Source organism: Diceros bicornis, chromosome 12 (assembly GCF_020826845.1).
Source record: "Diceros bicornis minor isolate mBicDic1 chromosome 12, mDicBic1.mat.cur, whole genome shotgun sequence".
Taxonomy (NCBI): Eukaryota; Metazoa; Chordata; class Mammalia; order Perissodactyla; family Rhinocerotidae; genus Diceros; species Diceros bicornis.
Genome location: NC_080751.1, coordinates 15,120,135 through 15,263,857, shown reverse-complemented (window position 1 = coordinate 15,263,857; position 143,723 = coordinate 15,120,135). Strand labels below are relative to the sequence as shown.

The window sequence follows — 143,723 nt, the reverse complement described above, 5'->3', positions numbered from 1 at the left end:
CCACGGTGCTCCAAGGCCACACTGAGGTGAAGCAGCTCCAACTGCCCCTTCCCCAGGGTGGGCTCCTTAATGTGCAGAGCTCCCACCATGCCCACCACCTGCCCTTCAGCCTCAACCACCCAGAAGCAGGAGCCACGCTCACTGAAGTAGGATTTGGTGATGTCAGACAAGTCTGTCTGCAAAGACATGTGTACCAACTGGTACCAGGGGTATTTGGCCAGAAACCACAGGGCAGCAAGGAGGGTGAGGCTGGCAATGAGGGCCAGGAACCAGGAGCCAGAGACCAGGAATAGGGCAAAGGGCCCTCCAAGCAAGAGCACGAGGGTTCGGGGCAGCTTCAAGGCATGGCGGAAGGTGGTGGGGACGTGCTCGGCCATCCCCTGGGAGAACAAGGCCAGGACCGTTTTGCGGTCGCTCTCCTGGTATTTGCGGATGTGATAAGGAGCCATGGGAGCCTTCTTGTCTGAGTCTCCAAGTCCACCAGAGAGAGAGCTAGGTGTCCCTGCACGCCTTCCCGGCAGCCCTGGGGAAGACACAGGAAGCCATGTGAGTGCTGCCATCTCTCCCACCTCCCTGGAACAGGGGAGATCCTGCTCCAGGGCGTGTCTTTCTGCCTTTGCCTGAGAGGAAGTAGGTCAGAGCCCCTGGGAGAAAGTGTAGGGTCAGAAAGATGGCATTTGAGTCTGGCTCCATCCCTTTCAAGCTGTGTGGCCTTGGGCATGTCACTTAACCTCTGCTAGCCCTGTGTCTTCAGCTGTAGAACAGGGTAAAATAAAAACGTGCATTGTGGGATTTTTTGAGGTTTTAATGAAATAAAATGTTAAAAGTCACCCTCCACCCTCCTTCCCCTACTGGCTTTCCCAGCTTCTTGGTACACTGGGATGGCACCTCCCTACAGCAGACAGTACATGTGTCCCCCACACTTCAGTTCCTTTCCTTGGGTCCTTACCTTGCAGGACTCTCGTGTGTCAAAGCACAAGTTTCAGCAAAGGCTCCTGCCCCCTTGATTGCAAATTTTTAGGCTGCTGTGGTGGCATAAGACCCAAATACGAAAAATGGCCCTGCCCTGAGAGCCAGTGGAGGGTTTGTGGCTCCAGGCCACAGTCAGAGCACTGTCCTTCCACCCATGTCCTCTCACCTGCTCCCACAAGAGCCTTGAGTGTCCAAGGTGTCCTCAGCTCGGCCACTGCCCTTAGCCTCCTACCAGCGTCCAGGATCGACTGTCCAAGGCCTACTCCACCTCTGGGGAGATAGAGGTCAGCTCTACCTCCCAGATGGCCTCCTCATTGGCTGGCTTCTGGACATTTGTTAATTATATACCCAGGATCAAGGAGCTGGGCTGTGACAGAGCAGAGAGCCCATTCTCCATTCACCTGTGTGATATTCAGGGAATTAGCCTGAAGGGAGGAAGCAAGGTCTGGAACTGCTCATGAGTGGACGGCCTAGACCCCTCCCACATGGCGGTTCAGACATGGAACAGCATCCACCTGGTCCCTCAGTGCTCTCTGATGTGCACCTTCAGCCCCTCCACTCAGCCGCTAGGAGCCTGGGGAATATACCCTACTCCCTGTGCTCTGTGCTCAGAGGCCAGAGTCCAGGTCCCCTGGCTGGGCACACTGGGTCCTTCACAGCTGGGCTTCATCTGCTCCAAAAATATTCATCCTTTCCAGTTCCCTGCACTTACCTCACCAGGCTTCACTTCTGTTCATTTGTTCATTCATTCATTCATTCAAGGAACTATTATGTATGGTGCACCTGCTGTGCCAGGCGTCCTTTTCAGCTCCGACAAAGCTGACACAGAGCTGACGGGCACTGGTATAGTATGAAGCTGGTGTGGGTTTTGGTCGTCGCTCAGAGCCTGTACCCTAGCAGTTGTTAAATAGTTTGCACTGAGATGTAGCAGTAACTGAGACAGGCAACAACAAAATAAAACAGGAAAATCCCTTCTCCGTGGAACTTCCATGCTATGGGAGGGGGAGAGGGCCATAGGAGGATCCTCCCCTTCCAAAAATTAGCTTGCTTCTCTCCCCACATGCCCTCACCTCACAGACCAGCTGAGTCCCTAGCTTTATATTCTCATGGCTTCCTGGAGCCATGATCACCATTACAATCAGGTGTTGTTCTAAATATTTATCTAACGCTTCTTTGGGGCCAGGCACCATGGGGGGCAGTCAGGATAAAGCAGAGAGTTTGGTGGACTCAGGTTCTTCCCTCGAAGAAGTTCCTCAGAAATATTTGGTGATTGGGTGACACATGGCCCCTCTCACACTTGTGACAAGGGCTGGTCAAGAGATACTCTGGCTGCTCAGAGACAGTATAATGGGGGGCTTCCAGAGGAGGACCCTTGGGCAAAGACCAGAAGGAGACGCAGGCCTGAGCAAGGCATTGTGAAGGGGAGCATTAGAGGCTTAGGGAACAGAGGCACGAAGACCTTGAGGCAGGACAAAGTCAAGGCTTTCAGAGAAAGGTGGTGACACGGCCACTGAGGGAGGGTGAGGGTAAGGGCGGCAGGGGCCTGGCCATGAGGGCCTATGGTCCAGGTTAAGGAATTTGACTCTATTCCGAGAGCACTTGGAGGCCATTATATGCTTTTAGCTGGCATGGCATATAACCAGGAATATTCACCGAGGAATCAGCAGCCCAGCACCGTGAGAAAGCTGTTTTCCTGCGCTGTACTATTTGATATTCACGACAGCCTAAGACTAAGGTTGATATTAAGGTTTCCATTGTACAGCTGGGAAACCGAGGCCAGAAAGCTGAGCTGTCCGGCCCGAGCCCCCACAGAAGGTGGCAGGGTGGAACTCAAGCCTGGGCAGCTCTGACCCCAGGCCTGCTCGCTGTGCTGTTTCAGAAGCACATGCTGACCCCACAGGCAGGTTCTGACAAGCGTGTGGTGGATTATGAATCAGTGTCAAGTACCGTAGGCGAGGAGAAGCAGCTCTGTCTGGTGAGTGTGAGATCCCCCCCAACCCCATCATGTCCATCTATCGCGAGTGGTCGGGCCATACTTGACCCAATTCCAGTATGTCACTAAGGCTCTGTTCTTTCTTCAAGATCCAGTTTAGTGCTGCCTTCTCCACCAAGACTTCTGACCTCTCGCAGCCAGATGGACCTTGTATCTGCTCCTCCTTTGATATCTCTGCACTTCTCATTAAGTCTTTATATTGCTGTTAATTTGTTACTTACTTAACAAGTAACTGATAACTTATGACAGTTCATTAACTATTTTAATCATTTTCTGTTACCCATAGGAGCTTGATTATAATAGGTGATTCTACTTTTGGAACCACTGTTATTCCAAGAGTGGTGGGGTTTGAGAGGAACATGTCAGTGGAATCCCACACTTGCATCTATGAAGAACATTCCTCTCCTGGACCAGCCCAGCCCAGAAATGGACAAGGGAGAGGGAGGTAGACAATCAAGTGGCAGTCTGTTTTGGAAGTCTCAGGAAGAGGAGAAAAGTCAACTCAGATTCATTTAACTGAAGCTCCTGGAAAGAACACCATCTCCCCTTACCTCTCATCAGGGCTCCCGTAACCCAGCCTCAGGTCAGCGCCCTAGACTTCCACTGAGAACTCAAGACGGACAGGAGATGAGTGAGGGAAAATAACAGCAAATCGCTTCAAGCGGAAAGAGGGTAGAGAGACAGGAAGATGTTCAGAAATCCGCGGACAAGGATTCTGTAGAAATATTCTCTAACCTAACTGTGAACTAATTCTCTGAGAAAAGGAGATGGTATCAAGACCCTACACTCATATTAGGACAACTTGGGGAGATTCTACAGATATGGATCATCAAACAGACTAATTATGAAGGTGTGGGTGTGCTGAGGGGATGAGGGATGCTTCAGGAACCAGGCGTATTACTGCCCAGAGGCCTGAAGTGATGCGGTAGAGAGAGGTACCAGGAGCCTGACCCAGAAGCTGAGGAAACAGGCTGCTTTGCCAGGTCTAGGGACGGAGCCAGCCCAGGGGACCTCGCAGGGAGGGGACTTCACTCTCTTCCTCCCTCCAGTCTCCTGCCAGCCTCCTCCCTCCACACACACTGGTGAAACTCAAGCAGAAGCCAAGGGGAAGTGGGGACCTCTTGCTGGTACATAAAACCTCATTTTTCAAATTGAACAAACTACTTCTTAGCTGAAGAAAAGTGTAAAGGGAAGTTTGGAGTTAGTGTTCTAGGTTTTCTTACTGCTGGGTCCAAGTCTGACCTCTAAAATAATCATGACTCATCCCCCTTCCTGCCTACTTTCTCGAAACTTTCAGTTCTTACACTTGCCCAAGGAGTCCCTGCACAAATCACAAATCTGTATTTTGCTGTTCCCTGAAGCCACTGCCTCCCCTCTGCCTGCATTCCCACAGGCCTGCAGGACCCACTGCCCACAGCCCCAGGCAGCAAAACCACTTTCTCCCCTGCCCTCCCCTCCCATTCTCTCTCTGTCTCTAATGCACACACACACACACACACACACACACACACACACACACACACGCAGAGCGACATCCTAATTCTGCCAAAGTTCCATGCCTTCAGGCGGTAACCATGACTTTGAGATTCCTCAGGACTCAGTGCTCTTGCTCCGCAGCAGAAGGGGACACAGGTGTCCTCAAAGTGTCTCCTACCAGGGGCTTAGAGATAAAGGTGGCACCTCCCTCCCCCAGTTTGTGTGGTGACAGCTGACTCATGGCCTGGCAGCAACTCTCCCAATAATATCTGCTCATCATCTTTCCTCTCTCAAACATTTTGCATCTTCCTCTAGGAATTAGAACCATCTAAACTCTTCCTTTCGTTTTCCTAATTTTTGTAAACATGAATTTCATAAAACATAAAATTAGCATAAAGTGTACAATTCAGCGGCATTTAGTACATTCACAATAATATACAGCCACTGCCTATATCAAGACTCAAAACATTTTCATCCCCCAAAAGAAAACCTGCACTCATGAAGCAATTGCTCCCCATTTCTCCTCCCTAAAACCCTGGCAATGCCCTAAACTGTCTTGATAACCTCCTTTGGAATTTCAACATTTGGGCCTCAGATCTCTCGGTAAAATTTCTTATCACATCTGGTGCCTGGGTCTGAAGCTCCAGTTTCACTTCCTGTTCCCTGTAGCCCACTCTCTTGACTCAACACCCTCCTCCAATTCACAAACACAGGTGCACTCCCTTGTGCAGCTGGGGGCCCCTTACCTGAATCCTTCAGGAAAGACCTGCCTAAAACTCCTTTGGCAGTGAGTGTGGATTTGGTCTGGGAAGATGAGCCGAGGAGTCACCAGCCAGGGCGCAAGTGGCCTCTGTCCCCAGCTGTTAGAGCTCACCAGCACCCTCATGAGGGACGACAAGACAAGGGGGAGCAGCGACCAGCAGAGGGGACCCCTGACTTCCTCTGCCTGGGGAGAAGCCAGAGGCTCATGGGGGGCTGGCCACTACGTTGCATTTAGAAGAAACTGTCCAGGATTAACACTAATGTGCTAATATTACTCATGTGGCATAAAAGCTTCATATTCTTCTTAACAAGCTTCCAGGCAATGTCCTGCTTGCTGGTCTGGGGACCACACTTGAGTAGCAAGGGACTAAATAGCAATAATGGCCAGAATCTAAATAGGATGAACTGCTTCCTCCCTGTCCAACCACTTATCCCTGCCACTCAGCAGAAAAGGGGAGGAGCTGAACAATCAGAGGATGGGTGTGGGAGAGGTGGAAGGAGTATGCTCCAGGCAGGGGGAACACATGGGCTAAGGCCTCAACAGAAGGAGACTTTCTGGTTGTTGAAAGAACTAGAAGCTCAGTGTGGCTGGGCAGTGAGTGCAGGGATCGGAGCAGAGGATGGACAAGCTCCTTTCCTGGTCAGGAATTTTCAGGAGCAGAAGCCCTGTCCGCTCTGGGAAGCCCTCCAACAGCGAGTGGGTTGGGTGCTCTTTTGATGTCCTTCCAGGTGCCCAGTACCTCCCTCATCCTCAGACATAAGTCAACGTCTCTGCGCTTGCCCATTCCTGGTCTCTCAGCCTCCTCTGACCTGTAAGCCCCTGGAGGGCATACTCCAGTCTATCTGGGGTTAGTAAAACCATTCTATTCTTATTTAAGAAACCTTTCAAACCATCCGGACCACTGTAGGCCTCTCAACTCCAGCATGAGCCAGTGCCCACTGGGAAACTCCTCCAGAGCGGCCGCCTCCCTGGACCGGGAGAGCTGGTGGGAGCAGCAGAGGCTGCTGCCTGTCTCTTCCTGGTCCCCTCAGAGATCCCGGGCCTGAGGCCCCACCATTCAATACACTCTGGAACCACAACTAGGGAGGCAACAGAAGCTTGATTGAAACAGAAGCAGGGGCGCAGATGAACAGGTCATTTGGATGGAGGAGTTTTCTGAGAAGCCTGAGGGGAAGGTGCAAAGGCAGCAGGCTTGGAGGACGTAGATAGCCTGGCAGAGGGGACTGTGGGGGACCCCCAAGGCCAGGGAGAAAGAGACCTAAGTGGAGGGGACAGAGTTGAGGCCCGTGGTCTTGGGCAATAAAACACGAATGTTTGGAGCCACCTCATGACTTGGTGACAGGTCCACATTCAGGTGAAATGTGCCCAGAACAGCACCAATTGACAGGATTGGGCCTGGTTTGTGGCCTGGCTGACCTTCCAGAGGATATAAGCTATGAGCAGGGGACACTCCCAAGATAGAGAGGGCCCCAAATACTGCTGTGTGTCACACAAAACGAGACTGAAAGGGCACTTGGACTTCCTGGGTCATCAGGGGACTCACCAGATCCTGGGACTCAGCCTCTGGGCTGGAGGACCTGGTGAGAGGCTCTATACCACGTAGGGGCTCACCAAGTGCTGGTGACACCCCAGCTGGGAAGGGTACACAGTGCTGCCTAGACCAGCACACCTGGCCACTGAGTCAGAGGCTTCAGTGCCCAGTGGTCAGGCCTGAGGCACCTGGAGAAATCTGGAGTCTCTGAGCATTTGGGGACAGAGGTAGGGTCCCACGTGTGGCAGATCTGGGAAACTTGCCAATCCCATTTACTCTCCCTGGACACGGGACCTTCCCGGCCTCCCTTCAGGCATGTTGGGGCCGCGAGACTGGGGTCTGGCCAGTGGGATGTGGGTTGTGTCTCTTCTCGGTCCAGCCCCTGTCAACATCCCACACTGTGTCCCTGGCTGCCTTCTTCCCCTTCAGCAGCAGAGACCTTGGGGCCATAGCAGATTGATGGCATCTTTCTTCTCCACACCCCTCTGCCACGTGGCTTTCAGCTTCTCTCATAAAGCGGTGGGTCCATTTCTGTCCCCTGAGTCTGGGATGTCAGCAGAGGTGATACCTGCAGACAGTGCAAACAGCACTGGCTTGTTTCTGTTTTGCTTTTCTCCTCTGCCATTACCTTAAAACCATGCCTGGGCTGGCCTGCTGGAAACCAGAGAGTCCAGTCAGCCTGTCACGTCAGCCCACCCAGGACATGAAGACAAGGCTATCTGAGATCAAAAGGGCTGCCCAGCCAAAATGCTGACCCACAGACTCATGAGTCAAAGACATGTTTATTAGTATTTTCTGAGGATTTTAAATGAAACACTTTCATGGCAGTATATTAATGAGACACTGGCACCCCAAAAAGACTGCATGGAGGAGAGTCACCCACCCGCCATCACGTTGGGTTCCGACGTGGACGAGCAGTAAGCGACCCCTGTGCTGTCACAGTGAGCTTTCAGGGTTGGCTTGTTCCGGCAGCAGAGCTGATCCTCCCCTGACTAGTCCACCAGAAGACAGATCAGAGGCCCCCTCCCTGTCCCGGTGCCTGAGACACCTGAGCACAGGGGACCTGGTAGATGAAACGAATGAAAGGGACAGCCATTAGCCTGAAGCTCATGAAGAAGTACTGGTGCGTCTTCTGGAAGCCCATGCTCTGGTAGAGAGTCAGGGCAGAGGGCTGCAGGATGCTGGTGCTGAGGACGACTTCACTGGAGCCCTGATCCCTTGCAAACTGGAGGACAGTCCTGACCAGGGCTTTCGCTATCCCCTGACCACGGTGCTCCAAGGCCACACTGAGGTAAAGCAGCTCCAACTGCCCCTTCCCCAGGGTGGGCTCCTGAATGCGCAGAGCTCCCAACATGCCCACCACCTGCCCCTCGGCCTCAACCACCCAGAAGCAGGAGCCACGCTCACTGAAGTAGGATTTGGTGACGTCAGACAAGTCTGTCTGCAAAGACTTGACTAGAAACTGGGTGCAGGAGTATTTGGCCAGAAACCACAGGGCAGCAAGGAGAGTGAGGCTGTCCACGAGGGTCAGGAACCAGGAGCCAGAGACCAGGAATAGGGCTAGGGGCCCCCCCAAGCCTGAGTACGAGGGTTGGGGGCAGCTTAAGGGTATGGTGGAATGTGGTGGGGATGTGCTCGGCCAGTCCCTGGGAGAACAAGGCCAGGACCCATTTGCAGTCGCCCTCCTGGTATTTGCGGATGTGATAAGGGGCCATGGGAGCCTTCTTGTCTGAGTCTCCAAGTCCATGAGAGAGAGAGCTAGGTGTCCCTGCACCCCTTCCCTGCAGCCCTGGGGAAGACACAGGAAGCCATGTGAGTGCTGCCATCTCTCCCACCTCCCTGGAACAGGGGAGATCCTGCTCCAGGGCGTGTCTTTCTGCTTTTGCCTGAGAGGAAGTAGGCCAGAGCCACTAGGAGAAGGAGTAGGGTCAGAAAGACCAGCATTTCAGCCTGGCTCTAACCCTCTCAAACTGTGTGACCTTGGGCATGTTCACTTAACCTCTCCTAGCTCTGTTTCCTAATCTGTAGAACAGGATAAAATAAAAACGTGTATTCTGGGATTGTTTTGAGTTTGTAATGAAATAACATATACAAAGCCCTCCTCCACCCTCCTTCCTCTACTGGTTCCCTCAGCCTCTTGGTACACTGGGATGGCACCTCCCTACAGCAGACAGTTGAAGTATGTTCCCCCGGCTTCAGTTCCTCTCTCAAAGATCATACATTGCAAGACTCTAGGACGTCCAAGCACAAGTTTCAGCAAAGGCTCCTGCCCTCTTGATTGCAAATTTTTAGGCTGCTGTGGTGGCATAAGACCCAAACACCAGAAATGGTCCAGCCTTGAGCACCAGAGGGGAGTCTGGGGCCCAGGCCATGCTTAGAGCACTGTCCTTCCACCCATGTCCTCATACCTGCTCCCAGAAGAGTCTTGAGTGCCCAAGGTGTCCTCAGCAGGGCCACTGCCCTCAGCCACCTACCAGCGTCCAGGAGAGACTGTCCAGGGCCTGCTCCACCTCTGAGGAAGAGGTCCTAGATGGCTGCCTCATTGGCTGACTCCACGTCATTTGTTAATCATCAACCCAGGATCGAGGATCTGGGCTGTGACAGAGCAGACAGCCCATCCTCCTTTCACCTGTGTGTTCATCAGGGAATTAACCTGAGGGTGGAAGCAGGGTCTGGAACTGCTCACAGGTCCTCGCTCTTGTGGACGGCCTAGACCCCTCCTCCCACGGTGGTTCAGGCCTTGAGCTGCGCCCACCTGGCCCCTCGGTGCTCTCTGATGTGCACCCTCAGCCCCTCCACTCAGCTGCGAGGAGCCTGGGGAATGCACCCCGCCCCCTGTGCTCTGTGCTAAGAGGCCAGAGTCCAGGTTCCCTGGCTGGGCACACTGGGTCCTTCACAGCTGGGCTTCTCCCTGCCTGGTCTTCACCTGCTCCAAAAAAATTGATCCTTTGCAGTTCCTGGCACTTACCTCTCCAGGCTCCACCTCTGTTCATTCATTCATTCATTCATTCCTTCAACGTAGTATTCTACATGCTTTACCTGCCATGTGCCAGGCTTCCTTTTCGGCTCCGACAATGTTGACACAGAGCTGACGGGCACTGGTACCGTGTGCAGCTGATTTGTGTCCTCGTCATTGCCAGAGCCTGTACCTTAGCGATTGTTATGCACTGAGATGCAGCAATAACTGAGACAGGCAAAAACAAAACAAAACAGGAAAATCCCTTCTCTGTGTAACTTCCAAGCTATGGCAGGAGGCCTGGGGGGGTGAGGGTGGGGCGGGGATGCTTCCCTTCCAAAAATCAGCTTGCGTGTCTCCCCACATGCCCTCACCTCATAGACCAATTGAGTCCCCAGCTTTATATTCTCATGGCTCCCTGAAGCCACAATCACCATTATATTCAGGCATTTGTTTGTAATATCTATCTAATGCTTATTTGGGGCCAGGCACCTGTGGGCAGTCGAGATAAAGCAGAGAGCTTAACAAATGCAGGTTCCTTCTTGAGTGCAGTTCCTGGCACTTACCTCTCCAGGCTCCACCTCTGTTCATTTATTCATTCATTGACTCATTTATTTAAGGAACTATTATGTATGATGCACCTGCTATATGCCAGGCATCTTTTTTGGCTCCCACAATGTTGACACACAACTGACGGGCACCAGTACAGGGTGAGTGCGGTGTGTGTTCTGGTCGTTGCTCAGAGCCTGTACTGTAACAGTTGTTAAATAGTTTGCACTGAGATGTAGCAGTAACTGAAACAGGCAAAAACAAAACAAAACAGGAAAAAACCTTCTCCATGCAACTTCCATGGTATGGGGGATGGGGGAGGATACTTCCCTTCCAAAAATTAGCTTGCATCTCTCCCCACATGCCCTCACCTCACAGACCGGTTGAGTCCCTAGCTTTATATTCTCATGGCTTCCTGACGCCATGATCACCATCATAATCTGGCATTTATTCTATATCCTGGGCTTGTTCCAGGCCAGGCATGGTGTGGGCAGTCAGGATAAAACAGAGAGCTTGGTGGACTCAGCTACTTCCCTCCAAAAAGCTCCTCAGAAGCTTTTCCTGATTGTGTGACACGTGGCACCTCTCCCACCTGTGTGAAGGGCTGTGCGGGAGATGTTCTGGCTGCTCAGAGGGAGTATAATGGGGCCTTCCAGGGGAGGGCTCTTGGGCAGAGACTGGAAGGAGGGAGGGGTAGGCCTGCGCAAGGCAGAGAGAAGGGGGGCACTTCAGACTGATAGAACAGAGGCCTGAAGACCCTGAGGGAGGACAAAGGCAAGGCTTTCAGGGAAAGATGGCAACATGACCACCAAGTGAGGCAGAGAGAGAGGGCCGCAGGGGCCTGGCCATGAGGGCCTATGGTCCAGGTTAAGAAGTTTGACTCTATTGCAAGAGCACCTGGAGGCCATTATATGCTTTTAGCTGGGGAGTGACATAACCAGGCGTGTCTGTGTGTGTGTGAGTTTGTGTGTGTGTGAGTGTGCGTGTGTTACTCTGGCTACATGTGGAGAATGGATGGGAGGAGGCCAGAATGGAAGGAGATATCCCACTCCCACCCCCCAGAGGCTAGTGCAGCAGTCCAGACGATAGTTGGGCCCCCAGATACAGATACGGAGGTTGCTCACTGTACAAGAGCACCTGGCCAAGGAGGTAACAGCTAGATCTTAAGTTAGCAAGAGGAAGCCATCTTAGGGAAAGGACATGATATTGTAACTGATCCTGACTCACTAGTCTCCAAGAATGCACTCTGGCCTGCATGTAGCCTAGATGATTAAGCACCTCTTGCTTTTGCAAAATACATGATCTGCTAGTTCTATGACTCTTGCTGATGTATACCTCCCAGTTGTGATAAGATGATAACTTTGTTCTCTGAGTTCCCCAGGCACATGACAACCTCCAGGAAGAAAACCTCTGTGTTGGTATCCATCACAAATGTCAGAAGAAAGAGATAACGTGGTGCCTTGAAGTTTGTCACACAGGATGGTCAACATCCCTAAACCCCCTCCTTCCCTGCCCATTTCCCCTATATAACTGCCTCAAGATTCTGTATAATTTTTTTTTATAATTCTATTTATTTTTTTTCCCCCCAAAGCCTCAGTAGGTAGTTGTATGTCATAGCTTCACATCCTTCTAGTTGCTGTATGTGGGACACGGCCTCAGCATGGCCGGAGAAGCAGTGAGTCAGTGCGCGCCTGGGATCCGAACCCAGGCTGCCGGCAGCAGAGCGTGCGCACTTAACCGCTAAGCCACGGGGCCGGCCTTCCATTTAATTTTTAAAACTCTGGCTAATTCAGAGGTTATTTTTGATATAAAGGCTGGCCCAATGTCACTCTGAATTGATCTAGGCAACCCAAAACAGGTAATTATTTCTCTTAACAACAGTCGTGTTACCTCATCCACCCTTTCTGACATACAAGGAAAGGCTTTAATCCATCCAGTAAATGTATCCACAAACACCAAGAGGTATTTGTACCCTCTGGGGGGTTGTGGGCATAACAGTGAAATCAACTTGCCAGTCTTCTCCCAGCAAAGTTCCCTGAATTTGAGTTGCTTTGGCCAGGGGAGGTACAGGGGGTCTAGTTTGTACATTATTCTTCTGGCAATAAATACATTGTCCAGTTATTTTTTCAGTAAGTTATTTTATACCTGGGGTGCTTATGACCTTCATCAGCCATAGGTATAAGGTCTCTTTTCCATAATGGGTAGAATCATGAGCACTCTTAATGAGCCCCCAAGCTGTTTGTTTGGGGACCCAAATCTTCCCTCATTTGTTTATCATCCAGCCCTTAACTATTGGGACCACTGGTAACCCTGTGTAGTGGCTTCCCTTACTTCATCAGGGGAAGACACTGATGTAAATTCATAGAAGGGTCGAGTGGGAATTAATAGTAGTTGGAGAAGCTCTCCTGAGATAGCGGCCCTTTTTGCAGCTGCATCTGCCCAGTTGTCCCCTTTTATGGCCTCTGCTTCCCCCCTTTGATGGCCTCTACAATGGACCACAGCTACCTCCTTGGGGCCCTGTACCACTTCCAGCAACTTAAGGGTCTCTGGCCCATGTTTAATTTCCTTACTGCTGCTGTTAAGAAGTCCTCTTTCTTTCCAAATGGCTCCATGAGCATGAATTACAGAGAAAGCATATTTCGAGTCTGTGTATATCATTATTACTTTTTCTTTTCCCAATTCCCAAGCTCTGGCTGATGCAATTATGTCTGCTTTTTGAGCCGAGATGGCTGGTGTCAGCCCTTTGGCTTGTATGCAGGGACACTACTGCATAACCTGTTCTTCTTTGTCCATTATTCATGAAGCTGCTCCCATCTACAAACCGTACTTCCTCTGCATTAGGCAATGATTTGCTCTGGAGATCTCTGCTGCTAGAGTAAAGCTGATCAATCACTTCTGGGCAGGCATGGGTAATAGACACATTGGAATCAGGGAGCAGGGTAGCTGGGTTTAAGGTATGGTAGGGTTTTAAAGAAATCTGAGGGGAATCTAGCAGCATAGCTTGATATTGTAGTATTCTATTCTGGGATAGCCAGAGATGCCCTTTAGTCTCTAGTAGGCTAGAGACTTGATGGGGGGGTCCACCATCATAGGTTGGCCCATAGTCAGTTTTTCTGCTTACTTGATTAAGAGGCAAGTGGCAGCTAAGGCTCTCAAGTTTGGGGGTCATTCTTTTGCCACAGCATCTAGCTGCTTTGAGAAATAGGCTACCACTATTTTAGGGGTCCCAACATTTGGGTTAGCACTCCTATAGCTATTCCCTGTCTTTCATGAACATGTAGGTCAAATTTTTTGCTCAGGTCTGGTGAGGCCGATGCAGGCGCTACCAATAGCAAGTTTTTAAGCTTATTGAAAGCTTGGTCACATAGCTTATCCCATTCAAAGAGGTCCGTTTCTGGTCCCTGTAGTTTATTATAGAGAGGCTTAGCAATTAATCCAAAGTTAGGGATCCAAATACGGCAAAAGCTGGCCATCTCCAAGAATCCTCATAGCTGCCTCTGAGTTTTTGGTGAAGCAAGTTGACATACTACCATTTTCCTCTCCTGGAGAAGGCTGTGTTGTCCCCTGGAAATGAACCCCAAATACTTTACAGTCTCTTTAAAATATTTATGCCTTCCCTGTAGACACTTTCTATCCCTTACTGGCTAAGAAATTTAACATATTTAACTCAATTCTGACACTATCTACAGAGAGTAGCATCAGATCCCACAGGTTAAGGATTCAGTCCCACAGGATTACCCTTTGCCTCCCATTTTAGATATCAATTGCAAGTCCAGGTTGTCACCTGTGCTTCTGACCAAATAGCCACAGACCAGAGGTTCCTGCAACCCTCTCCTTGGATTTGATTCATTTGATAGAGGGGCTCACAGAACTCAGGAAAACATTTTACTTAACAACTAGCTGGAGGGCCGGCCCCGTGGCGCAGCGGTTAAGTGCAGGCGCTCTGCTGCCAGTGGCCCAGGCGCGCACCTATGCACCACTTGTCAGGCTACGCTGTGGCGGTGTCCCATATAAAGTGGAGGAAGATCGGCACAGATGTTAGCTCAGGGCCGGTCTTCCTCAGCAAAAAGAGGAGGATTGGCATGGATGTTAGCTCAGGGCTGATCTTCCTCACAAAACAAACAAAGAAACAAAGAAAAACAGCTAGCTGGAAGAGATGCATAGAGCAAAATATGTGGGGAAGGGACGTGGAGCTCCCAGACCCTCTCTGGGAGTACCACTATCCCAGAATCTCCATGTGTTCACCAAACCGGAAGCTCTCTGAACCCCATCCTTTTGGGTTTTAATGGAGGCTTCATTACATAGTCATAATTGATTAGATCATTGGGTATTAGTAGTTGAATTCAATCTTCAGCCCCTCTCCCCACCCCAGAGGTGTGGGGAGGGGGATGGGGCTGAAAGTTCCAACTCCCAAATCACACAATGGGTTTCCCCGGCAACCAGCTCCCATCCTTAAGGGCTTTCCAAAAGGCATCTTATTAATGTGAATTCAAGTATGCTTGAAAGGGGCTTGTTATAAATAACAAAAGACACCCATTTTACCTTTATTGTTCTGGAGTTATTTCAGGAACTGCGGACTAAAGTAATTTAAATTGTAACAAAAGATGCCTCTATGGCTGTTTTTTTTTTTTTTTTTTTTTGTGAGGAGATCAGCCCTGTGCTAACATCTGCCAATCCTCCTCTTTTTTTTTTTTTTTGCTGAAGAAGACTGGCCCTGGGCTAACATCCGTGCCCGTCTTCCTCCACTTTATACGGGATGCTGCCACAGCATGGCTTGCCAAGCAGTGAGTCAGTGTGCGCCCGGGATCGGAACCAGCAAACCCCGGGCTGCCACAGCAGAGCGCAAACAGTTAACCACTTGCGCCACTGGGCCGGCCCCACCCCTATGGGTCTTATATGGGAAATTACAGAGTTTTTGGAGCTCTGTGCCAGAAACAAAATGAAGATATTTCTTATTATAAATCCAGTACTGTATAGCACTGACAGCATTAAGGTCTTGAACAAATCTATATTCCCCTGATCCCAGCCTTTTAACAGGTAATATGGGAGTGTTCCATGGGAATCTCCATGGCCTGATCAATCTCTGTTCTAAAAGCCTATTGATTACAGGAAAGATTCTCCTTTGTGGCTTCTGGCTTCAAAGGGTATTATTTTACCCGGGGCCAGTGAGCTATCTGCTTCAATTTTACCTTTACTGGCCTGGTGCTGGCTGCTCGCCCCACCTGTTCTTGTGCCCATACTTTTGAGTTAGCACAGCTTGAAACATTTAGGGGAATCTTTTCCTTCTCAGGTGCTGGTGTACCCTGTAATAGGGCCATAAGCACAACTCCCCTACATTTGGGGACTTGGATCTCTATTTTATCTTGTTCCCAGCTTATAAAGGCCCCTAACTTAGATAACATGTCCCTCCCTAGAGGGGGAACAGGGTATTCTGGTACATACAGATCTCATTTCACAAGTCAAGGGCTCCAGAGACCTTTTGGTCTCATCTTTCCTGAAACCCCTTTCACGTCATACTTTCCTTTAGAAAGGTTTTGTTACTGCCCAGTGTGGGACCTTGTACTCACCGCAAGACATGCCAATAGTCAAGAGGCAAGGTGGCAAGAGAAAAAGGACTTTTTTATTACAGCTTGCTAGCAAGAGGGAAGATGGCCGACTAATGTCTGAAAAAACCATCTTAAGGGGCACAAAGTCTTACAGCAGTTATATAGGTCGGTGGGTTATAGGGGAGGGGGTTAGGAATGTTGACCTTCTCGTGTTACAGACTGGGAGTCACCACACCAGATCTTTCAGTTTTCATTGATGGCTTTCAGCGTAGACACTCTGTTTGAGAGTCATCACATTCCTAAGGAATTCAAAAGAACAAAGTTATCATCTTATTGCAGCTGGGAAGTATATGTACAGGCAGGGGTTGTAAAATCAACGTAGCAGTTAGATCTCCTGGCGGGTGCAAATCCAGCTGTGTTAGTTTGTCAGAGGTCATTCAAAGTTACAATAGGGTTTCTTTTCTACAACATGGCTTTCCCTTATGTCAACCTTGTCTTGAGCCAATATCAATTCCCCACCTTTGCTGTTTAATACCTCAATCTTGAGGGATGTCCTGTTGTTCCATCTTATTGAACCAGTCTCTTAGTGAGACAGTGATGCAGGTGGGCTCCCAAATTTAGGCTTACATTTTGGAAGCAAGCAACCAGGTAATTAATAAGACAAAAAGAAAAACAAAGTTAATGGTGGGAGCAAATTATAAACCAGTTTCTGAGTCCAGGGGACAGCCAGTCAAGAAGATTTCTAGAAGTCAGAGTCAAAGCATTTTTTGCAGTTTGAAATGTCTCTGATGATGTCATCAGGTGATCAAATACCTTTCTGAGTGGCTTACACAGCAAGAAACATGAATCTCTCTTAAGTTTATATCGAGTCCACCAGCTTCAGTTTGTAAGGCTTCAGAAAAAAGGGCAGGTTTCAGTTCTCAGTGATTCCAAATGAAAATGAAAGAAAAAAATTGAAAACATTAGTTTGGAGATTTGTAGCCAGATATTTCAAGAGACTAGAAGAATTCAGGATCCAGTGCAGTTAACAGATATAAAACAGAAACCTCAAAGACAATTATCAGAACATCCACAAATGTGTATTATAGTTTCTATTGAAACATAATTTTTCTCTCTAAAATCACCCTCATTTTTACCAAGGATAGTTGAATTAAGACTAACTGGTTTGCAAAATAAGCTTAGTTTTAATAAACTTGCCCCAATTATTTACGTAAGTACAGCAAGAATAGCCACTGATTAGATAGGCTCTTTTAAATCTGCCTTGCTGGAACTTTTTATAAGGAATCTCAGATTGAACATCAAAGGCCTCTTGAGGCCAGGAAAGCCAAGCCAAGGACTTTGTCATCAGACTCTGCCTGCAATACCCACAGATTTGGGTGAATTCCTCTCTTCTCAAGGTCCCCCAAAATATTTCAAGGTTCCTTGCACCTGCCAGATAAGTGACATTCCTTACTTATCCAGTAAATGCTGCTTGGAACACTGAACATAAGGTACCAGGCCAATACTTCCATGTGGCTTTATTCCATAAAGTCCAATCTTTGTCTCTCAGAAGCTATCTTGTCACATTCCAGTCAAAGCTGTGGTAATGTAACCAATGTTTCCAATTATGTCTTGTTATAAGGAGAATAGATTCTTATTGAACTTATGCAAATAACTATACTGCCATGAAAACAACAATACTCACTTACTAAGAGTTTCCAAATCCTGGAGGGATCAGGTAGGGAGAAAAACATAAATATTTCAATTCTGCTTACTAAGGTATAATTTACCAAATTGCCATAAGTCATAGCTATCTCAGGAGAAAAGAGAAAAAGTTTTCCTTGAACCTGGAAAAACAAAACATTAAAAAAATCAGCAATATTTCAAACAAAAGTCATAAAAAATTATAATCATCCCCATCAGTTCATTCAGTCCAGTGTAACTGATTCTTGATCTTAATCTTCTGTTAGCAGTTTCATGAAGTCAGCAGTTTCTCTGTTAGAGTTCTGTTATTTCTTACCCAGTTCAGTCTTATAATCTGAAAGTTTATCAGAAGCCTGTATTCTAGACTAAGTGTCAGAGTCCTTTCCATGAATTTCTCTGAAGATGAAACATATTTTGCAAAGCATGAGAGCAAAGAAATAACTGTCTGTAACCAACAAGACCCCCAAATGGCAATCGACAAAGAAATTTGGTTAATTTTGTCACATACAATACTTTAAAATAAGAACCAGAATCAGACTGACAACAAGGACAGATCGAAATTTCAGTAATGTTATACAATTTCAAAACACCTATATCAATAACAGTCACCCACATAATACCACCTAAGCAGGCTTATCATCACTTGTCTGACAATGCTTCCCATGTAATTTAACATACCGAAGAAGCCTAATAAGTTTAGTATCTTCCTCCTTATAGGAAGAGAGTAAATTTCTTTGAGAAGTCCCAGGGTCCTTTGAAAATTCTCAAAGAAAAAAAGTCAAAAAAAGACTTTATTTAAGATATGGCCGTCCTCGTTAGTATAGCGGTGAGTATCCTCGCCTGTCACAAGGGAGACCGGTGTTCGATTCCCCGACAGGGAGGCAAGACGCCCTGGGGCCGGCCCCATGGCTTAGCAGTTAAGTGCCCACGCTCCGCTACTGGCGGCCTGGGTTCGGATCCTGGGCGTGCACCGACGCGCTTCTCTGGCCATGCTGAGGCCGCATCCCACATACAGCAACTAGAAGGATGTGCAACTATGACATACAACTATCTACTGGGGCTTTGGGAGGAAAAAAAAAAAGGAGGAGGATTGGCAATAGATGTTAGCTCAGAGCCAGTCTTCCTCAGCAAAAAGAGGATGATTAGCATGGATGTTAGCTCAGGGCTGATCTTCCTCACACACACACAAAAAAAAAATCTTAAAAAAAAAAAGACATGAATTTCGGGGAGCTTGTCAAAAATACAAACAGTCAAGGGCAAACAGAGCATTAACAGTCCAAAAAGTCTTCATAGAGAGACCTCAGTCTTTTAGACATAGGAAATTATTTTAACAGTTTTTTTCTGTCTTTTAGTAGACTTATTCAAAGGTAAAGAAAAATCTTTTATAACCTCTTTATCAAGTTCAAGAAACTTATCCTTTTAAGAGAAAGAAGACCAAATTTTAATTTTGTATCAGCTTACTTTTGATATTAAAACTCATTTACTCAGTTGGATTTACTTTAATCCCAACCAACTTGATCATGCATAAAACTCTTTTTCCAGAATTCCTCTTCCCCAAACCTTCTATAACTTTCTTTTTACATTCAGAATTTCTCCCATGCCCTCCTTTTTTCCCTTCTAGTACTTTGGGACAAATTTATCTTTCTTACCCAACCAAATAAAATATTTCCATTCTTTCTACCTTCTTTATACATCTTACTTTCCTTGCAAACAGAGATATTTTTCCTAATTTTTAGTAGCTTTAATCACATATTGGAAATTTATTTTTAACCCTTAGAAACCTTAATTTCTAAGTAAAAACTAAGTAAGCAATTATAAACTTTCTTTTACATTAGCATTCTTTGGCTTGACAAATTTATATAAACACTTTTCCTAATTTCTGGATACATTATATAGTACAATCTTTTTTTTTTATTAATTAATTAATTAATTTTTGCCCCCAACGCCCCAGTAGATAGTTGTATGTCATAGCTGCACATCCCTCCAGTTGCTGTATGTGGGACATGGCCTCAGCATGGCCAGACAAGTGGTGCATCGGTGCGCGCCCGGGATCCGAACCCGGGCTGCCAGCAGCGGAGCGCACGCACTTAACCACTAAGCCACGGGGCCGGCCCAGTGTAGTACAATCTTTTAATAAAACACAAGACATGTTTACTAATAGACCCAAAACAGCTTTTAGTTTTTCTGTAATAAGCCAAAAGTAGATAATTTAGATAAATATTTAGATATGTTTAGCAATAATGTTTCAGTATTTGAAAATGACCCAGATACTTAACGAACTTGTATCAAAAACTCTAAAGTTTTAAGTTACCCAAAGGAATTAGAAGCTGTTTTTTTTTCAAGTATACAGATCATAAAACATAATTATTGTACCCAAAAACTCTCACTTATTTTCATCTGTCAACAATTGTCAACCAAACCAACAAACTTAAACCAGCTTTTATTTACCAAAGATTAATTTATATCATGTTAACTTGAGAAACACTTGAGTTAATTTCTATCACATTTAGAATTTATGTAAGCGCTTACTTTAAGCCAATTAAACAGAGCTCTTGGGCCGGCCTGGTGGCTTAGCGGTTAGGTGCAGGAGCTACACTGCTGGCGGCCCGGGTTCGGATCCCGGGCGCGCACGGACACACCGCTTCTCTGGCCACGCTGAGGCCACGTCCCACATACAGCAACGAGAAGGATGTGCAGCTATGACATACAACTATCTACTGGGGCTTTGGGGGAAAATAAATAAATAAATAAAAAACAGAGCTCTTAATTTTAACCGTACCATCCGGAGGTAAAATATCACATATACGTAACATACATATAGACACACATACACAGAGTTTCCATAACTATGGTTTTAAAATTACTGCCATGAATCAGGTACAGTGATATAAAGCTCCCTAGTTAACGAATCCGAATTTCGTTTTAAGCCTTTTTACTAATATTTGTGGAGAAGACCCTCGAGATGCTCGATTTCTGGCCAGGCATGCCCCTGTGGCCATTTTCTTTGGCCTTTTTACTCTTTTTTTCCCTTCAGTCTCAGGAATTGGTGATGACTAGATAACACCTCCCAGGGAGGCGAGGTGATAATCCCTTCTGAGATAAAGGACCCGGGTAGAATCTGGACTACCTTACATAGAGCTGCTTTTCCAGTCTTACAAGGATTTTCTTTTTTAAGGACAATTGCTCTTAATTTCTCAGAAATTGAGTTGTAACTCAAATGACATTATAGCTTGATCTACCTGTGCAACTATATTACAAAGGCACAGAGAAACCACTCAAGTTTTCTCCAAGATGGAGTTTTTGGAGCATAACCTATCCAATAGAAATTCTTTGCAATCAGTTAAAATGCACCCGAGGGGTGAGTCTCCAGGCGTGCTTGGGGCATTCCCCATGACGGTAAAACCGGTGTCCCACTGACTGCGGCCTGGAGAAGGGTGCAGAGCCTGACTGTGGGCTTCAATATAGCTATAAGATTTAGTCAAGTGCCACTCAGCCCAGACACTTAGTCTCTGAGCCAGCAGAAGGCAAGCCAGGGAGGCAAGAGGCAAAAGCCTGGAGCAGGCTGGGGGCCCGGGGTCTCAACGCCGGGGTTGAGAGTTAAATCCCTGGCAAAGGTTTTCAATTTTACAGAAGGTCCAGGTTCTGCTCAGGTCCAGCCTGAACTTAACCTCGACTTGGTGACAACAGAGAAGGTGACGAACAAAACAGAAAAAGAAGGGAAAGAGGGGGTCAGGTCTCGCCCTCATGGCCTCTTCCCAAGAGTTATCAAGATAAGGGTCACACAAACAACAGTTCCTGTGCTGGGGCACACAACCCCGGCAGGACAGTTTACAGAATAAATTACAGATCTCCTGTCCCCATCACTGACTCAGTAGGTGCCTAAAATATTCAACGCGTTCTTGACAGGAGACAAAACAGGATTCCAGATTTCAGTCAAATGACCAAGGACCAACCTGGACCAACCTCACTCCAGGTGCCCCCAAAACCAGAGGAGAGCTCCTAGTGGTGGAGCGCAGACTCTCCAAAACCAGAAGCCAGAGGAGGGCTCCCAGGGGTGGAGCGTGGACTCGCTGAAACCAGAAGCTGCAGCCTTGTCAATCAAAAGACTGACCCATGGGTCAACCTGAAATCACTCCAGGTGCCCAAACAGATTAATAGAAACCAGAAACCAGAACCACCAAGAGAGGGCTCACTTGAGGTCTCCAGGGTGATCAGGCCCAGAAACCAGAGATGAGCTCCCAGGGGTGGAGCATTGACTCTTTAAAGATTTCTTTCTCCATTCAAAAGCTCAAAAGGAGCCCAAAGTGGCCACTGTAGCTTTAAATTATCCCAGGTTATCTTGCCAGCTGTTTACAGTTATCTCCATTTAAGGGGACTTTTCCCAAGGTGGCCGCAACAAACAAGGTAATTTCTAAAGAGAGTTTGTTATGATCACCGAAAAACTCAGTCCCCAAACAGCCAATTTTAAGCTATTTACCAACACAGACACAGACACAGACAAACCAGACAACCAGCGAACTAGTTCCCAGATTTAGGGTATAAAGTCCTACAACTGTTCCCACTCCCAATGCACACACAGATGGTCCCACTGGAACCCAGATGGCCCTGCTGTAAGTGGAAGGACCCCAGACAGCCCTGCCATAAATGGAAGGACCCCAGATGGAGGGGAAGAGAGTTCATGAGCGCCCTCAAGTGACTTACCCTATTCCAGATTGAGCCCATCGACTCACCAGATGTAGCCATTTCTCTTCCTACCACAATCAGCGTTAGCAGGCAGCAGGCGTTGGTACAGGAAAGCAGGTAGGGCAGTTCCCTGAGACAAAGAGAGCCTCGGCAGCCGCTAGGGACTTACCCAACAGGTTGCCCGTCTGAGGTCGGCTGGCCATGAGCAGGACTTATCATCCCATCTGGGTCGCCAAATTGTTACTGCCCAACGTAGGGCCTTCTGCTTGCCGCAAGACATGCCAATAGTCAAGAGGCAAGGTGGTAGGAGAAAAAGGACTTTTTAATTACAGCTTGCTAGCAAGAGGGAAGATGGCCAACTAATGTCTGAAAAAAACCATCTTAAGGGGCACAAAGTCTTACAGCGGTTATATAGGTTGGTGGGTTATAGGGAGGGGGTTAGGAATATTGATCTTCTCGTGTTACAAACTGGGAGTCGCCATACCAGATCTTTCCGTTTTCATTGATGATGGCTCTCAGCATAGATTTCTGTTTGGGGGTCATTATGTTCCTAAGGAACGCCAAAGAACAAAGTTATCATCTTATCGCAGCTGGGAGGTATATGTACATGCAGGGGTTGTAAAATCAACATAGCAGTTAGATCTCCTGGAAGGTGCATATCCAGCTGGGTTAGTTTGTCAGAGGTCATTCAAAGTTACGATAGGCTCTTCAACAAATGATGTTGGGAAAACTGGACAGCGACGTGCAAAAAAAATGAAAGTAGAACATTGCCTTACACGATATACAAAAATTAACTCAAAATGGATTAAAGACTTGAATGTAAGACCTGAAACTATGAAACTTCTAGAAGAAAACATAAGCAGTACGCTCTTCGACATCGGTCTTGGCAACATATTTTCAAGCACCATGTCTGACCAGGCAAGAGAAACAATAGAAAAAATAAACAAATGGGACTATATCAAACTAAAAAGCTTCAGCACAGCAAAGGAAACCATCAACAAAATGAAAAGACAACCTAACAACTGGGAGAAGATATTTGCAAACCATACATCTGATAAGGGCTTGATCTCCAAAATATATAAAGAACTAATGCATCTCAACAACAAAAAAACTAACAACCCAATTAAAAAATGGGCAAAAGACCTGAACAGACATTTCTCCAAAGAAGATATACAGATGGTCAACAGGCACATGAAAAGATGTTCAACATCATTAACTATCAGGGAAATGCAAATCAAAACTACAATGAGATATCACCTCACACCCGTCAGAATGGCTATAATTAACAAGACAGGAAACAACATGTGTTGGAGAGGATGTGGAGAGAAGGGAACTCTCATACACTGCTGGTGGGAGTGCAAACTGGTGCAGCCACTATGGAAAACAGTATGGAGATTCCTCAAAAAATTAAGGACAGAACTACCATATGATCCAGCTATTCCACTGCTGGGTATTTATCCAAAGAACTTGAAAACACCAATGCATAAAGATACATGCACACCTGTGTTCATTGCAGCGTTATTCACAATAGCCAAGACGTGGAAGCAACCTAAGTGCCCATCAAGGGACAAATGGATAAGGAAGATGTGGTATATTTACACAATGGAATACTACTCAGCCATAAGAAACGATGAAATCCAGCCATTTGTGACAACATGGATGGACATTGAGGGTATTGTGCAAAGTGAAATAAGTCAGAGGGAGAAGGTCAAATACTGTATGATCTCACTCATTAAGTAGCAGATAATAACAACAACAAACAAACACATAGAGACAGAGATTGGTTTGGTGGTTACCAGAGGGGAAGAGGGGAGGGAGGAGGGCGAAAGGGATAATTTGGCACATGTGTGTGGTGATGGGTTGTAATTAGTATTTGGGTGGTGAACATGATGTAATCTATGCAGAAATAGAAGTATAATGATGTACACCTGAAATTTATACAATGTTATAAACCAATGTTACTGCTATAAACAAAAAATAAAAAAAAAAAAAACAAAGTTACGATAGGGTTTCTTTTCTACAACATGGCTTCCCTTATATCAACCTTGTCTTGAGCTGGTATCAGTTCTTTTTGTGGGCATTCAACATGGAGAATGTGGCTCCAGTATGGAGCAAGAATTCAACATGTTCTCCTCCTACTGCCAAGGTCACCCAGGGCTCCTAGAGCTAACTGGGGAGCCCCAGGGCCCTGTCATATCTCATCTGTAGTCAAGAGAAGGTTCCGTGGCTTGGTCCTGTTCAATCCCTTCCCTCTCTGGGGATGGTTGGGACAGTCCTGCCACCAATGCCCTTCCTGTTTGCAGTATACACATTGATTAGCCCCCAACTTTGTTGGTGGCTTTGTGGTCCCTCAGTGGGGGCTGGGGTCACTCACTCGTGGCGTCTTCTTTCTCTTCCTCGGGTTACCTTGAGTAGACTGGAGGGCCACAGCTAACAGAATGGCTTGCCTTTTTCATCTTCCTGTCTTCTTTTTCATGATCATCAGGGTCATTAGGATTCCACCCGAAGTCAGTCTCTGGAGCAGCCTGTTCACTAGGCCTGTGAATGACTGATCCTGCATCACATTCATTATCTGCTTGTTTCCCAGCTTTAGCAGAACAGCTGACTTTTCCTCAGCCATGAGGAGTGTAGTTCACAGGCTTTGACTATCTGCCCAGGTTGGATTATGAGTGGCAGGTTTATGAATTCCTCTGGGTCAGCTCTCAATCCTTTAGTGTGTGCCTTCCAATTATGCAAATCAGAGGTGGAAAAGGGGTTGTGAACATTAATAAGCCTCCCCTCACTGTGAGGCACCTGTCTTAGGGGTGTGGGAGATCAAAATTGGCCACCCCAAAATATGTCTCTTTACCTCGATTATTGTCTCTGGCAGACATTTGACCTCCCCCACTAACTGCCTGAAGGAATTTAACTCCAGGTACGGACAGACTGGCAGTGTCATCGCTAAGCCCATTCTTATCAAAGTTCTGTTTACCTAACATTTACATTTGTAAAGGTATCTCCCTCTCTATACCGGGAAGGGGGGAGGGATGACCTTATCTCTGGAAACTTATCAGTATGGAAGGAGAGGACTTAAATCTGCATACCCTTGATTGCTGTGATTTCTTTTTTTGTGTGTCATTCTTTTTTTTTTTTATTGTGAAATTTTTGTTGTACATTGTTTGTCAGTCACCATATAAATGCATCCCTCCACCCCTTGTGCCCACCCCCCACTCTCCTTGCCCTTGGTAACCACCAAAGAGTTCTATCTGTCGTGTGTTGGTATATCTTCCACATATGAGTGAGATCATGCGGTGTTTGTCTTTCTCTTTCTGGCTTATTTCACTTAACATAATACCCTCCAGGTCCACCCATGTTGTTGCAAATGAGATGATTTTGTCTTTTTTTATGGCTGAGTAGTATTCCATGGTGTATATATACACCTCTTCTTTATCCAGTCATCAGTCAAGGGACACTTGGGTTACTTCCATGTCTTGGCTATAGTGAATAATGCTGTGATGAACATAGCGGTGCATAAGCCTCTTTGGATTGTTGATTTCAGGTTCATTGGGTAGATGCCCAGTAGTGGGATAGCTGGATCATAAGATATTCCTATTTTTAATTTTTTGAGAACTCTCCATATTGTTTTCCATAGAGGCTGCACCAGTTTGCACTCCCACCAGCAGTGGATTGGGGTTTCCATTTCTCCACAGCCTCTCCAGCATTTGTTGTTTTTTGTCTTGGTGATTATAGCCATTCTAATGGGTGTAAGATGATATCTTAGTGTGGTTTTGATTTGCATTTCTCTGATGATTAGTGATGTTGAGCATCTTTTCATGTGCCTGTTGGCCATCTGTATATCTTCTTTGGACAAGTGTCTGTTCATTTCCTCTGCCCATTTTTGGGTTGTTTGTTCTTTATATATTATGGAGATTAATCCCTTGTTGGATATATGGTTTGCAAATATTTTTTCCCAGCTGGCAGGTTGCCTGTTCATTTTTTTTTTTTTTTGTGAGGAAGATCAGCCCTGAGCTAACATCTATTGCCAATCCTCCTCCTTTTTTTTCCCCAAAGCCCCAGTAGATAGTTGTATGTCACAGTTGCACATCCTTCTAGTTGCTGCATGTGGGACGCGGCCTCAGCATGGCCGGAGAAGTGGTGTGTCGGTGCGCGCCCGGATCCGAACCCGGGCCGCCAGTAGCGGAGCTCGCGCACTTAACCGCTAAGCCATGGGGCCAGCCCCTGCCTGTTCATTTTGATCCTGGTTTCATTTGCCTTATAGAAGCTCTTTAATCTGATGAAGTCCCACTTGTTTGCTGTGCTTTCTGGTAATCTCTCATAGCTGTCTCCTCCCCCACCCCAACATCCTCCTTTGTCTTTTTCTAAATCTATGTAAGGTGAAAACCTCTGCCATTTGTTGATAAACTCAGTTTCCCTGGTATCTCCCATGTACACGTTATTAAACTTTGTTTGATTTTCTCCTGCTATTCAGTCTCATGTCAATTTAATTTATAGCCCAGCCAGAAAGGACCCAGATTGTGTAGAGGATACTCTTCCTCCCCCTTCAGGGGATATATCCCAGGTTTGTAACTGCTTCCTAATCTAGTTGTACTATCTGGAAGAGGAGGGTGAAGGGTCTTTGGTTGTTGGAGAGTCCAATTCCCTGTACAGGAAGACAGTAAAGGATTTGGTCCTGTTACAGCCTCTGGAGGTCTCCCACCAGCTGGTCTAATGGGGCCGAAGCTGGAGTATGTGTGTGAGATGGACTCTGAGGTGGGCTTTCCTTAGTCCCATGTTTCCTGATTTGGAGGAGCAGGTCCTCTTCATCAGAAAGATCTTGTAATATGGGAAGTATTTTTGAAGTCTTAGATTCAACCTTTAATCCTTCATTTAGACATAGTACCATGAAGCACTGGACACAAGGGATTTCTTCCATTTCTTGGCTCTTTTGCAAAATAGATCCAATTGTAGTATGGTGTTAACACTTAGGGTCCCATTTTCTGGCCAATCTTCGCCATCTTCCAGTGAATATCGCAGCCAGGCTGTGTTACATAAAAAGATCATCTGCTCTCGGGTCAATGGGGAATACCTGAAGGCCTTCCAATTCTGGAGAATGCAGCCCATTGGGCTCTCCTCCATCTTGCTCCCCCCATATTCTAAGGTCTTTTCTTATGGCCTGTTTCCAACCTCCCAAGAGCAACTTGCATTGATTAGTGGTGACACAGATGCCACAAGGTTTTGCCCAGAGGTTTAGCACCTAGGCTAGTAGGTGCTAAACCTCTGGGCAAAATTAGGCTCAGGCCAAACTAAATCCTTAAAGGGAAAATAAAACTGGTGGACACTGGGTTTCACCCAGGGACCACTGATAGAGAGGGCAAGGAAATAAAAAGGAGACCTAGGAGTGCAAAAAGCCAGACTGTGGAAAAACAAGATTAATGTCAAGCATCCTTGACAAAAAGAAACAAACAAAAACAGACTCAGCAACTCCAGAGGGGGTTTAACTCCATCTAAGGGGATGGCTCCTCTGATCACAGGCACAACACAAAGACAGACTCAGTGACTTCACGGGCGGCCTTGAACCCCCACCTCATCACTCCAGAGGAGACTCAATCTCCAGAGGGGACTCGAACCCTGTTAATGACTAGTCAACAGGGATTGCTCCCGTTTGCCAGAACCGAGCATCGGTCCTTCTGGAGTGGCTGGGTCATGCAATCCTTCAAACAGAGGGGACTCTCACTCCCCTGAGCCAGGCTACCTCCAAACGGGGACTCAAACCCCAAAGCCAGGCTCCAACAGGCAAACTTCGTGAGAAACTTAAAGAAATAACTTTTTTTTTATTTTTTAAAGATTTTATTTATTTATTTATTTTTCCCCCAAAGCCCCAGTAGATAGTTGCATGTCATAGCTGCACATCCTTCTAGTTGCTGTATGTGGGATGCCGCCTCAGCATGGCCGGAGAAGCGGTGCGTCGGTGCGTGGCATCTGAACCCGGGCGGCCAGCAGCAGAGCGCGCGCACTTAACCACCAAGCCACGGGGCCGGCCCAAGAAATAACTCTTATAGCCGTGCCATGGGGTTGTCACCACTCTCCTCCATTGAAAGATCCTCCGAGCAAAGCACTCAGTGCAGCCACTGGATCTCCAAATGGAGCAGCAACATCAAGCCAGCAGCACAAGCACCACCAAGGGGTAGGTCACTTTGTGGTCACCAGATTTGTTACCAAAACCAAAGTGGGTTCGTCTCCTGGTGAGTTAAATCAGACTCTCCACCAGAAATAGCTGTCACACAAAGTAAGATATATTTGCAGCAAATAGGAGACCATGCAGAATCATTTCCAAAGTCATGGCTTTCCTTGAACAAAGGGAAGCAGACACCTTTTATTTTGGATGGAGAAGGAATATTCAAAAGGGAGAGGTGGGTATTCGCTTGTGCAGGCTCAGTTAGAAAACACGCTTCCACATAACACTGCAGGTTATGGTAATAAGGCCTAAATTCCTCCTGGAGAGATCTTAGCATTCAAGATAAGGCAAAGGTCATGGGTGTAGCTCTTGTGTTGAGGCTTGGTCTGGTTCAAGGCGTTTGGTTATTGCATCTCCTTTACATAACAAAAGGAAAAAAAAACAATTTGGAAAAACAGTTAAATCCTTCCAAAACATGCTGGAGTTCTGGGAATTAGTTGGTGACATCCTCACAGGCTGATGTGGCTTTCTCAAAACCCAGTGGCCTCACTTAACATTCAGGCTTTTTATCTTTCCTTATAGCCATGAACAATGATGTTGAGGATTTATTGTAATGAAAAAAAAAGGTCAAAATACAGCACCAAGCAATAAAAGGTTATAAAATGGTATATTTTAATTCACTTTTGCAAAAATGTACCTTACAAATAATGTATATGCACAAGCAGGCAGAGAGAAACGTCTGAGTGGTTTCACCAAATGTTGGCAGCAGTCGTCTCTGGAGAGGGGACTTACGCGTGATTCTCCGTGTGAGAGAGGAAGGCTCGACGTCCCGGCACACTTTTAGAGGATGAACCTGAATCCTGAGAATCTACCTGTCTCTGCCTCAGCCAATTCTGAGAGGTGAAGGGACCCCACTGAGACTGTGGACGCCTAAAGGGAAGGTGGGGTATTAGTTCATTCTACGAGTTTATTTTTTAATTAACCATATTATTTTATTTATTTATTTATTTGGTGAGAAGATTGGCGCTGAGCTAACATCTGTGCCCATATTCATCTGTTTTGTATATGGGATGCCACCACAGCATGGCTTGATGAGCAGTGTGTCAGTCCGCACCTGGGATTCAAACAAGCGAACCCCAGGCCTTTGTAGCAGAGCACGAAACTTAACCCCTAGATCACCAGGCCGCCCCCTAATTAACCATCTTAATGTGTACAATTCAGTGGCATTTAGTGCCTGAACAATGTGATGTAACCCCCACCTCTATCAGGTTGCAAACCCCTTCCCCATTAAGCAGTCCCTCCTTTTTTCCTCCTCTCCCAGCCCCTGGCCACCAGTAATCTGCTTTCTGTCTCTGTGGACTTACCTATTCTGGATAGTTCATGGAAATGGAATCATGCAATCTGTGAAGTTTTATGTTCAGCTTCTTTTACTTTATGTTTCAAAGGTTCACTCATGTTGAAAAAGTGACAGAACTTCATTGTTTTTGATTCGTTATTTTCAGTGCTGCTCAGTCGATTCAGACCCCTAGTGGCCCTGTGACAGCAGAGAGGAACCCTCCCCTGTCTTTTTGCACCATCCTCTCAACTTCCGGTGCCACATCAGGCATGGCTCCGCTGCTAATCACAGGATTTTCATGGCCAATTATTTGGGAAGTGAGTGGCCAGGTCCTTCTTACTAGTCTGTCTAAGTCTGGAAGCTCTGCTGAAACCTGTCCACCATGGGTGACCCTGCTGGGATTGGGAATACTATGGCAGGCATAGGCTTCAGCATCACAGCATCACGCAGCCACCACAGTAGGAAACCTACAGACCGGTAGGGTGGTTGCCTGACTGGGAAACAAACCTGGGCTGCGGTGGGGAGAGCACCAGATTGTACCCATTAGACTACCAGGGCTGGCATTCTATGGCTGAATAATATTCCGTTGTATGGAGAGACTGCAATTGTTTATTCATTCATCCACTGGTGGACATTTGGGTTGTTTCCACCTTCTGGCTGTTGTGACAAGGGCTGCTGGGAACACTCCTCCACAAGTAGTTGTGTGAACACCTGTTTTCAATTCTTTGCCCATAAACCCAGGAGAGAAATTGCTGGGTCATGCTGTAATTCTGTGTTTGACATTATCAGAAACTGCCCAACTGTCGTCAAAGTGGCTGCACTGTTTTACTATCTACGTCAGCACATCTGCCTGGCACCTAAAGGGAGAGAGACAGCTGCTATTCACTGAGGAATTAGCAGCCTGGCACCGTGAGAAAGCTGTTTTCCTGCGCTGTACTATTTGATATTCACGACAGCCTAAGACTAAGGTTGATATTAAGGTTTCCATTGTACAGCTGGGAAACCGAGGCCAGAAAGCTGAGCTGTCCGGCCCGAGCCCCCACAGAAGGTGGCAGGGTGGAACTTAAGCCTGGGCAGCTCTGACCCCGGGCCTGCTCGCTGTGCTGTTTCAGAAGCACATGCTGACCCCACAGGCAGGTTCTGACAAGAGTGTGGTGGATTATGAATCAGTGTCAAGTACCGTAGGCGAGGAGAACCAGCTCTGTCTGGTGGGTGTGAGATTCTCCCCCGAACCCCATCATGTCCATCTATCACCAGTGGTTGGGCCGTACTTGACCCAATTCCAGTATGTCACTAAGGCTCTGTTCTTTCTTCAAGATCCAGTTTAGTGCTGCCTTCTCCATCAAGACTTCTGACCTCTCGCAGCCAGACTTGTATCTGCTCCTCCTTTGATATCTCTGCACTTCTCATTAAGTCTTTATATTGCTGTTAATTTGTTACTTGCTTAACAAGTAACTGTAAACCTATGACAGTTCATTAGATGCAACATCAACAGTTATAAGTCCCCTGATAAATTATTGTATTCATTTTCTATTACCCATAGGGGCTTGATTATAATAGGTGATTTTATTTTTGGAACCACTGTTATTCCACGAGCTGTGGGGTTTGCGAGGAGCATGTCAATGGAATCCCACACTTGCATCTATGAAGAACATTCCCCTCCTGGACCAGCCCAGCCCAGAAATGGAGCAGTGAGAAGGCAGGTAGACAATCAAGCTGCAGTCCTTTTTGGAAGTCTCAGGAAGAAGAAAAAAGCCAACCCAGGTTCATTTAACTTAAGCTCCTGTAAAGAACACTGTCTCCTCTGACCTCTCACCAAGGCTCTCATAACCCAGCCTCAGGTCAGTGCCCCGGACTTCCACTGAGAACTCATGATGGACACGAGATGAGTGAGAGAAAAGAACAGCAAATCACTTCAAGGGGAAAGAGGGTAGAGAGACAGGAAGATGTTCAGAAATCCTAGGACAAGGATTCCAGCACTGTAGAAATATTCTCTAACCTAACATATTAACTAATTCTTTGAGAAAGGGAGATGGTATCTGGGCCCTACACTCATACTAGGATAACTCAAGCAGATTTAATAGATATGGATTATCAAAGGGATTAATTAAGAAGGTGTGGGTGGACAGAGGCGACAAGGGATGCTACAAGAACCAGGCGTATTACCGCCCAGAGGCCTGAACTGAGGCGAAGCGAAAGGCACCAGGAACCCGACACTCCTGAGGAGGAGCTGAGGAGAGCAGGCTACTGTGAGAGGTCTAGGGACAGAGCCAGCCCAGGGGACCTCGCCGGGAGGGGGCCTCACTCTCTTCCTCCCTCTAGTCTCCTGCCAGCCTCCTCCCTCCACACGTGCTGATGAAACCCAAGCAGAAGCCAAGGGGAAGGAGGGACCTCTTGCTGGTACATAAAACCTCAGCCTCAGATTGAACAAATTGCTTATTAGCTGAAGAAAACTGAAAGGAAGTTTAGAGTCAGTGTTCTAGGTTTTCTTATGTGGGTCTAACTCTCTGACCTCTAAAATTATCTTGACCTCATCCTCCTTCCTTCCTACATTCTAGAAACTATCAGTTCAGACACCTGCCCAAGAGGTCCCTGTACAAATCACAAATCTGCATTTTGCTGTTCCCTAAGCCACTGCCTCCCCTCTGCCTGCATTCCCACAGGCCTGCAGGACCCACTGCCCACAGCCCCAGGCAGCAAAACCACTTTCTCCCCTGCCCTCCCCTCCCATTCTCTCTCTCTAACACACACACACACACACACACACACACACACACACAGATACACACAGACACAGCAACACCCTATGTCTGCCAAGGTTCCAGGACTACAGGCACTGACTATGACTTTTCGATCCCTCAGGAGTCAGTTTGTCTCTTGCTCCGCAGCAGAAGGGGACAAAGGTGTCCTCAAGGTGTCTCCTATCAGGGGCTTGGGGTTAAAGGTGGCACCTCCCTCCCCCAGTCTGTGTGGTGACAGCTGACTCATGGCCTGGCAGCAACTCTCCCAATAATATCCGCTCATCATCTTTGCTCTCTCCAACATTTTCTAAGCTCCGTCAGGAATTAGAGCCATCTCAACTCTTCCTTTTTTTTTTCCTAATTTTTGTAAACATGAATTTCACATAACACAAAATTAGTGCAAAGTGTACAATTCAGTGGCATTTAGTACATTCACAATGTTGTACAACTACCACCTATATCAAGTCTCAACACATTTTCTTCACCCCAAAAGAAAACCTGCATTCATGAAGCCATCGCTCCCCATTTCACCTCCCTGAAACCCCGGCAACCCCCTAAACTGTCTTGATAACCTCCTTTGGAATTTCAACATCTAGGCCTCAGATCTCATGGTAACATTCCATAATGATCAAATCTGTTGCCTGGGTCTGAAGCACCAGTTTAACTTCCTGTTCCCTGTAGCCCACTCTCTTCACTCAATACCCTCCTCCAATTCACAAACACAGGAACATTCACTTCTCCAGCTGGGGGCCCCTTACTTGAATCCTTCTGGAAAGACCTGCTTAAAACTCCTTTGGCAGTGAGTGTGGATTTGGTCTGGGAAGATGAGCCGAGGAGTCACCAGCCAGGGCACAACTGGCCTCTGTCCCCAACTGTTAGAGCTCATCAACACCTTGTAAGGGACGACCAGACAAGAGGGAGCACCGACTAGCAGAGGGGACCCCTGACTTCCTCTGCCTGAGGAAAAGCGAGAGGCTCATGGGAGGCTGGCTGCCATGTTACATTTAGAACAAACTGTCCAGGATTAATACTAATGTGATATAATTAATCGTGTGGTGTAAAAGCTTCATATTCACACTTCTTAATATTCTTCCAGGCAATGTCCTGCTGCTGGTCTGGGGACCACCCTTGAGTAGCAAGGGAGTAAATAGGAATAACGGCCAGAATAAAAGTAGCATGAACTGCTTCCTCCCTGTCCAACCACTTACCTCTGCCACTCAGCTGAAAAGGGAGGGAGCTGTACAAGGAAAGATGGGTCAGGGAGATGGAGGAAGCACATTCCAGGTAGAGGGAACTGCATGCAAAAGGCGTCAAGCAGAAAGAGAGCTTCCGTTTTGAAAGAACCAGAAGCAGCTCAGCGTGGTTGGACAGTGAGTGCAGGGATCCGAGCAGTGGATGGACAAGTTCCATTCCTCGTCATGAAATTTCAGGAGCAGAAGCCCTGTCCCCTCTGGGGAGCCGTCTACCAATGAGCAGGTTGGGTGCCCTTTAGATGTCTTACTTCGGTGCCTGCAACTTTCCAATCTCCACACTTATGACAATGTATTTACATTTGACCTTCCCTGGTCTCTCAGCCCCCTCTGCCCTGTAAACCCCTGGAGGACATGCTCCAGGTCTGATGGGATTAGTAAAATCATTTCATTGTTATTTAAGAAACCTATCCAACCATCAGGACCTCTGTAGGCCTCTGATCTACAGCATCAGCTTGTACTCACTTCGAAACTCCTCCAGAGAGGCCACCTCCCTGGGCCGGGAGAGCTGGTGCGAGCAGCAGAGGCTGCTGCCTGTCTCTTCCTGGTCCCCTCAGAGATCCCGGGCCTGAGGCCCCACCATTCAATACACTCTGGAACCACAACTAGGGAGGCAACAGAAGCTTGATTGAAACAGAAGCAGGGGCGCAGATGAACAGGTCATTTGGATGGAGGAGTTTTCTGAGAAGCCTGAGGGGAAGGTGCAAAGGCAGCAGGCTTGGAGGACGTAGATAGCCTGGCAGAGGGGACTGTGGGGGACCCCCAAGGCCAGGGAGAAAGAAAGCAAAATGGAGAGGACAGAGTTGAGGCCCGTGGTCTTGGGGAACAAAACACGAATGTTTGGAGCCACCTCATGACTTGGTGACAGGTCCCCATTCAGGTGAAATGTGCCCAGGACAGTGCCAGCTGGCAGGATTGGGCCTGGCTTGTGGCCTGGCTGACCCTTCAGAGGATATAAGCTATGAGCAGGGGACACTGCCAGGAGAGAGAGGGCCCCAAATACCGCTGTGTGTCACACAAAACCAAACTGAAAGGGCACCTGGACTTCCTGGGTCATCAGGGGACTCATCAGATCCTGGGACTCAGCCTCTGGGTTGGAGGACCTGGTGAGAGGCTCTAGACCACCTTGGGGCTCACCAGGTGCTGGTGACACCCCAGCTGGGAAGGGTGCATGGTGCTGCTTAATCAGCACACCTGGCCACTGTGTCAGAGGCTTCTGGGCCCAGAGGTCAGGTCTGAGGCACCTCATTGGCTGGCTCCTGGATGTTTGTTAATCATCAACCCAGGATCAAGGAGCTGGGCTTTGTAGGGCAGAGAGCCCATCCTCCATTCACCTGTGTGTCCATCAGGGAATTAGCCTGAGGGGAGAAGCAAAGTCTGGAACTGCTCACGGGTCCTCACTGTAGTGGACAACCTAGACCCCTCCTCCCACGGTGGTTCAGGCCTTGAGCTGCGCCCACCTGGCCCCTCGGTGCTCTCTGATGTGCACCCTCAGCCCCTCCACTCAGCTGCGAGGAGCCTGGGGAATGCACCCCGCTCCCTGTGCTCTGAGGCCAGAGTCCAGGTTCCTTGGCTGGGTGCTGAGTCAGGGGCATGTCTTACCTAGTTTTCAGTATATTTCAATATATTATTGAAACATTTCAATGTTAAGCAAAATTTGAACTAGGAGTCAAAAGGGGAGAACAGAGGGTTCCAAAGTACAGCTGAATATTCCTAATGAGTCTGTGGAATATTAACCTGTCAGAAACCTCACAGTGCAGCCAAGGGGCCAGAGGTCCGTGATCTGTTCCCCCTCGCTCTCCCTGTGTCCTCAGGGGCTTCTGTGGCTTCCTCAAAACCCAGTGGCCTCAGTTAACATCAGGCTTTTCATCCTTCCTCACAGCCATGAACAATGATGTTGAGGATTTACTGCCTTGAAAAACAACTCTCAAAGTACAGCGACAAGCAATAAAAGGGTATAAAACAATGTTTTAAATCATTTTTGGTAAAATGTACCTTAAAAATAACATATACGCACAAGCAGGCAGAGAGAAAGTCTGAGTGATTTCACCAAATGTTGGCAGCCGTCGTCCCTGGAGAGGGGACTCAGGAGTGACTCTCCGTGTGAGAAAGGGAGGCTGGATGTCCTGGCACATTTTCAGATAAACTGAGGGTTGGGAATCTACCTGTCTCTCCCTCAGCCAACTCTGAGAGGTGAAGGGGCCCCGCTGACACTGTGGACGCCTAAAGGGAAGGCAGGGGGTTAGTTCATCCTATGAGTTTAACTAACTACATTAATGTGAACAATTCAGTGGCTTTAGTACCTTCACCATGTGATGCAACCCCCACCTCTATCAGGTTGCAAAGCATTTTCATCACCCAAAGGAAACCCCTTCCCCATTAAGCAGGCTCTCCCTTTTCCCTCTTCTCCCAGTCCTTGGCCACCACTAATCTGCTTTCTGTCTCTGTGGATTTATGTATTCTGGATATTTCCTGAAATGGAATTACGCAATCTGTGAACTTTTATGTTCAACCTCTTTCTCTTTACGTTTCAGGGTTCACTCATGTTCTAGCACATCAATACTTCATTGATTTTGTTATTTTTAGTGCTGCCAAGTTGTTTCCAACTCCTGGTGACCCTGAGTACAGCAGAGCACAACCCTGCCCTGTCCGTTTGCACCATCCTCTCACCTCCTGGTGCTTTATCAGACAACGCTTCAGTGCTATTCATAGGGTTTTCATGGCTAACTTTTTCGCAAGTGGGTGGCCAGGTCCTTTTTCCTAGTTTGTGTTAGTCTGGAAGCTTCACTGAAACCTGTCCACCATAGGTGACCCTGCTGGGATACCAGTGGCATAGCTTTCAGCATCACAGCAACACGCAGCAGGCACAGCAAGACAGAAGGGTGGTGTGGTTTCCTGACTGAGAAATGAACCTGGGCTGCAGTGGTGAGACTATGAAATCTTAACCACTAGAGATTTTCTGCTTGAATAGATTCCCCTGTACAGAGAGACTGCATCTGTTCATCCAATCGTCTATTTTGGACATTTGGGTTATTTCCACTTTCTGGTTCTTGTGAATAACACTGCTAGGAACATTCCTGTAGAAGTTGTCTGTGAACACGTTTTCAAGTCTCTCACTATATACCTAGTGGTGGAATTGCTGAGTCACGTGGGAATTCTACATTCCACGTTTTGAGCACCTGGAACCAAGACTGAGTTACCACAGTGTAAGGGTCTTTAATCCCCCATGTGCTCCCCACCACACTCAAAGCTACTAGAATTGCTCATAAGCTTGGGGCCTATTTTTCAGGTTAATGGCTTGCAGGCTGTTTCAGGTCTCCTGCTGCCATCCTCATTCTGCTTTTCCCCTTGATGACCTAATTCCACAAGACCTTGTCTGCAAACCCCAGGAGTCAGATCCTTTGCTCTGGGATCTGTTCTGGGATGGCATGCACTCCTCTACTCCTGGCTGTTTTGCTGACTGCAGCGCCATCTGCACTAACGTCAGAAATCCAGTAAAGCATAACTTTCTAGTTTAGTTGGATTCAGAATAAGCAAAGTCGGTATTCATCAAATTTGCTTCTTCTTCATATTTTCATAATCCTTTGTGCCAGTTATCTCCCACTTTTCCCTCCAGATCACGCTTCACCCATCCCCACTTTTATCTCTGTCCTGGGAGGCCAATCTATATATACAGCAAGAGGCCACCCCATCCTCTTGGCTTCTGCTTGGGTTTCACCAGTGTACGTGGAACAGGGAGGCCCAGGTATTTCCTCTTCTGGCCCTCTCCCTCCCAGGTCCCCTTGGCTGGCTGTCCCTAGACATCTGAGGGTAGCTTGCTCTCCTCAGCTCCTGGTACCTCTCCCTCCCACCTCACTTCAGGCACCATGGGCAGTAACATTCCTGGTTCCTATACCATCCCTTGTCCCCTCTGCCCACCCACACCTTCTTAATGAGTCCCTTTGATGAGCCCTATCTATAAAATCTGCTTGAGTTATCCTAATCTGAGTGTTGGGACCTGATACTGTCTCTTTCTCAGAGAATTAGTTAAGAGAATATTTCTATGGTGCTGGAACCCTTGTCCTAGGATTTCTGAACATCTTACCTGTTTACCTTCTTTCCCCTTGAAGTGATTTGCTGTTATTTTCCCTCACTCATCTCGTCAGTCTTGAGTTCTCAGCGGAAGTCCAGGGCGCTGACCTGAGGCTGGGTTATGGGAGCCCTGATAAGAGGTCAGGGGAGATGGTGTTCCTTCCAGGAGCTTAAGTTAAATGAATCTGAGTTGGCTTGGTTTACACTAGCTGTATGATTTTGGGCAAGTTATTTATTATTTCTATGATCTTTTAGTTGCCGTGTGTATAAGATGGGGGAAATAACAGTATCTACCTCATAACGTGTTGTGAGAATTAATTACATGAATTTTTGCATATAAAACACTTTTAGAACCAGGAAGCTTGGAAGGGGAATGCTGGAGTAGCCAGAAGTCAAGGCAGGAATATGAGCTGATGGATATAAAAACCACTAAGACAAGCACCTAGTACACTGTAGGCGTCTAATAAATGTTTGCAATTATTATCCCTATTATATAAAAATAAAATATATTTGAATAGAAAACTAGAATAACAAATAATAGTAACAGTGTTTATCTTTTAAAATATTAAGAGGTAGGACTAGGAATTTCTTTTTTTCAAGGAAGATTGGCCTTGAGCTAACATCTGCTGCCAATCTTCCTCGTTTTTTTTCTTTTTTCTCCCTAAAGCCTCCAGCACATAGCTGTATATCCTAATTATAAGTCTTCTACTTCTTCTATGTGGGATGCCGCCTCAGCATGGCTTGCTGAGCTGTGAGTAGGTCCGCGCCCAGGATCCGAATCGGCGAACCCCAGGCCGCCGAAGTGGAACATGCGAACTTAACCACTGCACCACTAGGCCAGCCCCGGAATGTTTTTTTTTAATACCATTCTGTGTTTTAAAAATTTCTACAATGAACATATATTAATTTTATAATCAGGAAAGGAAAATCAATGTTTTGTATAAATGGTGAAAATTTTTGTTAGTATTTCTGTCATTTCACAAAACATCTTTTGTTGACATTCTACAAATGATACCATCCAATAATGTCCTGATACTTTCTTCTTGTGAAGGCAGTTTATATATCTGTAAAAATAAAAGACAAATTATGACATACTGGTATATTCATGCACTACTTATTTTCATCATTCAAACATGTATAAGTAAAATTATTTACCATTCGATTATTGGGTTAATGGTATGAAATCACAAATCACAAATGCAATTAAAATATGCAAAGTAGATGACAATTCATCACTTATGTCAAAAGTTCCCTTTAAACTGCAATTATTGTGATAACTCTCTGAACCTAGAAACCAAATGTATACCAATGTTAAAAGCATACATCTAGACGTTAACTTCACACTTCATTTATTTTACATTTGAAATGTACTATGTGAGCCTGATATTTCAAGTTATCTATTCTTTCTTAAAGTGGAGAATGCTTTTGTCAACTAAGTCTCTAATTATATTTTACATAAATCTGCATCTTTCAATCTTTGCATCTATAACCATTTTTCAAGTAATTTTTAATTATATTAACCTTTCTTTTTTTTAAAATTTTTTGTTTACTGCAGTGACATTGGTTTATAACACTGTATAAATTTCAGGTGTACATCATTATACTTCTATTTTTGCATAGTTTACATCATGTTCACCACCCAAATACTAATTACAACCCATCACCACACACATGTGCCGAATTATCCCTTTCACCCTCCTCCCTCCCCTCTGGTAACCACCAATCCAATCTCTGTCTCTATGTGTTTGTTTGTTGTTGTTATTATATTAACCTTTCTTAAAAGCTCAAAAAACAGAAGTATTGGTGATCAATAAGCAAACAGCATTATAATCCTCATTTATTACACTTTCTAAAAATATGGATTTACAAACCTTTTTGACTTCTCTAATATTTGTTATTTCAGGAAGGTTTTTCAGAGAAACCTGATGACCTTCTACCTGAGATATTAGGTATTCTTGATTTGTTTGTTTTTCTCCCTCTTCAATGTAAACAATTAGAATTGAAGTGTCATTTGCTGAGACACCAAATTTTTTCAAAGCCTCTGAAATCTAAGAGGGAAAAAACGACAATAAAACCAACAGTTTCTAAATCTGAAACATTTCCCCATCTGCCCTCTTCCCTGGTCAGATTCTTATTTTTCATACCCTAATGATCCTCTCTGCCTACAGTTTTCCTCTTCAACAGTCCCTTTCTAACATCTACCAGTTACGCCTTTAGAATACTCCCTGCTCAAAACTGCACCCTATTCCTATGAAATCAAGCCCAGACTTCTTGGCAGGGCACACGAACACTCCCTCTCTCTGGCCCTAATTGACTTGACCCTCTTGCCATGCCCTCCTGGCCTTCTAGCCAGTCTGGACTGTTTGGGGATCCTGTCATATTTCATATTTTTTTTGCCTGTGCTCACACTCTGTCCTCCACCTGGAGTGCCCTCATCCTTCAAGGTCCAGTTCAAATGTCACTTCCCACTGTACCCTCCTCCCTACACAATGAGTAGCTTCTTTGGTATTCCCACAGACATGAATTATCATTCTCATTATACCATTTATCTTAGAGCACTTGAATTTCTGTCTTATCTGCCTTCCTCAGGCATATTTGCTGAGAAAGAAGAAACAAATATGTAACTGTAGAACTGTTACTGGAACAAAGACAAGCTCAAAAGATGTTTACTGAATTGAATAGTCTCTTGAATTACTTCAAATGATCTCAAAGAAACAATAATTATCTGGTAAATTTTCTTCCACATACTAAGGAGTTCTATTACCATGCTAACTGCATTTTATAAACTTTTCAAAATCTTTATTTTAAATCATGCCACAGGTTTCCTAATTTTTCTCTTGATGACAATATTTGGTTGTGTTATAGTAGTAATGTAAAACTTCATCAGCAAAATTGCAGTTATTTTTTTTTTATGTGCCACAGATTGGATGTCTTTAGCTCAGTAACTGATTACTATCAGCATCTCAAACCACACACTCTTCCTGTGCACTGGGTGTGTGAGTGAGCATGTATAAAGGCTGTTCTAGGTACCAGGTAGTACCTTCTGGTATATAGAAAAGACATGGATTCTATCCTCAAGTTTACAGGGAGAGTGAAAGATGTACATGATAACACACAAATATCCATGCCTAATGTTTTACCATTTAGATTTAGATATCATTTAGTGAGATCTTCCTGACCCTACATGGTAAGGACAGATAAAACTATCCTCATTTAATTTAGCTGAACTTTTGTTTATGCCTATGTGAAGTGAGTCAAAAGCTTATCTGTCTAGCAACAGGCAGTGCTAACCCCCAACTCTCTGTCCAGAGCTCTCTTCACCATTACTTTGGTTTGTAACTAACAAAAGGCTTACAGGAATTTAGCCTCCAACCCAGCATTGGGAAACACACATGCTATCATGACAAGCTCAACAGAAATAAAGTAAGTTCCATACTAATTACATTGTTATTTGGGGAAAGGTTGAAAATAATTTCAGTAGAAAGAGTTCTTGTCTTCATTTTCCCCAATTTGTAGAGGTGAACTGCTTTGTTTGCTGCCACAAGTATCTGAAACGGATCGACAATCTACCAAAGAGAACAGAAAAAATTACACACAGAGAACCCAGAGCACTCTGAAGACGCGCGCCCTATCTCATGGTAACTCCAGTGTCAGGCTATTTTACTTCATCACAATTCCTATGGACTATATTTTTAAAATTACTATCTCGAGAGCCTGGGTGTTCAGAAACTCACAGAATGTTAAAGGGGCAAGTAACTTAGACAAATAGCAAAAATTTTTAAAATAACACTTACTGAAGGCTAATATTACGGGGAAGACCATATTCTAAATATTTTTACCAGTATTACTTTAATTCTCAAAACTACCCTACGAAATCCATATTACTGTTCATGTGCAATAGATGAGGAAACTGAGGCAAAGAACGTGATTTGAATCCCAGCTCTGTCACTTACCACCAGGGGAACTTGAGCAAACTCCTTAGCGTTTTATCTGTTAGATGCAGATAATCATATACTTACCTCACAGGGTTGTTGTGAAGATTAAGTGAGTTAGTATATGTAAAGCACTCAGAACAATGCCAGGAACAGAGTAAGCACTATATAGAGGTTGGCTACCACTTGCTCAAAGTCATAATAAATGGCAGAGCTGGGATTAAGTCCTGCTAACATGATTCCACAGTGTGTGCTCTTAACCACTATGCGATGCCTCCTTTGCAGAGATTTTCTAGTTCAGATGAGAAGATGCAGATCCAGGCATCTGCCATTACATCAGAGTCAGGACACAACCTTCCACATTTCCTAGGGCAGGGCCTGGCACTTTGGCTTCTATTCATTGTTAAATTCAAAGTTGGCTAAATATGACTCCATTCCACAGGTTGGACAAGAATTTTTTAACTGAAGATGACAATTCTAGGCTAACCTATAACATCATGAAAAATGAACATATTCTTAAACACCCCATAGAGCTTACTCATTCTCACTTGTACTTACCACTGTAGGGTTTATTAATGAACCATCAATAGCACCTTCCATGGCCTTTTTTCTCAAGTCTCCAGCATTTTTTACATCTTTAAATAACAGAAGGGTCACCCTGCATTCGGGAAATAGGTCCAGCTGATGTGTTAACTGCATTTCATAGATAAGCAGGATTCTATTAACCAAAAGACCAAAAGACTTCTTTTGTTTAAAAGTTAACATTATGATTCATTAACAAATAAATATCCTTGCTAACAATTAAATAAATTAAAATAACTTTAATAGTAAGATGATAGAACTGTTAAACTAGAAAAATCCATCCCCAAAGCACATCCGGCATCCTCATGAGATGTCTTCCTAACCATGCTAAGCTGTTTCTAGCTTCCTTTATCATTCCCAGCAAAGGATCAAGGTTGCTGCCTGGTCCCGTGGTTGTACAGATGAGGCAGGCTCTGATGCATGGCTGAGGGGCAGCTTCCCCAACAGACAACTAGGAGCAGAATACCAGGAATTTTTAGACCACAGGTTACTAACGGTATTAACGAACCTCACTCCGACTTAGCCTTTTTAGCTTTCTGATCTCACCATTTTATTTACATTTTAGCAGAACATAAACACAAATATTAAGAAAATAATTTTATAGAAGTATGACATGACTCAAAGATATTCATTTCACACATGGAATTTAAGCAGAGAGGGTAAAATTATTAAATAATCAATAATATTGACCCTTTCTTAGACATAAGTTTAACAAGGAAAGGACAGGACATATACAGACATAAAAAAAGCATAAAGGACAAACTGAATAACTAGAAAGACATAACCATATCCTTGAATGGAAAAACAAAGTATTGCAAAAATTTGATCTTTAAAACAATTTCAATCAAAATCTTAATGAGATATTTAGGTGAGGCAATTTGATAGGTTCATTTTATCCTTTTACCTGGTAGGCTACCTTTCTAGGACTCTTTCTCCAGGATAAATTGGAAATCTGAGGATTTATGTACTAACATGGCCCTCTCATCATCCTAACAGTAAAGAGTTGAAAACAACCTATCTAGCTAATAACAGGAGATTGGCTGTGACTAAAAAACCATTAAAAACTGCTGTCTTTGAGAGTAGTTAAGGATGTGTGAAAACAGCAATAAATAACATTAAGTAAAAACATCCGATTGGAAAACAAAACATAAAACGTCGCATAAATTGTTGGGTTTTTAAAAAGGTGCACAAAAAGAAAAAAACATTGGAAGGAAAATACACCAGAAGTTATCTCTGACTTGGTGGAATTACATATGACTTTTTCTGTTACAACCAGAAAAAAGCAATTTTGTAATAATGCCCTGGCATACAGCAGTTCAATCTTTATTGTCATGATAATGTCCACTAGAAAAAAAGACAGACACATAAAAATATAACAAATATATTCCCAATTATAAAAAAAGATACAGAAAATAAAAACATGAAGGAAACGCACCAAAATATGGGCATCTTGGGTAGTAGGACTATAGGCAATTCCTACTCCCCCCTAAAAAAGGTATTTTTGTGTGTATGTTCTGAATTTCCTACAGCGAACACACAAAATAGAATAAGTACACATAATCAGAGAAGAAAAAAAATTTTTGTGGTTTTTGTTTTTACACTAGGGGAAAAAGGACCCCTAGCAAACGTCAAAATAGTTTTTACACGTAATTCACTCACTTAGGCCAGAAACTTGCAATCATCGTTGGACACCTACCTCTCACTCAAGTCCCATATATAATCCATAAAGGCTTGTCAATTTTACCTTTTAAATATTATTTTGACCCGTCCACTTCTTTCCCACACCCAACTGCCACCATCCCAGGCCACCACCTCTCATCCACAGCTGTGGCCTCCCAGGAGAGATCGCCTCACAATTCCCGCCCTTCTACCACCCAGTCTCCACCAGGCAGAGTGATTCTTTCAAAATGTAAGCGGGCTCTCGTCCTTCCGCTGCTCTTTGGATAAAGCCCCAACTTGACGTCACGGCGCTGCGGCCGCTAAGCTCCGGGCCCTTCCGCCCTCTCCTGCGCCCGAGCGCGCTCTCCGCCCCGCCGCCCACGGCCCTCAGCTTCCAGTGGCCTAGCTCGCCCGCACGCTGCCGCCTCGCACAGGCAGTTCCCTGACCCGTTCCTCCCCCCTCCAACTCGCCGTGAAGAGTCCCTTCACCAGAGCGCCCAGAACCCGGGACCAGGTCCCTACCACACGCGCTTTTTCTTAGGCCTGAGCACAACTTCAGGGACTCGGGCGCTCGTCAGTTGTCTGTCTCCCCACGAGACTGTGCACCCATAGAAGGGAGACCGAGCCTACCATTGCCGCGCTGCATGTCCAGGGCCCGGCCTCCGGAGACGCTTGATAAAGGGCGGTGGGAACCACAGGAGTCGTCTCGAAAACACACGGTCACAGCCGCCCGCGGCCGACCTTCCCGCTCCCCCACCTCCAGCCCTCTCCTCCCACTCGGACCGGCCCGCTGGCGCGCCGGGAGCACTCACCGCCGCGGCACCCGTCCGTCCCGGAAGACCCACCCCTCGGAAACAAAGCCCTCAACTTCCGGAAGCTCGGCCGCAGCAGCGTCCTGTCGCCGCCCTCCCCGAGCCCATAGCTTCCTTCCGGACGCCTGCCGGAGGAAGGTTCCGGGTCGCCGTCCCGCCCGCCCTTCTGCAGGCCGTTTCCCCAGCGTGAGTCCGGTAGCGGACGCGAAAAGAAGCCAGAACTCCGTCCGTCACTTCCGGCGAGAAGGGCGGAAAGGATCCTTGCGCCGGGGGCCGGAAGCTGGAGTCTGGGCGCGGGTCTCAGCCTTGTCCCTAAGCAGTGTTGGGCCTTAGACGAGACGTTCTCATTTTCTTCTTGTGCAAAGAAAAGTATTGGTCCAGATGACCTCTACATAGTCTCTGCTGCTCGAGATCGAACCGTTCTTTTTCGGGGAAGGCGGAACTCAAAGTTTCCTTTTTGCCTTCCATTCCATCATTTAGAGACAATCTCCTGAAGCGGGATCCGCAATTTGCCTCGGGTACTCACGCGATAGGTGACAATATCTTAAAGAAATCAATCTCCTCCCTCATCTACCAGGATCAGAAATGTGGTTTGTCGTCCTTAAATGTATCAGCCTCCAAGAGAGGAGGTAATCTCCTAAACAGGCTGTAGAGAATTATTTTCCATGTTCTTTACGGTTGGGGCTCATCTTGGTCTATACTTTTCTTTACACAGTAAAACGAGTAACAAATACAGCGGTCAGGTGGATATGATAAAAAGTAGAGAAAATGGGGAATGCCAGGCTGTGGGTATTACTGTTTTAAATAGGATAGTTAAGAAAGATCTCACCTACAAGGGCCATTTGAACAGTGACTGGAGGAGGTCTGGAAGCAAGCTCCGTGTATCTAGGAGAGCAGCATTCCAGGCAACCAAGAGAGTTGAAAGGCTCTGAGACATACGGCCTTAGTCTATTTAAAGAGCAGCAAAGAGAACCGTGTGGCTTGAATACAGTGGGAATATATATGGAAAAAAAATTATTCTGACAAATTGGTATCCAGATTATATAAAGGACTCCTACAACTAAAAAATAATAAGAGAAACAACCTAATTAAGAATATTTGAACAGGGGGCCGGCCAGGTGGTGCAAGCAGGTAGGTGCACGCGCTCTGCTGCAGCGGCCCGGGGTTTGCCGGTTCTGATCCCAGGTGCGCACCGACGCACTGCTTGTCGAGCCAGGCTGTGGTGGGGTCCCATATAAAGTGGAGGGAGATGGGCATGGATGTTAGCCCAGGGCCAGTCTTCCTCAGCAAAAAGAGGAGGATTGGCAGATGTTAGCTCAGGGCTGATCTTCCTCACAAAAAAAAAAAAAAAAAGAAAAGAATATTTGAACAGACACTTCACAAAAGATACATGAAAGGCCAATAAATACATGGAATGATAACATCATTAGTCATCAGGGAAATGCAAATTAAAAATACTGAGATACTACTACACACCCATATGATGACTAAAATTTAAAAGACTGGTAATATCAAGAGTTGTCAAACATGCAGAACAAGTGGAATCCTCATATACTGCTGGTCTGAATATAAAATAGTATAACCACTTTAGAAAAGAGTTTGGCAGTTTCTTAAAAAATTAAATGTATTCTTACTGTACCCAGCAATTTGACTCCTTGGTATTTACCCAGGAGAAATGAAAATGTGTCCACACAAAGCCTTGTACATAAATGTTCACAGCAACTTTACTCATAATGGCAAAAACTGGAAACAACCCAATGCCTAACAACATACCAATGCATAAACAAATTGTGGTAAATTTCATACAATGAAATACTACTCAGTAATAAAAAGGAATGACCTACTGCTACTTATAACAACAATACTTGCAACATCTAAAAATCTACAAACATGCTCAGCAAAAAAAGCAAGAAACTAAAATTATGTAACTGTATAATTCTATTTCTATAAAACTCTAGGAATTACAAATTTAATCTAGAATGACTGAAAGCAAATTAGTGGTCGCTAAGAATGGGGGAGTGGAAAACAGTGCCTGGAAAGACCCCAGAGGAACCTTTGGTGAAGCTGGTGTTCTGTACCTTGATGTGGTTTTAGTTACAAGGGAATATGAATTTGTTAAAATTCATCAAATTATGCACTTTAAAAGAGTACACTTTATAGACTATAAACTATGCCTCAATAAAGTTGATTAAATAATAGAAAAAATAATTTAAAAAAGTTGTCTTAGTTCATAGCAGCTTGTTTGTAACCACCAAAAGCTGGAAACAACCCAAATGTTCATCAAGTGAATGAAGAAACAAATTGTATATCCATACAATGGACTACAAGGTGGCAATAAAAAGGAATCAACTATTGCTACATACAATAACATGGATGAATCTCAAAATTACGCTGAATGAAAAAAGCCAGACATAAAAATAGTACATACTGTATGATTCCATTTAAATAAAACTAACCTACAGTGACAGAAAGCAGATCAGTGGTTGCTTGGGTAGCGGGCCTGGGGTGGAAAAGGGGAATTACAAAGGGGTACCAGGAAACTTTAGGGTAATAGATATGTTCTATCTTAATTGTGGTAATGGTTTCATGGATGTACACATGTCAAATGTTTCGAATTGTACACTTTAAAAATGTACAGTGTAGGGCCGGCCCCGTGGCTTAGCAGTTAAGTGCGCGCTCTCCGATGCTGGCGGCCCGGGTTCGGATCCCGGGCACGCACTGACGCAGCACTTCTCCAGCCATGCTGAGGCCGCGTCCCACGTGCAGCAACTAGAAGGATGTGCAGCTATGACATACAACTATCTACTGGGGCTTTGGGGGGAAAATAAATAAATCTTAAAAAAAAAAAAAATGTACAGTGTATTGTATGACAATTATCTCTCTAAAGCTGTTTTAAAAATCACAATGACGGCCGGCCCCGTGGCTTAGCGGTTAAGTGCGCTCGCTCCGCTGCTGGCAGCCTGGGTTCGGATCCCGGGCACGCACCGACGCACTGCTTCTCTGGCCATGCTGGGGCCATGTCCCACGTACAGCAACTAGAAGGATGTGCATCTATGACATACCACTATGTACTGGGGCTTTGGGGGAAAAAAATAAATAAATAAAATTAAAAATCACAATGAGATAATACTACATCTGTATTAGAATAGCTAAAATAAAAGGAAAAAACTAAAATACTAAGTGCTGGTGAGGATGTGAGCAACTGGAACTCTTATACCTTGTTGATGGGGATGTAAAATAGTATAGCCATTTTTTAGAAGTTTGGTAGTTTCTTATAAAATTAAACATATACTTACCCCATACCAGCAATCCCACTCCAAGAGAAATAAACACATATGTTCACACAAAAACCTGTACACAAATGTTTATAGCACTTTGTTCAAAAGTCAAAAACTGGAAACAACTCAAATACCCTTCAATTGGTAGATGGATAAACAAATTGTGGTATATTCATACAACAGAATACTAACTCAGCAACAAAAGGGAATGAAATATTGATCCACTCAGTGACATGGATGACTCTCAAAAGTATTATGCTAAATGAAAGAAGTCACATTCAAAAGGCTATATACTGTATGATTCCACTTATATGACATTCTATAAAAGGCAAAACTATAGAGACAGAAAACAGATCAGCAGTTGCCAGGGTCTGGGGTTGGAGGGAGTGGCTGGTTATAAAGTGATGTAAGTGAATTTTCAGGGGTGATGGAACCGTTCTCAATTGTGGTGGTAGTTACAAAATTGAATGCATTTGTCAAAACTCAGAACTGTACACTAAAAAAGGATGAATTTTACTGTTTTTTAAAATTCATCTCAGAGGTAAAGATGATCCCTTTACCTACAGCTGCAGTGGGAGAGAGATCATTATGCATCATAAAAATTAGTTCAAAAGATCTGATTTGATAAAGTGTTAAATGAGAACTTTTTCATAAGACTACCAAACTTGTTCTCCTCTGCAGTATCCAGACTTGCACAAATATGCATAACTGTTACCATCTGTGAAAGCAAATCTAACCTTGGAAGCATGATCTGAACAAACCAGTCATGGAAGACAACCAGACTCCAAAAACTATTCCCATGTCATATGAAAATAACCCCCAAAATGAAACTTGTACTTCTTGATAAATTGTTACGTTGCAATTGACTTTTCTATATTCCTAAAAGGTATAAATATTTGTAGGATCTCAAGGTCAAATCAGTGGAAGAGCTCTGGTACTTCCAGCTCTCATGTGCATGGCTGAACAATTAAACACTGTGAGTCTGCCAGATTTATTAACAAATACTTGAGTGTCTTACCTAGGTCCTCTAGGAAACTGAGCCTGAGGCAAGGATTAAAGTGCTCGTGTTTTATTTGGGATCTGTACGAACAGAGGGTTGAGAGTGAGGAAAAAAGGGAAGGAAAGATGCAAAGCAATGTGAGGTAATGGATTATGAGCCAGAAAGACACATGGCTTGCTTGGCATGTGAGTTCACTCAGCAGGCTGGACTTTTTCTGGAAGGCTTAAAAGGAAAAATCATTCCTAAGAATAGTCCACGGAAGGGAGAAAGGAAGGGGAATTTACCTGCCAGGCTCCCTCTTGTCTTCTGTGTTCCATTAATCAAGGCTCCCCACTGTGGGAGCTGACTCCTCCACGCTTCTGATCATTTCACCCTTTAGTAGCAGCTCAGAAAGCCAGATCCTGTGGCCTGTAGTGGAGCATTTCCTCCAACTCTCAAGTATAGCAATGACTGAGAAGAGAGGGGGCTTGGTGTGGGGGCCATGAGGGCCACGTGGGCCCAGAGTTTAACCTGAGCTCTAGTCAGCTTGGGGAGTGCAATAAGGTTTGCTGGCAAGGCCAAAAAGGGGAGTGCGGTCCTGATGGCAGATGGTGCCTTCAGGAAGAAGGAGGGGGTTGAGGAAATCTGAGACCATGCTTAGAACCTGTGATTCACATAACAGGAGATACAAATGCTAAATAGTGACATAAGGAACCTTGTAGAAAAACGAGTAATTCAGTAGGGGCGTAGAGCTGGGAGAGAAGGCTTTACTGAGGAGATGGGGCTTCAAGAATGAGAATGATTTGCTCACAGAGACCGCAAGAGAGCCATTACAGCCAAGGGAACAACCTGAAAGACAAAGACATGGAGGCATAAATGTGTACAACACAGTGTACTCAGGAAACGGCTGTCACACTGAAGAATGAAGTGGAATACAGCAGAGGCTTTGAGAAGTCACTGGGAGTCAGATCACAGAAGGCCTGGACAAGGAGTTGGAAGTGGATTCTGAAGACCATAAGCCATTCAAGATTTCCAAGAGGGGAATAACCCAAATGATCTTGTTTTCAGGACATAATTCCTGGGTAGTTGTTAGAATTACATTAAAAGGTGGTTCAGACTGGATCCTAGACGGGGTCTCTCTCTACAACAGGGTGTCTGTGGTTGAGACTGTAGGACCAAATCACGACTTAGGACACTCAATGGCCCACCCAATGCATAAAAATCAAGCGTACCAGACTGAGGATAAACCCAAAACCCAATCAAAACCCAATTTTATTGGTAATTAGAGTCTCATAACACTGGCTGGATTGAACTGATTCCTCTATCTCTCCTCCCTACCCAAAATGACAGTAAGGGAATTTTTACAGATTAAAAACTCACAAGAGAATGAGAGAGATGACAAATGGTAGATGAGAGAAAGCAATATAATTATCAAAGATGGCAACTGTCAAAATGGAGAAAAATAAAACCTAAATGTGTGCAGCAAGGGGAAAGTAAACAAAAAGCAAGCTGACTGACCACCTTATCACAAATCCACCACCACACAACCAGAGGTTCCATCAGCTTTGAGTGCCTCAATCTTAAGTACGGAAAGACAGGCTAAGGTCACCAGATATTTCAAGAACACCTTCAACATGAGAGACAGGCATTAATAAACAGGTAAAAAAAAAAAAGAAGGAAAATAGTTGATGCAGGAATCAGAAGAAACCTAAAAATAACTGATAACTTTAGAGACAGAAAAGAAAATGCATTCATTAAAAAAAAAAAAAAAAAAAAAAAGAATAGAGTGCCTGAAAAAAAAAATGTCACTGAGAAAATAAGAGCTAGCTCTTGGAAATTAAAAATACATAGCAGGAAAAGAAATATACACATACATAGCAGAAAATCTAAACAATCAATAAAAGGGTAGAAAACAAGGAAATTCTCCTGATTAACAAAGCAAAAATGTTAAAAATGGAAAATAAGAGAAAAAATATAATTAACTTAGAGGTACATTTCAGAAAATCCAATATTCAACTAATAGAAGTTCCTGATAAAGAAAATAGGATAAAATAAAAAGAAAATTCCCCAGAACTGATGCACATAACTTGGTCAGACTGAAAGAGCTCCCTAAGTATCTAGCATTAAAATTGAAAAAATACCCACACTTAGGCCTATGAAATTTCAGGACATTTGATACAGAAGATCCTACAGCTTTCATAGAAAAATTACAGGTCACAAATAAAAGCTCTCCAATCAGAACAGCACAGGGTTTCAACAGCAACAACGAAATGTGGAAAACAAGGAATAGATGCATTTAAAAGTCCCTACCTACAATTCTATAGCCTATCAAATTATCGGTGTAAAGAATAAAACCCATTTCAGACATGCTAAAGTCTCAAAAAATTTACATCCTGTTAACCCTCCTTGGGAAGCTACGGAAGGATATACTGCACCAAACAGGGCAGTAAACCATGAAAGCAGCAGCCATGGGATCCAGGAAACAGAAGAGGGGCCTAAAAAATGACCAGAGTGGTAGAGGAGACTCCAAGATGGCAGCACAGGAAAACCCTGAACTCACTTCCTCCTACAGACACATCAAATCAACACCTACACATACAGCAATTCCTCCTGAAGAGGCACTGAGGGCTGATTGAACAGCTTCTGCACAAAAAAGGATAGAGGGACCACACGGAGACACAGGCACGGTATGGACACTGAGACCTGCAGCAGGGAGGGATATCATGGAGGGGACCTGTGCATGTGCAGGCTTGCCTGGGGCGCAGCAAAACAACAGCGGTTTAAAGGGCACCTAGATTATATGGGAAGGAAATTCATTTACCAACTCTAGGGTGTCTGCCAAACAGGGAACTGCTGAAACTCTCTCTGGGGTGGGAGGCACCCACGAGCCCCATTTTTGCATTTCCCCTCCACCTTGACAGCGACACCTCCAGACACCCTAGCTGGCCTGCTAAGGCTGCCCCAGTGCGCCCTGGGCCCCTGGCCCACACTAGCTCCAGTCGTCCCTCCAGGCAGCCACCTCAGCCCCAGCCGTCCTGCCAAACCCACCTGAGGCACACGCAGTCTACAAAGGGGATGCTCCTACACAAGGCCACTCCTTGGAAACGAGGGGAGGTAGCTATATCCCTTAATTCATAGAAACAAACACAGAAAGTCAAACAAAATAAGGAGACACAGGAGCATGTTCCAAAAGAAAGAACAAGGCAAAACTTTGCGGGGGGGAACCCTAATGAAACAGAGGTAAGTAATTTACTTGATAAAGAGTTCCAAGTAATAATGGTCATAAAGATGCTCACTGAACTCAGAGGAAGAATGGAGGAATACAATGAGAACTTCAAGAGAGTTAGAAAATACACGAAAAAAACTATCAGAGCTAAAGAATACAATAACTGAAATGAAAAATACACTAGAAAGAATCAACAGCAGATTAGAAGATAAAGAAATGGCCAGGGTGAAGATGAAGAGAGCTCTCAGGAATAGAGAACAGCCAATGTGCCTGTCATGGGCTGAGTTGTGCCCACCCTGCCTCCATTCATATGTTGAAGTTGTCCTAACCCCCAGGACCTCAGAATGTGACTACATTTGGAGACAGGGTCTTTAAAGATTTAAGTTTAAATTAGGTCATAACGGTGGGCACTAATCCAATATGACTAGTGTCCTCATAAGAAGAGGAAATCTGAACAAAGACAGACACAGAGGGAAGACCATGGAGGACAAAGGAAGAAGATGGGCCATTATAAACAAAGAAGAGAGGCCTCAGAAGAAACCAACCCTGCTGACACCTTGATCTCAGACTTCTAGCCTCCAGAACTGTGAGAAAATAAATTCCTGTTGTTTAAACCACTCAGTCTGTGATACTTTGTTAAAACAGCCCAAGCAGACGAATACAGCATACAACCTGGAACAGGTCAAGAGGGTTCCAGGAAAGATTTCAAACAAAAAAGAATCTGATATATTTAGCCCATTCATATTAAGAGAAATGTTACAGTGGTGTTAGAGATTTGGGGGGATGAATAATAGGTCCATAGGAAGAGGCAAACAAATGAGGCAAAAGTGAGGGGACAAAAGTGGTATAAGATGTATAGGATGGCTCAGAGGTGAATGTATTTACCCAGGAAATAACATAAACTTAGAATATTGATCTAGCCAAAAGTTGGGAAATAACTAGAGTGAAAAGATGAGGGGAACAGAAGTGTGTGTTTGGGTAGATGATGTGAAAGAGCTAAATCTTCATCTTCCACAGTAGGAATAGGTAATATCACAAATTGAAAAATCAAGAAGTGGCAATATAAGCATAGTATGTGACTATGGAGGAAAATACTAGAAGATAATGCAAAAATACTTAGTGATTGCCTTTGGGGAGTGATAATCAGAGGTAGGGCAGGAGCGGGGGTGGGGCAAATATTCTATTTCATGGTAATCTCGGTAGAACTGTTTGAATTTTAAACTACTCGTATGCGTCTTTTAAATAAAAATAATAATTTAAAAAGCTTAAACAGACCACCGAAGAGCTTTGAAAAAAGTGAGTTGCTGGTCCCATTAACCAGAGGACTTTCAATGGTGCTGTGTGAGCAGAAGCCAGAACTATAGTGTGTCGAAGAATAAATGAGACACAAGATAGCAAAAGGAGACTAGATTTTTAACAGGCCACGTTGTTAACTGAAATGGGAAGGAGACAGAGGGACAACATGGTCAAGAAATGTTTTTTGAAGGCGGCAGCGCTTATATGACACACTTCTGCTGGCAATGTCCTCCTTAGAAACTGCTTTCCAAGGAACTCCTTAAAACTCTTAGATTAGCTGGATTCCTATACCTGCCCCTGCTTGGTTTTTTTTGCCTCACCTGTTGTCTTGCTCCAATTTCTTTCCAAGTAAGCCTTCGTGATGTATCTTGGGGAACAATTCCACAACTGCAGCCCTTTAGCAAGAAGAACACTTGTATCTCTGGTAAATATGGTGGGCAGACAAAAACTTTATGAGCCATCACTTAGGTGAAGGGCAGCAACTTGACTGAGCTACTCAGACACAGACCAGGGGAAGTAGTTGAGTTAGAGCACTTCCTTAGGGTCAGGTTCCACATGTTCATATATGAAAGAGAACAGAGAAGATAACTATCACATGTAGTATCAGACATTCTACGATACAAATCTTCAAAATTAGAGGCTTTAAAAAATGAAGCCAAGTTGTGCATGTATTCATCAAGTATCTACTGAGGCTTATGATGTCTTGATGGTAAGACACTTTCTTGAGCAAAGGTTTCTGGCTTCCTCTGCAAATAAAAATAATTACCACTTCCCAAGCGATTCATCTGTGTGTTCCAGAGGGATACCAGCAGAAGAGACAACTTGGAAAAAGTCAAGGTCAGGGCACCACTCCACTGTGAGAGACAAGTGGAGAAAGATCCCAGCAGGTTAGGTTCAACAGAGAAGCAATAACACAAGGAGCCATGCAAGTCTTCCCAGATATCCCAGGCTTTAAATGGCGTATCCTATTCTGTTCATTAAGCAACCCTTATAGTCTATAAAAGTGTTCAAGTTTTTTGAATAGTTCTACCCAGTTGATAACAATTACTCTGTCAGGTAAATTACCCAGCCAGCATTTTGGTTTATCAGTCTCTCTTGCCCAATTGACAATCAATCCCTAAAAGTTTATCCATTCCTGTGTTAGACGGCATATCTGACAATTCAGTGAAAGGAAGTTGGTCAAATCCCACAAGAGACTGCCAAAGAAAGAAATGTCTAACCACAAAAATACCACAACTAATTACAAATAGTGATCAGGTTTTAAAGGGATTGTCTCCTAGGTAGATTTTAATAGAAATCTTGAACAGTTAGGGGGAAAAAAAAAGATACCCTTAATGATTGGGTCAATAACAGAATGTGACAAAAACACTAAAAATTTCTGCACGTACACACACTCATATCACAAATCTAGTCAGAAGGAAATACAAAGAAAAGGAAGACAGAATTTTTAAAAATAATTTACAAGGGAAGTTCTCTATCAGTTCTAAAATATCATCTTCCTTTAAAAAACTTTAAGACTGGAATGACAGATCATTTCCCTCACTGTGGCAAATACTACAGATTTATCAGCAAAGAGGTAAGTATCAATATAATTTTTCCTTAGTCTTGAACACATAGGGAGCAATTAAATAGATTATAAACCGCATTTGACCTGATCTTATAAAAAGTCACTCCAGCTGTCTTCAGGCCTGCTCTGACTCCAGATAGATTCCAGGATAGGTCTGTGTCATTCGGTCCATCCACAATAGGTTGGATAGGGTTGTCTGTAGTAACTGCCAGGATACCACCTTTCATTCTGGGCTGCTTCTCTGGCACTTGGCTTTACATTCCAAGAGTACCTCCTCTGTGAATAGTCCTCTCCAGAGGGACCAGGAGGAGGGATATGGCCTCTCTGGTAAATGTACTGATGCTGTGAAAATTTCCTTAAACAAAACAAAAAGTAATAAACTATTATTAGTTTTAATAAAATATATAATAAGCTTTACAAAATAATAGATACTCTGGTTCTGCTGTTTTCTACCTGTGTGATCTTAGTAGATAAACTGCTTAATCTTTGGATTTCTTAGTTCTTTATAAAATGGAGCTAATAATACCTTCCATCTTCATGGGTTGTTTTGAAGGTAAATTAAGACAATATATTTAAATTACCTACCGCAATGCCTTGGCACACAGTAGGTTCCCAGGAGCCTTTCTACTTTTCCCTATAGAGATAAATATGCATGCCTGTACTATTCTAATCAGATACTTTCTCTCCAAGTCTGGCGGGGTTGACATGACACAATAAGCTATTTAGTTTTGAAAATAGAAAACTGCTTTCACTTTATAAATACATATATAAATTAATTATAAAGTGTAGAAATTTGATACATGCAACAAATTTGGAAAATTAGGATTTAAATATAATTGTTTCAAAAGCAATATAATATATTATAAATAATATAAATATAAAGTAAATCTAATATAATCATACAAAAGAAAATTTGGAAATCTGAGGGAAAAAAAAAACCCTTCACACTCTCAATCCCACTTAATCTAATTCAACTGCTTAATATTTCCTTTGGTCTTTTTCCCCTGCATCTTTTTTTTGACTGTTGAATCATAACCTATTATTTTCACTTATAAGTGAGCTATCACTTTCGACGGCTTTAAAAAATGTCATAGTATGGATATAATAATTTACTTAGCTATTCTTCATTGTTAGAAATGCAAGCCACTACCAATTTTTCCACTGCTATAAATAATGCTGGGATTAACATCTCAGAACATATACTACTACATGCTGAACACCTAGTCCAGTGTCTGATACATAGCAGGGAGTTTGACAAATGCAGTGAATGACGGAATGAATATACCCTTTTCCATATTTTGAAGTATTTCCTCAGTCTCAACTTGGAATTACCAGGTATGAGCATTTTTTTGGCTATTAAAGTTATGTTTCAAAAGGGCAGTACCAATTTTCAGTGCCACTGGCAACACAAGCAACATCTTTCTGAAATGTTTACATCTTGTAAAAATGCCAACATCTTTCTGAAAGTGTTTATAATGTGCTAAAGTACTTTATTAACTCATGTCACAGTCAACAACAATCCCTATGAGGTACGTAATATGAAAATTTCCATGTGACTGAGGAGAAAACAGAAATTTAGAGATCTTACCCAAGATCATACAGAGGGTGAATGGCAGAGCCAGGATGCAAATCCAGGTCTAGCCTGACAACCACTACACTGGACTGCCTTGTCAAAAACTGTTGCTAAATTAATAGGCAAAAAATAGTACCTTACTATTTTAACTGTACTGATGTTTTCCCCATTTCCCAAGTAAGAGACTTTTGTGATTTATCTTTAAATCTTTTGCAAATTTCTCTACTGGAATTTTACTTTCTTCCTATAATTTGTATTTACCCTTTAAATAACAACCTTCCTTATTCTGAAAACTATACCACTATTAATGTAGCCTAAGAATGAAAGATCCTTTTTGGTAGTCACACCAAACTGTTGGCTTAAACTAAGTGTAGAATCAATGAAAATTCTAAGTCCTTTTCCCAATTGCCTCTGAAAACTCATATATTCCCCATCCTGTACTTGATTTTCCAGCCCTAATTGTAAAATATGGAGCAAACAACACCTCCTGGTTGACAGTGATCAGCAAGAAAACATCTATTCCTCATCACTATTATAATGTGTTTGCACAAATTTACAATATTAATTTCTATTTCAATTCTAGAAAAAGGGAAAGCAGAGATACCTTACTGACTGCTGCAAATCTCGACTCTGGGTGTGGAAATGCCGAGGAGGTATCGGGTAACCTTGGGTCTGATGCAGGTTATACCTAGGTCCTTGGTTAACAGACTTATTAGTGGTGTGGACTGGTTCCATCATATGTGTTACGTCTTCAAAACCACTTGATCTGGATACACCGGAATCCCGATTCCTCAAAGTGAATGTTTCCACACAATATTACAGTAATAATTAAAATTATTCCAAATTTAGTAGCCAATTTAGTGACTATATTTTGGCCCATGAAAATAGCAATCCCATCCTCCCCTCATTCCTATTTGTTTAGGTTTCCCTGAGCAAGTAAACAAGCTACAAGAAGAATGGATATGTGCAACTTAAATGATATAAAAACAGTTATCTCCCTAACCACAAATCTCACATATAAAATGCAACTTACTTTCTGATGGGACCATTCTGAAGGTCTTCAATGTAGTTTTGTCTTTCTAAGCAATGTCCCCGGCACCTATTGAATACTGAGGAGTGGATGAACTGTTAGAAGTAACTGTACAAAAAGCAAATCTTTCCCAGAGAAAGCAGATCAAAGCTGAAATCCAGTGACTAATTAGTCAGGCTGGTATATCTCACTATTTCCAGATACATCCCTTCATAAATAAATAAATCTTTGGGCAAAGATTATCTTATGTCAGAACAAATTAATTACAAACTTTTCTTTTTTTCCAAAATTTGAGAAATCCATCTACGTTTCCACCTCTAACTTTTATAAAAAGGGAAAAAGTGACAACCCTCATACTTACATTCAATCGCATCATCTGGCCTCATGCCTTCTACATCAATCAAATATCTAACAAAACAACATAATTTGAGTCATTTATATATAAAAAGAAAAAATCAGGGTTTTTCAAAAAAGGTCCAATTTCACTTACAAATATAGATATAAAAATCCTAAGCAACTATCAGCACACTAATCCAATAATTATTAAAAAATGATGTACCATGACCACAAAAAGGCTTTATTTCAAGGATGCAAGGATGACCCAAGTTTAGAAAATCTATTAATATAATTATTTACATCAATATAACAATTTAATTAATAAAGGAAAGAGAAGAAAAGTACAGGATCAAATTGGCAGACATTAAAAAAGTACCTGATAAAATACAATAGTCATTTTTCAAAATCGTCCCATTTGCAACAACATGGATGGGCCTGGAGCGTATTATGTTAAGTGAAATAAGCCAGAAAGAGAAAGACAAACACTGTATGATCTCACTCATATGTGGAATATAAACCAACACATGGACAGAGAAAACTGGACTGTGGTTACCCGGGAAGTGGGGGTGGGGGGTGGGCACAAGGGGTGAAGGGAGTCATATATGGGGTGATGGACAAACAAAAATGTACAACCCAAAATTTCACAATGTTAGAAACCATTAAAACATCAATAAAAAAAAAAATACAATAGTCATTTTTGATCAAAATGCTTTGTACACTAAAGACAGGAGACTTACTTAACACAACAGAGTATTTATCAGGAACTAGCAAATAGCAGAAGACAAATTGTGAAAAATATTATTATCATACCTAAAAAATACTATCTAACCAACCGTATGGGCCAGAAACTTAGGAGTCACCATCACTGTCAGCCATTTCTTCCTTACCCTCATCTTCAGCCCAGCACCAAGTCCCAACAATGATATTATCTTAATATGTCTAGAATATGTCCACATCTTTTCACCAAAATGACCACCACACCCTGGTCCAAGCCATCATTATGCCTTGATTTCTACAAAAGCCTCCTAACTTGTCTCCTTGATTCCACTCTTTCCTCCTGAAGTGTATTCTCCGCTCAGTAGCAAAATGATAGGTTGAAAATGCAAATTTGATTATGTTCCACACACTCGTCCTCAACTAAAAAAAGTTCAATGGTTTTCTGTTACTCTTAAGATACAGTCTAAAAGCTTAAACACAGGTCTGCATGATTTAGCTCCTACCCATAGTTTCCCCATGGCCCAGCCTCCCTGGCCAGTTCCTCCGTCACAGCATATGCTCCCTTGTTACAGTGTCTTTGCTGTTCCTTATGCCCAGAATTTTCTCCCCAGTGTCCCTATCTGGTTAACACCTACTCATTCTTCAGATATCAGCTCAAACATCCCCACGGAACCTTTCTCTAATCTCCAAGATGAGGTTAAATCCTCCCTATTAATACACTCTCATAGTACTATGTCCCTCTCCTTCATGGCACTTGTCAGAGTTGTAATTCTATATGTATTTGTGTGATTCCTGAGTATCTATTCCCTCTCTAGACTGTTAGGATTCACAAAGGTCAAGTGTCTTCGTTCACAAAGTCTCATGAGTCTTTTTGCTAGCACCCAGCACAGTGCTTACAAACAGCAGATGCTCAATAAGTATTTTCCAAATGAAACAAACATAAATTGGTACAGTGTAGCAACATCCACAAAAAAGCATAAGGGCATCAACTCTTTGATTCAGAAATTCCATTCTGAGGAGTATTATCTCTGAGATAATAGCACGTATATTCAAAGATGTTCATATAGGAATGTTCACTACTTCAACGTTTTAGGATATCAAAAACTCCTGACTTCTACGTTCATCAGTAAGCAAAGGTACGATGCAGCCTTTAAAAAAGAATGAGGTCTCCAAATACTTTCATAGGAAGATATCCACCATATACAAAATTATAAGAGAATGTCTAAACATCACACCATTCAATTACATGTACATGCTTATATCTGCATTTTTAAAGTCTGAAAAAATATGTAGTAAATTGTTACAGGTGGTAATCTCTGGTTGGGGGCAAGATTGCTTTCTACTTTATACATTCTATACAGATTTCATTTTTTGCAACTAGCTTATGTTACTATTCTAAACAAAACAACTAAACATGGCCTTGTCTCTTGGGGATGGCAACTCACCTGCAGATGAGGTAGCCAGTCCTATTTAAACCATGGGTACAGTGGACACCAATAAGTTTGTCTATAAAACAGGGAATATAGAGTTAAATAAGTGAAGTAGTTATACAAGTTATACAGTTTTCTGAAGAATACATTTATTACTTACCACAATACTACCACTACCCCAAAAAGGAATAACTCTGAAGAGTAACGTGTTTTTATAGGAACATATGATAAAGAAATTATCTAATGTAAAGTCAAAATTCATTGTTTCTGGGAAATTTTGCATAGCCCCCAATTAGACGCAATAGTGTAAACTGGAGAAGGTCTGGTCAGGTACTAACAGCTAAAACTCCACTGAGGCTAACCCATTTGTCTTAATACAGAATGCCCATCAGTAATTGATTTAATTATAGAGAAAGGAAGTGGGAAAAAACAGGCTATAAGAAGAATGAAATTTGTTTTTGAGGGAAACAAATGAAATGCCTTCACTTTTAATACTGAATATTATAAAGAACAGAGTTTCTGCAGTACTCTAGGGTTCCCAAAACACTTCCATTCCATCTCCCATTTGCTGCCCCTCCCAGGCCACAGGTCTACATGCCCTGTGAAGTACCCAGGTAAACAACACTGTTTGCATCTTCCAATGAAAAAGCAAGACTTGGAGATAAATCCAAGCTACACAGCAGGAAAATAGAATAAAGACTAGAATCGAGTCTAACAGTTTTCCAGCTATGCCATAGTATTTCAAAAATTATATGATAAATTAGATAAAAAACAACATGTAGTTGACCTTTGCAAAATTTATGTCTGTGACTAGGTGGTGTCTGGTAGGAAGGCACTGTCATCTCCTGCCTGGATTACTACCTTCCTGCTTCTAACCTCTTCTATTTCAATTGATCCTCCACATGGAAGACGTTATCTTCCTAAAATACAAACTTGGCTGGGTTGCTCCTTTGCTTAAAAATCTTCATTTAGCATAGAATAAAGCCCACAGCACTTATAACTCTTTATAGATATCAATCTGTCTCTCCCACTGAACTGTAAGTCCACAATGATCCGAACTACGACTCACAAGGACCTACATGATCCACCTTCCTCCTGCCCCCTGCCAACCTCTCTGCTCCCATTTTCTACTGCTCTCAGCTCACCTGCTCTCCCCACTCCAGCCACACTGGCCTCCTTACTATTCCTCAAACATACCGAGCATAGGCATGCCTCAGGGACTGTGCACCTACTATTTCCTCTGCTTTAGAACACTCCCTCTCCCCGCACCCCCTGGCCCCTGAGATATCTAATGGCTTGGTTCCTCACTTCTTTTAAGGCTCTGCTCAAATGACATCTTAATAGAGAGGCCTTCCCTGATCACCCAGCACATTCACCCACCTCTTTATCCTGTTTTGTTATTGTCTAAAGCACTTATCACCATCTGACTTTCTGATAGTTAGAGACCAGAAAAAGACAACTAGATCCTTAAAATTCAATTTTATTAAGACCTATTTTCAACAGAGTATGGTAGATCTTTAAGCAGGAACCAGAAAGCACCAGCCTTTTAAGTTCTTTCTGTCTGAAGAATAAGAGTAAGAGGTGGTAGTCTCCTTCCTCACTTGTACCCAAAGTGGAAAAACAACAGAAGTATCTTAAAGACTTATGATGAGGATGCCACTCCACTGGTCCACTCCATTCTGTTTTGCTTCTAGGGGTCTGTCTCACTCCAAACCTTTGCCTTCTGTTGTCTCTTTTACATACTCTAAGACCTTGAGATTCTTAATCTTTTCTTCCACCTCTCATCTCTTAACCAATAAATAAGACAAAAGAACATTCTTATTTTATTACATATCTCCCATTCAAATTTTAAAAAAAGAGACAAGTGAGCTAATTCCACTCATATTTCTCACTAAAATCACTTTCCAAATAAAATTTTTTATTTGTGACCATAAAAAGGAAAAACATCTTACTCTATTAGCACCATCTGACATTTCCACCTTAACATTATCAAAAACAAGAGGCCTAATGTCAAAACTATTAAAAATATTAAAAATCCTCAACCCCATTCAAAATGCATACCCAAGTTCACGTAAGAAAAAAAACTCACCATTGTCTTTATTTTCTTTCAAAAACTCATTAACAGCACATTTGAATTTAAAAACAGTGTCATCATCAGGCACCTGATGCCCAATCGTATAAATCTTTAAGTAAGGAATAGTTTCTGGTAAGTCCTATGAGGCAAAATCAGGAAAATGTATATTATTTCATTTGTACGGAAAAAATGAAAAATTAATTAAAGGAGCCAGAATAAAAACCAAGAGAATATAATAAACTCAGTACATTAGCAATTCTGATAAAAGAGCCATTTTTTCCAAAGCTGCTTCAACCAGGAAGATAACTTGATTTTCACTAAAACTACAGAATGGATAATCAATTGGCATACCAAATTGAAAGCAAAGTCCATGTCAATGAATGCACGTATAACTAAAAATTGTATAAACAGCTCTACCTAATATTTTACATTTCAAGGGCCATGAAGCAGCTGTAATTTAAGTAGAACAGTAAAACAGAGTCAGAAAAACTTAAATTTGAATTGTGAAGATAGAGCAAATTACAGGCACTGATGAGAACTGGTATACTTGAGGTGGGAGACAGTAGATACCAATAAAAGACAGAAGAAGTGAACTGAAAATCCTGTACTGAATTTAAATGGAGAGTATCAGTATGAACCTACGATGTATTTTATATTAAAAACAAACATACAAACACACTTCCTAGCTCTGAGCATTGAAAAAGCCTAGAAAAAACTGATGTCATCTCAGGTCAAAAGGACTCAGGAGCCAAATTAAGAAGCTCCAACTGGCCAAAGATAGGGCCTCAATTTGTGCATCAATAAAAATAATAACTGCAATGGACTCCACAATGATACAAAAACTAAAAAAATGAAATAAATTCTAACCAGTCACCACTGGAGGATATTGGTGAATCAACTCATTATTCTGAAAACTGTTAAATAAAAGAAAAGAATCACGCCTCTACAATCGGGCAACCAAATAGCTGATGAGAGGAAGCTACTCTTGACAGAAAAATACCCAGCTAATAAATGAAAAAACAACAACAGGGGGCCGGCCCGGTGGCATAGCGGCTAAGTTTGCACGCTCTGCTTCGGCGGCCCGGGGTTCACAGGTTCGGATCCCGGGCGTGGGGCAACGCACTGCTTGTCAAGCCATGCTGTGGCAGCGTCCCACATGAAGTAGAGGAAGATGGGCATGAACGCTAGCCCAGGGCCAATCTTCCTCAGCAGAAACAGGGGGATTGGTAAGGGATGTTAGCCCAGGGCGAATCTTCCTCAGTAAAAAGAGGGGGATTGGCAGCGGATGTTAGCTCAGGGATGCTCTTCCTCACACACACACACAAAAAAACACGACAACAGAATTCACCATTTTTTGAAGCTCCAAATGAATTAACAGATGTAGGTATCAATCATCAGGGACTGCTAATATCAGAGAAAGAGACATCACTCACGTGTCTCCAGGGAAAAAACATCACCACCTATGAAACTGTCTTGCAAAAAAAAAAAAAAACCCAACCAAGCCTGAACCCAATCAAGCATCTAGGTCCAACTACCAATTTACAGGAAATAAAAGGACTGAAGAATATGTGAGGAACACATGGGGACACAATTATCAAAATGTAGAAGGGACAAAATACCTGGTTTCTTCAAAAAATAAAATTCAAAGGGGAAAAAAAGAAAGTGAGAAGACATGAAAGGAGAACCTAAAGATTAAATAAGACTTCAGAGACCTAACAAATGAAAACTGTGGACCTTATCTGGATCTAAATCAAACTCTTAAAAACAATTTTTATGACATTTAGAAGACAATTGCAAATTTGACCACTGACTGGATATTTAATAGTAAAAAATGATATTAAGGAATAAAAGTCCTATATTTTAGCATACACACCAAAAATGTACAGGTGAAATAATATGATATCTGGGATCTACTTCAAAATACTATGGAATGAGGGAAACAGGTAGAGGTATCGATGAAAGATGACAGACACCAGCTGATAAATATTAAAGCTGGGATGAGTTCATGGGTGGACAATGACGCCGCAGCATTATGTCTCCTTCTGTATATGTTTAAAATTTATGATTACTATTTAAAAACAAGAAGACACTGTGGAAAAGAGTTTGGCAGTTCCTCAAAAGTTAAACAAACAATTATCACATGAACCAGCATCTTCACTCCTACCTATACACCTAAAAGAATTGCAAGTAGGGATTTGAAAAAATATTTGTACACAATGCTCATAGCAGCATGATTCACAATAGGCAAAAGGTGGAAGCAACCCACATATCCATCAATAGATGAGTAGATAAATAAAACATGGAATATTACTGAACCATAAAAAGGAGTGACATTTTGCTGTATGCTGTAACATGGACGAATCTTGAAAACATTATGTTTACAGAAAAAGGCCAAAGAAGGACAAATATTATATGATTCCACTTATATGAGGTACCTAGAATAGGCAAATTCATAGAGACAGAAAGTAGAATAAAGGTTACTCGGAGTGGGGGGAGGGGAAATGGGGTTGCTATTGTTTAAGGGTTACAGAACTTTTGTTGAAGATGATGACAAAGTTTTGCTCATAGACAGTGGTGATGGTTACCCAACACCGTGAATGCACTTAAAGCCAATGAATTGTAAACTTAAGAATAACTAAAATGATAAATATTTAGTGTCAAATATTTACAACAATAAATGTTAAGTATCTTACTACAATAAAAAAAAAAGGAGGGATAACTGAGTTCAAATTTTAATTCTTCCTTCTCTGCACCTCAGTTTTATCATCTGTAAAATTATTAATTGTAATCATCTATCCTCTGAGCTTAGTGCAGAGTAAGCACCCAGGAGGAAATATGAGTACCAGGAGGAAATACGAGTACCACTACTACTTCATCAGCAAAGGACTGTTGTGAGGATCAACTGAGTTCATGTACGTGAAAGCATGTCTTAACTGGAAGCTGCTGTGCAGGCATACCTCCCTTTACTGTGCTTCACAGATAGCGCATTTTTTACAAAACCCTCCATCAGCAAAAAAATTATTACATGCTGCAGGCTCAGATGATGGTCACCATTTTTTTAGCAATAAAGTATTTTTTAATTAAGGTACGTACATTGTTTTTGTAGACATAATGCTACCGCACACTTACCAGACTACGGTCTAGTGGAAACGTAACTTTTATACGCACCGGGAAACCCAAAACATCCTGTGACTCGCTTTATCGCGGTGGTCTGGAACAGAACCCGCAATATCTCCGAGGTCTGCCTGTACAGATCTTTTTTTTTTTTTTTTTTTAAATTTTTATTTATTTATTTTTCCCCCAAAGCCCCAGTAGACAGTTGTATGCCACAGCTGCACATCCTTCTAGTTGCTGTATGTGGGACGCGGCCTCAGCATGGCCGGAGAAGCGGTGCGTTGGTGCGTGCCCAGGATCCGAACCCGGGCCGCCGGCAGCGGAGCGCGCGCACTTAACGGCTAAGCCACAGGGCCGGCCCTGCCTGTACAGATCTTAACAAACATTAGGTCTTATTGTTTCCCAGGGCCGTGGAACTGGTCAGAAGAAGGACAATTCTTTCCAACTGATATGCCACATGGGCCAACAGACTATATTGTTTCCTTTATTGTATCAAGAGATATTAGGACAAGAAAGTATCAAACTTAAAGAACTTTTACCGAGACGCTTACACATGCTCAGACAACTGCTCAAAATAAGTGCTAAAGACATAAAGGATATTTCTTTTGTTCCTTTTAGGCTACTATTCTTCTTACTAAACGTTACTTCATTTTCAAAATACAGACCATGGAAGCTTACAGAATTTCTTCAGTACCTACAGAGGCTATTGCCAAATATTGCAGTTCAATTCACGTCTTTAATCTCATTTTGAGATACCAAGTGGAAATGTGTAATTAAGGAAAACACTTGGTTCCCTTCTTGGACTATTATCCATGAAAGACGGCCAGAATTCACCTTAGCATAAGATGATAACTACTGAATTACTATCAGTTATTACAGTATCAGAAAAAAGAAGGTTTTTTTCAATTAAGGGTTCCATTTACCTCTGGTTTATAATAGCGGTGGGTATACGTTAAATCAATAATCAGTCCAAGTTCTTCATTCTGCTCTTGGATTTTCCTAAAAAGATCTATGGGTGAAAAACGTTCTTCTGGAGCAAGCTTCTCTTCAAAATTCTGTCAGAGAGAAGGAAATAAGAAAAAACAAACGTGTGCTTGAAATCCTTTGATATTATCCATTGATTCAAGCCCTGTGATGCTAACATCAATGAGATTCAAAGGAAGTTTCCACTCTTCTGCAAATTACAAGCTATATTACAATCCTTTCTTCCAGAGATGAGAGGAAAGAAAGTCAGCTCACTTCTACATATTTATTTCTGCGTTTGTCTGTTTCACATGGGTGTCCTAACCAGACTGTAAACTCCCAGAAGGCAGGGACCACATCAACGTTGTCCACCACTGTACCTCCACTCCACGTAGAGTGCCTATCAACAGGCAAATATAAATACTTCTCGAATATCCACATAAATGAAGGATGGCTTTTATTGCTAAGTATTCTTTTAGGTATTTGGCTTATTTAGGTACTCTGATCCGTTGATCAACAGATTATTCAAGTGTCAGCAACCAACGTTTTTTAATTGACAGACTAGTTTTTAGAGCAGTTTTCAGTTCATAGCAAAACTGAGCAGAAAATACAGAGTTCCCATTTATTCCCTCTCTCCCTTACCCTACACAGCCTTCCCCACCATCAACACTCCATCCCAGTGAGCTCCACTTGTTAGAATCAATGAACCAACACTGACACATCATTATCAAGCAAAGTCCATAGCTCACGTTATGAGTCACTCTTTGTGTTGTACATTCTATGGGTTTTGGCCAATATATAGTGACATGTATTTACCCTCATAGTATCATACAGAATAGTTTCACTGCCCTAAAAATCTCCTGTGCCCCAGCAACACTTTTAATACAGCTTAATATCTGGTAGGGCTAGATGACCCCCTTTCACCATTATTCTTGTTTTGCAGAATTTTGCAGGCTCTTAAGTTTCTTTTTCTGTACGAGTTTTAGAATTGGCTTTTCTGATATGATGTTAAATTTATAAATTAACTTAGGAAGATTTATGATGTTGAGTCTTCCACAGAATACTGTAAAATGTTTGAAGACTATATTAATTACAACAAGATGTACAATCTCTCCAGTCAGTTTCTTCCAGACTTGGAGCTCAAGGATCATTACCATCTCCAGCTATCTGAACAATAACCAACCTTATATAACTAATTTAGTCACAAACCCTTTAGGAAGACTTCCTTGCTTAACCCTGTCTGTTATCATTTCCCGCTCCTTTGAATTCCCAGGTATTTCTTACCATGGCATTTATTTGACACTTAGCATTTTCTATTTTATATTTCAGTGTGCTTGAGACCTGACTATCAAGCATTGAGGCAGCTTTTCTTTGGGTGATTTCCACCAAACATATAGAAACCAGTGTCACATTTCACTGCCACATGGGGGTAATGCATCTCCCTAACTCTACTGCATGAACAGAGACTGCACTGGGAGTGGTTGTACAGCTTTGTAATCCCCTAATGGTGCCTAAAACAGTCCCAACACTGAATAGAATAACTTGTGTACAGAGAGCTAGAAGGGGCCTTTTATCATGACATCACATAGGAAAGATGTGTGGCCGTGTGGAGGAAAGGAAACTAAAGAGTCTTCCTGTTTTCTCTCTGCTGATGTCCTTTCAGAAAAGGGGCTAAGCAGGGACCCCTGTAGAACCTCAGGATCCCCTCGTAGAGGCTGTGGAGCAGGGAGTGAGGAGTTAGGACAATCGCGGCACAGGAGAGAGGAATATAGGAGGAAATTCACAGTAACTGCCAATGCGGCTGGGGAGTCAGTCGACTCATTCAACAAAGACTGCGAAGTATTTATCATGTGTCAAACACTATGCGTGGTGTTGCTGGATGTCAATAAGAACCATTTGTTTATCTTTATGAAATGACTAATGTTTAAGTCCAGAGATGCAGAAGAATTGACATAGTGGTGAAAAAGGAACCCTGACCTATGGGGCACAAATTAAATTCCCAATACATTCAAAGTGGGCTTTTCCTGATACTAATTCACGATACTAATTCACACTACGCTGGGCAGGTTAATCAGACATGGAATCTCTTCTCACCTTTTTCTTAATCAGTCAAATGCTTTCCCTACCTATTCGTTTCTTAGTTCAAACAAAAACACAATTTTCAGAGTTTTCATGCTGAAATCCTGACCTTGCTGATCCTGGGCAGTTTTTTGGTTGTGACAATGGGATGGAAGGGGTCTTAATGGCATGTAAAGAGTGAGGGTCATGGATGCCACACACCTTGCCAAATTCAGAATAGTCCCATGAATGTGTCTCACACCAGAATGACTTTTGAATGCCCTATTCAACATTCACGTAGGTGAGAAAACTGTTCATAATCATCTAACCCTTAGAACCTAACTTCATTTCACAAATAAACCAAAAGGTTGTTTTTTGCAGTTTTCATGTATATTGAATTCTCCAGGACAGCAATCACCTTATCAACCAAGTGAAGACTGTACTTTGCTCTCTTTGGAAATCTACTAAGCGCTGTTCACTACCATGGAAACTCTACCACTAAGGCAATATAACCCACCTAGATGAGTCTGCACATACCTCTTTTGCATTCATGGCACACAAGTAACTGACGATTTCTTTATCTTTAGTAAAGTCATGCCCAAATACTGACATATGGAAATGTAAATACATATTACTTTATTATAAACTACTTTATTTTATTTATTCTTTATATTATAGTTAAAACATTACATTGATTTTTTTCTCTAAAATTAAGTATGAAAACAAGTTGTATATATCTATGAATTTCATTAAAGGAGAGTAAAGGGATTATTACAAAGTCGTTGCTGTAAAAAGGGAAAATAGAGTGAGACAGGGTGAGAACCAGAGTTCTACATGGTGGATTCAGATTTCTGAAAGAATACCAAATTAACTTTTGCTTACCTTTTTCAAAGGAACTTTGAAAGCAATGAAACGAGTCCCAGGCATCCGTTGTCCAAGTGGGAGATAGTCTTTCCACCTATTAATACATTTTTTGTGAGCCAAATTTTATGTTAGCCTCTCTCCCTGCACAGAATGAAGGCTCACTGAAAATGGAAATCACAGCAGACACAGTAGGTCCCCTGTTCTCTCTACTCTGCATTTTGCTGTTCCCCTTCTTCAACCCCATCTAGTGACCACCTATACCCCTTTCTTCCTGTTTGCCCATCTTGAAAAGATACAAGCCAACAAAACAGAGCAAAGGTCTCCACAAATAAGGACTAACTAAAACCAGAGATGGCTAGAACTTCTGCATCCCTGACAAGCCAGCACAGTCCTATGGTGGGTGTTATCACTACATACTAAGAATGCTAAGGCGTCATCAACACATACACGTTGACTGAAATAGTTTACACTGAATTCTCTCACTTCACAGTTTATTTTTAGTACTAATACAACTGATGCCATCAAATTCAATGTGGGACTTCAAGTTCAAATTTTAGAAGAAAATGATAAAAAAAAGGAAGGGTGAACTCCACTTAATACTAGGAGTCACAGCGAAAAGGAATATTAGAGCTGACTTCTGTAGGGTGAGGTAGGATTAACTGAGGTTAACTCAGTGTATCTGAACCATAGAAAGTGAGGGCACAAGGGGCACAAGATGGGGCTGGAGAAGCAGAGAGGATTCTAGACCACGCAGACTTTTCAAGGGCAGGGTCAAGAGATTGTTTTTCTTCTTAAAACAATATTTTTGAGTGATGTTTCTGAGCAATGCTCCAACTTGCCTATTTCTTGTGTGAAGATTTCTTGTGTGAAGACTGGAAGGAAACGAGACTCCATACATGGACACTAGTTAGGACTAAACGCAGAAGATAGGCAAGTTCTGTATTAGGACGCTGAGGGAAAGAAGGTGACAGATTCCAAGATACTCAGGAGATAAAATGAAGGGGACTTCATGAGGTATGAGATGGAGGAAAGGAAGGTCTCAAGGAATAAAAAAAGAGTTCACTGGACATATAAGTAAAGTCTCACAATTAATCATTGGAACGTGTTAGAGGAAGATCTCTCAAACGAGACCAGTGACAAAGCAACAGATGCCCTCTGTGATTGCTAGAAAAAATATAACCAACATTTCTGGCGGCAAGTTCTGCGATACTGGAGCTGGAGCGTTTTCTCACTCAGACTTAGCGCTGATTACTCACACGCTCCGTGCCAAAACAACACAGCTGGAGGGACTGAGCGGGACTCCACTGGGGCAATCAAGGGGAGTCCCCAACACTGACAGTCGGCAGTCCCTCTGCACTCTACCCGGGCAGCGATGGCCAGAGCCTCGCTTTTAAAAGGATGGGGAGAAAGCAGAACATCACACACCGGCCCACTCAGCTACAGCGGGCGGCGCAGCCGGAGGGTCAATGCCTCCTAGCCAGGGGCCGACGGGCCAAGCGCGCGGCGGCGGCGGCAACAGTGACCGGCAGAGCCCACAGGAGACGAGGCCCAGGCCCAGGAGCCAAGAGCCGGCAGGGCCAGGCCCAGGGGACAAGACGTATTACCTTTCCGGGATGTGGTTTCCGCCCTTCCTCTTAGATGAAGAGCGTCGGGAAAAGACGCGTCCCTGAACCCGGCCGCCGCGAGCATGTTGCCATTGGTTCATGTGGGCCCCAAGAAGGCGACCACCAAATAACAAGACCGCCAAAGCCGCCAGTCCAGCGCCCTCGCTGTCGCAACAAGACCCCAGAACCCAAGCGCCAAGGCAGCAATCCACCAAGCTCGCTCGCCCCTTCCTATTGCGCATGCGCCACCGCCCATCCAGATGACGTCAACACGCCGGCTGCCTGAGAAGCTCCATGAGGAAAACCTACTCTGGTGGCTACAGCGCCCTCCGTGGCCGGAGGCTGGTAGCACAGCTCATGTAGCCGAGTGCATGTACGTCGTCGCCTTGAGATTTCAAACATTACAGCACGTGGAATGAACAGTGAAGTCCCACTGCCCCAGTTCCTTGTGTGGTTCTTCCAGATATTTTCCAAGTATTTACATTCACACTTATTAGATATGAATATTTCTTTGTACCTATATGCATATTCTCTATCTTATATAAAAGGAGTATAATATACATGTTGTACAATATGTCTGGGATACCGAATTTCCCAGTCACTTTATGCATTCCATTCCATTCTTTTTAATGCTTGCAAAGTATACCAGTGATTATAAGTACCATAATGTATATAACCAGGACAATATTGGTGGGCTTTTAGTTGTTTTCAGTTTCTTTGTCCTCTGTTACAGACAGGCTGCCATGTGAACATCCTCTTGCATGTAGACAACTATATCGAAAGTCCCAGAAGTAGAACTGCTGGAAGGAAGGATACGCAAACTTAAAATTGGGAAAAGTACTGTCGAATCACCCTCCAAACACACTGTAGCAACCTACACTACCAACTTACAGTGAAACTTTGATTGGCTTCCTATCCTGTGACAGGTATCATGCTAGAGCTTGACAGTATCTATTTACCTTTTAGAAAATACCAAAAAATAACTGAGAGAGAGAAGAGTGCAGATCAAGGCTAAGATTTCCACACAGTATCAGGCACAGGGAGCTGTAACTGCTAGAAAAACTCTAAATTCAGCTACAGGTGGAAGAACAAAGAAGAGCGTATCCTTCAGCAGGTCTGAAGGAACAATAGGGTACTAAAGTCCAGATTAAACTGTAGATACTCAGTGAATGTTTTCCCTTATTTTTATTTTTTAGTTTCTACTTTTTGAAAGTACCTTACATATACTTTCAGTAAACTTCACGACCAATTGACAACTTGGTAAACTGAGGGTCAGGAAGATCCGAGGTCTGCAATAAACGAACGAACGAATGAATGAACAAATCGGTAAAAAGATCACTAGCTTTAATGTTTCTGGGATAGTCATAATCTACCGAAGTTCAAAATCCACAAACATTTACTATTCGGAAAATATCCACAGAATTAAAAATGGGTCAATATTAGTGAATTGCTATTTGGGAAAAGTAGGGACATAAGTTAGCACAGCACAGTTTGCAAACTTCCAATGAGGCACATTCAAATGTGGTGGTAAGTCAGGAAATACTCCTTTGGAATCTATGAAAAAAAAATCCAAGAGGAGTGTAGTGGTCAAAAAGTACAAAGAGTCCAAACGTCTATAGACATGACAATATACAAAATGTGATATAAATCTATCAGAAACTCAAAAGCTCTATTGGTCCTGCACTTCCGACTTGCTGAAAGACTCAAGCTTGGGGTGGAAACAGACTCAGAGGGAGTTGCCACAAGAAAATCCAGACCCAGGCATAACAGGGTTTCCAGAAAGTAGGGGGAACCAGCAAAGAGTAGGCCCTTGGAGTGGAGTCAGTCCACCGTGAGGTAAAAGAATGCCTTGATAGGCATGCAGGACACTGGAATGCAAGATACAGGAGCAAGGGATATTTGGAGCACCAAAGAGCTACATAGTTGACACTAACAAAACCTACCAGTGTCCGGGAGGGCCCCAGACTGAGGGATTCCAGTCCTTAATTAAATCCAAAAGTGACAACGGGGAGAGAAAGGAAGAGCCTCAGGGCTAGGTGGACGGGGTACGTGCCAGCAAGACAAGTCTCAGTTATCCCCACGGGTACAAAATGCAGGAAGTGGTTCTCTGGGAGAAGACAATTCCCTATGTATAAACAAAAGGCGTTAGGTCAGGGTAGGGCTTGATGCTAAGTTCCAGAGCCTTGGACTAAAGCTCTTTAGCTTCTTCCTCCTATAGTTAAGATTCTTGTAGAGCTTAGGATCATGCTGAGCCTGCAAGCTCAAGTTCAATGGCTATACCTATGGAGAGAACGTGCTTATAGAGGCTGGGAACCAGGAAAGGAATAACTAAGACTTTGCCTAAATAGAATTGAACGTTGGAACTGAATATTTTCACATGTCAATTATTTTACTGCTACCAGAATTTGTCTTCCAACACTTCCACCCCATCTTACACCACCCACCCTAACCTGTAATAGCTCTGGATTCCCTTGATTTCCATGGGAACGTAGAGAATAGAGAGACAGGTCTGGCTTGCAGATATCTAGTCTATGTTCTTAGCCTCGTGTTATACACTAATATCATGGAAGTAGGCTATCTGAGGTATGACGCTTAGGGAAAAAGACCTTCAGAAAACATTCAGTGAGCTCAAGCCATACCTCTACACTGCAACAGCCTTCACAATTTCTTCTCAGATAAGCATCCCTCGCTATCACTCAAAAAACTCAGATCACATAATAGGAAAAACAGGCCTATAAATGAAGTATGTGTCTTTGGAGGTCCCATCGAGGAGCTAGCTTCTTGTGGGCTCTTGGCGCCTTGTAGCACACACCTCCCACTCACCGACACTAGAAAAGGCCCCAGATAGGTCCATTAAGGCACACTAAACGCTTACCTGCAAGGAAAATGACTAGATCCAAAGATTTCCTCCCCAAACAAATCATTAAGAACTCAGCCCTCACTCACTGTCTCGCAGTCACAAGACTGGCTAGTGAGAACACCACTGACCAGGCAAATGAAGACAGAGGCACCCAAGCCAGGTTGGGGGGACTGCAGACATCTGCTCCTCAGTTGTGGGCCCACAGTATAACTCACCACAGTGCCTTTTCACCGACCGCTTTGTAAGTTTCTCCAGAAAACCCAACAGGTCAAGTTAGTTCATCATGTTAGCTCATGAAAACAAACAATCATCAGGAGACCAACATGCAATATGTTTTTCAATCTTGGATTCCTAAAAACAGGACGAGGAAAAACACATGGACACAGAAGCACAGTATCTGAAAACAATCTAAGTTCAACAAACATACCGATGCACGACGTAAATGACATCACATGACATCAAGCAAAGCGAGAAAAAGATATTGAGGGTTATTCTCTTTCGTGTACAGAATTCACGGCAGTTGCAGGATCCTCTAGCTACGTTAATAAATATGTATTGAACTGTCTGTTCTGTTAATACAAAAGGAGGCCCACATGTGTCAAGGTAGTTCTCAAGAAACTGAAAACTCCACAGGCACCTCTCTTTTCCTGTACCTTGCACCTTGCCTCTTCCCTATTCTCCACAAATCTCCTCTTCCTTCTCGAACTATTTTCCTCTTCACTTTCCCTGGCCTTGCGCCCGAGCACGGCCGACAGAGAATCCCAGAGGCCCGACACTCTACAGTGCCTGTTCCCGAGAGGGAGGAGGCTACAGTAATTGCCACACTGGATACGCTTCGCTGAGAAGGAAAGGCCAAAGTACCCCGCATGCCTCTCCCGTACACGAGAGCCAGATGGCAGCAGGCCTCTGTGGCCCAAGGAGGCAGAGGTAGCAAATGATGGGAAAAAGAATTGCAACCAAAGGCTGCAAGAGGAAAGGCCTGCAATCAGCTGTGTCATCTAGCTCTCTGGTATTTGCTTCGAATGGGCAGAGTCCATTTTGAGAAGCATCAGGCACTGAAAAGAAGACCCCTGCTGCTGGAGGTGGACAGAAAGTAACGTCCAAGAGGGTAAGATGCAAGATCAAGGCTGGTGCCAGAGACAACGCCTACAACGAAGAACACAAAAAAGGAGAGCAGAAGAGAGATGCAAGTCCAACCTGGCCCGGCCCGGCCCGGCCCAGCCCACCCCAAGGAAGGCAGGATTCAAGGAGAAGGAACTAAAAGAGAAGAGCCTTCAACCACATCATTCCCCACAAGGGGCACTCAACAAACCTCACCCTACTCTTGAACCAAGTTACACAAAGAGCTCCTGAATTCACCCTTTCTTTGCTCCTTAAAAGCAGCAGTAAGTTCACTAATTAGAGCCACTCATAAGATTTCAGAACAACTGGAATAGGTCCACCTAGATGTCCCTTGCCTTCCTCTCTAAGGATATTAATTAACTGTACATATAATAACAAATGGACAATATACATGAAAAAGTAGAAAGTGTAGAAGACGAGTAACTATGAATTCATTCTATCAATGAACATCTGTAAGAAACGTTGAGATATGTCCTGCCGGAATAGCCCGGGGCAGCCAGACGAGCGCATCTGTCTCATGGGATGGCACCTCCCCAGAGCTCAGCCATGGAGGTGCTGTGGAGCTCTCCCACCACCCCCTCCACCCAATCCCGTCTTCTCGAGGGGAATCTGACCTCCCTATTGGCTATCTCCTACCTGCTTTGTGACATCATTCTCCCCCTAAACCTACCACCACCTGGTAGAATCTTGGGGTTTCCATGGAGTTGTCTGTAAATAAATTTGAATCCTCGCAAGTGACCAGTGTGACCAGTGGCCTTCGTACTGGACACATCGCTCTTTGGCTGCAGCCACTCAGACGTCCTCTAGTAGCATCTCTCTCATCCCTTGGATCTGCAGTTGATGCTTCCTCTTCTTCTCTGACCATGTCAGGTAAGGAAAGAAACTAGGAAATGGTTTTCATTATGTATTTTTGCCCCGATATTGACTAGCAGATTCAAAAATGGCAGAGAATAATAGGGGGAAAGTAGTGAACTAGGAACCTGGGGACGTAATTCCCGTCTTGACTTGGACATTTGCGAGCTGTGTGACTTTGGGCAAGTCCTTGGCTCTCTCACAAACACTGTTTTCTCCTCATCTGTCACATCTGGATATCACAGCGCTTGTCCCCTCTGCTCCCTTTCTTCTCTGATGTTGAGTCTTAAAGGGCACCCACCTAGGCATGCAATCAGAGACCTCTGGAGAGTGTTTCCACAGCAACAGAGAGAAATCCTAGGTGATGCAGAAAACTAGCAATGTATACCGAGAGGTTTCACCTCTAATGGTCTCCCTCCACTACCATTTCGACTGTACGATGTTACACTTAGGGCTGTTCAAAAAGTAATGTTCACATGTTTTGGAGTTTTCTACCTGAAAGAGCTGGAAAGAGAAAATGGGGAGAGAGGATGGAGAGTACTGGGCTATAGGGGAGGCAAGTATTCAAAGGTCAGGAGGTTGAGGACTGTTGTCATCAGCACAGGCCAACAGGAACCCAGAGGGGGAGAAACTGGAAGAAAGGGGAGGCAGAAGGACGAGGAGCTCGCAGGGAAAACGAGGGAGTTGGGCGTGGAATGTTGAAGGGAACCCACGATTTTAAATCAAAGCAGAAAGAGCACACAGTTGAAGTCTGCTCAGAGCAGGGTAAAGCCCAGTTGAGCAGAGCAGACGCTTACATTCATAGACTAGGACGGAGAGTAGGGGCAGAACAGGGAATCGCTAGGAAAAGCAGCTTCTCAGAAGAGTCCCCCTCACTTGTTCGTTTGTTTCTGCTGCCTCTCTGAACACCGATGGCACTTGTCAGTTTTGAATACGAACATTTTAGAGATGTTTTTAGACATGACGCTCCCTATCATCGAGACACTAATAAAAGTGGCTGTCCAGAGGCCGGGGCTAGGAGAATTTGCAGTTTTGATTCCATTCTCATTTTTAAACGATGTAGATGTTTTGCCTATTCAAAAGAAAATTGAAGCTTTGCTAAAAACTGATATCCCCCAACTTGAATCAGAAGCATTAATTCCTTTGTGTGACAAGCAGGTTCCAAGTCAAGGCTGCTTTTCATCTATACGGCTGTTTTCTTCCTCACACGGAGAGCACACTGAGAAACAGCTGTCATCTGTTTCTAGACCTTAGCTACCGAAGAAGAAAAAGAAAAAGTCAACTCCCACAACTATCTAAAACAGTTTTGTGGAGTCCTTTGGGTTTTCCTACATTCAGTAATTTTTTAATTGGATTCTAGGGATGATGGTGTTTTTAGGCTTTGGGGATGACACCTTCCTGGATGTTGAAGGTGATTCTTATCGAGGTTTGTAGGGGCAATATGAAAACCTTCATGACACCTTTTAACTACTCTCTTCTGCTTCTGTGCAGTTGAAGCACGAGAAACATACGTTTAATTGAAACGTCTACTTCTGCTAGGCTTAGTAGCTGGTACTTGCTGGGTCACAGTCAGAGAAATAAGAATGAGCACAATAATGGAATTCCTTTACGCTTAGGCTGTTGCTCTCTGCTTTGTACCAGCTCTTACCGAAACAGCTCTCTACGTATATTGTGGCTACCTATACGGTCTCCTTTATAGCACTTTGCTGCCTTTTTAAGCCATTTTTTACCGTTATGTCTTCTCTGTCTCTATGTGCTGCCTAGGAATTCATTCGAAATCACCTTCTACTGTGGGCTATTGTTTTGGCAAGTAGTATTCACTACAATAGAGCCGGCCATATTCACTTTCATAGTACTGCATGGATGGTACAGAACTTCATTTATTAGTAAACTTCTTAGGCTCTGATGCCTGCTACATGTCTCGGTTTTCAGTCATACATGTATATGTCTTTTTAGTCCTGTGATATACCTTTTTCATGATTTTTCTCTTTGTTTTTACAGAACTTACCATATCTTCCTCCATATTACACTTATGCAATATATCACTTTTATTCACGTATGAATTATTACCCTCATGATTATCGCTTTTCTTATTATAACTGCTCTGCAGAAGAGTAAGCTGAAGTTCAGAGAGTTTAAATCACTTTTTTCTTTCAAAAAGCACTTTTTGAGACACTCACTCACAGGCAGTCATTTGGAGGTAGGAACAGAAACCAGGCTTGAAGAGGGTAAGAATGACCCGTGACATCTACCACCTGGACTCAGTAAGCTGTGAACTCCAGGTAACGTCTGAACTGCACAGGCAAAATGAGACCCTCAAGGTCAAAGTGTTACGTGACAGCTGCTCTGTCTTCCAAAGGACAAAGAAAATGCCTCTAGTAGAAGTTCGACTTCTCCCGGTTTCCGGTAGTGGAATGGTCAGAGCAGAGTCCTGGCAAGGAAGTCAGGATACTCAGGCTCTGTAACCTGGTAACGATGCTAAACAAAACGGGAGAACTTGAACGATTCGATCTGACCTCTCTGAGCCTCAGTTTCCTCACTCGTACAATGAGAATCTTAGAACAGAAGCCCCAAGATGCTTCCATTGGAGCAAAGAGTACACGAGTCGGGACTAGCGCAGGCTCAAGGGAAAGATGGGCAGGGAGAAGGTGCCTTCCAGCCTAGAGAACAAGGTGTGAACCACACCACGTGGGGCTTTTGCACATCTCTGCCCAACCTGGGAGCACAGGCAGTGACACAGAAGAGAACCAAACTGCTCCAGCACGTGCGACCGCCATAAACGGTTGGATCTGGGCTATGTCAGTGAGTATTGGTATATGAGAGGCTGTCTCATAGCAAGAACCTTAAGATAATGCTGTTCCTCTAGCATAGTGAGAGGTCATCAACCCCACTGATGTTTTCATCACCCTCTTGTTCCCTACAGAAAATTTCCAAAATCCACCTTTCCTTGGAACTCCCAACTCGCTGCAGCTCTCTCTTCCTGTGGTGAGCAACGCAGCTTCCCTAACGGGAAGTGCCTTCAGTTTCTCCAGAGTCTCTGCTCCAGCCGTCAGTTCGGCACGGCTGCTGCCATCAGCCTCGGCCACCTCTTTCCAGCCACTCATGGGGAGTGCCTACCTTTACCAACATTCTAGCACAACCATGTTGTCTGGAGTGACTGGCCAGAGCCACATCTCCACGTCAGCTGCTTCCTATCCAGGTCTCTGGCAGTGGGATATCACAGGAGGCACTGAGAAGGAGTCTTCTTCACTCGGAGACCTCACTGTGGCTCTCACTGACCAGGACACAGCTGTTTCTTCCATGTCCATGGCAGCCCGGTATGACAGAACACCTGATGCCAATAACGTGGTCCCTCTGTATCCATCACTTTCTGCCAGGCTCGTTCAGAGAACACCACCTCAGATTCCAAATCAGGCACACAGCCTGGCGCTTCCCTACCGGGAAGGAAGCCAGGTGTATTACTATACTCCCGGCACCCTGGGGCCTCTACTGTCTGGCCAGCTCGGCCCCTGCCTGCCATCCTGTGGCTCCGTGTCCTACACAGGAGCTGGGGCCTCCGCCCCTCAACCAGAAATGGTGATGGTACTAAAGCAGGTTCAGCCCACAAATGTCCTACCACCAGCCTCCACCTCTGGCATCTACTATGCTGTGTCTGCTCAACCCGTCACAGAAACAAGATTTCAAGGTGAGTACAGACCGCAAGAAGGGAGAGGAATGAGGTCCACATTCCAAAACAGGGTCAACTCGGCAGCTGGGAAGTGCTGAGTCCACAGACAGGGAGAATTGAAGTCCAGAGGCTTTCATAAGCACTACCCTCGCTCAGTACGCCCTATTTCAGACTCTACATAAGAACGCCCATTACTGGTGGGAAGGGGGGACACTGTAACGGCCATCTACGCTACATGCATGAGAACACCAGGAGCACACCAAGCGACACCAGAAGCCTCACTGCCCTAGCTGCTCAGTCCCCTGCACTACCACGCTCAAATGGACTCCCTTCCCCGACCTACAGCTGTAGTCTCCTGGGAAGGCACTGGTGATAGCGCCAGGGTACCTTTCGCTCACCGCCTTCATTTACACCAGGAGTTGAGACCTCGTCTTCCCAGATCCTGTCCAAAGCAAACAGGCTAAGAATGCGCCCTTGCTGATGTATTTCAGCAGGAAGAGCTCCATTCCCTCTCCTAGTCCATGATGTGAAGTGTCCTTATTCTCTCAGGAAAGCGGAAAGAATTCTCTATAGGAGAATGCTAGCATTTGTAAAATGTTTCACGGTTTGAAAATCTCCTCTACTTTTTATTTGTCCGATAACAACCCTATGCAATACAAAGAAAACCAAGGAACAATGACATCAAATGATCACCAGTAAGAAACGGGACACTCGCCTCTTAATTCCCAGCACAGGACGCTGTCCATGACCCTTAAGAAGAGCGAGTAAAAATGTGCCCTGTCCGTTGTGGGAAGGTGCATGATTGCTGCCTTGGTGTCTAGGGGGAGCATCTCCCTTACCAGGGACTGACCTCTTCCCTCCTTCCTTTGCAGCGATGGAAACCTCCCTGGGCCTGGAGACTTCCCTGGGATTGCAACCCGCAAGCCAGACATTTTGTCTACAACAAACCCCAGAATTCCCCAAATCCTGCAGTAGCAGAAAGACCCAGCTACCGGAGGGGAACCCACCACCTGAGCTTGGGGACATTTCAATGAGGGCTCCAGACCAGAGTTCCAACAGTAACCTCCTGGCACTGTCTCCAGCTCCCAAGAAGTTGGAGGAGCTTACACCTAAGCTTGCAAAGCCTCCGGATGCCTACCAGATCCCAACGGAAAACCAAGATCCTCCACTACTCCCTTCAGAAATTCCTGATACGTACCAGCTCCTGGCCTGCACCGATCCCCTCGGCCAAGAGGACCAGCCTGCTTCTGAAAATGCTGATCTGGGAAAGAGCAGCCTGAGTCTCGAGGGCCAAGGGACACTGGAAGATGGCACTGAACCTGGCGGTGGCTTTGCAGACATCGCTACACTGGTGGGGGATATTCACCTTCCCCAGCTCTTCAATTCCTTGGAAGACCTTGATCCATCCAAAAGCCCCCAGGTGATCCAAGCCAAAGACACCAGAGCCATCGAGTGGATCCAGGTGCAGGAAAAGTCAAGTGTCACAAAGGCTGCCTCCGATCAAGCCAGGAAGAACAAACGTAAGGCCTCTGAGCCTATCGACGGTGCTCCCAAGGCCAGAATCCAGCCCAAGGACCCAGAGTGCCTGTCAGGGGGAGAAGTGGCTATTTGCAATGCTGCAGACAGCGACAGGGCTCCTGTGGACACGGCCAGCCATTCTAACAGCAAGCCTCAGAAGGCTGCATCCGGCAGGAGCAGCAAAACTAAGAGCCGTGGGCAGGAAAGGACCAAGAGGACCAGAGGAAACAACTCCAAGCAAGCTGAAGAGAGTGAGCTGCCAGGGAACAAAGTCAAGGCAGAAGAGAAGCCAACCCTGCCCAAGAGGAAGCGGAATCAACCCGAGCTGAGCCGAGAGACCTTCCAAAGGCCTCGAACCTCCCTAGGCATGCACTTGCTGGAGTCGGTGCAGGTGTTCCATGCTCTGGGCAGGAAGACTGATAAGAAAACTGGACTCTCTTCCTCCCGGGCCCTGGCAAACTGCAGCCACCCCAAAGACCCCCAGCCCGCCCCAGCTATCAAACCACGGCTGGATACCCCACGTGAGGGCCAAGGTCCTGAGGAAACTCAAGCCAAAGCCCAGGAACCAGAGGGCAGTGTCGCACAAGAGCGCCCACCTCCATCCCAGTCCGAGCTGCCACCTCCTGGGAAGGTCAAGTTGGTACCTTTGCCTTTTCTGACCGTGGACAGGCCTCAAGCTCGACCTGTTCCTCGGAGGCCGCCGGCTCTGGCCTCACATCGGCCCGCTGTGGCTGACCCTGCCCGGCCTGGTTCTACCCACTCAGCTCAACCGACTGCACTCAATTCAGCCCAGCCAGCTCCTGCATCTTTGACGGGTCCTGCCAGACCAGCTCGGCCAATTTCCACCAACCCCACCCGGCCTAGCGTCCCTCAGTCTGCTGCTGCCACGCCCGCACCCCACAAAACAGCATCTTGCACTTCTCTCCAGCGGGAGCCCGTTCCCACTCCTGTGACCAAGCTCCAGGACCCGCCCAGGCCTCAACCCCACTATCTGCTCCAAGACTTTAGCACGCAACGAATTCCATGGAGAAAACCCGACATCCCAGGGCCAGTGATATCAGAGCCCATCACAGCCGAACAGAGGCCAGAGCGGGAGGCCATGAAGAGGCAGGCTCAACAACAGCGTGAGCAGGCTGCCAAATACACCTCTTTGGGGAAAGTGCAGTATTTCATTGAGAGGGAAAGAGAAATGGAAATTGCTGACTACTATGGCTACGCAAGATAAGGCTGCTAGGACTGGTGGTGCCACTTTGGGTAGCAGTTTTTGCTCCATAGATAGATAGGTAGATATTTATTTTGATATGTTTTAAAACTTAAAAAATCAATAAATTAAAGTACTAGAATTAATAGATGAGTAATAAAGAAGCCTTTTGAGTTTGGAGCTGCCATCAACTGTGGTTCTTCTTTGGTGGTGGTGGGGATCCAAGGCTTCATGAGAAAAAAGAAGTGAACTTGGACGGGAGGATGAAGGAAAAGGGATACGAACTGAGGAAAGAGACAGCAACTGGGTCCAGGTCCGAAAGGACCAAAAGGGGAGAGATTTCAGGAGTTTGTAAAATGCAGCAGGCGTGGGGGAAATGGCAGAAGTCAGAAGCAGGGTCTGACGTGAGGGTTAAAAGAAGAAACCCGGCATAGAGTTGAAGATGGCAGAAGATGAGTCTAGGTTGACCAGGAGAAATGTGACAAGTCTCTCAGGGAGGCTGGCCTTATGTCTCACCACCACCACATAGGTCGTTTAGAAAACAAGAGATTCCGGAGATCTCTCCAAAAGGTTTGGCTCGCCTCAGCCACGTGGGATTATGGCTGGGGCCGGTGAGTACAAATCATAGGGCAATCCACCAGAGGAAGGCCAGGGCTCAGAGTGACCCTGGGGCCAGCTGACAACAGGGGCCTCCCCAAGGGAAGTGCTGCAACAGGAGGCCCACCCAGAACAGGGCTGGGATAGAAATCACCATTTCCTCAACACCTGCGCACCAGGCCCGGGAATGCACCACCTCACGTAAACTTTGCCACGATATGCAAGGCCAGGGTCACTGAGCCACTTCACCACTGAGGGTCAGCAGTGGGCTGAGCTCACACTGCACGCGAAGGAGCAAGGCCTCAAGCCGAGGGGCCTCTACGCCAGGGCAGTCCTCAGTACTGGCTAGCGCCTGTTGGTGACCAGCACGGCTTTCAGAGCAGTGTCCGGAGCTTACTGGTGGGCGACATCCAACTTCTGGAGGGGCCTTAATCTTTTTTTCAGGTGTGCATCATTATGTTTTGCCTTCTGTATAGGCTACGTTGTGTTCCCCTGCAATAGTCTAATTGCCATCCTTCATCATACACATGTACCCCTTTACCGCTTTCTCTCTGCCTGCCTCTTCCCTCTCTGGTAACTACCAATCTGTTCTCTGTATCTATGTTTTTGTTTGTTTATCTTCTGCATATGAGTGAAATCATATGGTATTTGTCTTTCTCTGTCTGACTTATTTTGCTTAGGTTCAACCCCTCAAGGTCCATCCATCTTGTCACAAATGGCAAGACTGCCCCTTTTTTATGACTGAGAAGTATTCCATTATATATATACCACGTCTTTTTCCATTCATCTGTTGATGGGCACTTATTATGTTTCCAAATCTGGGCTATTGTGAATAATGCCACAATGAACGTGGGGTGTATATATCTTTTTGAATTAGTGTTTTTGTGTTCTTTGGATAAATAGCCTGAAGTGGAATAGCTGGGTCATATTATAAGTCTATTATTACTTTTCTGAAGTATTTCCATACTGTTTTCTATAATAGCTACACCAATTTACATTCCCACTAGCAGTTTATGAGGGTTCCTTTTTTGCCACATCCTCTTCAACATTTGCTATTTCTTGTCTCTTTAATAATAGCCATTCTGATGTGCGTGAAGTGATATCTCATTGTGGTTTTGATTTGCATTTCCCCAAAAATTAGTGATGTTGAACATCTTTTCGTGTGCCTGTTTGCCATCTGTATATCTTCTTTGTTCATAACTATTAACTTGAGGGGCCTGCCACGTCCCCCTCCATCCACCTGGCTCCCTGCTGCCTTCTCTAAACATCACCCTTAACCACAGCACATGAGAAAATTCCACTGGAAGCCTCCATCACATGGGGAGAGAGCAGTGGGCAAGCATGCGCAGTGGGTCACCACTCCAACAGTGCAGGACATTGGCGCCAGAAAGGTCCAGAGTTGCTCCTTGGGAGGCCTTGTGGGGCAGCCAGAGGGAGTTAGCGAAAAAGGCAGGGTGTGAAAGGAATGCAGAGGGAGGAGGGGATAGATGGGGACAGTATATGGTAGCCATGGGAAAATTGGCAATTTACATTTTCAAAATTATTTTTTGAGACATAATTTCATACCACAAAATTCACCCTTTGAAACTGTAAATTCAATGGCATTTAGTACATTCACAGGCTTGTGCAACTACCACCATTGTCTAACCCATCATATTTTCATCACCCAAAAGAGAAACCCCCTTAACCATTAGTAGTCACTGCTCATTCCCTCCTCTCCTCAGCCCCTGGCAACCACTCATCTGCTTTCTGTTTCTATGGACTTGCCTTTTCTGGACATTTGACGTATATGAAATACAACAATATGTGACCTTTGTGTCTGGCTGTTTTCGCTCAGCATCATGTTATCAAAGTTTAGCCATGTTGTAGCCTATGTCAGTCCTTCGTTCCTTTTTCTGACTGTATAATATTCTATTGTATGGATCCACCACACTTTTTCATCCTTTCATCAGTGCATGGACATTTGGGTTGTTTCCACTAGTAATTTATACTTATTGAGAGTTTACTCTGTGTCGGGCAGCACCAGAAGTCACTCACCCCATTTCATAGCTGAGGAGATAGGCTTGGAGAGTGTCAAGAACTTGCCCAAGACGAAGAGCTCGCTATTGGGGGAGCTGGGGTTTGAACTCAGGCAGGCAGACGTCAGAGGCAATAGATTCTCAGGATAGAACATGAGAAAGGTACAAAAGGAGATTCAATGAAATTCACCCTTTCCCCCAAGATTTCCAGCCACCCATTTCCCTCCACCCTTAGAGACATTTACTTTTGCCACACTGTGGATCCTTTCAGAGAAATTACTTAAACCCAAACATGGATGTATCACAATATATTGACTAATCTGTCCCACTGATTTGAAGTGTCACTTTTATGGTATACTAAATTCTTCTATGTATTTGAATTACTCTTTTACTTTTTTTTTTTTTTTTTTTGTGAGGAGATCAGCCCTGTGCTAACATCCGCCAATCCTCTTTTTTTTTTTTTTTTTTTGCTGAGGAAGACGGCCCTGGGCTAACATCTGTGCCCATCTTCCTCCACTTTATATGGGACGCTGCCACAGCATGGCTTGCCAAGCAGTGCGTCAGTGCGCGCCCGGGATCCGAACCAGCGAACCCCGGGCCGCCGCAGCGGAGCGCGCGCACTTAACTGCTTGCGCCACCGGGCCGGCCCTTGAATTACTCTTTTCAGAATTGTCCTGGATTTTTTGCCTATCTTTATTATTTGCCATTTCTCTAAAATTCTTTCTATCTTCTTATTGATTTTTGTGTATGTGTGTGAGGATGATTAGCCCTGAGCTAACATCTGTTGCCAATCCTCCTCTTTTTGCTGGGGAAGATTGGCCCTGGGCTAACATCTGTGCCTATCCTCCTCTACTTTATATGTGGGATGCCTGCCATAGCATGGCTTGATAAGCTGTGCGTATGTCTGCGCCCAGGATCCAAACCCACGAAGTCTGGGCCGCAGAAATGGAGTATGCAAACTTAACCCCTACACCACCGGGCCAGCCCCCTCTTATTGATTTTTTTAAATTTGATCCTTTTCTTTTTTCTTTTAAGGAATTATCCATTATGTTCATTCACTCTTGTATTATTTTATTTTATTTTTTAATTTTTTCCCCCAAAGCCCCAGTAGATAGTTGTGTGTCATAGTTGCACATCCTTCGAGTTGCTGTATGTGGGACGCGGCCTCAGCATGGCGGGAGAAGCGGTGCGTCGTTGCGCGCCTGGGATCCGAACCCGGGCAGCCAGAAGCGGGGCGTGTGCACTTAACCGCTAAGCCCCGGGGCCGGCCCCACTCTGGTATTATTTGTATTCAATCTTCATTTCTGGAATTTTTTAAATTCTGTCCTGAGTTCTATCATCTTACCCAGTTCTGATTTATGTTGTTCCTTCATTTTTTTTTATTCTGGTAAAATATACACAACACAAAATTTACCATTTTAACCATTTTTAAGTGTACGATTCAGTGGCATTAACTGTACAACATACATTCATGATGTTGTACAACCATCACCACTATCCAAATTTTAAAAAATTATGTCAAAAGAGTGAGCAGGACTTTGGAAAGATGGAGGCAGCAGGATAGATTTTGAATCTCCCCAAACCCTGTCAGGGAAATAGATCAACCAAAACCAAACACCCATGGGTAGCACTTACCAGCATTTACATTTCCAGAAGTTTTTCATCATGCCAAATAGAACCTCTGTACCCATTAAACAATAACCTCCTTCCCTCCTCCCCCCATGTTCTTTCATCTTTTGCATTGTTTTTCCTAAAACCTTTTAGCTCATTTTGAAATAGCAGGTGATGGTTTTGATCTGTTTTATGGGCCTATCTTTTCTGACTTGCTTTTATTGTCTGATGGGATGCTATTCTGCTCTTTATTCTCTCTTTTTTTTATACTACCTTTGTATGGGACTTGCTCTCAATCCTTTTCTGTTATTCATTTTTAGGTAAAATCAGTCTCAATGCACTTTGAAAAGGAGGTGTGGTCGAGGATTGCTTTCCTAACTTTACAAAACTTCTGTGTGTGTGTGTTTAATGTATTATTCAAAAACATGGGACTTGCTTTCTGCGGTTTCCTGCCTCTGTTCCCCTCCCCAACTTTTATGAAGACATTTCTTTTTGTGTCTATTCATCCCAGAAATTTCTCCTCTGTGTGGGCCACTTCTTGGAAAGGAGCTCTGACAGCTCAGTTTCAAGATGTAGAGGGTAGACTGCTCCAGTTATTCAGACTGTATCCCAGGCATTTTATACTTACTCACTTTGGGGTTGGGCAAAACTCCTCCCACTCTCAGCTCCTGTTCTCAAATTGGCCCACAGCACTTTCCAGTGTATACCTGCTGGCATTCTGAAGGCCTCCTTCCCTCATGTCCATCAGATACTTCCTCCTGTCTCCCACTTCCTCTGGTGCAGATGCTGGGACCAGGCAGGTCTGTGCCTGTTGGTGGTGGTCTGCCTCACCCTCTTGTTTTTGGGTTTCTAGTTTCGTGGTAAATGCTACCCATGGGTGTTTGGTTTTGATTGATCTATTTCCATGAGAGGGTTTGGGGAGATTCAAAAACTTTGCTGCTGCCTCCATCTTTCTGAGATTCTTCTCCGTTTGTTCATATAATTATTTTAAATTTTCAGTTCTAAAGCAGAGCCCCATTTGCCTCACGCGTGTTAGGACTCTGGGTCAGATGAGGCTTTCTGAGTCTCCTCTGTCTCACGTGACACCTCAAGTCTGTATTTGCTCAGTCCATGTTTTGAATAAGAAGTCAAAACACAACAACCTAAAGGGCTCATGGGCGGAGGGACATTTGGCCGCCATGAGAGGTGGAACAAGCTCGTGGGCAGGTGGAGAGTCTGGAGGCAGGCCCTGGTCAGGAATGCGTAACTTTTCCTTCCCTCTTTTCCTTCTCTTTGTATATACTTTTCTGAATGTGTACAAAGCAGAGTTTCCAATCTGTCCTCCTCCCCAGCAAATAAGCTGGTCCATGCACAGTTTTCTTCATCTCAGTTCATGGTAATGCCATTTTTCCAGTTGCCTCCTCAGGCCAGAAATCTTTGAAGGCATTTGACTTCTCTCTTTCCCTCCCAACCACACATCCAGAACATAAGCAAATTCCATCTGCCTTACCTTCAAATTGTATCTAGAACTTGTCCACTTCTAACCATTTTCCTACATTCCCACTCTAGTCCAAGCCCACATCATTTCCTGACTGGATTATTGGGAAAACCTCCTAACTCAGAGGTTCCTAAACTTTCTAGATTCACAGAGCCCTTGGTGTCTTACCTGTAGGCTAAAAGAAATACTTAACAGTCCCATTTATTAAGCAGTTAGGTACCAACAACTTAATAAGTATTTATGCATGTTTTGGGATGGATAATGGCCACCCAAAGAGATCAGGTCCTACTCCCTGAAACCTGTAAACCTTACAACCTTATTTAGGAAAAAGGTCTTTGCATATGTGATTAAATTAAGGATCTTGAGATGGGGAGGTTATCCTGGATTATCAGAATGAGTCCTAAATGCAATCACATGTCCCCTTATAAAATGGAAGCAGAAGGAGATTTGATACAGACAGAAGAGGAGAAGGCAATGTTACCATGGAGGCAAAGATTGGAGTGTTGCAGCCACTAGCCGAGCAACGCCCGCAGCCACTAGAAGCTGGAAGAAGCAAGGAACAAAATCTCCCCCAAGAGCCTCCACAGGGGGAGTAGACCTGCTGACAGCTTAATTTTGCCCCAGTGATACTGATTTCAGACTTCTAGACTCCAGAATGTGAAAAAATTAATTTCTGCTTTTAAGCCACCAAACTGTGAGCAGCCACAGAAAAAAATGCTCCAATAATGCAATACATTGTACGATAATACACTGTTCTCATAAGTAAGTAGACATTTGAAAAATAATACATACAAATTTATATAATTTTATTTATTTATTTTTCCCCCAAAGCCCCAGTAGATAGTTGTATGTCATAGTTGCACATCCTTCTAGTTGCTGAAAATGTTTTTTTTAAAGATTTTATTTATTTATTTTTGCCCCCCAAAGCCCCAGTAGATAGTTGTATGTCATAGCTGCACATCCCTCTAGTTGCTGTATGTGGGACGCGGCCATGAGGCCGGAGAAGCAGTGCATTGGTGCGCGCCCGGGATCCGAACCCGGGCCGCCAGCAGCGGAGCGCATGCACTTAACCACTAAGCCACAGGGCCGGCCCTATACATATAAATTAAAAGAAAAAATATTTTTATTTCACTCTTAACCACAATCACTTCCTAATGGAATGTGACTGCTGGGCACTGTACAACATCTCAGACCTTGGAATTAAATTGGACACTGCCAGCTTCATTTCCTGCTCCACACTGATTTTCAAATAGTGCTTGCTTTTTATCACAGCAACTCCCAAAAACCCAACTTCACAAAGATATGACAGCATTGAAAGGAATATAACATGACTCAGTGTTGAAACTCTGAACTACTTACTAGGTAGATGCTCACACGGTGTCTAACAGATGTCAAATATTGCTGTGAATCCTTCAAAAATTTAAAATACCTGCTACACCTGATGGAATTTGCTGTGATGTCCTGGGGGCACCCCAGTGGACCTTTGTGAGCCATCATCCTAACTGGTTCCCTGTTCCCACCCTTTCCTCTCTAAAATTTGTCAACACGGCCACCACAATGATCCTTTCAAAACATAAGTCGATCCTGACTGTCTTCTGCTCAAACCCTCCCATGGCTCCTTATTTTTCTCAGAGTCAAAGCCAATGTCCTTACAATGGCCCTACCTACATCAGGCATCAGCAAACATTTTCTATAAAGAGCCAGAGAGTAAATACGTTAGTCTTTGCAGGCCAGATTTTCTCTGTCTCAACTACTCAGCTCTGCAGCTGTAGCATGAAAGCAGCCTCAGAAACTATGTAAACGATTGGGCATGGCTGTGTTCCCATAAAACTTCATTTACAAAGACAGGCCACACTATAATTTGCTGACTCCTGCCCTACGTGATCTACTGGTGTGCTCCCTTTCACTCACTCCTCTCCAGTCACGCTGAGCCCTTGCTGTTCCTTAAATACACCAGCAAGCTCCTGGCTCGGGGCCTTTCCACTTGCTGTTCCCTGCCTGGAATTTCTTCTTCAGTTTGACCTATTGAATGAACGTTTTTCAAAGAGTATATCTACAGTGACATGCAATTCTTTATCTCACATTCAAAGTTATAGTGCCTGGTCATATGCCAATATTTTTGCAAAGAAATATGTAAATCAAATATAAAATGATAAAATCCCTCAACCCAAAGTATCCAATCCAAATAGCCTAAAATTTCTTCTCATTTAACTCTTGTTGAAACATACAACCTTGAGAATGGCACTCTTACCTAAAACAAAAGGCTTCGATTTATTAGGAAATAAATTATATAACTCATAGGTAATTAGCAGGTAACAAAGGAAGAAAATACATCTAAAATAAATTTGACCCCTTATATACACATTTAAGCATTAGTTGTAACAAGACACACACATTAAAAACATTTCCAAGCATGCATAAGAATTCATTTTCCCAACTAGATATTTTTCTTGGTGATGGGAGATACTAGTCTTCAAACGAACTATAGGTGGAGCTCCAAACCTCAGATTCATCTTAATGTTGCCAGTTTTACTGTAGCCTTCTTCTCAAGGAACAACTTCTCCATCAGGTAATTCCAACTCCAACTGAAAAGGAACATAATTTGTATGCATTCATAATACACAAACATAAAAGAGGCCAGTGCACTCTCTGTATTTCTCTCTCTCTCTCTTTTTTTTTTTTTTTGCTGAGAAAGAGTCACCCTGAGCTAACATCTGTTGTCAGTCTTCCTCTATTTTGTATGTGGGTTGCCACTCCAGCATGGCCACCAATGAGTGGTATAGGTCCAAGCCCAGGAACAGAACTTGGGCCGCCAAAGCAGAGTGCACCAAATTTAACCACTAGGCCTCAGGGCTGGCCCCTATATATCTCTTTTTTTGAACAGATCATACCACATCTTTTTCTTCCCAAGTATTTACTTCTTAAATTCTATTTGTCTTTTTATATTCCCAGTGGGTTAACAGCAAAAATTTTAACGATGTGAAAAATTTGTCTTTAGTACCCATTCCATTTCTGCTTTCAGAGCACACCCATTCCCTAGCAATGTTCAAGATAAGCTGTTTTAACGTCTCAATGCATGGAGCTCACCTAACATCCGCTTGAGAAACTTACTCATCTTTTAAAGATTTTTTTCCTTCTGATGGCTCTAAGCCCTCATCCGTGAGGTCCTTAAAACAACAGGAACTGAGTTTTCCTTTTTCATTATTGTACACCCACCACCTGACATAGATCCATGAACGTCATAGGTACTGAATAAATATTTGTTCAATTAGTGAAGACTTCTAGCATTGGAGGCTTTCTGCTCCTAGCTCTGACTGTCTTGTAGTGAAGACTTGGTCCCAAGAGCATAATGTCCACTGTTTTTCGTTGTTTATCTCAGTCATCAACGTAATTGGCTAACCATCCCTGTATTTCATTTTGGGGATAGTGAGATAACATTTATTTCAACAAGATTTGAACATCCAAAAATCTTTATTGAGTGTCATCTGGAGTCCCAAGCTGTTCTAGGTGCTGGGGATAGAGCCGTGAACAAGTTAGAAAAAGCTCCTGTTTTCCTGGAGATTATATTCTAGGGGGGAATGAAAGACAGTAAACAATCGAAACCATAGCAGACAGTGGTAAAGTCTATGAAAAGAACTAAAACAGGACCAGGTGATAGAGGGTGACTGGGTGGCTCCTTAGAGTGTGTAGTCAGAGAAGTTCTCTTTGAGGACGTGACATGTAAACTGAGTCATGAATGACAAGATAGAGCCAGCCAAGTGAAGATCAGAGTAAGAGCATCCAAGGCAGAGGAAATAGCTGTGCAAAGGTCTTGAGTGGAGCAGAAGTTCAGACAGTGTGGGTGGAGAGTAGTAAGCAAGGAGAAGAGTGGGAGATGAGGTCAGAGACAACAAGGACCAAGTCACTCTGTAAGCCAGGGTAAGGAGTGTGGATTTTTAATTCCAAGTGCCATGGGAAATAATTGGAGGGTTTTAAACCCAGGAGCAATAGACTCTGATTTTTGTTTTAAGAAGAATATTAGCTGCTGTTGTAAGAATGCATTGTAGTAGGTAAGAATGGATGTCATTCCTATCCTAATGAGACTGCCCTTCTAGGTATGGCACTCATCACAGGAGTAAGAAGTAGGCAAGTGACATCTACCTGGAGTCTTCCTTGTTTTTAGATCCCCCCAGAAAGCTCACCTGGGCCTGTTTTCTATACCCTGATGTTATATATCAAGGTAAGCATTTCATCTTTTAGGAGTCTCTTACTGCTGCCCAGGAATGAGCAGGTAGGAATAAGCACGCAGGAGTGCAGGAGTCTGTGATATTGAAATATGCAAGAGGCCATATGGAGACTGTTATATTCAGGGAAAGTGTTCATGGCTAGGTGTGGGCACCAGAAGAAAAGAGGACCTCAATTCCTAGCCTGGCCTTGGCCCACCAGGTGAGCTACTAAAGCCTATTTGCTGACAGAATATCTTTCATGCTTAACCTCCAACATTTGGGACGGGAATAAGAAGAATATTCTCTTCAGTTATGCCAAGAACCAACAGAATTTTTGTAACCTTAATTTCCTGGTTGCATGCACAAACTGTCTAGTTTTCAACCTTCCCAGTTAATCAGGAAATGAGGAATGTCAAATGTCCACCTTGGCCACGGTTTTCTTGCTTGTTCTTTCTGGTCCCTATAAAGCCAAGAGTGCTGGCCACTTGCCCAGAGGCCAAAAACTCTGGTCAATATTTATGAATTCCCTCCCTGAAAGGACCAGATCCTGCTTCCTATGTCCTTTTAGCCATTATCTTAAGAATTGCTGGCACCTGGGTATATTTACTTTCTACCATCAGGGGCAGCCTGTGTGCTGTGGTTGCTGTGTTTGTGATTATGTGATTATGCACTTCTCTTTTTTTTGTTGTTTTTTTTGCCCACTGTGAAAATCTTTTTTTTTTAATTGAAGTATAGTTGACATACAACATTATATTAGTTTCAGGTGTACAACATAGTGATTCAACATTTATATACAGTACAAAATGATCACTATGACAAGTCTGGTAATCATCTATCACCATACAAAGTTATTACAATATTATTGACTGTATTCCCTATGCTTTACATTACATCCCTGTGACTTATTTATTTTATAACTGGAAGTTTGTGCCTCTTAATCGCCTTCGTCTATTTCACCCATTCCCTCACCCCCTTTCCTTCTGGCGACCACCAGTTTGTTCTTGAGTTTGTTTCTGTTTTGTTTCCCTTGTTCATTTGTATTGTTTTTTAGATTCCACGTATAAGTGAGGTCATATGGTATTTGTCTATCTCTGTTTGACTTATTTCATTGAGCATAATACCCTTTATGTCCATCCATGTTGTCACAAATGGCAAGATTTCATTCTTCATTATGGCTGAGTAATAGTCCATTGTATATAATGCTGCAATGAACATAGGGGTGCATATACCTTTTCAAATTAGTGTTTTTGTTTTCTTCAGGTAAATACCCAGAAGTGGAATTGCTGGATCATGTGGTAGTTCTATTAATTTTTTGAGGAACCTCCATACTGTTTTCCATAGTGGCTGCACCTATTTACGTTCCCACTAGCAGTGTACAACAGTTGCCTTTTCTTCACATCCTTGCCAACACTTGTTATTTGGTGTCTTTTTGATAATAGCCATTCTGACAGACGTGAAGTGATAGCTCGTTGTGGTTTTGATTTGCATTTCTATGATGGTTAGTGATGTTGAGCATCTTTTCATGTGTCTGTGGCCATCTGTATGTCTTCTTTGGGAAAATGTCTATTCAGATCCTCTGCCCATTTTTTAATTGGATTGTTTGGGTTTTTTTGTTATTGAGTTGTATGAGCGCTTTATATATTTTGAATATTAACCCCTTATCAGATATATCATTTGCATATGCACACCTCTCTTTTATGTGCTTCCCAGTCATAGCTTCTTAAAGCCTTCTCATCATAGTCTCAACATTGAACATGTGTGAAAGCTCTGTTAACTCGTAAAGTTAAACATTACAAAAAAGAGCTACTTGTTGGAGACAGTGCTCAATGGGAGCAGATGCCCCTGCTCCCCACCCCACCAGCTCTGCTTCTGCCTGTACTTCCACAATAACAGTATTTGTTCACTGCTGTATCTCTAACACCTAGAACAGAAGCTGGCACATAGCAGATGCACAACAAAGATCTGCTGAATGAGAGGTTGAATGGGTTGGCTTTTGTCATGTGTTGGCTCCTGCCAGGACCCCACCTGCACTGTATGCCCTCTCTATGACCAGCACCACTAGTGCATCAATTTCTTTAGGCTGAATCCACTGTGCTTACCTTCTGAAGGGAAAGAATAAGTAGAGAAACACAGTTTTGGAGACACAGTAGAGTGCTTTTTACAACTGTCTTCTCAGAGTTATCTGCAGGGGCTCCAGGAGAATTGACAGTGGATCCTAGCACCAACATGCATATTTATGCTTGTGGAGGGGAAAGAACTTGATAAGTGCTTTCAGCCATAAGTCTAAAAAGCCAATGACCACACAGAATCAGTCCAGGGAAATCCAAGAAAAATGTACACAACAGGGAGTGGGAGAAATTAGCGATCTCATGCTGGCTTGGTGGAGGAGGTAACACCTGTGCAGGGATTTTAAGGTAGACCTTGACGGATAGGTCATGTAATCACACTAACAAACTTACAGGAAGGCTCCCAAAATTTGGGGAGTAAAGTATCCCCAGAGAGTTAAACTTGCAAACAAGGCATACTTTCAGAGTGGTGAAATAAATACAAAGTCTGCTGAGACAGAATGACTAATGGGCCTGCAGGACCTTTTTGGAAAGAGGCTGTGCATATCGTCACACATCCACACATCCACACACAGAATGTGCCACTCTGTATTTGACATAAATGATCGCCTTGTCCTGGCCGCAGGGGCAGGAACTGTGTCATACGGATCTTTGTGTCCCATTGCTTTGCACAGGGACCCTTAGACATTAAACACTCATTTCCAATAAATTTTATTGGCATTCTGACATTTAAAAATTAGTTTTATGTTCTTTCCTAGGCAATAAGAGGATTGCCTAATACCTCAGGCCACTAATTTTGTGCAGAAAGTAACACAAGCTGAAATGTTCAGTTTTCCTTTCCCAGACTTAGAAACCCTAGTTGGTTTAGCCAAGTACTCGGAAAAGCAATTCCTCCTTGAATGATGGATTTGCGTGAGGGACTATCTGGCAGTAAACTGCCCGAAATAAAAATAATTCCCCAAACACGTCAGCTTGGTCATTGGTTCCTTTAACTACTTGGTTCCCTCTTCTTCCCTGTTGCTTTTCCTTTACCAAGATGGCCGCCGTCGGGCTCTCTCCTCATTGGTCGGTTTTCCGCAGGTGGCGGTTCTAGCCCCGCCCGCCGGCTCGCCGCCCCGGGTCCTAAGTGCTTGGGAGGGTAACTGACAGACCAGCGGGAGTGGGCGGGGCGGGTGTCGGATGTGACGTTTCCGGAAGCTGCGACTGTCGTCCGCAGGGACAGGTGGGGAAGGGTCCCGAGAATATGGTGGGGCCGGGGCGCTGAGCGTGGTCGGACTCTGAAGGGGAGCGGCCGCCGTAAGTGTGGGGCCTGCAGCCTTCTCCTCCCGCGCGCCCCTTGCCCAGCCCACTGTGTGCGAGGACCCTGACGGCTCTTGTCCCCAGCCAGGCCCAGTTCTTCCCCGCCTACTGCACGCGACGGACCCGAATACGGATGATTTTGCCCCGGGTTGGCAACTGGGGCTTAAGTGCCTTCAAGAAGGGAGTCTCAAGCCAGTGTCAGGACGTCCGCCTCCACTGTATACGCCCCTCCGCTCATTCCTGCTACTTCCTTTCGCCGGCTCCTGGTTTTCGCTCCTCAGTCCTTTACGCCACCTTTCCCCCTTATTTGCGGATGCTGCATCTCCTCTTTGGAGTGTTGCTCAGCCCTTTAGTACCGAGCACCGCTTGCTGGCCTCAGGAAGGGGCCCCATTCTCGACCCAAAATATCTCTCCCGAGAGGTACTGAGGTGTAATAAGGATCCTCTGCTTCCAATAGCTTTAGTGGGCTCTGGACTGAGTTTACTAATTAGGCGACTTGGGGAGGTTTTAGCTTTGCTGGCGGCTTTCTGAGCCTCTAAAAAGACATTGTGGGAGATGGAATGCCTCTGCCTCCCTGGTAGTCCCTACAGCTTTTGTACTATTAGTGAGCGTGTTTTAGAGAGCAAGCTTCGTGTGACCTAGAGATAGAACTGGCTGAGAGAAGACTCTCTCTGAGGGAGAGGTTGGAGTGGAAACAGAAAAACAGTGGATAGACAAATGAAACTGAACGGTGAGGATTTCTGGGCAGATCAGAATCCTGACAGAAGCGAAAGATCTCTGTTGGGAAGGAGTAAGGTATAAGATTGCAAAGACAAAGTGGGGCCGGTTGACACAGGGCCTTGAATTCCAACATGAATTCTACCATAGCTTGTATATTCTACAGCATGCTGGTTAGGGTGTGCTGAAATTCAATATGTATCAAATTCCCAGATTCTTAAAGATAATGTAGAGTAATATCTGATTGGAAGTTGGAATCCGATTCCAACAGCAACAATATCTAGCAAGATTGTAGAATTACTTCAGTTTGAAACCCAGAGTGGGAAAACTCCCCAGTTGTGGTTTGTGTTTTGCATTCCAGGTTACCTTCATGCCCTTTTGTTATCCAAAGACTGCTTAGTCTTTGAAAATAGATTTGAGTAAATTGTTTTCAAGATCTAAATTCCTTGCCACGATATACAGAATGATGTTGCAGATTGACTGGAGTAGTGGTTTAGTGCGTCGAGTTAGGATTATGAGCATTCATTCCCAGACCAGTACCCCTAACAAACCTTGTGCTCAAATATGAAAAACTATACCACAGAAAAATGTCAGTTACTCTCAGATTAAATAAAAATGATCAAACTTGAAGTCAGTTAACAATCATCATGAAAATTCATTGAGGATACTCTGCCAGGGACTGGGGTAGATGGAAGTGGGTAGCCGGGAAGAGAAATAATGCAAAAATAGAAGATACTGTCCCTCCTCTTATGATGCTGAGGGCAGGGCCACCTAATGACAGAGAATGATTATCATGAAGAGTGGAACTGAACTTCCTGTGGCCCAGGATGGTTATACCACCTAATTATGGCATAGGGACTGTGGGGTTTCCAATCCTTTCATTGTTGTGATATGGGCTTCCTTGAGGGTCTCAGCCTTCTTGTGGGAAAGAGACCTTATTTGATATGGGCCACAGCATATGGTATTTTTCTCTTAATTTCTTGTAAAGTAGAGGTTTGTGGGATAAACACACTGTGTGCTAGGCTGTGCTGGGATGATGGGGGCCATGGTGTTGATGCCATCTGTTTTCTCTTTTCTGTCTCAGAACTTCCTGGTCCTGATGTCTGACCATGGAGATGTAAGCCTCCCGCCCGAAGACCGGGTGAGGGCTCTCTCCCAGATGGGTAGCGCAGTGGAGATAAATGAAGACATTCCACCCCGTCGATACTTCCGCTCTGGAGTTGAGATTATCCGAATGGCATCCATTTACTCAGAGGAAGGCAACATTGAACATGCCTTCATCCTCTATAACAAATATATCACGTAAGACACCTCCACTTTCCTTTTTCTTTTCCGATGACTGATGCCTCACTTATCTTGCTCTTGTGCTCATTTATTCTGCTCAGAATTGCTAAAACTAGAAAATTTCACAGCATCATTAGCATTAATCATTTTTGCTGGCAGCTCCTACATATTGGCTGTCCTTGACATTCAAAGACATGAGTACTGAAAGTGTTATTTTCATGACTCAGTAATTTCATGAGTAAGAGAGCTAGCTCTTTGGCCTGTGCCCACGTGGCCCAGCTGGTAGGCAAAAGAGTTGGTGGTTAAAGTACACATGTTTTATATTGATGAATGTTTTTCCTGTCCCTCTCTATTAAGGCAGCCAATCATAGGATTATTGTTGAGGTTCAGCAGAGCCGAAATTCCTCACCTCTACTTATTTTGTAGCAAATTGCGTGATTCAGGAAGTTTTTTCTTTTTAACCTTTATCATAATCATGCAAATCATCAAATAAGTATTGACCACCTACAGTTTGTGTGGCTAATCATAAGACCTTTCTCCTTGAGTTGCTTAGTATCTCAGGGTAGGCAGCATAAATAGATTTCAGTACAGTTAACAGGGAACACTGCCTAAAGCACCAGTGACAATGTGGTGATGTGTAGTTTAGGAAGAGAATAATGTTAAAGGGTCTTATTTGTAATTTCTAGTCTTGTTCTTTCATGATACCAGGACCTTTTAAAAATTAATAACAATTAGAATTTATTCATATGACTCTTAATAGTTCATAGAGTGTTTCACCTGCAGCATTTCATTTGATCTTCACAGTTCTGTGTGCTTTGAGTCAGGCATGTCATCCTCCCGTTCTCCATATGAGGAAACCAGCTCAGGGTTTAGCGATATCTTTGTTCCACAGTTTGGAGTGACAAAACCCAGATTTTCTAACTCTTAATTCAGGATTCATTCTATGTAGGTCCTGTTCTTTTTGTTTTCCTTTTGGTAGTGTTATGAGTTAAAGGTAGTCTTTTGAGATCATAGTCTTGAGCCACACTGGCTATTTTTTGGTTATTTTTTATTATTGTTTTTTGACTAGGTAACACATACATATGTTACAGAATTCAGAAGGCACAAGAGGGTGTAAATATTTAAAAACTAAGTCTCCCTACCACTCCTCTTTTCCCCTAAACCTTCATTCCCCTGCCCAGAGACATTGACTCTTTTTAGTTTTTTTTCTCTCCTCCCAGAGATAGTATATGCATATCAATTATATCACATTAAGTTTTTGATCACATACACTCTAAAGCAGGGTTTCTCAATGTTGGCATCATTGACATTCTGGGCTGAATAATTCTTTGTTGTGGGGACTGTCCTGTGCATTGTAGGGTGTTTAGCAGCATCGCTGGTCTCTCCCCCTAGATGCCAGTCTCATCTCCTCCCCCCTAGGTGTCAACCAAAAGTGTCTCCAGACATTACCTAATGTTCTCTGAGGGGCGAAAGTGCCCCAGTTGAGAACCAGTGCTCTAAAGAAAAGTAGGTGTTAAGAGTGGACTACCTAAGATTCATATTGCAATTTTAGAGTGGAGAAAAGGGACTGCTGTTGTCTTTTTCTTTTTTTTTAAGTTGACAAGTAGTGCCATTTCCTCAAAGCTCTTGCAGTCCATCTATGCCATCATGCCCTGTCATGTGGCCTCAATGTTGATAAAATTTCACAGAATTATAATTACATTCCTGCCTCTCTTTGCTGTTATGAGGTTTTTGTTCCTAGGCACAATGGGCACAAAATTTATTTTCCTGAGAAGTTTGTTTGACTACTGTCCCTCTCTTCATATACTCTGTTGCTGGTAGAAATAGTAACCTTGTATATTTCCAGTAATCTTATAAATAGTTCTCCCAAAATGAGACCCAGAGGCAAAATTATTTTGGAGAATCATAGTTGAGAAAGTTCAGTAGAATCATGGCATCAATCTAGCAGGTATTTTCTGAAGAGCCTTCTGGATCCTGTTGCCCCACATAGAAAGTGCTTTGAGGACAAGGACCATATTCATTCAACAAATACATATTGTGTATACCTACTATCTGCTTGGCACTGCACTAGGTCCTGGACACATAGTGAGTAAAATGGCCCCTGCCCTTATTGGTGTACCTTTCTAGTTATGGGAGAAGGCAGTAAACAGGTAAGCAAGTAAATACATAGTCACAAAATAAGGAAACTGCTATGAAAGCAACAGAGAGTGTGCTGTGACAGAGAATAACCAAGAGTCTCTAACTAGGGTAGTCAGGGTAAAGTCTGTCTGAGCAGGTAAGATTTAAACTGAGACTTGAAGGATGCCATAGAGTTGCTCATTCCAAGAGCATGTGGCAGAGCATTTAAAACAGATGTAACTATGTGTTGAGAAGCCCTTAGGTGGGAAAGACATAGTGTGTTCTGAAGATTGAAAGAAGATCATTGTGTTTGGAGGGTAGCAAGTGAGGGGGAAGAACGACTCCAGATGAGGTTGGAGAGGTAGGCAGGGCTGAATCATGCAGGATCTTATAGGCCATGGTAAGGAGGTTGCATTTTATCTTGAGAGCAATAGAAAGCCATTGAAAAGTTTTAAGTGGGGTTGTGACCCAATCTTACTTATGTTTTAAAAATACAAATTTTGGCTACTGTGAGGTGAATGGTGGAAAGAGTGTTAAGAGAAGGCAGGGATATTAGTTAGGAAACTTATAGCCTTTGAGAAGGGAGTGTGGTGGCTTGAAGGAGTGTGGTGGCCTGGAAAGAAGCAGATGAATTTGGTATTCTCAAGGGAGAGTCCACAGGACTTACTGATAGTTTGGGAAAGAAGATAATATTAAGGTTGACCTCAGGTTTTTGCCTTGAGTAACTTAGGATGTGGTGGTCCATTTACTGAGATGGGCAGAATGGCATCAAAAAGGGGTTGGGTAGGGGTCTGGGGTTCAGGTCTAGGTTTTTTTTTGACATGTTAAGATGTTAAGTTTGAGATGCCTGTGTGATATCCAAGTAGAGATGTCCAGTAGGAGGCTGGATGTACCAGTCTGAACTCAGAGGAGAGGTCTGGGTTGGAAATACAAATGCAGGAGTCCTCAGCGTACAATGGTTCTGAAGCCATGAGAACCGCTGAGACCTTCTAGCCCAGAGGTTCTTAAGCCAGAGTCCAGGAATCCCACAGGGATTCATTGATAGAATTCGTGGTCCATGAACTTGGTTGGGAAAAACTTTTCTTGTTTTTACTAACCTCTAACTGATATTTAGCATCTAACTTCAATTTTGAATGTAGGCCTCAAACCATAGTAGTATTAATAATATGTGTAATTTTGTCACCAATAGAAATCAAGATATTTTCATATCACATTACAATTGTTGCTGATATCTCAAAATAGCATTTACCGTTATGACTATTTCAGAATTACAGTACAGAGTTATTAAACCCATAGCTAGATCCTTTTTTTAATGCATTAACAATTCATTAATAAAGAAGCACATATCACATTTTTTTATATTTTGAAAACTGTATTTCAGTAGAATTGGTTTCTTTTGTAATCCTTTGTATTTTATGTTATATCTTAAAAAATTATTCTGAGGAGTCCATAGGCTACATCAGAGGCCAGAAGGATCCTTGGCACATAAAAGGATCAAGAGTCTTTGATAATGAGATTGTAGAATGAGAAGGGAAGGAGCCTAGCACTGAGCCCTGAGGTTGGTTAGTGGAGGGAGGGCCAGCAGAGGAGACTTTGAAGGAAGGTTTGAGAGGCAAGAGGAAATCTAGGAGAAAGTGGTGTCATGGGAACCAAAAGAGGACAGTGTTTGCAGGAGAGTGGTCAGCTGTGTCAGATGGGTGAGGATTTGGGTTTGGTAACATTGTGCCATTGGCGATTTTGGTGAGCAATTTCACTAGAGGGATTAAAGAGACACTAGATTAGAGTGGGTTGAAAGATGAATGGACAGTAAGAAAGTGGACAGCGAATATCCTGTCAGCAAACTTCTTCTGTAAAGGGCCACGTGGTAGATATTTTTAGCTTTGCAGGCCACTTGATCTCTTACAACCTCTGCTTTGTAGTGTGAAAGCAGCCATAGACGATACATGAACGGATGCATGTGGCTGTGTTCCAATGAAACCTTATTTACAAAAACAAGTGGTGAGCCAGATTTGACCCACTAGCTGTAGTTTGCCAAGACCTGGCATAGACAACTCTTTGTAGAAGTTTGGGTGGGAAGTAAAATGGAAAAATGAGGAAGCAACTGAAGGAGGATAAGGAGTGTGTCAGTGTGTGGTGTGTATTTTAAGACAGGAGAGTCTAAAGCATACTTTTTGCTGCTAGAAAGGATCCTGTGGAGAAGGAGAGGCTGATGGTACAGAAGAGGGTTTAACTGTAGCAATAAACTCCTAAATATGCAAGAGGGGGTAGGATTAAGAGTACACAGATACTTAAGAAATTGCTTTTCTTCTGTGACTTGGTGTTACCTTGAGTGACATGAATATCAGTGTTAACAGCAAGACTGATATGGGGAGTCTGTTCCTGTATTATGGTTCCACTTCTAGGACCATTTAATACGATGAACTAGGTCTGGAGGAGAGTTGAGTGTGAAGGGGGTAGGATGTAGCAGCTCATTTACTTAATTTGTTAGATTTAGGGTTTAATTTGGGACTTGGTTGGATTGGCTTGGCCTGAAGCAATAATCGTAGCTACCTTTATTTTTCCTGCAGATATCTGCAAGACACTAATTCTGATTCTGTGAACTGACAAGCCCTAGGAGTTGCAAAAAAGTTCTAGCTCAGTATTCTCGGTCTGTTTTTCTACCACATTTTACTTGGTATATTCCTGTCGGTAACAATGGCTCACTTCGGCAATTAGTACAACTGAGGAGAGAGGAAGGAGGAGGGCAGGCATCTACCCACCACTCATCTGCCTCCCCTACTATTGAGAGTCATTTTCTAGACCTTTTGTGGATACTTTAATTCAGGATTTTAAAAGGCGTGTTTCTTCCTTTCCTTGGAGCAGTTCAGGCATCTTGATGATCTCAAGCACATTTCCCCCTTCGGTGGTTTTGCCTGCTGCAGGAATGCTTTGCCTTTTGCAGACCCCAGTATAGAAGAAAGATCTTCAGCATATTAAATCAGTACATATTTTCATGATGAGCACAGACAATAATCCAGGCAGTGGATTCTTTCACAGCTTTTTATGGTCATTGACTGGGCTACATAGAAGGGAGTTACAGACGACTTAGGCCATTCCTGTCTGCTGGGTGAGCCTCCTGTAACACAAACCTGCTTTCTGAAAATGGTATGACACCAGTGTTGAAAATGTTTACCACTGGGATGGGGCTTATAGACTGAAGAGGGTTTTCATCTGCGATCATGCTTACTTTGCTGATTAACTTTCAAAATTGAGAGACATGATATGAGAGTCCTTAATACATCCATGTTAGAGAATTTTTTCTTGACTTTTTGAATTAGACATTTTTATACACAAAATTAATATTGGTTCATGATTAAAATAATTTTTCAAATCGTACAACAAGGGAGATATTAAAGTGAAAAGAAAAGTCGCATCCACCACAGGTTACCACTGTTATGTTTCTTGTGTGAACAAGAAAATGTTTATGTCCATGTAAGCACACAGGCTCACGTTTATCCTTTTTTCTTAAAGCATGAATGAGATCATACCATATAGTCTGTTCTACAACTTGCTTTCTTGACAGTCATATCTTTCCATATCAGGACATACTGATCCATCTCATTCTGCCTTGAGGCCATTTCTTCTGCTTGGAACTGTCTTATCCCAGATCTCTTCATGGCTTACTCTCTTCCAGTCCTCACTTAAATGCCACCTTCTCAGTGATGCCTTCCTTAGTGGCCCTATTTAAAATTTCAGCCCTTCCCCTGTTGCTTCCTATTCCCTTTCCCTATTAATGACTTTTGTCTAGCACTGATAATCCACATACTTTTTGTTTTGTTCATTTTCTGTTTCCTTCCTGTAATGTACACTCCATGGTGGGGAGGAATTTGTGACTGTGTCGTTCACTGCCGGATCCCTAGCCTCTGCAATAGTGCTTGACCCCATAGTAGGTGCTCAATAAATATTTGTTGAATGAATGAATGGTTATGTTGTTTTTCACATTTGAGTACACCATAATTTATTAAATAACGCTCTAATGATGGACATTTTGGTTTTTAGTTTTCCCTACTTGTATGAACAGTGCTATGCTGAGTAGTCTTATACATGTGTCTTGTACTACATTGTGTAGGATAAATTCGTAGAGGTGGAATTGTGAGTTTAAAGGATATATTCATTTTAAATTTTCAATAGTTGTCTCCCACCTCACTCCCTCCCCTAAGAAAAAAAGTCTTATCAGTTGACAGTCAGTCCTGCTAAGAGTATGTAAGAACACCCATTTCCCTACACCTTTGCCTGTACTGGTTATAATCCACCTTTAAGACTTTGCCAATGTGATAGATGAAAACAGTATCTCATCTTAATTTGAATTTCTTTCATTGTATGTAAATTTGAGTACTGTTTCATGTACTTATTCACTTTTTGTATTTACTTTTCTGTGTATCTCTTTTTTTTCCTATTCTTGTATTAGGTTGTTTTGCTTCTGTTTTTGCCAATGCATCTTTGTTTGCTTTGTTACATTTCCTCTCTCTAAGCTGCAACTGGATGTAACCCCAGAGAATAGTATACATCTGGGCCACAGCTAGTCTATGCCTAGCATGTTTCTAGCCTGATGTGAACATCTTCATCTCTTATTCTTGCTCACATTTTTTGGTTGTTTATTAGTAAAAACAATCATATAAGCACATAGCAGATGTTGGCTCTGTGCTATGCACTGTGCTCAGCACTTTTTTAAAAAATTATTTTGTAAGCGTCACAGCAACCCTATCAGGTAGTACTAGTTGTCTCCATATATATATAATTGATATATATAAAGAAACTGAGGGACGGTGAGATTAAGTAAGTTGCTTGAGGTCACACAGCTAGTAAATGGCACAGCCAGGATTGGAGCCAGGCAGGGTGGTTCTGGGGACTGCCCTCCTAATCACTGAGCTCTGTTGCCTCCAGTATGGGACAGGGGTTATGTCGCCCATCCTCTGCCCTGCTGCCCATATGTCCCCATTCAGGAAGTGGACTACAGTTGCTGCAACAAGGGAAAGGTTTTCTTGTGCGGGTCAGGAAGTTTTTATCTTTACTTATAAACTAGATCCCATTACATGGTTCAAAGTCTAAATAATTTAAAAAGATTTATGGTGAAAAGTTTCACTCCCACTCTTATCTCATCCGCCCTCTTTTCCCTGCCCTCTACTTTTATTAGTTTCTGTATGTACTTCCTATATTTCTTTAGATACTTGTAAGCAAAATAAATAAATAGATATGTGTATACATATGTATGATTTTTCCCCCTTCTTACACCTAAGGTAGCGTACTATATACACTTTTTTACACTTTGGTTTTTTTTTCATTTAGCTCATCCAGAGGTCTTAAGACCATTTATTCATCAGATGCATATTGAGTACCTCTTTCTGCAGGGAACTGTGCTGGCTGTAAAGGAGTGTACAGAGAAGCAGGAGACACAGAAGTCTCTGGCCTCAGGGACTTTTCAGTCTATTTCCTCGGGTTGGGAGCTAAAGAAAGTAAAGTGTGGGGTTTCTATGACCTGGTACTTTCTTGGCTGATTCAGGCTTTGATAGAAGGTACGTGCAGCTTGCGGAAGGTAGTGAATACGTACCTTGGTCTGTAGGGCCAAGGTGAGACAGTTTCTGAATTGTAAGTCTCTTGAACACAAGACCTATGTCATATTTATCTTAATATACTCTTCAGGACTTTATGGTTGAACAAATGAATCTGTACTTGTTTTATGTGTAGACTTTAAGGAAACTGTTTATATCTTTTTCATGAACCCAAAGGGAAGATTTTTAGAATCATTTTGATTTTAGAATTTATCCCTGCCTGAGAGGACTTGTCCAATTGGATTGAAATGAAATTTTCATGTGCCTAATATTGAACTGAAGGAGGAGGGCTCATCTATAGAGGGGCTGTTTGGTTGGAGGTCCTCTTCTTTTCTCTTCCTGAGGCAGAAAGTGGAAAAGAGCCAGTTAATCCCAGCTACAGTACAGTATTTTAGGGCTGTGGGCAAGCTACCCTCAATTTATTTGTTTTGAGTCTCAGCTTATATTTATTACAACTTAATTCTATCAAAAGACCTCTTTGTTCAGAACCCCTCCAAGAGTTCTGGACATTTCAGGAGCCATGTGGAGGCAGTATGGTGCAGTGGTTAAAAGCGTAGACGCTGGAACTGGCCTGCTGGCAGTGAAATTTTGAATTGGCCACTTTGAGCTGTGACAAGTTACTGAACTTCTATTTGTTTTCACTGTCCGCAAGTAGCTACCATAAATGTTACAAGTCTGTGAATTGATTCAGATTCTTTTTCCCACTGAGCTTTATAGCCAAGGACAAGAATTGAAAGAGAAAATCTAGCATCTTATGTTTCTCTAAGCACTGTTCATCAAAGGTCATAATGCGTATTACACACGTAACATGCACACATCACACATGTATAACACATTTACTATCTAAGCATCTCAGTGCTTAATGTGATGCAAGGAGTATTCTTCTTTGAAGGAACGTGAATCCCAAAGAAAAAAAACCTAAGTTAAAGGTCACCCGGGGCTCAGGATAGTAATGGAACATAGATTTTCTCTTAGCCTCCTGCAGTTGGCTGCCACATTGTTCTCTGAAGAATGTTTTGTAACAGAGACCCTTTCCTTTGGAAACCTGTCACTACTGCAACAGGAAAAGAATCTCTTTGAAGGTATATTTTTGGGCACAGGATAGGGTTTTTTTCCATCTTTTTGTTGTAGCAGCTGCTGCACACCTGATTTGGGAGGAGAGGGAAACACTCTCTTGCTCTTTACAGGGATAGGGATGGGTGGGCAACATGGCCTGCCTGGTGTGTGCCTGTTACCCTCCCCCGCATGTCAGAAAACCTGTCATGAGGTGGCTGCAGGATAAGGGAGTTGCATTGCTTCTGAGTCTTGGGCATTTGGACATTTTCTTTGCATCATAATCATTGTGATCTGTTCCCTTAGGCTCTTTATTGAGAAACTACCAAAACATCGAGATTACAAATTGGCTGTCATTCCTGAAAAGAAAGACACAGTAAAGGTGGGTCTTTACTTTCACTGTTGCCCATCTAAAAGCTTCAAAGCAACAGACTACCTCGAAGGTAAAGGCAGTGGTGTCTGATCTGAGCATCAAATCCTACAATAGGCGCTGAGGCCATTTTACCAGATCACTTAAGAAGTAGCAGTTATGGTACAGTAGGGGGTATTTTAAACTGTTTTTGGAAACATTGCTACCATTGCCAGCTTGACTTAAGTTTTCTTTTTACTTCTCTAATTAATTACCTGGGAATTGAGTGTTCTAATTCGCAGTTTTTCTGTTTTATGTCTCAGAAATTAAAGGAGATTGCGTTTCCCAAAGCAGAAGAGCTGAAGGCAGAGCTGTTAAAACGATATACCAAAGAATATACAGAATATAATGAAGAAAAGGTTAGTATAAAACAGCAAAGAAAAAGAAAAGGAGATTATTTTGGTTTCTTAGGCTGTGCCCTGGGATTGTAATGTGATATTTCAGCAGATTCTATGATATTTTACCTTTTTTTGGCAAAGGCCAGAAACTCAAAAAGGTAGAACACAAGTGATTAGGCTGAGGATTCTAACACAGGTTTAGCCTGCTTGTCCAAGAGGGTGACTTGAGGGACAGGAAATCTATTGCTTGTCTGCTATATCCAGAGCAAGAAGCTAAGAACATTGAAAATTATCACTAGAACATAGGTTTTTAGATCAGAGAAGTTTGGGGGCTTAATTCATATTTGCTTATACCTGAAGCCGTCAGGTATAACCAAATATGTCAGATATCAATTATAAAAAGTGATTTGTTTCTCAAGCTATTTTCAGATGATTCTTGTTAGGAAGAGTCAGTGAAAGCACATGGAGAAACTCCCAAGGCACTGTCTGTGGTCTGTGTCAGATGTGAATACACACTGCAAGCACTTCTACATTCTTTTGCAGCTGTCTGCTGAGCTCTATTCTGGACTCTGATGTTGAAAATCAGCAGAGGGGTAAACAGCTATGAGGCATATATTTCTAAGGCACCGAGTGAGGGAAAACCTTAATGAAGGAGGTTATTACTTGATATTTCTTATTGTACAATGTCACTCTATATTGAACTGATCACCAGAAAAATTTCAGAAGCTTCATTTTGGGTGACAATTTGATAGAGACCCCCAACATAGCAGGTGTAAGTTTGGACTTGGTTCTATTTTACAACCTTACTTGGGATACAGAATGTATACATGGCACAGAGAATAAAACTGTATGTGATACAGATTATAAGGTGCAGACAATAAGTTGCACCAAGATTGAGGTCACAAAGAAAATGCATTAGTTACAGTCACTGGGGAAGGGCGCTGAGAGGATCGCGACTTTAACTGTCCTTGAAGAATAGGTGTAGGGAGGCGAGATAGAAAGGTGTGTGACTATTCCGTGGGTGTAGAGGTACCGAGGGAAGCATGAATGCTGTGCTGAGAAATCAGGCCAGAGCAGAAGGACATTTTGGGAAATCTCCCCGCTGAAAAGCCTTGTCCTCCTGAGGTGTGAAGTCACCTGAGTGTAAAGAGTTAGCCTAACTCCCATTCTTTCTTTGTAGAAGAAGGAAGCGGAAGAATTTGCCCGGAACGTGGCTATCCAGCAGGAGCTGGAGAAGGAAAGACAGAGGGTAGCACAACAGAAGCAGCAACAGCTGGAGCAGGAACAGTTCCATGCCTTTGAGGAGATGATCCGGAACCAGGAGCTAGAAAAAGAGCGACTGAAAATTGTACAGGAGTTTGGGAAGGTGGACCCTGGCCCAGGCGGCCCACTGTTGCCTGACTTGGAGCAGCCCTCGCTAGATATCTTCCCCATGGCCCCTGTCGCATCCACACAGCCTTCAGACTGTAATACAACTGTAAGGCCTGCCAGGCCACCTGTGGTGGACAGGTCCTTGAAACCTGGAGCACTGAGCAACTCAGAAAGTAGTGAGTCCCTTTGCTCATGTCCTCTTCCATCTCAGCTGCAGCCAAACAGTGTCACTCTGGGGGATTCAGCCTAAGATTACCTCCATGATCCCACTGATTAGGCCCTGGCCACAGAAACCCATTTGGTCAGTATTGCCGTACTGTGTCCTGTCGCACCGGCTATATTATAACAGTGGCCTTTGCTTAAGCCTTGTAATTCACCTGGGCCAGGTCAATTTTCTGAAGAGCTAATAATATCCTTGAAAGTCAGACCCTCAGCTTTTAAAGGTTATACAGAGATGTGAAATGTTCAGTGAATTAGAGACACTGTTGGCCTTTCATAAAGGAATTTGAAATTTATAGTACCACTTTGCAATTCAACAACTGACTTTTAAAAAATGAAAAAGGGCTATTGAACTGTGCTTGCCCTGATAGTGTTCCTAATCCTGAAGGAGCTTACCAAATATTGTATACAGTTGGTGATAATTCAGTCCGACCATAAAAACTACTGAGTCTTTCCTCCTCGAACCAATGATGGGCTATCTGAGAAAGTAACAAAAGCGGCGAAATGAGTCTACCTTGATCATTAGAATAGATTTTTGGGGGGTAGGAATCGGCTTTCAAGTTGTCATTTAAGAAAGTCAGCTTTGCATAAGATCCACTTAAAAGAACAAGAATGGGCAAGAGGGGCTGGCCTTTAGGGTTTCTCCCCATTTACTGGGCAGGCTTGTCTCTCACTACTCTTCCTTCATATACATTCTATGCTCTGGTCAGATTGGACTCTCATGTTCCCAGAACAGTCCCTGGACTCTCTTACCCAAAGAGGTTTGTTAACATTTGCCCTGAACCTAAAAATCTCCTTTCTCTGTTTCTGCCTTCCCTGTTTTTCTTGAAGTTTTTCCAGATCCCCCTCCCTTCAATCAGATTGATTCTATTCTCCTTAAAACCCCCAGAGCTCTTATTATCTGTAACGCAGTGGAGATCCCTTACCTGATAGTGTAGCCATTTGCCAATAATGAGATTTTAACTTCCTGCAGATTAAGGCTTGAGTCTTGTTCATATTTGTGTTCCCTGTGGGCAGGGCACTGTCTGCTTGGTATGCACTTGGTAAGTGATTATTGAATTGAAAGGAAAGGGCTGTGCCAAATCTTAATTCAGAATCCTCAGATGCCATCATCAGACTCCCACATGACCACATGGCTTCTGGTCTGACTTCGTTACCTCTCCAGGAATTCAGATCTTGCTGTTGAATGTGCAGAAGCAGAACGTCCTTTTTTACTTTTTTTTTTTTTTTTTAATGAAAACAGGACTGTGAAAGACACCTTCTGACTTCAGCTTGCTGACTCTCTCTTGAGGTTCCTCCATGGTATTCAGGGACCGGGTCCCTTCTTGGCATTCTGAAGCAGGCTGACGAGCTGCTTTGTTCATTCATGCCTATTTTTGAGCACTAGAGTATGTTTTTTGTTGTTTTATTTTGGCATTTTAACTTTCTTATAAATGAATCAGTTCAGAAGTAAATAGTTACCCAAATTATTTTCTGTTATCTAGAATATATCCTGGTGTATTTCTTTGAAAGTCATACTCTCTGATGTTCTTATCTGAGATAAAAGAGAGATTTAAAATAAAAATGAAAGTTCAGTTGAATGGGGAGGATGGGGATTATTCTTTAATCCTTTGTATCAGTGTGTGACAGAATTCCTGACTAGCTCAGAAACTTCTTTTTAAGTAGTAATTTACCCTTGTCTTAACTTGAGTGATTAAAGCCTCTTTTCTTTTCTTGAAATAATGTACTCCCAACCGCTGTGGCCAGAGATCGGAGAAGAGACTTTATAGCTCTTTTTCTTCTGCCATTAGCATGAGATCCCCACTCATTGCCTACAGTTGGAGGGACCCCAGTGATTTGGCATTGCTCTCCCAGGGCTGCCAACTCTGAGGTCTGCTTGGGGAGGCCCTGTCCCATGGTCTCACACTTTTCCTTTTTCTCCATTACAGCTCCTACAATCGATGGACTGCGGCATGTGGTGGTGCCCGGGAGGCTCTGCCCACAGTTTCTCCAGTTAGCCAGTGCCAACACTGCCCGGGGAGTAGAGACATGTGGAATTCTCTGTGGAAAACTGGTAAAAAACAAACGCTCTCCTGAGCTGAGACCATTTCTTGCCCCTTGGCCTCCTGTGAATCTCAGAGAAGATATCCAGAGTCAATTACTCTGTGCTGATCCCTCTGCCAAAGGAACCCTGGACAGCATAATGTCACTTTGAATTTGATGATCCTGTATTTAATTGACTTTCAAAGTCCCTTGAATTATACTGATTATTTTAATGCCAGTAGTAAGAAATACCTAATTCTACCTGTATATCAGTTTTTGAGCACCTGCTTTATGGTAGGACCTGGGAATATGAAATATGTAAGGCACATAGCATGTGTCCACAAAAAGTACCCAAGCACTTTGGAGCGATGGAAGATATATACCAAAAGATAAGTAGCATGCTAAATAGTGTGTACAATAAGACCACTGGGAATTTTGAGGAAGGAAACATCATTGAATGAGGCACTTAAAGAACCTACTACTAACTGCTGAATGAATAAAAGAATGAACTGGGATACACTTAGGCTGAGCCTTAAAGGATGAGAAGGACTTAGAGAAACAGTAAAAGGGAAACTACTTAAATATGAGCAAAGGAAGAGAGATGGTACTATACCCGGAGCTTCTCAAGAATCAGGAGTAGCTGATTTGGCTGCAACAGGAAATTCCTACAGGGCTGTGGGCATCTGTGGCTTTGCAGAGTGCCCCATGCAATGCACATGAGCAGCCAAGATTGTGAACCACTGAGGTGAGGGACTCAGGGAGCATGAAGAAGACTTGAGCTGGAGTGGGAAGTGCCTTCACTTGTATAGATGTTTAACTTTCCACTGCTGTGGTATAGTGGGGTTACATAAGTGCCAGGGAATTGTGTGTGACAAGCTGTTTTCTCCTTTGACAGATGAGGAACGAGTTTACCATTACCCATGTTCTCATCCCTAAGCAAAGTGCCGGGTCTGATTATTGCAACACCGAGAACGAAGAAGAGCTTTTCCTCATACAGGATCAGCAGGGTCTCATCACACTGGGCTGGATTCATGTAAGCAATTCCGAGCTCTCTGAGGGTTAGTCTCCTCTTCTCTCATGATATTATAAACACACTGCTTGTTTCTTTCTTTGAGCAAAGTGAATTGTATCCAGATTATTTCAATTATTGTTTTCTCCTCCGTTGGATGCGAACTTGACTTCCCTAGCATACTTGACTGCTTGCACTCCGGTATTGATTTCTGGGAACTATGTAGGGCTTTTTAATTTTTTTAATTTTTAAAATTTTTTAATAAAAATGAATTTGTTTCCCTGAAGTCCCAGTTTCCCTGTGAGTGTGAATGATGATAGGATGCTAGTGTAGAATATAGGTGGACATTGACTAGGAGGCTATGCCTACTTCATGCAAATCGTGTGCCTATAAGGTATATAAATCGAAATATTTTAAATGAGCCGGGGAAGTTATGCTTGCATTTGATCTTTCTTAAAGCAGCGTATATCTTTATGTAAACCAGAAGGACCACCAATATAGGTGATTTTCAAGTGTCTGCATATCTTATGCAGTCTTCTGGTAACGTTTAGGTAAAATATAATTCCATCCCCAAAGATTATTTCTTTTTTGTGTGTGTGTGAGGAACATCAGCCCCGAGCTAACATCCGATGTCAATCCTCCTCTTTTTGCTGAGGAAGACTGGCCCTGGGCTAACATCCGTGCCCATCTTCCTCTACTTTATATGGGGCGCCGCCACAGCATGGCCTGACAAGCGGTGCATCGGTGCACGCCCGGGATCCGAACCCACGAACCCCGGGCTGCCGAAGCAGAGCGCGCGCACTTAACCGCTACGCCACCGGGCCGGCCCCCCAAAGATTATTTCTTAATTTTTCTTTCTATTCCTTTTTAACACCTCACTCTCACAGACCAAGCTGCTTTTCATGTCGTGTGACAGGGTTACATACAAACAAGTCGGCTCATTTCTGGATCAGGGAAGATTATACATACTTGTATGTTAGAATTTGGGAAATACTGGCCTGTGAGGCAGTCCCGTGTGCCTCTGTCCTTTCTTCAGCTCAATTACATGAATATTTGCCTTCTAGTGTGTATCTCCCATTATAGCATTTGAGGGATAGAAAACTTGTTCCTTATCTTCCAGGGGATACAAATTTGAATAAGATATGATTTTAGTCTCAGAAAGGAGATTAGATAAATAAACAAGTAATAACTCTTCCCGTGAGGCAGAATGTGCCAAGTGCCTCTGGAGGTGCAAAGAGAGCACTATGGGAGTCGGAGGAAGGAAGGATCATCCCTGGTATGATTTACTAGAATGTTGACAAGATGAGCCAAGGGAGAGTTCCATGTGGAGGGGTCAGCATTGGATTCGGCAGACTGTGTCCCTGGAGCATTGAGTGGTCCAGTTTGCTGGAGTTTATGGTTCAAATCAGGAAACAATAGTAGATAAGCTTTAATGTGATACATTGGAGCAGTGCTCAGGAGGGTCTTGGGTGGACAGGCAGAATAATTCTGCTTTTTAGTAAGTGGAGAATTCTTAAAGACTTTTGAGTAGAGCAATGATATGATCAAAACCATACTTTAGAAAATTTAACATAAAAGCAATTTTAAGGTATGTTGAGGCAGGGAGATGACTTAAGGGGTTAGTGTGGTGATAAAGTCTAATAATAATGAGAGGTAGGGTGATGGCAGTCTGTTGGGGAAGGAGGAGATGAGTGTAGGATTTCAGAGGATGTGGGTAATGAGTAAGTCAGTGATGATTTAGAGATTTGGGGCCTGACTCACGAGGTGGCAATGATCATCTCATAAGCAGACACAGGGTCTCCAGGGGGAGAACTTAACATTGGAAGTAGCAAATGATGTGTTCAGTTCTGAGCATGTTGAGTTTAAGGTACAGGTGAGACATTAAATCAGCAGAGGTAGTTATGGGGAAGTTGGAACTGTGGCTGGAACTTGGGAGCAAGGTCAAGGCAGAAAAGAGATCTGGGAGTCCTCTGCATAGGAAAGCCTTGGAACTAGAGGAGAGTGGAGAGCAAGAAGACATTCATTGGCAGTTTGAGGGACAGGCTACCTAGGGGAGCATAGGGAGTAGTCAGTAATGAAGCAAAGAGATTTAAGAGAAAGGTGAGAGTGGTGTTAAGGTGCAGAAGCCAAAGGATGAGGAACGTTTTAAGAAGAAACTTCAGGATGTTAACCATGTCACATGCTGCAGAGAGCTCCAGAATGATGGTGACTTAGATCAGCCTGTTGGATTTGGTGAGGTCATTAATGACCTCGATTTAGTGGGTTTTAGACAGTGGTGGGAGTAGATTATCAGGGTTTAAGAAGTAATGGGGACTGAGGTTGTGGAGACAGTGAAATGGACACTAATTTTTTAAAGAGCCTAGCTCTAGAGGAAAGGAAAGAGATGGCATGGTGGCTTGAGGAGTAGCCAGGTTGAGAAAAAGTTTGCTTGATTTATGGTTCGGTGTGAAAGGTTTGAAATGTGTCTTGTTTTGATTTTGTTTTCTTGAAACCTTTATATTTGAAATACAACATACATAAGAAGGTATATAAACTAAATGTATGCTTCAGTGAATCATTAAGCAAACATCTATGTACACACAATACCTAAGCCAAGAAATAGAACATTGCCAGAAGCATGCTTCCACCCCATGCTCCTGCCCAGTCACACTTTCTCCCTGAGACAGGGAATCCTTCTCCTGACGTTTCTGGAAATCCTTTGCTTTCTTTCTTTATAGTTTTACCACCTAAATGTGTATCCCTAAACTCGATAGTTTAGTTTTGCCTGGTTGTGAACTTCATATAAATGGAATTATATAATGTGTATTCTTTTGTGTCTGGCATCTTTTGCTCAACATTTTTAAGGTTTATCTACGTTCTTGTGTGTGGTTGTCTGAACGTGTTTTTTGCCTAGTGAGCCAGTAGAGCGTAGTGGAGCATAGTGGAACATAGTGGAGCCGGTGGAAGAGATGTAAAAGGGCAGGAGAGACAAGGTAATGTGGAGGTAGGAAAGCATTAAATCAAAAGTACAAAAAGGGGGTTCACCTTCATATGGGGGAAGAGCACTCATTCCTCTGAGGCAGAATTGAAGGAAAAGAGAAAGATACAGAGAGATTTTTGAGGTTATATTTGGAGGAGTTGATGGAACTCATTTTCGGCAGTCTTGATTTCAGCAAGGTTGGAGTCTAGATCCACTGCCCAGCAGGAGGGAGACAGGTTTCAGGAACTGGGGGAGATGGGGCAAAGTTTGGGAGAATTACTGTTTAGACTTCAGGTAGAACTTAGCCACTAATGAATAAAAGGATTTCTAATATCAGTGAGGGCCCAGCCAGGAACAAATTTAGAGCCTAAATTGATAATATTTCAACTTGTTTTTCTTATGATATTTCTGTACCATTCCTTCCTGACTTGGGATTAAAAACAAACAGAAAGTAGACCGTAAAGTTTGCTCAGATCTTAAAACTGGCAAGAGGAGAATGCAAAAGATCAGTTCTTCCTTCCGTACCTTGCCAGCTATAAATTAGGCTCTCTGGTCAAAAACTTTGTATGGTCATGTATCGCTCGCCAACTATTGTGTAACACCAACCCAATATTCAAGGTACTCCCTCACCTTATCTCAACGTTGCCTTAGCTAGCATTGCTCTCCTGTGGCCACTCTGTCCCCGTCCAGGCACCTAGGCTACCCTCAGCATGCACTCTCCTTGCTCATTTCTGCTCTTGTGGTGTATTGTTCTCTCCTCATAAAAATGCCTTCCTCTCTCCCCAGCATGGTGGACACCATAGACATAACTGTTTTTTCAAGAAACTCAACTATGAAGGGAAGGAGGGAGAGAAGGCACAGTAGTTAGAGGGGAGCAGAGGCTCAAGGCAAGGTGTCTTCATTCAGTTTAACATTTATTTCTTGAGCCCCTGCTGTGTGTCTCTATATCGTCTTTCTAGCTAACCCAACTTTAGGTCAGAGGCTTAGACTGGCTTATATAGGCCTCGTTTGTTCCCAGTGAGAATTCCTGCTCTGACCGTGGAATGAAAAGTGTCAGCACAGGCCGTCTGTCCCTAACAGTTATATTACTATCATGTAGATCATATTATTATCAGGTAGAACCTGATTTTCCCTTGTGGTCACCAGAGTTGCTACCTGCCCGTGAGGACCGGCGTGTGGATTTGCTGTCGGCACTCAGCTGACATGTCCCTGTCCTGCAGACCTCTTCCACAGCGGTTGGTCACAGCATTCTGTGCAGTGGTGCTTCTCAGACGAGACTGCACATAAGAATCATTTAGTGACCTTTTTTTTTAGGAAAAAAGGTTCCTCTCAGGATGGATATTTCCAGGGATGGGGTGCAGGAGCCTGTGCTTTTGACCAGCTCCTCAGGAGCTTCACTTTTGCACAGCAGGTTTGAAAACTCTGGTCAAGTACACTTATTTATTTTCTGTACTTTTCTGTCAGTGAAGCTTGGTGGTCTTTTTGAGTCATATTGGATCCTTCTTTTTCCTTTCTTGTTATCTCAGGTCACACCCCCTCTAAGATGAACACAAGTTATTATGTCATTGTTCATTTGTATACAAAGAATGTGCTCGATAAAACATTAAAAAATTAAAAACATATGAGATAAACTGAATGCACATTAGATGGTGCTTTAACTAATTACCCTCAAATTTCAATATCTTGGTCCTTTTCCCAAACACGACAGGGTCCTTTGTGTGATTTAACTACACTGGAATCCCAGTCGCCCCTGCCTCTCGTGTCCTTGGATGACATGCTTTAACCGCAGGACAGCTTTTGCCACTTTCGCCTATAGAGTCCCAAACTCATGTTTGACCCTGTGACACCTCTGTCAGGAAGAAGAGTCAGTCCTCTAACTGTGGTTTGCTAAGTCCTTGATTTCTGCTGTGTTGAAGTATTGGGCCGCATGCACCATCTAGTCCAGAATGGGGTGACTCCATCGTATGGAGAAAGCTTGTGAGGAGCCAAATAAATCTTGATGGCCAGTTAGAAATTATGAGTCTCTTCACATACTCTTGTTCAACTATACTTGTTTACAGTGCTGGAAAGGAAGTTCCTTACTTATTATGCACTTCAGGCATACCCCTCATGCTGCAAATGGCTTTGTACTTGGGAGGGAGATCGTGGCCAGCTGTTGAGAACTTTGGCTCTACCATCCTTCCTGGGCCAGGCTTGGCTGTGTATTCTCACTGAGGGGTCTCTGACTTTTTTTTCTCTTCTCAGACTCATCCCACACAGACCGCCTTCCTCTCCAGTGTTGACCTGCACACTCACTGCTCCTACCAGATGATGTTGCCTGAGTCAATAGCCATTGTTTGCTCCCCCAAGTTCCAGGAGTAAGTACATAGGACAAGGTTTGGGTGTTACAAGGAGACAGTGGGGAAAAAGCCTCCAAGGAAAAGATCTCTATTCTTAAGACCTGGTTCTCTATAAAATATATAGATTGTGGTCTTAATTGGCTGTTCTAAAAGGCTTCCTTTTAAGCCCCATATCCTGATAAACCTACTATGCTTGTTTAAAAAGATATCCGAGCAATGACGTAGGTGCTTTTCTAAGAAAAGGACATTAGAAATTTCAAGTGTTTGACTTGAAGGAGTAGGAATTTCAAGAGATTGATGTCAGATTAGAGAATCTCAAAATCAAACAGATAATAACTTCTTTTTCATTCTAAATGCTGTTATTTACTATGAATTCTCCCAACAAAACTAGTGTGATGGCAGTGATGAGTCATTCTCTAACTCTGAGTCATTCACGGGAGAAGAGGCCTATGAGCCAGCATAATTTTTTTTTTTAATTTTATTTATTTATTTTTCCCCCAAAGCCCCAGTAGATAGTTGCATGTCATAGCTGCACATCCCTCTAGTTGCTGTATGTGGGACGCAGCCCCAGCATGGCCGGAGAAGCGGTGCGTCGGTGCGTGCCCGGGATCCGAACCCGGGCCGCCAGTAGCGGAGCGTGCGCACTTAACCACTAAGCCACAGGGCCAGCCCGAGCCAGCATACTTTTGAAGCTGTCTCAAAATGGGCTCTGCTGTGCTGTGTGTATGTGTCTCCCACATTGCATGTGCATGTGTGTTAGGGACTGGGGGGACACCTTTTCTTGATTTTAGGCCTGCTTTTTTTTAATTTCAGAACTGGATTCTTTAAACTAACTGACCATGGACTAGAGGAGATTTCTTCCTGTCGCCAGAAAGGATTTCATCCACACAGCAAGGATCCACCTCTGTTCTGTGTATGTATCTATGTAGAAGAAATCAGGGCTATGCTTCAAGCAGGAAGGACACAGAACTAATGAGGTGCATTGTCCTTTCTGACCCACATAGAACATCAGCCTTGTCACTTATCTTTCCAAATCTTCCTAATAAGGACATTTATGGGAAGCAGTGTGGAATAGGAACGAATTTGAGTCTTAGCTCTGCCACTCAGTGACTGTGTGTCTTTGATCAGGCTACTTAACCTTCTTGGGTCTTAGCTTTCTCATCTGTAAATGGGGGTGATAGTAATAATAATATCTACTTTATATGGTTATTTGGAGGATTAAATGATGTAATGTGCAGAAAGTACCTAGTACAGTAGCTGGCTTATTAAACGTTAGGTTTTTTTCTTCATCAACTTCAGTTGCTAAGCCTGTACTTCAATAAGAGATTTGAATTCAAAGAGAAAAAGGCACTTAAGACAGGTAAAGTATATTTGATTATGGAATTTTGCCTAGATAGTAGGTATTTTTATGATCTTCTTAGGAAGTTTTTTTTCCCCTGAGTTGTATTCTGTGAATAGAAAGTTTTAGTTGCTGATAAGATCAGTATGTTTCAGTTTGCCCCTCAAATCTAATGTGATAGTGTTCCATGCTGGCCATGAGTAGCATTATTTCTTTTGGGTTCACTGAAAAATGACCAATATGGAAAACAGACTCAGAACCTTGTCACATAACAGGAACTGGGGATGTTTAGAAGAGAAACCCCAGGGAGGATCTGAGAACTGACTTTAAATGTTAGAAAAATTGTTGTATAAAAAGGTATCGAGTGTATTTCGTGACTCCCAGAACTAAAACCAAGACCTCATGGAGTGATAGTTTTCAGCTGAGTATGTCTGACAGATCTGTTCAAAAATAGGGTAGTCTGCCTTGGAATCTTATAAATGTCTAGATACCAGAATGTTGAAACAGAGGCTGCACAATCCCCCCAAAATGCCCAAGTTTTCAGTTATAGGACTCCTTTGGTGTGCTGGAAGTGAGCATTCCCCACGTGAGAGTAGGTGTACTTTATTATCTGGTTGACATAATGACCCAAAAAACTGCAATGACTTCAGCAATTTTTTAAAATGAATGTTTATTTTATGAGTGACTCTAGAATATCCACACGTTTGAAAAATAAATGAAGATCTATGGGCTGACGTTGATTCAGTCTCCGAGTAGGAGTGGTGGAAGTAATGGTTCCCAGACCCCCTACCATAGCTGCCATTTATTGCAGTAGCAGTCTGCCTTCCGGTGGGAGCCACTAGCCAGAATGAGCATTTTCAGTAAGAAGTGCTAAAAAGTGACTTTTCTGAATTTTCCAGGACTTTCCTTTTCTTTCTTTTTCCCTATTGCAGAGCTGCAACCACGTGACTGTTGTGGACAGAGCAGTGACCATCACAGACCTTCGATAAGAGTTGGACTCACACACCTACCAAGAACTATAAAACAATATCAGTGTACTGTAGCCCCTAAATTTAAACTTTCCAGAAAGCTCTGCAAGGTTTTTTAGACAGAATGGAAAGTGAGTATCACCTGGGGCAGAACTGATTTTCTATTTCTGGTTTGAAAAGAAATCATTGAATATAATTTTTAGGCAAGTCTGGAAAATGGCACGATCACACTAAAGCAACTTTTCAGTCTGCCTGTAACTAAAAAATTAAGTTGGAAGGATGGTAGAATGAACACTCATATACCCTTTTCTAGGTTCACCAATGGTTAACATTTTTTCCTATCAGCTATCCTTCTAATTTCTCTGCCAACTTGTTTCTTGTTTACTTTTAGACTAAGTAAGGGCATCTATGCAGAAATTTGGAAGCCATTTAGAAAGTATTCGGGTTTTCCTGTGGTTTATGGCAATTAATGAAGCTTATCACAAGGGTGAAGGACAGCTCACTATGTCTGACCAGGTGGTGTGGCTTGAAAACCCTGAAGAATGATTTTGTCAGGAATATTGTTATTTAACAAATATTTCAGGATATTTTTTCCTCTACAATAAAATAACAATTAACTTATTTTTTTGTGCTCTAGAGTGATCTGTTTGATCAAGCATTGTCTAAACAGGTTAGCTGAAAGGTCTGGCGGTTTGGGGAAAAGTGAGGGGAAATGGAATTTGAGATGTACTGACATCGAAGGTGTGTCCCAGTTCCCTTTTAATTGTTCAGTGTTTTTTCTCTGCCTGTTGGTGCCTTCCAGGGCTGTGAAGTCGTCTGTTCTTTTGGTGCTGCCCCAAGTGGGTCATCCCATTCGCTTCCTCCTTATGCCCTAAGAGCTCTCAGCTGAGGATAATGGAGGCTTTATTTGGAGTGCCAGGTAACACTCCAAATAAATGATTACATTCCCTAGCCATCCCACCCTACCAATTTTATTGTGTTGACTGTTCTTTTCTGATTTAGGCAACATCTAGGAAGGTGTCTGAAGGTACAACTGATTCTGTATTTTTCTTTCTATGAGTTGAGCCTAGTGTTCTAAGGTGGCCTAGAAATAATGGCATTGTTTGTGACCTCTCAGGTGAGGGCAGGACAGTAAATACCTTGCATAGGAGAAGAATGATTTCTTTTTATATCAATATTCTGTGGGAAAAAAGTCTGCAATCAGTTTTGCTTTATTTTAAAATTTTGTGTCCTGAATATGTTCAGTCTTTATCACTTAGGTTAGTGGTCCTTGAACTTTTCCCCTGAAAGAGCCAAGTCTCTATATTCTTGTTCTTCTCTTGGGTTCTTAACTCCCAAGATATTGGAAATTCTTTCTTCTACAGTTTGGTGTAGGTGGCAATGTACAAGTGGGTCTGGGCAAGGGGAAGAGCGGCTCTCCTGTGTCAACTTAAAAAGCAAATTCGTCTGTTCTTTTATCCTGAAAATGACTTTATTCGGGAATAGCCAAAAGAGTTGCAATTCAGGGTGTGCATGCTATGGCAAACTGTAGGCAAATCTAACAAAGAAGAGGAGCTGCCTTTATAGAGAAAAGGGGAGTAGGGAAGGGCTGTTCTAAGGGAAAGTTCATTGGGGCAAAGTGACAGTTCAGGGTAGCAACAGCTCTCATTGGCTGAGTTACAGCATTTCTCATTGGCTGAGCTGTTGCTAGGTGGGGAGAGAAATCTTCCTTCAGTAGTAAAGTAGTTTTACTTCCTGTCCAAGATGGAAGTGTCATCTTGTCTCTTTCTGTTTGGTGTAATGGATAATGTATAATAGAGTGTGAGCGCTCACCCTACAGGCCTTCCTGACTCCAATTTAGTTAAGGTTTCTTTTATTAGTCTCCCCACCTGTCTCTGCCCTCCTTCCCCAGAGGCAGCCTAGACTATTCCACCTTGCCCTAACAGTCCTGCCAGTCTTGTACTTTCCAGGAAATTCATCCCTCTGTCCATTCTCAGGGCACTGCTTAGTTTAGGCCTTTATTACCCCTTACTTGGACTATTGCAGTAGGCTTTTACCAGGTCTGGTTTTTTCAGTGTTTCTTGACTCCACTCTGTTCTGCCCAGTACAATCAGGGGAAGCTTCCCGCATTACAGCCATCCTCATGTTTCCTCTCTTGCTCAAAACTCTGCAATAGCTTTCCATTGCCTAAAACCTAAATTTAGCCTTTATTCAGATCCTTCTACATGTGACCACATAAAGTTCTTGCCCCTGGCTACATGTCCTAATATCTGGGGAGCTTTTGAAAAAATACTGATACTTGTGCTCCACCCCACACCAATGAAATCCTAATCGCTGAGGTGGGGCCCCAGACGTTGTTTTTGTTTTGTTTTGTTCTTGTCTTTGTCGCTAGAGCTGCTAGGATTCTCAAGTGCAGCCGGGGTTGAAAACCACTGCCTCAGTCATTTATACCTAAGAATTGTGAGCTCTTTTAGTTATCTCTACGTCAGAGATATTCAGCAAATTTTTGTTAAACCAAAGTGAACTGAATGTATCGTATATTGTAACCACATTCATCATTTACTGTTTACCAAGTGGCCGCATTTTCTTGCCTCTGCACCTGTGCACAAGAAATGTCAGTGGCTGGATGGGAGCAGGAACTAGGCTGCAGATGCCGTCTTAGCACGTGTTACAGTCTAGCCACTGCAGAGGCACTTTGCACAGGAGTGTTTCAATATCTCTCTCTTCACCCTACCTCTGTGGGAGAGATGTGGTATCAAACCAGCCCACAAAGAAACAGGGAGACTGGGTAGGCCAGTGAGGGAGAAAAGGAGCCAGAATTGTAGGGAAAAGAGGAAAGGAATGTTATGAATAAAAGGGAATCAGACCATGAAAGCCAAGGAAAGAAGCTTATATTGAAAGAGTAACAACTACTCAGTAAAGATACTGACTCCTGGGCTCCTGAGCCTCAAAGGCCAGGAGGCTTTTCTGCTCTCCCAAGCCACACGAGTACCAAGCTTACTGGTCTGTGAGTGGGGTAAGAGAGGCAATGTCTGGTTGCAACCCAGTTGGCTTCACAGGCACAGACCCTCCCAAATGCAATGGGCTGGGTCCAGAGAGATTCTGGTGAAGCTGCTTTGCTGGGGGTCGGAGCAGGGGTGGGTTTTTTCAGATGATCACTTTCACCTACTCCTAGTTAAATTCCACCAAAGAAGAAGAAGAAACCACTTAAGCCTTTGTAATACTCTCTCGGGGACCAGACACCTTAAAAGAGAGGACAGGGAGGAGGATTCCCTAGTAAGGCTAGTGTCCTCGGGGGTGTTTGTTGCTTGAGAGGCAAGGGTTTCAGCTTTCATTTTGGCACCCCAGAATTTAAACTCTAATGTCTGTCCCCTTCGACTGTTGATCACTTCTTCTGGGTTTCAGTTACTCCAGTAGAAGGAGAAATTTTTCATGTCGGGGTTGAGAGGAATGGAGACTGCTAAGAGAGAAGCTTTAATGATGTGAAAGCCCAGTGAATCCTGCAACTTTGGTCTCTTTCAAATGAATTTCGAGAAGAGTTTTAGGACCAGACTGGATGTTGTTCCCTAGAAAACAGTTTGTCAGTTGGTCGTGTGCCTCCCGACCCCTCGCCACTGGGATCTCAGCATTTTAACCCCACCTGGGTTTGGAGACCAGTTTGTCCAAGGCGCTTTCAAGCCTGTGAGTCCAGAGTGGAACTTCTGAGTCAAGGCTCACTTCTTTTTGTGAGGAACTTTGCCTAGGGCACTAAGGCCTGTTTGGATCAGGACCATTGGAACATTATCTTCTTGAGAGGAAGTGCCACATTGAACATTTAAGACTTTGCTTCTAGGCCCAGCTGTTCGTTCACCAGCAAGTCACTTAACTTCCCAAGGTTCTCTAAAATCTATAAAATGGGGTCAGTCTCATATACCTACCTCAAATGAGGACACGATGAAATCCATATGCAACTATGAGAGTTGTAAGATGACTTAAAGATTTAAGGTACTTGTTATTTCTATCTTTGAAATGTTAGAGTTGAGGTGCTGTTGCTTCCACCTACTAGACCTCTACCCCATCCAACTTCCAGCTAGAGGACTCTTCAGGCAGATCCACATTCTCTATCACTAGCTCGGCCTCAGCTCCAAATATCTTGTCTGGTCTGCCCTGATGTTTTGAGCTGAAAAACTGAGAACCTCAAGAACCAGAAGAAACATTCCAGATTTCCACTCATTTTCCCTAAGACCCAGAGCAGAGCCGGGACCTAAAGAGGTTGCACCATATCTTTTATCCCTTGGCTCCACCCCACTCTTGTTTGAACCTCCCACTTTCGTTGTTCCAACTACTTCTTGAGATGAAAGAAGAGGCAGAGAACTTTGACTGTCTTCACGGAAGTCTTCACTCCTTAATCCAGGGTTGAATTTTTTGTTAATTTTAGCCTTCTTGGGGTTAGAAGCGGGGCCTTATGTATATAGTATGTGTCTAGTATCATTCGTTGTGCCTGTTAGATCCAGAAATCAGCCCTGTCGCACTGCCTAACCACGGGCTCTTGTGTCCTTTGGTGATCAAACCTGCTTCCCTTAGGGCTTGGCTCGAGTTCGACCCCTTCTAGTGTCTTCCCTCACTGGTAAATCACTCTGAGGGCTTCCTTCTTTGAATTATAATGACATTTATAGCCTGTCCCACAAGTTAATGTGTGTTTTTTTGCTCTTTTGCAGTGTTTTTCCTTTTGCTCTTTTGCAGTGTTTTCTTATTGTCTCTTATGTGAGTCATGTCTCTGAACTACCATGTAGACTCTCTAAGGTAGGCACCATGTTTGCTTTCTAGCACTATGTTGAGTGCCTTTCAGTCAGCATAGTGCTTCCTTACTTTCTTTTGCTTAGCCCTTCTTGAAATAGTGTCCTTGGTGTTGAATCGTGTTAGGAGCCAGTTGGACCTGTGCCCTAACCTTGAGAAGCTCTACCTCCACTTTGTGGGAAGCTATCTTAACGCCTTGACTCAGACATCGTATCTTGGGCCTGTGCTGCCATCCCAGTGTTACCTTGTCCCAAAGGTTTGAATACAAGCAAGAGCTCTCAGCAGAAGGAGCCAGTAGTTGAGCTCTCCTTTCAGTTGCCAAGACAGCTGTTGTCCTGCCCAACAGGCTCGTTTAATGGGTAATCAGAGAAGATGTACCTGCAATGAAGGCTGAAAGGGGGAGGTCAGGGAGGTAGGAGGAGACTAGGAGATAGAGACACCACTATCTTGTCATAGAAACCAAGGAAGGCAACAGTTCAAAGAAGGGGAGGTGAGTGGTGCCAAATGGCTCAGGAGAGGTTTTCTGGGCTAAGGACCAAGATGAGTGCATAGGATCTGGCAGTTAGCAGAGGTCTTCCCTGATGACTCCATCCAAAACACCTCCACCCCATGGGTCTACCACATTTCTTTCTTTACTGTCTGTATAATACTGTCATTAGCTAAAATCATCCTGTTTGTTTATTTCTAGCTTATGTATCTAAAGTATGCTCCTTGAAAACTGCAACTTTGTCTTGTTCACCCTTGCGTTCTCGGCTCCCAGAATAGTGTTTGACACTCAATAAGATAGGAATAAATGCACAGACTTGTCCCAAGTCACACAGCTAATAAGTGGAAAAGCTTTGGTTTTTGGTGGAGCAGAGCAGTCAATGTGCACACATTTTGAATAATGATTTTAAAGATTGTACAATTTAAAAATTAGCAAGTTAATCATAGAAGGTTACCTCTTAGAAGTTAAAAAAGGAAAGCATATGAGAAAATAAAAACTACATAGATAGCCATTGAACTTTATTTGGAGATGAATGATAATGCAATATCACAAATTAAAACTTCTGGAATTTCTACAAATTGTACAGAGAAGGAAATTTCCAACTTTAAATGCTTTAATTATTTAATAAGAAAGAATCAAAAGATATGAATTAAGCATTTGACTTAAATAAATAAGAAAAAATAATAACAAAATATACTAGGAAAGCCAGGAAGAAAGAAGTACTAAAGCAGATATTACTGAATTTAATGTGAGATACACACACACAAACACACACACACACACACACACACAATGGAATACTACTCAGTCGTAAAAAAAGATGAAATTGTGCCATTTGTGACAATGTGGATGGACCTTGAGGGTATTATGCTAAGCAAAATAAGTCAGATGGAGAAAGACAAGTGCTGTATGATTTTACTCATATGTGGAAGATAAAAATACAAACACATAGATACAAAGAACAGATTGGTGGTTACCAGAGGGGAAGGGGATGGGGGGAAGGTGAAAGGGATAAAGGGGCACATATGTTTGGTGATGGAAACTAGACTTTTGGTGGTGAACATGACACAGTCTATACAGAGGCCGAAAGGTAATGATGTACACCTGAAATATACATAATGTTATAAACTAATGTGACCTCAATAAAATTAAAAAATAAACTTAAAAAATAGGAAAATTGGTATATAAATTCATAATGTCATTCTTTGAAAAAGCAATAAAGTAGCCAAAGAGGAAAAACAAAAATATATGCAAAATTAGAAATGAACACGGGGATAGAACAAATGCATGTTATAAGAAAGTCCTGTGTATAACTAGGCTAAGGAATTTGCTACTCAGTGAAATAGATGATTTTCTGGTAAAAAAAAAAAAAATTATACATGTGAATGAAACTAAAATTATCTTAAGTGGCAGACTTGAAAGACCAATAATCAATGAAGAAATGGAAAAAGTGTGCAAGTTTTATCTCCAGATGCTTTTATGAATGAGTTCTTTCAAACTTTCAAGGAACGAATAATTCTCATGCCATTTTGTTATTATTGTAGAAAGAAAACCACACAACATAAAATTTGCCATCTTAACCATTTTTAAGTGTATAGTTAGTAGTATTATGTATACTCACATTGCTGTGAAACAGATCTCCAGAACTTTTTCATCTTGCAAAACTGAAACTCTGTATCCATTGAACATCTCCCCTTTTCCTCCTCCCCCCAGCTCCTGGCAACTACTCTTCTATTTTCTGTCTCAATGAATTTGACTTCTTTAGATACCTCATATAAGTGGAATCATACAGTATTTGTTTCTTTGTGACTAGCTTATTTTACTTAGCATAATGTCCTCAAGGTTCATCCATGTTGTAGCATGTGTCAGAATTTCCTTCCTTTTTAAGGCTGAATAATATTCCATTGTCTATATATACCACATTTTGCTTATCCGTTCATCCATCGATTGACACTTGAGTTGCCTCCACTTCTCGGCTACTGTGAATAGTGCTGCTGTGGACATGGGTGTATAAATATCTCATGCTGTTTTAATTGTTGTAGAGCATAGGAAAATAAGAAAACCAACATAATTCTTTTTTGTGAACACAACCTAATAAGTTGTGTACAAACATACACATACATTTTACACCAATATCAATAATACAGATGCAAAAATCCTAAACAAAGCACTTACAAATTCATCAATATAGTAAAGGAATATCATAACTGCCAGCATTTATTATACATCCCCATGTAGAACTTGCCCATGACCCCCCAGCTGGTAAGTGGTGGGTTAAGATGGCAGCCCAGGTCTGCCCGACTCCAGAGCCCCTGATGCATTTGGTGAGTTTGTAGAGAAGGTAATGATGGCCCTATAAAAGATATCCACCTGTATAGTACATCACAGAAGTAGGTCAAAGGAAAAAAAAAAACAGACCCAAGAGTCTCTCATAGATAATAAGAACGTATTTGAAGATGAAAATCAACATTTATTCTTTATTTTTAAAACTCCCCTAATAAATTAGGAAAGAAAGAAGCCTCATTAACATGATAATATATATCTTCTTAAACAACACAGCATCATTCTTAATAAAGAAATAATTTTGTGAGGGATAAGACAGACCCATTCTAACTGTTGTTATCTAACAGTGTCCCAAAAGGATAATCGAGCCAATGTAATAAGGCAGGATAAAGAGTTTACTATTGGCAAGGAGACACGGTTTTTGGCTGCAAACTAAGTATCCACCTAGAAATATGGAGATAATCAATCCTGAAAGATGGTTGGACCTAATAAGAAAGTACAGCAAGGTTGTCCACTAAAAGATATATATATATCTCTAACTTCTAAAATAGCTTTCTAGTACAGCTAATAACCAATTGTGATTGGGGAAAAAAATCTCACTCACCCTAGTAACCAAAACTATAAAATACCTTAGAACAAAATTTACAAGAAATGTGCAAGAATTATATGAAGAAAACTACTAAACTTTACAGAGGGATATGAAGAAAATAAATGGAAAGACAGATACACTATATTCTATGAAAGGAAGAATTAATGCTTTAAAGATGTTCATTCTTCTTTAATTAATCCATACTTTTAAATGCAAGTCTACAAAAATCTCATTTTTTTTAACTTGGAAAGATTGTTCTAACATTAATCTGGAATAAATGAAATAACCATTTTTAAAAATGGAAAGAAGAATGTTGGGGGAAATTTTATTACCAAATAACTCTTATTATAAACCTGTAAGTTAAAATAGTATCATACGGGTGGAGGACTAGATTAAGAATTAGCAAACTTTATTGTTCGAATTAAAACTTAAAGAGAGAAAGTTGCCAAAGCCCACATAACTCTAAATGAGTGGTGTCAGACTTCCAAACCCACACTCCTAACCACAATGCAATACTGCCTTCCTAAAATAACGTAGATACATGCATTCACAAAAACTATGAGAAAGAAGTAGACCAAAATATTAATATTGGTTATTTATAGATGATGGAATTACAGCATGATTGGTTTTTTTCCCTTCTATACTTTTTTTGAATTTTCCAAATATTCTACAGAGAACATGTATAGCTTTATAAGTGGACGAAAAGGACAATGCCTGCTATTTTCAGAAACCAAAGCTCCAGTGCCCTTTCAATGTGGGAATCTAGCCAAGACCTTATTCTTGGACAGCATCAGTGAAAGGGCCTTGGGAATGCTCTTGGGCGCAGCAGCAGAGGCATGTCATATATGGAAACCTTCCACGAGGATGACCTCACCACTGGAACCCATTCAACATAAACCTTGCCTGCAAGAGCTAGCAGAGATCTTTGGACAAAACCTGGAGGGTGGAAAGCTGACCTAAAGAAGAGAGAACTTCTAGGCTTATGGCCTGAGGAACTCCTGTGTATCCATTTGGGCTCAGCAGGTCTCCTCTGTGATCAGTTCCTAGGGGAGGGTTACTTTTCCCCACCTCACCCTCCTCCAAAAAAGAACTCCCACAATGGCCCAAGTTATTTCTGTCTTTTTCCTGGGCATGGGTGAGAACGTAGGATGTTACTTGTGTTGGACAAATAGTAATGGGTTATTGGTGGGGGAAGGAAGTGGAAACATCACCTAGACTAAAGGAAGACTATTCTTAGATATTCCTCAGTCCTTCCCTGTAGTTAGCTTCCCTACCCCTGGCAGTCTCCTCTTTTCACCTCACCTTGCCTTAAAAAAAGCCAGTGGCGTCATACCAAAGCACAATTCCATCAAAATATGGCCTATGCCATCCACAGCATTGGCCCCTTTGCCTCCTGAACAGCTCTTAACACCCCTGCTTGCCGCAGTTAACCATCTGTGTCTAGAGCTTCTCTCACCCAGGCTAGTATTCTACACCTTTTCCATGGCTTCAGAGTTTTAAATTATTTTTAATTAAACCATGGTAGACTCAGGATAAGTTCACACAAATATTTTAGTTCCTAATCCCAGTGTTGCTCTGTAAGCACAAGGCCTCTGATTATGGCGGTTGGGACTTCAGTGTGGCCTAGGAAGAGACCATATAATGAGAACAGGATCCTGTGTTAGTTTGAATTCTTTTCATTGCACTGACAGAAAACTCAGTTCAAACTGGTGTTCTGGCACAGCTGGATCCAGTGCCCATTGTCATCAAGACTCATTTTGTATTCTTCTCTTGGCTCTTAGATTCTCAGTGTTTGTTCATTTAATTAGGTTTCTCCAATATGGTAGCTTTGACAGCTCTAAGTTTATATCCTATTGTCTTGTTAAATCCAGCAGGAAAAAGAGAACTTCTGCGTCCAACAGTTCCAACAAAAGTCCTGGAATTGAGTTGTTGGGTCATGGCTTTGGTCATGACTTCATTCTAGGACCAGTTACTGTGGCCAAGGGGATGGAATGCTCTGATTGGCCAGGCCTGAGTCATGTGCCTATACCCCATCTGAACCACATGCACTGAGAGTGGGGGAGCATTCATTCTCCAAAGAAAAATCATTATGGCAGTAACAGTAGAAGGGGGAGTGGATGCTGGGCAGGCAAAAGCAACAGATGTCTACAACAGGTGCCTACGAGAAAAAGCTGGGGCCTACCGTCACACTGTGGGCAGTATGACCTAAAGTGAGCAAGCTAATAAGATATAAATGGGAACACCAGGTGCTATTGGCTTTAGATAATAGCATCTGAACTATGGAATAATGACCTTTTCACTCTCAAAAATGTGGGTCATGGGGCTGGCCCTGTGTTGTAGCGGTTAAGTGCGCGCGCTCCACTGCGGTGGCCCAGGGTTTGGATCCCGGGCGCGCACCAACGCACCGCTTTTCAAGCCGTGCTGTGGCGGCGTCCCATATAAAGTGGAGGAAGATGGGCATGGATGTTAGCCCAGGGCCAGTCTTCCTCAGCAAAAAGAGGAGGATTGGCGACAGATGTTAGCTCAGGGCTCATCTTCCTCACACACACACAAAATATATATGGGTCACACATCCAGGCCATGGGTCATGCATTCATTTAATTTGCTTTTATTGAGCACCTACTGTGTGCAGAGCACTGTTCAAAATACACAGAGAGTAGATGCTATGCTCTCTGTCTTCAAGGAGCAAATAATGGAGTAAGACAAAGGAGCCATACTCCCAGGAAACAGCACAAGAGCAATTTCTTCATAACTGGTGAGTGTACACAGGATGAGGACCAACTTTATGCATGAGTGGTGAGCGAACCCAAGTAAGAGAGAAATGATTGTTTTCATTTTAATCTATTTATGCTCCATGTTTATAACTTAATTTATACGCTTTATTTACAATTATAATTTATTTGTACTCCACTTTTGTGATTCTTTCAACAAATATTTATTGTATGCCTACCAAGTGCCAAGCCCCATGCTAGTAAAAAGGTTTTCCAGGATAGGTAAAATATTATAAAGAGAAAATAAATTGAACATAGGGGCAAAGGAATATATAATACAAGGATGCAACAAGGTGGATCCAGTAACAGAGCAAAAAATGTAAACCCTGATCACTTACATTCCCACCATGGATGCGCCACGTGATGTGTGATGTCATAAATAATATAAACATTTGTATAATAAACCCAAACAGCACATAGAGGGTTCTGTTTCTCCACATAAATGATGGCATCTCACTAAAGCACAATATAGAATACAAGTAATTCTACTGAAACTCAGGTGGGTGTGGGAGGTGGAGACAGTACAGCTCAGCTCAGATCCTAGCTGTCTGCTAATCTGGCTTAATCTAGGGACATATTTTGCCATATCTGATAATAATTCCAAGTTTCTCTTTGGTGACATTTTAATAAATATTTAGTGACAGTGAACTTGGAATTGTAATCTTTGGCAAGTGCCTGGGGTGCCGCTGCCATTCTTTATCGGTGGTTGAGTAAGATCCGAGGACCTTGACTTTGAAATTGTTTCTGTTTTGTTTTAACACAGCTCACCAAGGGGGAGTAGGAGAGCCCCTGGCCCACTTACTACATCGATTCTCACTTTACAGCAGAAAAGGAACCTACAGCCACCACAAAGTGTTTCTGTACAAGCAAATTTGGGGAATCAAATTTTGGACAATGTGTTTGTCTCCTTATTTATGAATTTGGGAATAACATGGGAATACCTACCTGGGTAATAACTTTAATGTTAGAGGTTTTGATCCATAGACCTTCTTTCTGTGCATAATTAGCTAGCAGGGTATGTTGTATACACAGACCATTCTTTGTCCAGGAAAATAAAGCCATATCTTCAGAGTAAAAAAGAATACCTCCCTTTGTTTTTTTATAGCAAGTGGCTATGCAACCAACTCATCCAAAGATAGATTCAGATTTTTTTTTTTTAACGAGTGGAAAAGTACTGGTGTCAGAACTCAGCCTGGTCAGCCCTCAGGAAAGCTGCTCCCCCGGCTCTGGCCCGTGAAGTGGAATAGCAGTGCCGAATCCATTTGTCCACGGCCCAGACTGAGGAAAGGTCAATAAAAGTTGCAGACAGTTTGATATTATTCTTGCCACTCACTGTAGGGCAAATATGATGACAGTGACCTGTGGTGGAATGGCTGTTTAAAGCCCATCTGTTCCTTATGTCAGATGTCGATCTGAGAATCCTGGATTTGCACAACTTATTAAGGAGCTGGCATAGAATTTGGGTAGAATGACCAATAAACAAATAGACTTTTAATTTGAGTTGAGGAGGCACAGGTAGTTCTTATTCAAGGAAGATAAACTGGGCTCTGGGTCCAGCTAAACAGAGCTAAGTCCAAAGAGTGAAAAAAAATAATAAACACAATCAATAAATAAAACTGAGGATGGAAGCCCACCATTCAGGAGAAGCATTAACAACTCCACAGGCGAAAAGTCCCCCATGGGCACTTTATTTAGCTCAAGTTTTCAAATTTTCTGGGCAGGGAAGGACCACAACTGGGCTGTAGTCAGAGACTGGCCTCATATTTATAAAAATTGGGGCAGCTGACTTGTTTCCTGAGAGCAGGAGGAAGTGAACTTCCTGGGTGTTATTCAGCATTTGGTCCCACACAAACTCACTTTCCATGATAATGGCTCAAAACCCTCTTCTGGAGTCAGCCCTTGTTGTCAGATTCCATTCTCAGCACAAGGTGTTATTGAAGTAAAGTATTCTTAAGACAGTGAAATGTATTCTAAACTTTAACTCTTATGAGGTCCTGAGTGGCCTCTTCTTATTTTGGTTTTTCACAGCTTCTTCATTTGACTTATTAAAGGTTATCTTGGCTACCCAAGAATACTTAAGCCAAATGTAGGAGAAGTGGAACCTGCATTTGCAGTAATATTTTGAAGTTAAGACTGATTCTAAATTATTTGCATTGGGTTGTTACAGGAGAACTTCACCTTCAGAACACTACAAGTGACGTTTCTAATGTTCTCAGCTAAGGCAGATATATTTTTTCCCTCAGCATTAGGGGAGGGCGTAATGCTGAGGTTAGGAGTGGGCTGACCTGGGATGGCTCCCTGGCTTCCTCATTTACTGGCTATGTCACTTCAATAAGAGCCTAACCCTTCCCATCTTCAAAGTCCTCAACTCAATAAAATGTGAATAATACCAGGATTAAATAAGAGAATGCGTACACGGCGCTTAGTACAATTTATAACACGTAGACGCGGGGCCGGCCCCGTGGCTTAGAGGTTAAGTGCGCGCGGTCCGCTACTGGCGGCCTGGGTTCAGATCCCTGGCGCGCACTGACACACCGCTTCTCTGGCCATGCTGAGGCCGCGTCCCACATACAGCAACTAGAAGGATGTGCAGCTATGACATACAACTATCTACTGGGGCTTTGGGGGGAAAAAAAAGGAGGAGGATTGGCAATAGATGTTAGCTCAGAGCCAGTCTTCCTCAGCAAAAAGAGGAGGATTGGCATGGATGTTAGCTCAGGGCTGATCTTCCTCACAAAAAAATAAATAAATAAATATAACACGTAGACGCAACTCAATAAATGGCAGCTGTCAATAATAACAATAATAGTAATAATAACGAGATCCGGGGCCAGTAGTTTGCTCCAAACATCCCCCTCCACTTTCCAAGTGCCCCAAGCCTTAGGCTGGCCTGTGAGGTGCCCCAGGATCCCTGCTCCTTCCCTTATGTATTATCAGGCAGTTCCCTCCTCCACTCCCATACTCCTTCTCCCCACCAAGCGTTTGGGGGGTGTTGCCCCATGTTCCTATCCTCATGTACAGAGAGGAGAAGCTGGGGCAAAGTGGGGGGAGAGGGAAGGGTAGAGGATCCTAACAGCCCAGGCTCAGCTGAGTCCCTACATGCTGAGGCCTTTCCCAGGGAAACCACAGCCCCTAATCACATAGTCAGGTGTATGGGGGATCCTGCCTTCATTTATAAGCCACCCTTATGGGTAGACAGGCCTTAGTGTCAGGTAGAGCTTGACTGTTAAAAGAACTATCCATCAGGGAGGCTACCAACCTTGATATTGAAGCTGTCTGGTCCCCCTTCTCCCATCGTCCCCCCCACCCCAGCTTCTCCTGTCTCTGTATATGAGGAGAGGGACCTGGGGCACCACCCCCCCAAATACTTGCCAGGAAGGAGTATGGGAGTGGGAGGAAGGAACTGCCTGATAATAAGTAAGGGAAGGAGCAGGGATCCAGGCACCTCCCAGGCCCACCCAAGGCTGGAGACACTTGGAAAGTGGAGAGGGATGTCCTCTGTTTCCAGCTCCTCCAGGGTTGGGTCATCCCAGAGGGCTGGTGGGAAAGGACTGTGCCTTTTTAGTTAGCTGGCCAATAGCTTTCCAAGTTCTCCCCTCTGGCTGTTACTTCTCCATTTAGCACTGACTGTCCAAATGCTGGTGTTCTTATAGTGATCACTTGTGGGATTTTCTGTGGGTCCTGTGCAAACGGCGTCCCCCACCCAAACTGCGCACTTCCTTGATGTGGGAAATCTGGTCTGGTTCAAACACTTCCATCGTCCTTTATCCCCACCCCCTCCAGGAGTACACCCGCAGCCTTTCTCTTGGGTGGGGGATTGGCAAGAAGGCCCAAGCCCAACCACCTTCCCTTTACCCACTGGACCCTTGAGGACCCGCCAAATAGGGGGTGGTCAGTCTGCTCCCCAGACTTCCCCACTCACTTCCCTGTCTCATCGCCTTCCCCCAACTCCCTACACACACACCTGCGCACCGACCCCCCAGCAGGTGGGCTCAGGGCATATCAATACAGCCGCTACATGGGCAGACACCCAAATGGAGAATGAGAACTATTGTGGGCACCTGGGTCTTCCATAGTGTCCTCTTGGAACCCCGCCTTACTTGGCTGGGAGATGCAGCTCTCCCCTCCTCTCCTCCGAAAGGAGAGAATCTCTCCCCACCCCGTCCCCCCACCCCCAACACGCACACACAGCGCTGCTCTCCCCACAAGGCTGAGGACTGGGCCTGGGAAGACTCAGTCTCCTCCTCCCTCCAGCTTTCTCACAGAGACACACGGGGCGGGGCAGCCGCTGCTCCCGGGAGGTAAGGTGGTTAAGCTGTCCCCCAGTCAGCCCTGGGGGAGGTGTGGGACTCCATTTTTGGCCATCTCCTGGAGCCTGTTGTTTGCAGTTGGGGGCTACAGAGACAATTTCAGGGAAATAGAAAAATATTCACTCAACACTCCGTACACAGCTAAGATTTAATCCTGTTGTTCAAATCCTCTATATCCTTCCTGATTTTTTTGTCTCCCTGTGCTATCAGTTACTTAGAAAGTTATGTTAAAATCTCCCAATATTGTTGCAAATTTACCTATTTCTCCTTTTGTTTAGTCAATTTTTGTGCTCTCGTGCTCTCTCTATGCTATTAGATGCACACAAATGTGAAATTGTTGTGTCCTCTGGTGGACTGGCCCTTTTATCTTATAAAATGTCTCTCTTTATCTTTAGGACTGCTCCTTTCCTTAAAATCTGCTTTGTCTGATGTTGGTATAACTTTCTTTTGATTAGTGCTTATCTTTAATTTACTATATCCTTGCATTTAAGGCATACCTCTTACAAGCAGTATATTGTCGATTTAATATGAAATACCAGTCCAAATCTTTATCTTTAAACAGGAATATTGACTCAATTTGAACACTGTAATTACTGACATATTTGGGAATAAGGTTACCCCCTTACAATTTGCTTTCTATTTTTCCCACCTGTTTTTATCCTTCTTTTTCTCTCCTTTGTTGATTTCTTACGGATTAATGAAGTATTTTTTATTATTCTAGTTGTTTTCTCCTCTATTAGCTTATAGTTATACATTCTTTTTCTTTTAGAGATTACTCTAGATATCATAACATTCATCCTTGGCTTATTAACATGTCATGTAAAATAGTAACTTTTCTCCTTCCAAGACAATGCAAGGAACTTAGAACACACTTTAACTTCATTTATCCCCCTGCTGAGTTACTATGTCGTGCATTATAAATCTACTTATATTTTACTTTTGTTTTCTGTAGTTAATATTCATGAAGATTTATGCACTACTAACCCTTTTCATTATTCTTTATTCCTTCCTAAATTTCTGTGCTTCCTACTGGGATGATTTTGCTTCTGCCCAAAGAATTCTCCTTAAGGCAAGTCGGCTGGTGGTGAATTATTGCAGTGTTAGCTTGTCTGGAAATGTCTTTATTTTTGTCTTTGTTTTTCAGAATATTTTCACAGGGTATACAATTATAAATTGCATCTATTTTCAATCAGCATTTTACAGAAGTCATTCCACTGTGAAGTCAGCTGTAAGTCTTATTGCTGTTCTTTCAAAGGTAACGTGTTTTCACTCAGTTGCTTTAAAATTTTTCTCTTTATCTTAGTTTGCCCCACATACCGTGGTTCCACTATGACATGCCTAGACATGATTTGCTTTGTATTTATCCTACCTGGGATACAGAGTACTTCTTGAAACTGTAGCTTAATGTCTTTCATCAGCTTTGAAAATTTCTTGGCCATTATTTTTCAAATATGTTTTCTGTCACATTCTTTCTCTCTTCTCCTTCTGGGATCGCAATTACACATGTTAGACCTTTTCACCATATTCCAAATTTCTCTTTTTTGTATTTTTCATATTTTTCAAAAATATAGATAATCTGTGGTCTATTTCTATTATTTGCTTTTTTCTCTTTCAGTCCTGTTTCCAGATATTCCTGATAATTTTAAAATTGAATAATAGATAGTGTGGACAAAAATTTGTAGAGGCTCTTAATAGTATTATCTTCCTCTAGAGAGGATTTACTCTAGATTTTGGCAGGTAGTTAAGATCACCTATTCCAATCTAGAATTGAACTTATTCAGAGCTGAGTTTGGTTTTTGTAAGGTCTAGTCTGTTTCTGGCTTGCCCTTTCTCCTAGAGCATAGTTTTTTAAGGGACCTGTATTAGTCAGGGTTGTCCAGAGAAGTAGAATCAATAGAGTGTGTGTGTGTGTGTGTGTGTGTGTACAGCCATTAGGCTGAAGACTGAGGGAAGAGTAGCAGTTTGAGTCCAAAGGCAGTCTGCTGGCAGAATTCAGAATCCCCTCTTCTTCCAGGAAGATCAATCTTTTTCTATTAAGGCCAACTACTGATTGGATGAGACCCACCCACATTATGGAGGATAATCTGCATCACTCAAAGTCTACTGATTTAAATGTTAATCTCATCTAAAAAATACCTTCACAGAACCACCTAGATTAATATTTAATCAAATATCTAGGTACTATGGCCTAGCCAACATGACACATAAAGTTAACCTTCACAGGTCCCAATGGAAAGCCTGGAGTGTTTGACACTGCCCCTCCTCCACAGTGGGCTCTGAACTCCAGTATTTTTCTCCCTAGCCCCATAAATATGCCAAAAGCACTTATAAGCTTTTCAGTCTCTTAGTTATTGCTTCTTGCTCAACTTCTTGTCCTCTGCCCTGTGCTGTTTAGACACTGAAACATGTCTCAAAAGGAAAATGGCATAGAACATCAGGTTCAAACCTAGAATGGAGCAATACTTCCTTAATATGAAAAATAATGTGAATTATATTAAATAATATTTAATGGGGACACACTAGAGTAGGGTCCTCAGAGGTGTTTTGGGGAAGAACATGCTTCAATATTATCTGTGTAACTAACAGAACACAGTTGCCTGGGTCCCACCTCAGATTTGACGAATTAGGGTTGGAGTTGTAGTGGATGGGTTAAGAACACTGAACTAGAGGCATTCTCATTAAAGATAAGGATGCTAGTCATAAGGGCAAAACATCAAACATTGTTCTGAAAGTTCTAAATAGTGTAATTAAAAAAAGAAAATAAATAAAAGGTAGAAATATTGGTTGAAATATTATTTCCAGGTGATATGTTATCTACCTAAAGAAGAAAAATGTGAAACTAATGAGTTTAGCAAGATGACTAGACATGAGTATATAATATATATTATATGTGTACATAATAAAATGTATATATTTCCTGTATGTCAGTAATCAGTTAGAATATATAACAAAAGTGTTAATATAGTAGCAACAAAAACTATAAAAACCTAGTTAAAACAACATCATTGTACAGGATCGATATGATGAAAACTTTGAGATGCTATTGAGAAACATAAAGTTTTGAATAAATGAAAAGACATAAATGGAAAGTCCAATAATGTAAAGATATAAACATTTTCTAAATTAGTATATAAATTCAATGTAATTCCAATTAGGATCTCAACCTTTTCAGGGTAGGTGGCGAGAGAATGTTACGAAATGATTTTAAAGTTTTCCTGGGAGAATAAATGAGAAATAATATCCAAGAAATGTTTGAAAGAGAGTAATGATGCAATATTTACTTCAGCAGATATTAAAACCTAGAGTTATGTTTAAAATGGTGAGATATGGGAGCAGAAACAAATAGACAAATAAAGGAAGAGAACAATGTATAGAAAGAGGGAACATTTCAAATCATGGAGATAATGTTGACTAGTTTATAAATGATGTTGGCTAATTAATAAGTAGTATTGGGTAGTAGCCCTTGAGGGAAGAGAGAAGACAGGGCAGTTTGAACCCTAGCTCCTAGTTCAGAATACATTAGAATACATTTCAGCTGGATTAAAGATTTCAATATAATAAATTAAATAATGAAAATGCCAGAATAAAATGTAGGTGAATATTTACATAATTATAAGTTGAGGAATTCTTTTCTAAACATGGCCCAAAAATAGCTACCATGAAGGATAAGAAAGATATCATTATGAGAAAAGTTAAAACTTTATCAGAGTAGTGTTTACCTTGGGAGAATTATTGACTGGGAGAGGCTACATGGAAACCTGATTTGGGTAGTGGTTATGTGGGGTAAAGACTCCTTGTGTACTTAGAATTTGTGTACTTTTCTGTATGTATGTTATCTCTCAATTGAAAAAATTTAAGTGAAATTTCTGTTTGGAAAAAGACACTCTGAAAATAATTTTAAAAGAAATGACAAGCTAGGAATAAATATTTGCAAGATGACATACAAAAGGTTAATATCTTTAATATATAAAGAGCTATTGTAAATCAATAAGAACAGATTAAGCACTCTAAGAAAAATGCAAAAAGCACAAACAGACAATTCACAAAAGAAGAAATACAAATTGGACAATAAACAAGAAAAGATGCATAACTCACTAATAAGCAAAGAAATGCAAATTAAAACCCAGTGCAGCACTATTTTTTATGTATTCGCTTGCAAAGATTAAAAAGTTTGGTGCTCTCTAGCTGGGCTGTAAGGAAATGAGCACTCTTTCCTGAGTGGCAGAATAAATTGCAATTACTTTCTGGAGGTCTGGCTTAGCAAAATGATTTACAATTAAAATGTGCATTCTACTTGAGCAAGAAATTTTTCTTTTTGGAGTGATCTAAGGAGATAATCCCACAGGTGCACGAACACAAGTAAAAACATATTCATTACAGTATTGTTTATAATAGTGACAAATTGGAAACCACTTACACGCCAATCAGTAAAGGACTGATTCAATAAATATATTGAAATATACACAGCCAAAAAAATAGATGATGTTGAAAATCTATATTAATAGATGTAGAAAAAACAAATTCCAAGACATTTTTAAGCGATAAAAGTGGGATTTATTTCTTCATTTAACAGATATTTATTGAGCGCCCACATGTGTCAGGCCCTCCTCTAGGCCCTGGTAATACAGCAGTGAATGAAAAAGAAAAAAAATTACTGCCTTCCTGGAGCTGACACTCTAGTGGCAAATGAAAGATAATAAAAAGTGAAATAGGGCCAGCCCTGGTGGCCTAGTGGTTAAGTTCAGCACACTCCCTTCGGCGGCCCGGCTTGGGTTCCTGGGTGCAGACCTACACCACTCACCTGTCAGTGGCCACGCTGTGGTGGCAGCTTACATACAAAATAGAGGAAGATTGGCAACAGATGTTAGCTCAGGGCGAATCAAAAAACAGTGAAATAAATTATGTAGTATATAAAGCAGTGTAGACAGTATGATACCATTTTTCTAAATGTGTGGATGTATTGAAAAATGTCTGGAAAGATTTTAGCTCATAGTGATTATCTGGAAGGCGGGGATTTTTATTTTCTGCTTCATATTTTTTTTTCCTAAAGTTTTTTGAATGAGTATGCCTTTTAAATCAGAAGAAAATTAATGAATTTCTATTTTGACAAAAATAAAGTGACAAAAATTTATTTTAAAGAGTGTCTGAATAATTGATATGTGCTATTTCCTTCCCTCAAAGAAATTAAAAGATCAACTGTCAAGTGGGAGAAATTTTTTGACATTAAAAAGAAGTGCTCAAATGCAAATCAAAACCACAAGGATGTGGAATAACAGAAACTCTCATTCATTGCTGGTGGGAAAGCAAAACGGTACAGGCACTTCAGAAGACAGTTTGGAAGCTTCTTACAAAACTAAACATACTTTCACCATATGATCCAGGAATTGCATTCCTTGGTATTTACTCAAATGAGTTGAAAACTTATGTCCACACAAAAACGTGCTGAAGGATGTTAAGAGCAGCTTCATTCATAATTGACAAAACTTGGAAGCAACTAAGATGCCCTTCACTGGGTGAATGGATAAATAAACTGTGGGACATCCTGACACTGGAATGTTACTCAGCACTAAAAAGAAATGAGCTATCAAACCATAAAAAGACATGAAGGAATCTTCAATGCATATTACTAAGTGAAAGAAGCCAATCTGAAAAGGCTACATACATACTGTACAATTCCAACTATATGACATTCTGAAAAAGTCAAAACTATGGAGATAGTAAAAAGATCAGTGATTGCCAGAGGTTGGTGAGAGTGGAGACAGATGAATAGGTGGGGCACAGAGGATTTTTGGGACGGGAAAACTATCCTGTATGATACTATAATGATGGATACATGTCATTATATATTTGTCGAAACCTATAGAATGTACAACACCAAGTGTGAACCCTAACATAAACTAAAGACTTTGGGTGATAATGATGTGTAAATGTAGGTTCATCAGCTGTAATAAGTGTACCACTCTGGTTGGGGATGTTGATGGTCGGGGAGGCTATGCATGAGTGGTAGGTGTGGTAGGGGATCTATGGGAAATCTCTGTACTTTCTGCTCAATTTTGCTGTGAACCTAAAGCTACTCTAAAGAATAAAATCTATTTAATTTAAAAAAAAACACAATGAGATACCACATCACACCTATTAGGATCTCTAATATATATATTTAAAAAAAAAAACAGAAAATAACAAGTGTTGGTAAGGATATGGAGAAATTGGAACCCTTGTGCTCTATTGGTGGGAATGTAAAATGGGAACGTAGTTGCTGTGAAAAACAGTATGACAGTTCTTCAAAAAATTAAAAACAGAATTACCATATGATCTAGCAATTTCACTTCTGGGTATATATCCAAAAGAATTGAAAGCAGTGTCTCAAAGAGATATTTAAATACCCATGTTCATAGCAGCCTTATTCACAATAGCCAAGAGGTGGACATAATCCAAGTGTCCTCCAATTGATGAATGGATAAACAAAATGTGGTATATGCATACAATGGAATATTATTCAGCTTTAAAAAAGAAGGAAATTCTGACACCTGCTACAACATGGATGAACCTTGAAGACCTTATGCTAAGTGAAATAAGCCGGTCACAAAAGACAAATACTGTGTGATTCTGCTTATATGAGGTATCAAAAGAAGTCAAATTCATAGAGATGGAAAGTAGAATGGTGGTTGCTATCGGTTAGGGGGAGAGGGAAAGGGGGCAATGTTGTTCCATGGGTGCAGAGTTTCAGTTTTTTAAGATGAAAAAGTTCTGGAGATTCCACAACAAAGTAAATATACTTAAAACTACTAAACTGTACACTCAAAAATGGTTAAGATGGTAAATTTTATGTTATGTGTATTTTACCACGATTAAAAGTAAAATAAAAAAGAAATGCTTGGCCTTCCTAAGGATGTTATGAGACACAGACACCAAAAAGGAAAGACATTTGATTAAACTTCAATAAGACAAATGCTACCAGACAAAATCGAAAGGCAAATGTTGAACTGGGGGGAAAATATTTGCAACCCTTGTGATAGGCAAAAGGCTATTAGTATCACTAATGTAATGTACCAAGAACACCTATAACTCAAGAACATAAAGGTGAACGATCCAAGAGAAAAATAGACAAAAACATGAACCAGCCATTCTCAGAGAAAGACCCCCCTAAAAGGTTAACAAAAGCTAGTTGTGTTCATTCTTATTAGTTACCACATAATTTAAAATTTTAATTTTAAAACAAGAAGATGCTGATTTTCTCCTTTAGAATTAGGAAAAATTAAAAAGATCGTTAATTGCCAGTGTTCCACATGGGTCTTTTGGGCACAAGGAGAGCCAGATGAGCAGAGTGGTTCAGTTCGCACCTATTTTCATATTTTCCCCTTTTTGTCTTTTCGCCATTGCATGTATTACTTTTATAATCAGGAAAAAAAGCTAAACAATCCTAAGGTGGTGAGTCATATGAAAGTTAACATGTTTCCAAATGTAACAAACAAATGTACTGAACAAAAGAACATTGATAACTAGTGTCTGAAAGCGTGTGAAGGACATGGTCTCATACACTATTGGCTGGAGTGTAAACTCATACAACCTTTGGGAGGACACCAATTTGGCAGTTTCCATCAATATTTCAAATGTTCTTGCTTGAACAAACAATTCAACTTTAAGAAATTTACCATATAGATATGCCCACACGTGCACAAAGGCACATGTAAAGTTTTATTAATTGCAGCAATTTGTGTAAGTTTGCATTAAGTAAAAAAATTGGAAATGACCCAAGAGCCCATTAATAGGATATGGGTTAAATAATTAACGGTATATCCCTGCTACAGAAAACATGGTAAGGTTTTAAAAATTATATGACCTGATTTGGAAAGACATCCAAGAGTATTATTAAGAGAAAATGGCACGTTTCAGAACAGTTGTAAAAATATATGTTATAACATAATCCCATTTTTATAAAGTAACATAAAAATAGCAAAAAATCTGAAAGAATACATATCAGACTGTTAAGAGTGGCCATCTCTGACTCAGGTCTGTGTGAGATTGTAAGGGACGTTTGCTTTCTAAAATCTACATTTTTGTATTCTTTGAATTTTTTGCATTGATTTTTGAAACCAGGAAACAAAAACAAAGAAAGAAACATGAAGAGTGGGTTTCTTCATATTAGAAAAAATTGAGTAACTCTGGCACCTGGTTTAGCCTCCCACCTCCCCCACATCCATCTCTCTCAAAGTCAAGGCAGACTCCACCTCCCTAAGAATTTCTAAGGGCTTCAGTTTTTACAGATAGCCTTGCTTCCTGATCTCTGGACTCTTTGGACCCTGACTCACAACCGATCCCTTTTGATGACAGGCTCTTTATTGTTTATCAGCTAATTGCACCAACCAAAGTGGGAATTCCCACCCCAGCCACAGTGCTGAATGATTAGAAGCGACTTCAGCCAACCCTAACACTGTGAAGGACAACGATGCCCTCTCTAGATCCCTGACCAGAGCAAGGGAGGCTGGCACCCTGTCCCTGCCCAGGGAGGAAGACTTTAGGGGGAGCTCACTACCTGGGCACTAGCTCTTAGCTGCTTCAGCCACTCAGGACTGACAGCACTCTGTCCCTGCTGGACAGCTCCCACCTCACCCGCTGCTGCCTTGCATGCCCCCACCATCCACTAGCTTTTTCTAGGGACCTGAAAGGCTCAGGGAAGCTTCCCAGAGGGCCTGGAATTTAGACTTAGCCCTAAGCACGCAGGCCAGTGGTCAAAAGATGGGTAAGTATACCTCATGATGGCTGCGGTGTCCCTTCTCAGCAGGAGACAAGCACAAACCCTCATGTAAAGCCTTCCCTAATCTTGCCTCTGGATTCTCTCAGCAGTGGGCACTCCTTATCCACACTTCTGCCCCACTCAATTCTCAGTTAGTGGGGAAGACAGACCTGCACCCAGCCATTGTGCCAGGACACCCAAAACCACCTAGAACTCCCATGCAGTGTCCCCAAAGTGGGTGCAATTGTGCCCTGTCTGGTGCAAGCTCAGGACAGCTAAAAGCAAAAGGGAAATGCCACCCATACCTGGGAAAGAAATCCAGTGTGCCCCATTCACCTGCTGCCCCGCACACAAGCTCCTAAGCCCTGGGCTGAGTCACCTGGGGGTGCCGGGATACCAGAAGCACGTATTAGACATGGGCTTCTTCTGGTGGAGGGAGGTATCTTGGACACCTGGGTGGAGGGAGGTTTGTAAAACACAGGTGGCCGATCTTCACCACTGGAGTTTCTGATTCAATAGGTCTGGGGGAAGCTGGAGAATCTGCGCTTCTAATACAACCCCCGGCTACGCTGACGCTGCCTTCTGGTGATCCTGGGGACCACGTTTTGGGAACCGCTGGGTTTCAGGATGGGGCAGAGTCAGAAAGGCGAGTCAGTAAGCTATGGCGGCTCCAGGCCAGACAGGACCAGAGCCCGAAGCAGGGGAGGACCAGCAGGGATGGACAAGAAGGGTCAGAGAGGAGAATGCAGAGCCGAGAGGCACTTCTAGGG

General features: G+C 43.0%; 5 protein-coding genes, 1 long non-coding RNA gene and 1 pseudogene across 11 annotated transcripts in view; 3 read left to right on the top strand and 4 right to left on the bottom strand.

Moving 5' to 3' along the window:
• The window catches only part of LOC131412278 (putative N-acetyltransferase 8B), a 773-nt gene extending 253 nt beyond the window's left edge, over positions 1 to 520 (bottom strand). The window contains exon 1 of the mRNA XM_058551903.1: positions 1 to 520. This exon is cut by the window's left edge and continues 253 nt beyond it. Coding sequence (XP_058407886.1) covers positions 1 to 449 — 449 coding nt within the window. The 5' untranslated portion in view covers positions 450 to 520.
• Positions 521 to 7,727: 7,207 nt separating this feature from the next.
• Positions 7,728 to 8,450, bottom strand: LOC131411836 (N-acetyltransferase 8-like; annotated as a pseudogene).
• A 30,087-nt stretch (positions 8,451 to 38,537) lies between these two features.
• On the bottom strand, positions 38,538 to 44,813 carry TPRKB (TP53RK binding protein). Of its 4 annotated transcripts, none has more exons than XM_058550930.1 (5): positions 44,690 to 44,813; positions 42,195 to 42,354; positions 41,148 to 41,270; positions 39,576 to 39,752; positions 38,538 to 38,768 (listed from the first exon to the last, which is right to left on the bottom strand). In XM_058550930.1, exons 2-5 carry the CDS (start codon positions 42,333 to 42,335, stop codon positions 38,682 to 38,684), a joined length of 528 nt encoding a protein of 175 aa, XP_058406913.1. In that variant the 5' UTR covers positions 42,336 to 42,354; positions 44,690 to 44,813; the 3' UTR covers positions 38,538 to 38,681. The 4 variants fall into 4 exon arrangements, with proteins under 4 accessions (XP_058406913.1, XP_058406912.1, XP_058406914.1 ...); XM_058550929.1 differs by lacking the exon at positions 44,690 to 44,813 and adding an exon at positions 44,508 to 44,640; XM_058550931.1 differs by lacking the exon at positions 44,690 to 44,813 and adding an exon at positions 44,400 to 44,501.
• Positions 44,814 to 54,721: 9,908 nt separating this feature from the next.
• On the bottom strand, positions 54,722 to 71,017 carry DUSP11 (dual specificity phosphatase 11). Of its 2 annotated transcripts, XM_058550927.1 has the most exons (9): positions 70,799 to 71,017; positions 69,213 to 69,288; positions 66,233 to 66,364; positions 62,211 to 62,334; positions 60,137 to 60,197; positions 58,000 to 58,046; positions 57,642 to 57,717; positions 57,213 to 57,398; positions 54,722 to 55,390 (listed from the first exon to the last, which is right to left on the bottom strand). In XM_058550927.1, the coding sequence occupies exons 1-9, from the start codon at positions 70,897 to 70,899 to the stop codon at positions 55,195 to 55,197; spliced, it is 999 nt and encodes a 332-aa protein (XP_058406910.1). In that variant the 5' UTR covers positions 70,900 to 71,017; the 3' UTR covers positions 54,722 to 55,194. The 2 variants fall into 2 exon arrangements, with proteins under 2 accessions (XP_058406910.1, XP_058406911.1); XM_058550928.1 differs by lacking the exon at positions 57,213 to 57,398.
• A 4,487-nt stretch (positions 71,018 to 75,504) lies between these two features.
• On the top strand, positions 75,505 to 82,042 carry LOC131412277 (uncharacterized protein C2orf78-like; the record flags this gene model as incomplete). Its single annotated transcript, XM_058551902.1, is given in 4 exon segments — positions 75,505 to 75,597; positions 75,599 to 75,650; positions 78,556 to 79,317; positions 80,172 to 82,042. Coding segments are annotated over 4 exon segments (2,778 nt in total), but the record flags the coding sequence as incomplete, so codon positions are not given.
• Positions 82,043 to 95,202: 13,160 nt separating this feature from the next.
• Positions 95,203 to 119,645, top strand: STAMBP (STAM binding protein). Of its 2 annotated transcripts, none has more exons than XM_058550926.1 (10): positions 95,203 to 95,288; positions 97,093 to 97,310; positions 106,358 to 106,433; positions 106,724 to 106,819; positions 107,979 to 108,345; positions 110,317 to 110,441; positions 111,306 to 111,443; positions 116,623 to 116,735; positions 117,531 to 117,630; positions 118,989 to 119,645. In XM_058550926.1, the coding sequence occupies exons 2-10, from the start codon at positions 97,108 to 97,110 to the stop codon at positions 119,043 to 119,045; spliced, it is 1,275 nt and encodes a 424-aa protein (XP_058406909.1). In that variant the 5' UTR covers positions 95,203 to 95,288; positions 97,093 to 97,107; the 3' UTR covers positions 119,046 to 119,645. The 2 variants fall into 2 exon arrangements, with proteins under 2 accessions (XP_058406909.1, XP_058406908.1); XM_058550925.1 differs by lacking the exon at positions 95,203 to 95,288 and adding an exon at positions 95,309 to 95,711.
• A 14,499-nt stretch (positions 119,646 to 134,144) lies between these two features.
• On the top strand, positions 134,145 to 140,446 carry LOC131411833 (uncharacterized). The gene is made up of 3 exons (XR_009221652.1): positions 134,145 to 134,210; positions 135,364 to 135,474; positions 139,401 to 140,446. It is a non-coding gene; the product is annotated as an uncharacterized LOC131411833 (long non-coding RNA).
• The last annotated feature ends 3,277 nt before the right edge of the window (positions 140,447 to 143,723 follow it).

What these genes read in the sequence shown, in the direction of transcription:
- TPRKB (XM_058550930.1), bottom strand. Translation starts at nt 42,335, where the DNA reads ATGCAGTTAACACATCAGCTGGACCTATTTCCCGAATGCAGGGTGACC. An exon ending in CATTAATAAACCCTACAGTG is followed by an intron (nt 41,271 to 42,194) that starts GTAAGTACAAGT and finishes TCTCTTTGGTAG; the next exon opens with ATTGTCGATCCGTTTCAGAT. An exon ending in ATATTAGAGAAGTCAAAAAG is followed by an intron (nt 38,769 to 39,575) that starts GTTTGTAAATCC and finishes TTATTTTTACAG; the next exon opens with ATATATAAACTGCCTTCACA.
- DUSP11 (XM_058550927.1), bottom strand. Translation starts at nt 70,899, where the DNA reads ATGAACCAATGGCAACATGCTCGCGGCGGCCGGGTTCAGGGACGCGTC. An exon ending in ACCGCTATTATAAACCAGAG is followed by an intron (nt 62,335 to 66,232) that starts GTAAATGGAACC and finishes TTTGCCTCATAG; the next exon opens with GACTTACCAGAAACTATTCC. An exon ending in GAAAGAAAATAAAGACAATG is followed by an intron (nt 60,198 to 62,210) that starts GTGAGTTTTTTT and finishes CCTGTTTTATAG; the next exon opens with ACAAACTTATTGGTGTCCAC.
- STAMBP (XM_058550926.1), top strand. Translation starts at nt 97,108, where the DNA reads ATGTCTGACCATGGAGATGTAAGCCTCCCGCCCGAAGACCGGGTGAGG. An exon ending in CTCTATAACAAATATATCAC is followed by an intron (nt 97,311 to 106,357) that starts GTAAGACACCTC and finishes CTGTTCCCTTAG; the next exon opens with GCTCTTTATTGAGAAACTAC. An exon ending in CAGAATATAATGAAGAAAAG is followed by an intron (nt 106,820 to 107,978) that starts GTTAGTATAAAA and finishes CTTTCTTTGTAG; the next exon opens with AAGAAGGAAGCGGAAGAATT.